This window comes from Felis catus, chromosome D1, assembly GCF_018350175.1.
Source record: "Felis catus isolate Fca126 chromosome D1, F.catus_Fca126_mat1.0, whole genome shotgun sequence".
Taxonomy (NCBI): domain Eukaryota; kingdom Metazoa; phylum Chordata; class Mammalia; order Carnivora; family Felidae; genus Felis; species Felis catus.
This window is the reverse complement of record NC_058377.1, coordinates 104,230,046-104,365,026: the sequence shown is the minus strand read 5'-3', so window position 1 is coordinate 104,365,026 and position 134,981 is coordinate 104,230,046. Positions and strand designations below refer to the sequence as shown.

The 134,981-nt window shown below is 40.6% G+C and overlaps 6 protein-coding genes and 1 non-coding gene across 12 annotated transcripts; 4 read left to right on the top strand and 3 right to left on the bottom strand.

Moving 5' to 3' along the window:
- The first annotated feature begins 20,722 nt into the window (after positions 1–20,722).
- Positions 20,723–38,586, top strand: LOC102902189 (membrane-spanning 4-domains subfamily A member 3-like). The gene is made up of 6 exons (XM_045039356.1): positions 20,723–20,894; positions 30,066–30,197; positions 30,976–31,032; positions 31,645–31,788; positions 35,356–35,457; positions 38,383–38,586. The coding sequence occupies exons 1-6, from the start codon at positions 20,805–20,807 to the stop codon at positions 38,500–38,502; spliced, it is 645 nt and encodes a 214-aa protein (XP_044895291.1). The 5' UTR covers positions 20,723–20,804; the 3' UTR covers positions 38,503–38,586.
- An 8,562-nt stretch (positions 38,587–47,148) lies between these two features.
- Positions 47,149–47,256, top strand: LOC111556807. Its single transcript, XR_002736530.1, has one exon. It is a non-coding gene; the product is annotated as a U6 spliceosomal RNA (small nuclear RNA).
- A 460-nt stretch (positions 47,257–47,716) lies between these two features.
- Positions 47,717–56,488, top strand: LOC102902084 (membrane-spanning 4-domains subfamily A member 4D-like). 3 transcript variants are annotated; one of them, XM_045039355.1, is made up of 7 exons: positions 47,717–48,340; positions 51,027–51,196; positions 51,537–51,635; positions 51,852–51,908; positions 52,497–52,628; positions 53,918–54,019; positions 54,482–56,488. In XM_045039355.1, exons 2-7 carry the CDS (start codon positions 51,077–51,079, stop codon positions 54,569–54,571), a joined length of 600 nt encoding a protein of 199 aa, XP_044895290.1. In that variant the 5' UTR covers positions 47,717–48,340; positions 51,027–51,076; the 3' UTR covers positions 54,572–56,488. The 3 variants fall into 3 exon arrangements, with proteins under 3 accessions (XP_044895290.1, XP_044895289.1, XP_044895288.1); XM_045039354.1 differs by having other exon boundaries at positions 47,718–48,340; positions 51,030–51,196; positions 51,537–51,671; XM_045039353.1 differs by having other exon boundaries at positions 47,720–48,340; positions 51,537–51,671.
- A 1,045-nt stretch (positions 56,489–57,533) lies between these two features.
- Positions 57,534–71,213, top strand: LOC102902042 (membrane-spanning 4-domains subfamily A member 3-like). The gene is made up of 7 exons (XM_019812458.2): positions 57,534–57,581; positions 60,251–60,407; positions 60,909–61,040; positions 62,046–62,102; positions 62,734–62,877; positions 64,488–64,589; positions 68,920–71,213. Exons 2-7 carry the CDS (start codon positions 60,252–60,254, stop codon positions 69,058–69,060), a joined length of 732 nt encoding a protein of 243 aa, XP_019668017.1. The 5' UTR covers positions 57,534–57,581; position 60,251; the 3' UTR covers positions 69,061–71,213.
- A 2,272-nt stretch (positions 71,214–73,485) lies between these two features.
- Positions 73,486–79,772, bottom strand: LOC102901994 (membrane-spanning 4-domains subfamily A member 4A-like). The gene is made up of 7 exons (XM_006937350.4): positions 79,565–79,772; positions 76,463–76,601; positions 75,727–75,861; positions 75,461–75,517; positions 74,959–75,075; positions 74,079–74,180; positions 73,486–73,693 (listed from the first exon to the last, which is right to left on the bottom strand). Exons 1-7 carry the CDS (start codon positions 79,633–79,635, stop codon positions 73,607–73,609), a joined length of 708 nt encoding a protein of 235 aa, XP_006937412.2. The 5' UTR covers positions 79,636–79,772; the 3' UTR covers positions 73,486–73,606.
- A 10,503-nt stretch (positions 79,773–90,275) lies between these two features.
- On the bottom strand, positions 90,276–99,742 carry MS4A2 (membrane spanning 4-domains A2). Of its 2 annotated transcripts, XM_023239872.2 has the most exons (7): positions 99,409–99,730; positions 98,232–98,355; positions 97,565–97,699; positions 95,464–95,520; positions 94,543–94,698; positions 94,099–94,197; positions 90,276–93,236 (listed from the first exon to the last, which is right to left on the bottom strand). In XM_023239872.2, exons 1-7 carry the CDS (start codon positions 99,468–99,470, stop codon positions 93,138–93,140), a joined length of 732 nt encoding a protein of 243 aa, XP_023095640.2. In that variant the 5' UTR covers positions 99,471–99,730; the 3' UTR covers positions 90,276–93,137. The 2 variants fall into 2 exon arrangements, with proteins under 2 accessions (XP_023095640.2, XP_044895287.1); XM_045039352.1 differs by lacking the exon at positions 95,464–95,520 and having other exon boundaries at positions 99,409–99,742.
- A 9,600-nt stretch (positions 99,743–109,342) lies between these two features.
- Positions 109,343–124,160, bottom strand: MS4A3 (membrane spanning 4-domains A3). 3 transcript variants are annotated; one of them, XM_011286920.4, is made up of 7 exons: positions 123,364–124,137; positions 118,132–118,303; positions 117,349–117,483; positions 114,835–114,891; positions 112,761–112,919; positions 110,411–110,512; positions 109,343–109,791 (listed from the first exon to the last, which is right to left on the bottom strand). In XM_011286920.4, the coding sequence occupies exons 2-7, from the start codon at positions 118,285–118,287 to the stop codon at positions 109,762–109,764; spliced, it is 639 nt and encodes a 212-aa protein (XP_011285222.1). In that variant the 5' UTR covers positions 118,288–118,303; positions 123,364–124,137; the 3' UTR covers positions 109,343–109,761. The 3 variants fall into 3 exon arrangements, with proteins under 3 accessions (XP_011285222.1, XP_019668014.1, XP_019668015.1); XM_019812455.3 differs by having other exon boundaries at positions 123,397–124,136; XM_019812456.3 differs by lacking the exon at positions 117,349–117,483 and having other exon boundaries at positions 123,364–124,160.
- Positions 124,161–134,981: the final 10,821 nt, after the last annotated feature.

Sequence of the window (134,981 nt, the reverse complement as noted above, 5' to 3'; positions counted from 1 at the left end):
CTGAGGTGTCTCATGACTGAGATTTTATTAAACAGCGATAAGTGGTGTTTTCTTAGCAACAGCTAACCCCTCAGTGTCCTGGAAGCCTCACTTCCAAAATTCTTTGGAGACTTACTCTATCCCTGAGCCCCTCCCTGAGGATATATAATGAGTTACCCATCAGGACCCCAGTGCAGCTCTTCCTGCCCATGGGTCCTGTCCCTTTGCTTTAACAAAATCACCTTGTGGCACCAAAGACTTCTTCAAGAATTCTTTCTTGGCCGTTGGCTCCAGACCACTCACCATCACCCCAAAGCTTCATCTGCCTCTGTTTTAATTAATTCTATTTTATGTTATTTTATATGAGCAATGAAGTTGATTTTATTACATAACATTTTCAACTCCACAAGACACTTTCCATATTAAACTTTGGGTTGCATGGGAAATTTTTATCACAAGTTGATTTTTTCTGGACTTGTAGTCCATGGTAACCTCTTGTAACCCACTTCACAAAATGAAAGCGGTGTTGTTCTTCTGCCCGATTCTAGCCGGATGCACCACGAGGAAGAAGTATCTCCGAGTTATCCGTGACATGTGTGCCTGTGAGAAACAGTGAACATTTATGCAGATGGTATCTGTCTCCCAAATTCCTTCTTTCTCCTGTTAGCCTGTCCTCCTACAGGCTGACACACTGATTCTCGAAGGCATCACCTTCCATAACCAATATCCAACAGTATTTCCTGAATAATAGCAAAAGCCCCGTGATGGTGATGCTTATGTATTAGAATAACTCTCGAATTCCCCTACAGCTCTGAGGTCCTTGTAGGGGGACTTCCAGCCATAACCACTCCCCTGAGAAAGTGCTCCCTCTACTGTCCGTATTTAGGCTAGCAGGTCCTTTTCAACATGATAAGGTGCCTTTAGGCCACAGTTTTGGTTTTAGGCTATAACCTACGCAGCAGTCCCACAAGAATCCTACTCTCTTGGAAAAGGTATTTTGTTCTGGGCCTCATACTGACAAATCCCTCCTACATGGTGTGAATCTTGCTATCGCCACGAAGTTCCAGGGGTTTGTATGGTCTCAGCCCATCTAGTAGTATTGCAATTGGCTAGAAATGTCTGGAGACACTCAGCTGGGCCCCTGTGAGCTTCCCACAGATGTCTCCCCTTTCCAAACCAATGTTAGGGATGGACCAACTTTTGTGGTTATTATGATTGCAAGACACCCTTCGGAAGCCATCATCAGGAAACTCTGAAAAAATAAAGATTTGTTACAAGACCAGGAAATTACACAGCACACCGTGGTCACATTGTGAAGTCAAGGGTGGGGGGAAAAGAGAGAGCAGGGGCCTGGGGTTCTGCTTTTATTGGGGACAGGGTGGGGGCCTAGGGTCTGGGGGACTCACTCTTTGCCGGTGAATTTAAAACACAAGAGTAGGAATTTCAAGCATGGGAAGAGAAAAAACAAGCGGCCCAAGGTATCAGTTAGGGAAATCGCCAAAGATCTCTAAAATAAAGGGGTCAGTGCCAGAGGTGTTATGACTCTTCACCAGATGGCTGGCAGTGTGTTTATTCTAGATGGTTGTCTGGGAAGTGGATCCCTGTTTGAAAGAACGCCTCTCTCCAAATCAAAGCTTAAGTTGGCAGGAGCATGCATTACCAAAAACAAAAACAAAAACGTCAGGGCTTACACTATACCTGATAAGGTTTTTGGGTGATGAGGGGTTCATGGGGTTTGGAGCTGAAAGCCAAGAAAGCACTCTTAAAGACGTCTTTGGTGCAAAAAGGTGATTTTATTAAAGCACAGGGACAGGACCCGTGGGCAGAAAGAGCTGCACTGGGCTTGTGAAGAGTGGCTCATTATATACTCTGGGGCCAGAAGTGGTAAAGTCAAAAGGGAAGTTTCCAAAGAGAGTTTCATATGCTAAAGACTTACTGGAGGCCTATCTATTGTCAAGCTAAGGTTGTTTTTCCCTCTAGCAAAGCATTAACATTAAGATAGCAGGGGGTTCCTGGGCTTTCGGCTATTGATGGGATTGCCTTTTTCTTGTAAACTGTTGGAGACTTTTATCAGTTAACCACTTGTTTTTTTGTCCTTTCCTGTTTTGGGGTAGTCGGGACTGTCCAAGAGATATCACACATATCCCACCTGGGGCGGTGGGGTGCGCTAGCTTGTACTTTGCCCTCTGCCTGCCTTATGCTCCCTCAGCAATACTGATGCATAAGAACTCTCCTCTGAGGGCAACTCTGTTGGATCCTGGCCTTTACCCACTGTGACAGGTTAAGTCACAATATCTGGAGCTCAAAATGTGCTTCCACTTAGGGATCAATCATGCACCCCCAAACGTTCCTTTCTACTCAGTAGTATCTAGAATTAGTAATCTGTCTCCTTATTGTGATGTTAATAATCCGTGTCAATAATGATCTGCCCTTCTGCTGATCTTTCTAGAAAGTGTCCTAATTCTTACACACTATTCTCTGGGGATTTCCTATCCCTTTGGCCCTGGTTTCTGCTATACATACAGTTTTTGAGTGGAAGTGATTTTAACTGAGCAATTTCTGAGTAAATAAAACTCTTCTCAGGAGGTCATGGAGGCAGAAGGCTACAGATAGTAAACCTATCACCTCCTATTCTTTCAGACATCAGGCTTTAAGCAGGGGCACTAACAATAAGCAGGTAATGGGATCTTCAACTCATTTCGTACACCTAGTGCTCCCTATCAATCTGCCTTGGTCTGTTTTTCCCGAATCCCACAAAGATGGGTGGGGAGCTGTCCTGATGAGGAGAACCGAGTCCAGAGAAACGGAGATGAAATGAAATTTCCTTACAACGGGCAACCTACTAATACCTGAGACACGCACAATGTAACATTCCTCAAGGAACTCACAGCTTTCTTAATGTGAATACTTTGCTAGAGACTAAAAGCAACCTTATCTTGACAACAGCCAGAACCCCAGGATCCTGGAAGGCTTCTTTAACATAAGGAAATCCCTTTAGAGACTTCCATCATCTCTACCCACCCCTACTTAAAAATATATCATCAGTCGCACCTCATAATGCATAATGCAGCTCTTTCTGCCCAAGGGTCCTGTCCCAGGGCATACTAAAGCACCTTTTGCACCGGAGACATAGCCAGAGTTCTTTCCTGACCACCGTTCTCAGTGACCTCACATCAATCCCAACAGCCAATCCTTATCCTGTCCATTCACCCCTTCCTCCTTCTTGCCTTTTAATCCTAAAATTGCACCACCTGTTCTGAAAACTGACTAGCGGTTCCCAATAAAGCTGAATGTGTGTGTCCTGAGACAAATGTCTGGATAAAGAGAGCAGGTTTGATAGCGAAAGGAAATTTTATTTTTTTTTTATTTTTTTTTAATTTTTTTTCAACGTTTACTTATTTTTGGGACAGAGAGAGACAGAGCATGAACGGGGGAGGGGCAGAGAGAGAGGGAGACACAGAATCGGAAACAGGCTCCAGGCTCCGAGCCATCAGCCCAGAGGCCGACGCGGGGCTCGAACTCACGGACCGCGAGATCATGACCTGGCTGAAGTCGGACGCTTAACCGACTGTGCCACCCAGGCACCCCAACGAAAGGAAATTTTAAATCCTGCCAACTCAGAATCCTCTCCACAAAATGTGGGAAATGATGTGGTTTGATGTGGGGTGCATGAGGGAACGGTCAAGAAAGAATTCTTAAGATGTTTTTTTGGTGCGAAAAAGGTGGTTTTATTAAAGCACAGCGATAGCTCCCGTGGGCAGAAAGAGCTTCTCTGGGGTTGGGAGGAGTGATTGATTACACACTTTTAATTTGGGAGGAGTAGAGACAAAGGAAGTTTCCAGAAGGATTTTCGTATGTTAAAGAAGACTTCCAGGATTGTTGTCAAGTTAAGGTTGTTTTTGCCTCTAGCAAGGTATTACCATTAAGACAGCAGGGAGTTCCTGGAGGAATGTCAAACTCCCCTGTCTCAAGTATTTGTCAATGAGCTGCAAGTTATAAGGAAATTTAGCTTTATCTATATTTCCTTTTGCCTTTGTTCTCCACAGCAGAAAATACAGGAAACAACTTTACTTTTTTTTAAGTTTATTTATTTATTCTTAGAGAGAGAGAGGAAGAGAGAGCGGGAAAGAGAGAGAATCCCAAGCAGGCTCTGCAGTGTCAGCACAGAGCCCGACGTGGGACTCGAACTCAAGAATCATGAGATCTTGAACTGAACCGAAGCCAAGAGTCAGATGTTTAACTGACTGAGCCACCCAGGCGCCCAAGTTTTACTTTTCTTTTTAATGCCACTGAATTTATTTATAGTTGTATTTCCAAGTCTACAATATACACCTACCATACCTTAGGTGTATAATATACTGATAAGACATGTCTGCACATTGCAGTGGGGGAGAGGAATCTTCCTCTGCCTTTCAAGTTCTTCCAGCTGGGCTAAGAATTCAATTTACATGAGGCAGATTAACAAGAGGGGGGGAAAAAACAGTTTTATTATGTGTGCACAGGGGTCCGATGATGAAATTGAGGCCTGAAGAAATGACCAAGGCAGGCAGTTTTTAGATATTTAAACAAAGGGGCGGTCCATTTGGGAGGAATTTACAGGAGAAGGAAAATAGATACATAGGAGCTTTCATGAGTAAGGAATTCTAAGTGGAATTTGGGCTGAGGTAGAAGGTTAGGAAAAAAAGTAACGTGGTTTATTTCTACACCTTTCTCAATGTGAAAGTCCCTTTCTTGGATGATAGAGTGTCTTTTTTCTTTTCTTTTTTTTCTAACCCTCTTTTACTTTAAAACAATTTTTTTAAGGTATTGTTGAGAGAGGGAGGGTGCAAGTGAGTGAAGGGCAGAGAGAGAGAGACAGAGGGAGACAGAGAGAATCCCACGTACTGTCAGCATAGAGCCTTAAGTGGGGCTCAAGCTCAGAAACCGTGAGATCATGACCTGAGCCGAAGTTGGACACTTAACCAACTGAGCCACCCAGGAGTCCTAGGGTGTCTTTTTTTCTTCTTAGTACGGGAAGGGTACCTTTCCGTACAGGAGATTTGTTTCCTGCTTTCAGAGGGACAGAGGAGGGTCTGAGTGTCCTGGCAGTGACTGTTTCCCAAGTAGCTTTCATTCAATACAATCAATATGCCATTGCGGTACATTTGGGGGTGGTCTGCCCTTGGCCCCTACAATGTTAGGCTGTGCTCACCACAAGCGTAGCTAACTCCTGTCACCACAGGTGATTACGGCACCACGGACTATGTTCTCTGTGCTGGGCCTTTCACTCCCATGACTTATTCAGGCCAGAACTGGAAGCCTGGACCTCCCACCCCCTTCACCATTTTCCAGTTTGACTTTGAACAAGCATATATGCCAGTGTACCTAGTGCATCTGTAAGAGCAAATACAAGTTAGAAATAGAAGGATTCATTTGCCTTGGCGACAATAAGGGAAAAGACTCCCCCCCCCCCCCGCCCCCTTGGGATATTTACCTTAGAAAACTAGTAAGTTCCTCCTCTGTCTTATGGAAATGTATGTACATCTTTTTGAGACAGGAAAACTGAAAGATTCTATAAAAATCTCTTTGATTCTCTTCCTGCTTCTATTCTCGCTAGGACCTGCACCCTTACCTCACTCTACACATGCCTCAGAACGCGAAGAAGTATGTCCTCCTCGAAAGGGACAAGGAGTTAATGATTTCTCTAGAGTAAATTACATCTAAGGAAGGACCAGGTGAGAGAATGACGGGACACAAAGCCATCGTATGTGTATTCCAGACCACTGACGTTAGACATCTCGATGCCAAGGCCCCCTAGCTCCAAGAAATGACACCTGAGCCCTCGTCTGTGTTCTAACAGGTTCCTGGATACCTGAGAGGACACGTACACCAGACCTCCATCCTCCATGAATCCCCCAGACCTTGATCAAAGACGAGGCTCATGCTCCTTCCCTTTGAGTCTCCTGGATGGTCCATCTGTATCTCTTCTGTCTAAATCTTCACTAAACTCTGTCACCTCCTCCTGGCTCACACTTGATTTCCATCCTTCTTGAAGCCAAGAACCCTTTTGGCTGGTCCTGCGGGACCCCCTCTAGGTCTCCAGATCCAGCCTGCCAGCATCGTCTTGAAAAGGCAAATACATCTCTTGACAGTTTTAAGACCCAGGAATGTCTTTCTTAAGCACCTGGGAACCATCTCTTTGAAAAATCGTCATCAAGACAGTGCCCTTCACTCCTGGTTTCTGTGGAGGGTAGGACTCCATCTCCAAGAGGCAGCTCTCACTAGGTTGCAAAGCTGCTTCCCGATAGACTGCACAATGGTCATACGTGGATGTCTTTGTGTCATACATCTGAGAAACATTATTGGGGAAAATGTAAAAATTATTGAAGGGTCTACATTGTCAGGTAAATGTGACGTGACCGATATAATCGACAGGAGCTCAGTAGAACCTTGTTCGTCACATCACATTCTGGCTTGATGTTTATTCACTAATGAAATGGGTTTTTTTCTCTTTCTCCTCTGTGGAAAGATTTTCTGGGTTGGGAGCAGACTTTATTTTTCATCATATTTCCCCAGCAAGTCATAGTTAATCCACCTAAGGGATTTTTATACAGCTAAGCAGATACAATCCTTTAGAGACATGTTCCCAGGAATAAAGACCATTGAACTCCTGGAAGAGGACTTGGTAGCACATACACTCTTTTCTATTTCATACTAAATTTATCTAGCCATCGGAATAGCCATCTGTACTAGCTAACTGTCTTTGTGTGAAGGCATAACAAGAATCCGGTATCTCTATGACAGGCAGATGATTACAGTTTGGAGCAAGACACTAAGCCAAACACTCATAGTGGCAAGGAAATGGTGATACTATCTTTCTTATTGTTTACATTTCAAAGAGATGGCTCTACAGCCCGTAAGAAAAATATTCCTGCATTGTAATTTGGGCAAGAGGTCTATTTAGCCTTTAAAAAAAACATTTACATACATACCAAAGGGACAGAAGAAGGATTCACAAATACTAGGTTTCTCAAAGAAAGGGTTTAAAAAGGAGATGGGAGCGGGGAAGAGAGAGGTCTATTTCCATTTGGCAACAGGGAAAGTTCTAAATGTTTTTATTCACCATTACAGTATTGCTGAAGCCCCAAAGTGGTGACTTAGGAAGGAAAGTCTATTCCTTTAGGCAGAGAGGTAGCATCAGGAGTGGAATCCTAGAGTAAAGGACTGAACACCTCAATTCTGGTCAGGGAATAGTGGAGGCTACTTCAGAGAAGAAATGCGGGACCTAAGGATGACCATATCTTACCACCATCCGAACAATCCCATGTTGTTTCTTGGAAGTTGGTTGAGAAAAAGTAGATGCCCCATTAATGGTCTGTTGATATCTGATTGTCTTAGAGATGCTACACCCAAAATAAGTCTAATATTAGAAAAGTTGTATAGTGGAATCAGGGTAAGATTTTAAGGCAATTTTTTGAGGGCGATAAAGAGAGTCTTTTAGTGACAGTTTTCTAGAGGATAAGCAAAGCACTCTATCATCCATATATTGGGAAAGAGTAGGATTTACTTCAAATGATGGTTCAAGTCTTTTTTTTTTCCCAAGATTGTATTTAAATTCAAGTTAGTTAATATATATAGTGTAGTGCTGGTTTCAAGAGTAGAATTTAGTGATTCATATCTTAAATATGACACCCAGTGCTCATCCCAACAAGTGCCCTCCTTAATGCTCAGCACCCATTTAGCCCATCCCCTCACCCACCTCCCCTCCACCAGCCCTCCGTTTGTTCTATTTAAGAGTCTCTTATGGTTTGCCTCGCTCTCTGTTTTTATCTTATTTTATTTTTCCTTCTCTTCCCCTATGTACATCTATTTTTTTTCTTTTTTTTTAATTTTTTTTAATGTTTATTTATTTTGGACAGAGAGAGAGACAGAGCATGAGCAGGGGAGGGGCAGAGAGAGAGAGAGGGAGACACAGAATCCGAAGCAGTCTCCAGGCTCTGAGCCGTCAGCACAGAGCCTGACGTGGGGCTCAAACTCACAGACCGCGAGATCATGACCTGAGCTGAAGTCGGACGCTCAACCGACTGAGCCACCCAGGCGCCCCCATCTGTTTTGTTTCTTAAGTTCCAAGTATAAGTGAAATCATGGTATTTGTCTTTCTCTGACTTATTTCACTTAGCATAATCCACTCTAGGTCTACCCACGTTGTTGCAAATGGCAAGATTTCATTCTTTTTGATCGCTGAGTAAGTATATATAAAATAAGTAAGTATATATAAAAATATAGAAGTATATATATAAAAATATAGAAGTATTATATATAAATATTATAAGTATTATATATAAATATTATAAATATATATAAATATTATATATAAATATTATAAGTATAAATATTATAAGTATATTATATAAATATATGTAAACATTATAAGTATAAATAATATATATAAATATTATAATTATTATATATAATATAATAATATTATATACTTTATATTATAATATTATATTGTATATACTATATTATATATAATATTAATATATTATTATATACTTTATATATAATATAATACTTATATAAGTATAATTATATTTATATATTATATATTATATATTATATATTATATATTATATATTATCTCACATCTTCTTTATCCATTCTTCTTGATTTACAACCTGAGAGCCATGTGCGGGTAACACAACCTGAGGTATGGCTGTGTAAGTGGATTGTTGCTTTTCCTAAGTGACAGCAAACTTTCACATCCAGGAATTATGATGGAAGTAGAATGGAGCTCTACTACCATGAAATGAACAGAATCTGAAGTAGTGGAAGAAAAGAACAATTTTCTGATTGGAAATCATTTGTTAAAATGCAAGAGATCATCTTATTCACAGCTCTGAGATCCTGAACAAGCATAGCTTATTCCACAAAGTGTCTTTGCTAGTGGACCCCTGTCCACTATTAAACAGGCTTCTCTAAGATATGTTCAACCTTCTTTGTTTCAGATCCTGCACAATTCATTCTAAACCAGACGTGGCTTCTTGTTTGGGGTTACTGAAGGAATCACATTTTGTGGTTGGTTGGTCGGTTTTTAGGATCCGTGGTAACTTTTAAGGGTTCGATAGTCCGCATCAGTGTTTCTTCTAATTCATAATATAATAAGGACATTTCTAGTAGATCAGACAAAATTGCAATAAGCAATCTAGAATCTAGAGCTGGGAGATCCAATACAGAAATATACCCCTTGTTCTGATACACATCCTGGGATATCTGCAGATAATCCACTTGAGCCATAGAAAATGGTGATAACCCATTTACAAAGAATATCTTGGCCTAATAAGACCTAACAGGGTTAGAGTTATTCAGACTATTCAGGGACTTAAAGGACAGAAGTAGTTTGGAAAGTGGAAAGATCTATAGGTTTTAGAGGATTTAAACAAACAGACTTTGCTAAATTTCTCTCTACCACCCCTCGCTCATCTTACACTGTAGTTATCTATGGTGATAACTCTCTTCCTGGAGAAGGTCCTCTGTCTAAATTCTTTTAGACAGTTAAGGGGAAGATCAAAGTTTCTTCCTGAGTGGTTTGGACCTTGTTTGTTTTCAGCTTGAAATAGTCTGCATGCCAGAGTGGATCTCTTGAGGTGATTAGTTAGTTCTGAACCCTACAGTTCCCATTAATCTGGCTGATAGATAAAGATCGTAAGTTCTTAAGGCTGTCGCTTTCCAGCTAAGGCAAAAACAATTGTTCTACTAATGTCCTTTTTCCTTATCAACATGATAAGCGTCTTTATCTAGTGTGTATCACCTCATCAGTGACTTTATCTACTGTGTACCACCTCATAGCAGATATAGAGGCTAAATAGACTGTCACTTCCACATATCATTTTAATTTTTTTATGTTTTTATTTTATTTTTGAGAGAGACAGACAGAGTGCAAGCAGGGGAGCAGCACAGAGAGAGGGAGACACAGGATCTGAAGCGGGCTCCAGGCTCTGAGCTGTTGGCACAGAGCCTGACACAGGGCTCGAACCCCCGCACTGTGAGATTATGACCTGAGCTGAAGTCGGACGCTTCACCAACTGAGCACCCAGGTACCCGGACATACTATTTTATTTTATTTTATTATTTTATTTTATTTTATTTTATTTTATCATTTTATTTTTTCCAACATACTATTTTAAATAAAAGTTACTTACGAGACAGCCTGCACAAGGACACTCAGCCCCTCCTCTGTCTCCCCTGAAATCAGGAAAGAAATCTCCCGTGTGAAAGATACCCTTTCACAGCAGGAGGAACAGAGATATCCTTTTCACCAGAGATAGAAAATTTAGATCCAAGAAGGCTGTATAAACGACACTTGTTACTTTTTGCTAATTTCCTGCCCCCGCCCAAATTCTGTTTAGAGTTCCTTACTAATTGAAGCTCCCAAAGTTAAGTTGTCTTTGTCCTGTCAATTCCTCACTGATTTATTGTCTGTCTAAAAGTATAAAAATTTCCTGCCTTGATCATTTCTTTAGGTCTCAATTTCATTCTTGGGCCTCCACAGGCATGTAGTAGAACCTTGGAGCTTTTTTTCTCCTACGAATATGTCTCATGTAGATTGCATTCTAAGTCCACTGGAAGAACTTGAAGGGTAGAGAAAGAATTTTTTCCTTTCCTACACTGATAAAACTGCAAGCCTATACATTTGGTTTGAAAGTAATCCTCTTGGTTACCTACGGTTTCCTCCGAACGTTCAGCAGGTTGTAACAGCAGTCAGGAGCAGTTATATACCGATATTCTGTCTTTGCTCCTGTCCTTGCTACTGAGCTGCTACTCATCCAATTGTATACTCAGCTTTTGAGTTCTTGCTTCGTTTTTGTATTCTTGAACAAAACATCTTGAAGACATTGTACTTACCTGTGTTAGATCATCACCATTCTCTCGTGAAACACCCCAATTCACAGCCTTCCAGTTGCCTTGATCGTAGTATTTAGAGCTCCTCACTTACAGTTCAACGATGAGACAACAGACATGATGCCACTGTTCCCTTTTACAGAACCTGACCAGAGATTTCTGCATGTAAAGTGTGTATTCTTTTTGTTCTTTGCACTAATTCCACAATTGCTAAACAATTATTAGGACAATCTTCTTCTATAACAAGAATAGTGAAAATATAGAGAAACTGATTCTTGAACTCAGCCTCCCTCTTAGATGAGATGTCTTAAATCAGTACAAGAATTCTAAACTAATTATCTTTCTACAAATATTGAGGGAGACTGTAAAAGGGAAAATCACACATTAGCTAACCAATGTGAGCACTCCTAGGATTCATGCTTGTCTCAAGATGATTCCCTGGGATGCTTATATTGGTTCCCTAAAGAGCTACGAGGCAAATATCTTGGCCAGTTTTCTATTATATTGATGGATAAGGTCTAATGCTAATTGGAAATAATTAAGTAACTGAGATCTTTTAAAAACATGGTCTAGAAGAATTCTTTGTAGTTTGGAACTTGCAACGTTAAATCTGTGGCAAGGTAATAATATTAGTGTTCTCTCCAAAATGAGAAATGTTTCAGAAAAGGGTTTGGCCTTCTCAGTGAATTACTCTCAGCACAGTAAACTTTCTTTAAAGGAATAATCTGTTCCTAAGATGTATCCCCTATTGGACAAAATTTCAAAACTGAAGTTCAAAAAAGAGAATTTGGATAAGCCCCAGAAATTGGCCTGGGGCCAAACTTATTTTCTATCAAGTGGAGAGGATTTGCCATATGTGTAGTGACTTGGCCCATGAACATCATTCTGTTCCACCAGGGCCATAGGATGATACCTCTGTAAGGCATCGGTGTAGCACAGAGCTTTCCCTAGGAAGCAGTATACTGGGCTCTTTGGGGGGGTACAATGTGGTGAAGTAGCTGGGCATTTCTCTCATTTATGCTAGGTTTTCTCTTCAACAAGACTGAATTCCCCTGTTGTGTAAGAAAATAATTATGTAACACAGGCACCCTCCAGCCTCTACGTCCTCCAGAGAAAGTATTAAGATGGGTTAAGATGTGGAGTCTCCCCGAGATAGCCTTTTAGCTTTTATTTTGAAACATTCAGACCTTCATCACAACCTACAAATGTTGATTCCCAGAGCCTGACACACATTTTCCTCTTCGGTCTACCAGTTGTCCAAGAAGTCAGTAGCGGGTTATGTGAGGGAATTATCAGTATTGGAAAACTTGACATTTTGAGAATCAGAAACCACTTTGTCCACAGAACAATCATGACATGAGAAGAAGATAGGGAATATTCCCTGTGGAAGTTACATTGTCTTAGGAATCCTCTGTTTTTTAGAACTCAATTTTGACCTCATAAATAATGACATAAGGGTGCCTGGGTGGCTCAGTTGGTTAAGGGCCCAACTCTTGATTTTGGCTCAGGTTATGATCTCACATTTCATGGGATCAATCCCTGCCTTTAGCTCTGTGCTGACAGTGCAGAACCTGCTTCGGATTCTCTCTCACCCTCTCTCTCTGCCCCTCCCCCGCTCATGCATGCATGCACGCTCTCTGTCTCAAAATAAAAAAATAAATTAAAAATAACAACAACAACTAGGGGCGCCTGGGTGACTCAGTCAGCTAAGCAACCGACTTCAGCTCAGGTTATGATCTCATGGTTCATGGGTTCAAGCCTCACATCGGGCTCTGTGTTGACAACCCAGAGCCTAGAACCTGCTTCAGATTCTGTGTGTCTCTCTCTGTCCCTCCCCCACTCACACTCTCTCCTTCAAAAATAAATGAATTAACATTAAAAAATATATTTAAAAAAAAACAAAAACATACTTCCTTGCAATCTTCTCAAAACCCCCAATTATTCTTCTGGAGAAGAATCTACAGATAAGGAACACCAATGCACCTGAGAGAGAAAACATGGCTGGCAATGACCTGTCATTTGTCTCTGTCTCTGTTCTTATCTTTCCTGCTGTTACCAGGAGGGCATGATATCAGGAGGGTTACTCCTGTTGGGGAAATATAATTGAAAACAAGATCTTCTCCCAACCATGAAAACCTGTCCACAAAAGTAGAAGAGAAAGAAAACATTTTGCATAACAGATGTTTCAACTGTTCATTCAAATTTCACAAGACAACACTGCTCTGAGGATAATGAGCACAGTTGGTCAGCGTAACATTGAACCATGTTGCCAATCATTTTTCGTAGGTAGCATTAAAATATGTACCTGGCCAGCATCAGTATACCCACAGGATCCAAAGTGACCAAGAATTCGTTGTTCCCACTCATGGTTCTACTTTTTCAGGTTGTTTCTTTTACAAGACAGGGAAGTCAAGAATAGAATAAGTGTCAGTCCTAGTTAATACCCATTCTTCGCTCTCAGAGACTACTAGGAGGGGTCTTCTAACTCCGTGCACTTGCCTTTCCATGACACTAAAGGGAATGTATTACCTCTCTGGCTGTTGGCCCATGGCTGAGCACCCATATGCCTTTTCATTTCCTGAATCGAAGCATCAGCTAAGGCGTCAACCCCCATATTCTCATCTCCTGAGCCCGCAGGTGCTTTTATTGTTGTTCTGTTCTCTTTTCTTTGGGAGACACCAAGAGGAGCCAAATTAATTCTTCCTCTAAATTTCTATGTAGATTTCGATAACAGAGTACGTCACATGGTGATGACCCTTCTTGTTTGGTTATCTAGGGCCAATACTCCTGATCATCTAGAAAGCCTGTTGCCTAACATCACCTCCACAACACGCATGTATGTGTTAATCTTACCCTCCTGTGAGTCAGACTCTTCTTCCACACTAAATAAATTGCTATCAACTCTGAGTTACTCTGTCTCACTCCATCTAGATTTTTATTGCCTTCCAGATAGCAATGTAGTCATTAACCCAGGAATTCCCATCAGTAAACTCTGGGACCTTTTTCACCTTCAGCAGGAGAGAATATTAGGATTCAGATCCCAGCAGTGGGACTAGGAGGTTCTCAGAGGGCTCCTCCCTTCCCTATTTTATGAAGCAACCAGATCGCACTGTGCCCTTGAAGATACCATCACACACGATGAATGAGTCTTTCTGTGCCGCTTCCTCCCGGAAGGTCTGTCCGAAATCACCAAATATTTCTCCCCTTTCCTTGCAGAAGCAGCTGTAGTCAACTCAGTGACAAACCAGCTGTCTCTCAAATGGATTCCAAAAAGAAATTGCCTCGGGCAGATTTTTTAATTTAAAAAAAAATTTACTGTTTATTTCTTTTTGAGAGAGAAGGAGAGAGTGCATGAGTACGGTAGGGGCAGAGAGAGAGGGGAGAGAGAATCCCAAGCAGACTCTGCACTGTCAGCACAAAGCCCGATGTGGGGCTTGAACCCATGAACTGTGAGATCATGACCCGAGCCAAAACCAAGAGTCAGACCCTTCATTGACTAAGTCACCCAGGTGACCCTGCCTCAGGCAGTTTTTGAGACCCAAACTCAGAACGCCTTCTCTGGGTAGACCTGTTTGATTTTTTCTCAAGGTCCCACTCCGTGTTCGGGTTGCAGATATATCTCCAGTATTATCCCAGCAGTTGGATCATAAGGACAGGGGAGGAATGTCTACACGATTGCTCTCTATAAATATTTTAATGGCTCTTCTGATCAAGAAGCCACTCAAATTCAGATTTCTTGCCGGTGACTATGTGCATAGAGCCCCAAAAGATTTTTAGATGTGGGAAATTGCTATTGCTCCAGAAGGTATATTCAATTTGGCATGAACATTTGCTGTTTTTAGGTAGGCCTGCCAAACCGACCTGTTTTCCCCATCTGAATCTCTGCAGAAGATTAGCTGTCATAACATTTGAAATTACCCACTTGTAAAAGGTTGCATACTACCTTTTGAAGTAGGGGCGCCTAGGTGGCTCAGTTGGTTAAGTGTCCAACTCTTCATCTTGACTCAGGTCATGATCTCACAGTTGTGGGATCGAGTCCTATGTAGGGCACTGTGCTTGGGGTAGAGTTTGCTTGAGATTCTTTCTCCCTCTACCCCATTCCCCCGCTCACATGTTCTAAATAAATAAATACATAAGTAAGTAAAATTTACTGTCCCATGGTAATATCATCAAGGTATGTATTGAAGTAATCATTAAGGGAAATATCAGAGCATCATCAGTAAAGTGACGAATCAAAATCACGCACCACCCAAAAGATGGAATAGGAAAACCCCACCACCCTTCTGTAATATCCCCGCCCCAAATGCATACACTCATTCTATCATGGTGAAGCACCGGACAAGTCCACACTAAGAAACATTCTATAAAACAGCTAGCTTGGAATCTCCAAAACCATTCAAAATCATAGCAAAGAAAATACAAAACTCTTCTAGACTAAGGGGACCAAAGAGATAGGGAACTAAATGGGTATATGATTCCTTACCAGTTCATTTCGCTATAAAGGAAAGTATTTTTAGAGTAGTTCTGGGAATTAGATGGTACCACAGTATCATTGTGAATTGCCTGGATTAGATACAAAGTTCTTCATCAAAGATATCATGAAGTTATGTAAAAAGCTATCTACTGTATGACAGAAGGTATCTGCCACAAGTATAATCAATAAAAGGCTTATTTCCACATGCATCAGCACCTCCTACAAATCAGTAAGCCAAGGAGACAAAACAATGGGAAAAACAGATGACACTTCAATAGACACTACCGAAAGTTTAAGTGTCCAATAAACACATGAAAAATAGATACTCTACCTCACTGGAAAATAAGAAGTAAAACCAACATGCAACCAGCCCTGGTAAAGACCTGAACTGCTCTCCTCATAGAAAAAAATAGAAAAATGGGTGAATCTATGAAAGGATTTCTATGAAATCTATGAAAGATTTCCAGAAACTGTAACGGAGGGAGCACAGGGATTTCATTTCTGAGGGGATGAAAACAAACCCGATGAGCCCTACATTCAGGATCTCTGCCCGGAGGAATAGTCCAACTCCCAGAGAAGAAAGCAAGATCAAATGAGGGCATAGTTGTTTTATTGATTTGAAAAGACAGAGACCTTAGTTCAGGGAGGCTTGTGTGATTTAGAAATTGCAGAGGGAGTTCGGAACAGGAGGCTGGGTGGAAAACGCACCCTGCAAATCTGCTTAGGAGTCCCTGAGTCTGCTTTACAGTAAATCACGAGGTACAGGGCAAAACTCCACACACCTGGACAAAGGAGAAGTTGAGCCCAGTAAGCCCAGTGATTCCCAGAGTTTGCCTAATGGGGAAGGATGCTCGGGCTGGCGTGGAGAGTCCTTGGTAATTACTCAGCACATTCAGCAGAGACCACAAAAAGATCATGTGAGTAAAAGGGATAAAGTTTGCCAGGATAAGGCTACTTAGGACCCGTACTAACAAAGTATAAACACAAACTGTGAAAACATCAAACTGATCTGTACATAAGAGAAGTGCCCAAGGCAATGAAGACCAGCATTACATAAAAGAAGAAACAAAATACAGTCACTCCAAGTAGCATGCACAATATGCACTATCCACACAAAAATTCAAATTTTCCAGACCTAACACTAAGATGGAAATTGTGACCTACAGCCAGGAAAACAATGAACTGGAATAGACCCATAAATGAAAGAGTTAATGCAATTACGTGACAAAGTCTTCAAATAGCTATTATAAATAGTATAAATATCCTCAAAGATTAACATAAGCATGACTATAAGGTATATTGAAATGAAATATATATTTTTTAAGAAATGAAACCTTGAGAGATAAAGCATACACTCTCTGAAATGCGAATTTCCCTGGATGGGGTTAAGAGCAGATTACATATAGCAGAGGAAAAGGTCAGTGAACGTGATGGCATAAAAACAGACAATATACAAACTGAAGCATAAAGAGACAATGCCTTAAAATAATCAGCACTACAGTAATTTGTAGGAGAACACCAAGAAATTTAACACATGTGTAAACGGAGTCACGTAAGAAGAAGAATGAGGCCTGTTGGCTATCTGGATGTCTTCTTTAGAGAAGTGTCTATTCATGTTTTCTGCCCATTTCTTCACTGGATTGTTTCTCAGGTGTGGAGTTTGGTGAGCCCTTTATAGATTTTGGATACTAGCCCTTTGTCCGATATGTCATTTGCAAATATCTTTTCCCATTCCATCGGTTTTAGTTTTGTTGATTGTTTCCTTTGCAGTGCAGAAGCTTTTTATCTTCATGAGGTCCCAATAGTTCATTTTTGCTTTTAATTCCCTTGCCTTTGGAGATGTGTCAAGTAAGAAATTGCTGTGGCTGAGTCAGAGAGGTTTTTTCCTGCTTTCTCCTCTAAGGTTTTGATGGTTTCCTGTCTCACATTCAGGTCCTTTATCCATTTTGAGTTTATTTTTGTGAATGGTGTAAGAAAGTGGTCTAGTTTCATCCTTCTGCATGTTGCTGTCCAGTTCTCCCAGCACCATTTGTTAAAGAGACTGTCTTTTTTCCATTGGATATTCTTTCCTGCTTTGTCAAAGATAGGTTGGCCATACTTTTGTGGATCTAATTCTGGAGTCTCTATTCTATTCCACTGGTCTATGTGTCTGTCCTCATCAGGGAAATACAAATCAAAACCACACTGAGATATCACCTCATGCCAGTCAGAGTGGCTAAAATGAACAAATCAGGAGACTATAGATGCTGGTGAGGATGTGGAGAAACGGGAACCCCCGTGCACTGTTGGTGGGAATGCAAACTGGTGCAGCCACTCTGGAAAACAGTGTGGAGTTTCCTCAAAAAATTAAAAATAGATCTACCCTATTACCCAGAAATAGCACTGCTAGGAATTTTCCCAAGGGATACAGGAGTGCTGATGCATAGGGGCACTTGTACCCCAATGTTTATAGCAGCACTTTCAACAATAGCCAAATTACGGAAAGAGCCTAAATGTCCATCAACTGATGAATGGATAAAGAAATTGTGGTTTATATGCACAATGAAATACTACATGGCAATGAGAAAGAATGAAATATGGCCTTTTGTAGCAATGTGGATGGAACTGGAGGGTATTATGCTAAGTGAAATAAGTCATACAGAGAAAGACAGATACCATATGTTTTCACTCTGTGGATCCTGAGAAACTTAACAGAAGACCAAGGGGGAGGGGAAGGAAAAAAAAAAAAAAGGTTAGAGAGGGAGGGAGCCAAACCATAAGAGACTCTTAAAAACTGAGAACAAACTGAGGGTTGATGGGGGGTGGGAGGGAGGGGAGGGTGGGTGATGGGCATTGAAGAGGGCACCTGTTGGGATGAGCACTGGGTGTTGTATGGAAACCAATCTGACAATAAATTTCATATTAAATAAATAAACAAATAAACATTAAAAATATTTTTTAAAAAAGAAGAAGACAGAATGAGGGCAAAGAACAGAAAAACACTGAAAAAACTATGGCAGAAAACTTTGTAAATTTGGTGGAAATCAGGGGCCCAATGACTCAATGCAAGATATCCTAAGGAAGATAAATGAAAAGATGACCCTTTTAAGGCATATGCTAATTAATTTTTTGAAAACCAAAAATCAGAATATCTCTAGAGTTGCCAGAGGGGGGGGGGATGTGTACAAACAAACAAAGAGATGGATGGTAACAAATTTCACGTTAGAAAATACACACTAGGCAAGGAAAAAAAAAATGGGAATTTATGAAGTGCTGAGGGGACTATACCTAATGAGTATTCCTTCAAAAATAAACATGTTATCAGAAGATCTAAGGCAATATTGAAAGGGTGCCTATCATTGAAAGGCAGAACTGCTTCTGGTAAGGATTGTTATATTGAGGATTCTTCTGTTGGGTGAATTTTTCAAGCTTCATGCAGCTTTAGCTGAATTTATACTCCCTTTCCAAGTGGTTGGTTGACCACTGGAGTATGGAGAAAAGACCCTTACGGTAGCCAGGGGGAAATGGAGAGAATAAATATAAGCTTCTGCATATTACAGAAAAGACGGTGTCCAACCTTTCAATCCTTATCATTGTGTTGTTACCTACCCCCAGAAGCCAGCAGTCTTGAGAACAGCACAGAATACAGAATACAGAAAACTATGATGTCCAGTTCTAAACTAAAAATTCCTATGCATGCAAAAAATGAGAGGGGGTGGAGAAAAGAAGGAGGAGGAGAGAATGATGGGTGGAAGGAAGGAGAGAAAGAAGGAAGGAAGGAGAGAAGGAAGGAAGGAAGGAAGGAAGGAAGGAAGGAAGAGAAGATGTAACTCATGGTTAGTTTTAAAAAATAAAAAAAGATCATAGAAACTGATTGAGTTGAGCCCAAAGACCAATCATTAGTAACTCTGTGCTCTGAAAAGGGAAACCACTTTTCTCTTGCCAGCATTCTCAAGAATAAGGAAAATAATATAGTTGACCCTTGGACCACACAGAAGTTAGGGGCATCTAGCCCCCACACAGTAAAAAATCCAAGTATAACTTTTGATTCCCCCCAAATTTAACTACTAATAGCCTACAGTTGACCAGAAGCCCTACTGATAACATAAACAGTTACCACATATTTTGTATCTTATTTGTATTATATCTGATATTCTTACAGTAAAGTCAGCTCAAGAGAAGAAAATGTTCAGAAAGTCATAAAGAACAGAAAATGAATTTTTAGTACTGTACTGTATTTGTAAAAAAACAAATCTGTGTGCTGGCGAGGATGTGGAGAAACGGGAACCCCCGTGCACTCTTGGTGGGAATGCAAACTGGTGCAGCTGCTCTGGAAAACAGTGTGGAGGTTCCTCAAAAAATTAAAAATAGACCTACCCTATGACCCAGCAATAGCACTACTAGGAATTTATCCAAGGGATACAGGAAGGCTGATGCATAGGGCCACATGTACCCCAATGTTTATAGGAGCACTTTCAACAATAGCCAAATTGTGGAAAGAACCTAAATGTCCATCAACTGACAAATGGATAAAGAAGATGTGGTTTATATATACGATGGAATACTACTTGGCAATGACAAAGAATGAAATCATGCCATTTGCAACAACGTGGATGGAACTGGAAGGTATTATGCCAAGTGAAATAAGTCAGTCAGAGAAGGACAGATATCATATGTTTTCGCTCATATGTGGATCTTGAGAAACTTAACGGAAGACTGTGGGGGAAGAGAAGGAGAAAAAAATAGTTACAAACAGAGAGGGAGAGAGGCAAACCATCAGAGACTCTTAAATACAGACACCAAACTGAGGGTTGATGGTGGGAGGCGGGGTGGAGGAGAGAGGAAAATAGGTGATGGGCATTGAGGAGGGCACTTGTTGGGATGAGCACTGGGTGTTGTACGCAAGCCAATTTGACAATAAATTATATTTTTAAAAATAATTAAAAAAATAAAAATAAAATCTGTGTACAACTGGACCCCCACAGTTCAAACCTGTTGAAGAGTCAACTGCCCTTCAGTGTCTTCCTGGAGGGATTTGAGGAGATGATGTTCCTAAAGTTCTCAGCACAAAACCTGTTTCACCAAGTCTCTAAAATCCCATCTGCCCACATTTATTTCTGTCAGTTCCTTCTGAACAAGAGAAAGGAGACGTGGTACCAGCCTGACAACTACTGGCAATGCTCCTTCAAAGGTGTGTCTGAGGAGATGCTCCAGATGAGGCATGGACTTGAGGCTGAGGTTGCCGATGAAGGACTCATTTTAACTTATTGATGATGGGGCAATGAATAGAGTTTTTAGTCAGCAGACTGGAAGAACGTGGAATCTGAGGGGTGGCAAGTAAAGGAACAGGCTAGAATGCTCCTAATTCTGAGCAGTGAACTTTGAGAAGTATCAGCACATCACAGCCACTTATCTGGAGAGTACTGGATGTGGGAACACAGCCAACGAGGAGCCTCACAGAGATCAGAGGGGAGATCTGAGCCCCCACGTGATGACTCACTCAGTCTGTGCCAGACACGGAAGAGAAGCCAACACCTCAGGAGACGCCAGGCCCCCACCTCTGTGTTCTGGAACACACCAGGTATGCACCGCTCTTCACTCTTCTTCACGATTCTGAAGGGCACCTGAGGGGCTTCTTGGGTAAATTCTGGGATGTGGAGACAGGACCCTGACTCTGGAGACAAACAGAGCCCGGGCAGGGGTGGGGCTCTGGTGCAAGGCGTCTGCTTCCCTGGGAAAATGGCAGCTCTGAGAGGGGCTACGTGGTGTTTTGTCTCCCTACTGTCCTGCCTCCCTTCCCTGTATCCTCACTTACGCTTTCCTGAGGGAACTGCCTTTATGGTTAATAAGCTTTCCTCTGGTTGTGTTTCCCAGGCGACCCATGCAGGAGTGTTGTTTGTAATAAAGGTGGTTAGGGGAAAGTGTTTCTTTCATCGAGTAGGAACTAGGCTTTGCATAATTGTGTACAGAAGACGGTGGGATACCTCCAGTAACATATTTTTGGACCTCAAATCGAGGAGAATTCGTGTTTGGATCATGTGAGCATCCTTTCCCACGCAGGGGGAAAGAGGGGGCAAAACTAGCCTCTGAACCCTTTAATATTAGTTTAATTACTGTGGGGTACAGAATGGACAAGATAGGGACGCTGGGTGGCGCGTTGGTAGTGTTTCACAAACATTGCCACGGTAGAAACACAAGACCAATAAAACACAAAAACGAGGTAAAATCGTACTTAAAAAGTGGTTTAGGGGTTCTCCTTCCAGCAGGAAGTGTGAGGAGGTTTACAGAGCTCTCCTCAGGCAAACTGGTAAAAATTCTTAAGAAGCATTTAATGTGTCTACACATGGTCAGAGAGCAAGTGAATACTATTTACTGAAGACAAATCAACGAAAACACAGGGACAGAAAGCAAGAATCTGTGGTAGTTGAATCTAGACTCGCTCCCTCTGTGACCCCTCCCAGCTCCCACTCAGACGGCCATCTTCCTGACCGGGGGCAGGACCTCGACATTTGGCAGCCTGCCCCCCACTACCTGTTGCCAGGCTAAGCTCCAGGTGAGTGTGCCTGAGACGTGAGGCTCCTTCTTTTCTTCTCGACCCCCTGCTTGAGGATGAAGGCTCTTCCTTGGGCACAGCATGGCTGAGAATACTGGGTCCTGACTGCCCCACTCCAACGCATGAGTTGGGTTCCATACTGTGAGAGGCAAGCTGAGGGGACCTGGGTCTGTTACCCTACCCCACTGAGCACGTGGCTCCTAAAGTAGTGGTGTCATTCATAGAGAAGTATGTCATTATTCCTATACCCCAGCACTAGAGCTATGATTTACTTTTGTTTGTTTTTGCCTGGGGGTAGGGAGTAGTAGACCATGGAACAGAGGTCTCCAAATCACTCCCCAAAGGAAGCAAATTCGTTTTTTTTTCTATTTTCATTTTTCTTTTTTTAATTAATTTATTGTTTAACTTACATCCAACTTAGCATGTGGTACAACGATGATTTCAGAAGTAGATTCCTTAGTACCCCTGACCCATTTAGCCCCTCCCCCTCCCACCACCCCTCCAGTAATCCTCTCTTTGTTCTGTATATTTAAGAGTCTCTTGTGTCTTGTCCCCCTCCCTGTTTTCATATCCTTTTTGCTTCCCTTCCCTCATGTTCATGTTTTGTCTCTTAAATTCCTCATATGAGTGAAGTCAGATGATCTTTGTCTTTCTCTGACTAATTTCGGTCAGCATCATACCCTCTAGTTCCATCCGCGTAGTTGCAAACGGCAAGATTTCATTCTTTTTGATTGCCGAGTAATACTCCATTGTATAGCTATCCCACATCTTTATCCATTCATCCGTCGATGGGCATTTGGGCTCTTTCCATACTTTGGCTATTGTTGATAGTGCTGCTATAAACATGGGGGTGCATGTGCCCCTTCGAAACAGCACCCCTGTATCCCTTGGATAAATACCTAGTAGAGGAAGCAACTTTATTTGAAATAGAGTGTGAAGGTGAAGCCTAAATGTTCTCTCAAAAACAGTGTAGATGGTAATGAAAGGCAATTGAAAACACATCAGTAGATTAACTGGAGATATATGCTAAATCATACACTGGCAAGCTTCACCGGGGAAAATGGAATAAGGCCTGCCTGGGGCCAGAACAAGTTTCAATTACTGACTTGGAACTCTTTTCTTTCGTATTTTTAAATTTAGTTAACCTGTAGTGTAATAATGGTTTCAGGAGTAGAATTTAGTGACTCATCACTTACCTATAACACCCAATGTCCATCCCGACAAGTGCCTTCCTTAATGCCCATCACCCATTTAGCCCATCCCCTCACCCACCTCCCCTCCAGCAACCCTCAGTTTGTTCTCTGTCTTTAAGAGCCTCTTAAGGTTTGCCTCCCTCTCTGTTTTTGTTTTGCCTTCCCTTTTCCTATGTTCATCTGTTTCATTTCTTAAATTCCACGTGTAAGTGAAATCATATGGTATTAATCTCTATCTGACTGATTTGGCTTAGCATAATACACTCTAGTTCCATCCATGTTGTTGCAAATGGCAAGATTTCATTGTCTTTGATCAACGAGTAATATTCCCATATATATATATATATATATATATATATATATATACCACATCTTCTTTACCCATTTGTCAGTCAATAGACATTTGGGTTCTTTCCATGACATAACACTTCCATAATATTGTTGATAGTGCTGCTTATAAACATTGGGGTGCATATGCCCCCTCAAATCAGCATTTTTGTATCCTTTGGGTCATAGGGTAGTTCTATTTTCATTTTTCTGAGAAACCTCCATACTGTTCTCCAGAGTGGCTGCACCAGTTTGCATTCCCACCAACAGTGCGAAAACGTTTCCCTCTCTCCGCACCCTGGCCAATACCTGTAGTTTCCTGAGCTGTTAATTTAGGCATTCTGACAGGTGTGAGGTGGTATCTCATTGTGGTTTTGATTTGTATTTCCCTGATGATGAGTGATGTAGAGCATCTAGAACTACCTCTTTAAAGAGCTTGATGTGTGTGTGTGGTGGGGGGGGGGGGTGGTCACCTGGGTGGCTCAGTCAGTTAAGCATCCAACTGTGACTCAGGTCATGATCTCACAGTTTGTGAGTTCGAGTCCTGCATCGGGCTCTGTGCTGACAGCTCGGAGCCTGGAGCCTGCTTTGGATTCTGTGTCTGCCTCTCTCTCTCTGCCTCTCCCCCACTCATGCTCTCTCTCTCTCTCTCTCTCTCTCTGTCAAAAATAAATAAACATTAAAAAGATTTTAAGGGAGCTTGATTTTGATTGCATACCTTTGTGGAGTCATTCAAAATGCCCTGAAAGGGCACTGTTGAAAAGAGTAGAGCAGTCAGCCTACAATTAGTGGAGATTAATCACTGCTTGAGGGCAGGGAAAGAAACAGTCAAAGCAAGCTCTGAGAAAACCAAGGTCATCCCAGGGTGACTGCGGGCACACCCACGGCTCTGTTCCCTGGAAAGAAACATCAGAGGCTTCATACTGCGTGGGGAGAAATAAGCTTACTAAAATAGTCCTGCCAGGGAATATAAATGTAAACAAAGAAATAAAAATAGCAAGCCATGGGGTGCCTGGGTGGCGCAGTCGGTTAAGCGTCCGACTTCAGCCAGGTCACGATCTCGCTGTCCGTGAGTTCGAGCCCCGCGTCAGGCTCTGGGCTGATGGCTCAGAGCCTGGAGCTTGTTTCCGATTCTGTGTCTCCCTCTCTCTCTGCCCCTTCCCCGTTCGTGCTCTGTCTCTCTCTGTCCCAAAAATAAATAAACGTTGAAAAAAAAAAATAGCAAGCCAAGGAGGGGTACAATTCCCAGAAATGCTACAGTATATTACCTAAAATGTCCATTCTCTAGCCAAAAATTACAAGACATGCAAAGAAGCAGAAACACATTAGCATAAAGAGAGGCTTTTTATAACGCTAAAGGGGTCAGTTTCACCAGGAAGACACAATTACAAACACGTATGCAGCTAACAACGGAACACCAAGTTATGGTGTTATCGGTAGCAAAACCAGACGTTGAGGGAGAAATAGATAACTCAACAATCACTGTTAGACACTCAATGCCTCAATCCAATAATGGATCAAACAGTTAGGCAAAAGGTCAACACTGATATAGGAGGCTTGAACAAGCTATACACCAACCAGACCTGATAGACTTATGGAGAACATTCCATCCAACAACAGAAAGGCTTTCTTCTCTAGTGAACATAGATTAGTCTCCATAATAGACTATCAACTAGGCCATAGAGCAAACCTCAATATATTTACAAGCATAGAAATAATACAGAGTATGTTTTCTGACCATACAGGAATGAAGTTAATGGTTAGTAATAGAAAGGAATTCGAGAAACTCACACACACACACACACACACACACACACACACACTAAGTAACACACTCCTAAAAAGCAGGGGGTGAGGGAGAAAGCAAAACAGAGATTAGGAAATGCATTCATGATAAATGACATATACTTATGAAATGCAGCTAAAGCAGTGTTCAGAGGGAAATTGGTACCTGAAAATACCTATTTAAAAAAGAGGAACAATCTTGGGGCTCCTGGGTGGCTCCGTGGGTTAAGCGTGTGACTTGGGCTCAGGTCGTGATCTCGGGGTTTGTGAGTTCAAGCCTCACATCGGGCTCTGTGCTGACAGCTCAGAGCCTGGAGCCTGCTTTGGATTCTGTGTCTCTCTCTCTCTCTCTCTCTCTGCCCCTCCCCTGCTCATGCTCTCTCTCTCTCTCTCTCTCTCTCTCGAGTACATAAACATTAAAAAAAAAAATTAAAAAAAAAAGAGGAACTATCTCAAAATCAATAACCTAATACTTCACCTTAAGACACTGGAGATTAAAAAATAATAATAATATTACACTTAAAGCAAGCAGGGGACACCCAGGTGGCTCAGTCAGTTAAGTGTCTGACTTCAGCTCAGGTCATCATCTCATGGTTTGTGGGTTCAAGCCCCATGTCAGGCTCTGTGCTGACAGCTCAGAGCCTGGAGCCTGCTTTGGATTCTGTGTGTCCCTCTCTCTCTGCCCCTCCCCTGCTCATGCTCTTTCTCTCAAAAATAAAATAAACATTAAAAAAATTTTTTTTGAAGCAAGCAGAAATATCAGAGCAGAAATTAATGAAATACAGAACAAAAATAAATACAAAAAAAGCAATGAAACTAAAAGCTGGCTCTTTGAAAAGACCAGCAAAATTGACATATCTTTAGCCACATTGAACGAGAAAAACAGATAGAAGTCTTAAAAATTAGAAAGGACAGAGGGAACATTGCTACTGATCCTACAGAAATAAGGATTATAACTGTATACTATAAGCAATTATATGTAAATGAATTAGATTTCTTAGCTTAAATGGATGAATTTCTAAAAGACACAAACTACTGAAAAGACTCAAGAAAAAGCAATCTGAGTACCCCTAAAGAGTAAAGACACTGATTGGCTTCTTAATAAAAGTAATTGCCCACAGAGAAAAATCCCAGGCCCAGATGGCCTCATGGGTGAATTCTACCAAGCATTTAAAGAAGAGTTACTACCGAATTTTCATAAACTCTTCCAAAAAAGTAGAAGAGGAGGGAACACCTACAAATTCATTCTATATGCCCCGTCTTCCCCTGATAGCCAGACAAGAAACTATATTACCATAAAGGAAAGCTACAGACTAATATCTCTTAGGTATCTAGATGCAAAAATCCTCAACAAATCACTAGCAAACTGAATCCTGAAATATATAAAAGAATGATAAGGTCGCCTGGGTGGTTCAGTCGGTTGAGCATCTGACTTTGGCTCAGGTCACGATTTCATGACTTTAGCCCCATGTTGGGGGCTCTGTGCTGACGGCTCAGAGCCTGGAGCCTGCTTCAGATTCTGTGTCTCCCTCTCTCTCTGCCCCCTTCCCTGCTTGCACTCTCTCTGTCTCTCAGAAATAAATAAACGTTAAAAAAAATTTTTTTGTAAAAGAATGATATACCATGACTACATGGGATGTATCCCAGGAATGTGAGGTAGATTTAAAGTCTGAAAATCAATTAATGTACTGCACCGTCACCTAGAAAAGTGCGCCATCAAAAAGAAAAACTTCACATGATTATCTCAACAGATGCAGAAAAAGCATTTGACAAGATCTCATACCCTTTCGTTATAAAAACACTCAACAACTAGGAATAAAAGGGAGCTTTCTTAACCCTTTACTGGGTTAAGAATCCCGCAGCCAACACAATACTTAACAGCGAAAGATTGGAAGCTTTCTTGCCAAGAGTAGGGATAAGACGAGGTTGCCTGTTGCCACCACTCCTGTTGTCAACATTATGCTGGAAGTTCTAGCTAAGCAATTAGAAAATGAAATAAAATAAGAAGCAAATGAGCTGGAGAAGGGAAAGGAATGAATGAGAAAGGAAGAAGCAAAACTGTCTGTATTGGCACATAACATCGTTGTGTAGGTAGGAAATCCAAAGAACTCCACTCAAAATCCATTAGAACTAATAAACTAGTTCAGGAAGGTACAGAATACAAAATCAATATACAAAAATCCCTGTGATTCTATACACTTGCGATGAACAAGCTGAAAATGAAATTAGTAAGACAACACTATTTACAAACATCCAAAAGAATAAAATACTTAGGAATGCGTTTCGTACAAGAAGCATAAAATTCAACGCTACAGAAACATTATTCAAATAAATAACGTGTAGCTAAACGAAAAGAAATCCAGTGTTCATGGATTAGAATATTTAATGCTCTTACAAAGGCAATAGGCACCAAGTGACCTATAGAGATTCAGTATTCTCTCTCTTACAATCCTAGCCGGCTACTTTTTACAAACTTGATACACTGATTCTAAAATTCATATGGAATGGCAAGGGACCCAGAATAGCAAGATGTTTTTGTAAAAGAACAAAGTGGATGACTCACACGTTCAGTTTCAGAGCAACAATACAAAGCAATAATAATCAGGACAGGGTGGTACCAGCATAAGGATAGATATACAGATCAATAGAATAAAATTGAGAGTCAGGAAACAAGTTCATCTGTCTGTTTATACTCAACTGATCTGTGACAAGAGTTCCCAAATCATTCAGTATGGGAAGAAGGTCTTTCCAACAAATAACGTTGTTGGATATCCATGTACGAAATGATGATGTCGGACCCTTAGCTTATACCATAAACACAAATTAACCCAAAATGGATTAAAATCTAAATTTACAAACTAAAATTACAAGACTCTTAGAGAAAATCTTAGAGAAAATCTCTTAGATTTTTTTCTCTAGAAGGTCTCGATCTTCATGACCTTGGATTTAACAATGGATTCTTAGAGATGAGACTGAAAATGTGAGACACAGAAGAGAAATAGATCAAGTGGACTTCATCACAAGTAATGCTGGTCTTCAGAGGAGACCATCAAGAGAGTGAAAAGTCACCCACAGAATGAGAAAAAAAGTATTTGCAAATCATATGTGAGATAAGGGACTTGTATGTAAAAAAAAATAAGGAACTTTTAATTTTATTTTATTTAAAAAAAATTTTTTAATGCTTATTTTTGAGAGAGAAAGAGAGTACAAGCAGGGGAGGAGCAGAGAGAGAGGGAGACAGAATTCGAAGCAGGCTCCAGGCTCTGAGCTGTCAGCACAGAGCCCAATGTGGGGCTCGAATTCACAAACTGTGAGATCATCATGACCTGAGCTGAAGTTAGCCACTTAACCGACTGAGCCACCCAGGTGCCCCAATAAGGAACTTTTTAAACTCAATACTAAGAAGAAAAATGACACAATTTTTAAATATACAAAGGATTGGAATAGACATTTCTCCAAAGAAGATATGCAAATGCCATTAACACAGGAAAATATGCTCAAAATCATTAGTCATAGGGAAATGCAAATCAAAGCCACAATGTGGTCCCAGTTCATATTCACTAGAATGGTTATAACCAAAAGGTCAGTCAATAACCAGTGTCGGCAAGGATGTGGAGAAACTGGGACTGTCACACACTACTGGTAGGAATGGAAAATGGTGGATCCACCCCGGAAAACAGTTTGACAGTTCCTCAAATGGTGAAACACAGAATTATCCGATGACACAGCCGTTCTACGCCACGTCTACACCCGAGAGAATTAAAAACATAAGTACACACAAAACTTTCACATCGTTGTTTACAGCAGGATTTTTCATAATAGCCCAAAAGTGGAAGCAACCAAAATGCCCATCAACTGATGGACAGATAGACAAAATGTAATATATTCTTACAATGGGATTCTCCATGGTCATAAAAAAAAAAAAAAAAAAAAAGAAGGAAGCAATGCCCATGCTACAACATGGAGCAGTTCTTCCTGGGCCATCTTGCCACCTAATCCACATAGAACTCGTGTTGAAACCCAGGCACAGAGTGACATATTTCTATAACCTAGAAAATTTCCCAGACACCTGTTAAGTGACTTTTGTAAGCCTCCATCATTTTCTTTTTCCTTTCTTTTTCCTACTGTTGCTACGAAGGGCCTGCTGTGGGCACGGTATTGGGATCTACAATCGTAGACAAACATGACTTGGCCTAAGAGTCCTTTAAGAGCTGTAAAGTCTACAGAAACAGAAACACGAGTGTCTACTTCCCTACTAATACTTCTCACAGAAGAGCACAGAGTACTGTGCCTAGTGAGCAGTGAATAGTGAATCTGATGCTGTTAACGGCTGGTTTCTTCACAGAATGAGAGAAATTGTGGCTTCCAGTGGGATAGCTGTGTATGTTTCCTCAAATCAAAACCACGGTGTCCGGTTAGCGAAGGCTGTAACACCTGACCCCTCAGGACACACACCAAACAAGCTGCAGAGATTCCTGAAGGAACATCTCAAACTCCTGGGGGTAGGTGAGCCTCAGCCAGGTGGAAGTTTTAGTGAAGAGAAACTAGAAGGTTTTTGTTTAATCTTGGGTGGGGGTGGGGGGTGGGAGGGGTTGGGTAGCTTGGGAGATAGTAGAGTGCTGGGAATCCCATGGAGGAGGCCTTGAAGGACACCAGGGTGTATGCCTGTAGGGGTGACTCCAGGCAAGAGACAGGCAAGCTGTCACAGTGATGTGATTTTAGCTGTTGCCAGTACAGGGAGCAGATACCACGGTACCCAGCTCTACTTAGGAGCTCTTCTTAGTGACGTCTGACGGTCCAATCCACGAGTGGCCTCTGTGTTTGAACAGAGAAATCTTCTCTCTTGGAATGTTCGCCGACGTCTGTATTTTATTCTATTCTGTCTTTTATCCAGGTGGCTCAGATTATGATTAGTGTGAAATTCATCGTCTATGGGATAATTGGAATTTCAGTTCTCCATTACGCAACACCCAACACCGGTTTCTTCTCATTTCAGATAGGCTTCCCGATATGGGCAGCTTTACCTGTGAGTACATCTGACTTATACCTAAAATAACTGATAGCCAATTAACTCTTCATTCAGTCATCCATCAAATTGCGCACTGGCCGCCTGCAAAGGTTGCAGAGTTTTCAAACTTGCCGATCTAAGGTTCAATATTTAATCTCAGCCATTGTAGACTTTCTATTGTCATAGGAGCCTTAAGGTCTATGGGTTGGTGATTATTCATTAAATTCTAGGTAGCATACAGCCATACAGTAAAATCCTACTCGTTTCCTTTAGGAGACTGTATTGGGTTGGGTTATTAGATAATTCCTGGTTCACCCACAGAGTTCTCTTCAAATATGCATAGAATATTGAAGTGTTGAAGATGATGGTCATGTAGTGAACAACTATTCCTTTGAACTTGTCTTTTTTCCTGGCCAAAGCTACTGAGATGAGAATCATGGGATATGAGTGCACTTAGTCCCTTCTCTGAAACTCAAGATAAATTTAGCTCTCTTTTTAAATTTTTCTCTACCTTCCATGGAAACATTCACTGGATTCCTTTGATTTCATCCCCTTTGCTTTAGACAAGGATTTTCACCTTTAGATAAGGATTGTCAATTATTTTCATAAGGAGGCGAAGGCAGCCATGAAAATTTAGTCACGCACTGTATGCAGTTCAATAATCTGCCCTACTCAAAGTTGTGAAGGGATTTTCATGGGAAAAGAAAATACACACTAAGGGTAATTGACCCTTTAGACATGGCCAGTTAATGTGCAGGAAGAAGTGCTAATAAGCTCGTTTCTCTCTCATGAGCAGTTTATCGTTTCTGGATCTATGACAGTTCTGTCTGCAAAGAAGCAAACCAAAGCTCTGGTAATGTATCCGTTAATTCATATTTCATTTATAGATAGTGTGTGGCCTTTGCAACACTCTGCTATCCTATAGAAGGCCCAATAAGCCAGAAGTTCCTTGTTTTCCAGTACATTTGAGGACAAGTACAAATGTCTTTTCTTTCCACGAATTCATCTGATCACTCTGGGTCTGGATACAATCAGAAGCCTCCTCAGGTTTAGATAAGATCTATTCCCTTGGGTTTTCAGAACACAAATCTCCATGAGTAAAATTTGACATAGACTTTATGGCCATGAGTAATGTGGATATAGAGAAATGAATCCCTTTAGGCTTGAACAGGGTAGGCATTTATTTGGGCTCATCCATATCAGGGAAGGGAAAGAATAAAAGCTCACAACTGATGCTTTTTCCTGTGGCATATTTTATTCCGCTGTCAGCTGCCTTGCCAGCTTTCCTTTGCTCAATTGTGGGTTTCCATTTAATTTAACTGCGACACAGTTAATTAGTACCCCGAAGAGGTATTAAGAATTATTTGTGAATATCTCTCCTGGGAAAGGTCTATGGAGGCCTGTAAGAAATCAGAAGTTAAGGGTCCTGAATATTTTCGGTGAATGAACTTTTTCTGTATTGCAGCTGAGAGGAAATCTGAGAGCTAACACTCTCAGCACAGTTGTTTCGAGTATCGGAATTCTCATTCTTTCACACAACTTAGTAAAAACCACCTTCATGGACTGTGACGTGGAAGATTTATGTCTTGGTGTCACATCAGTTGTAACTGTAAGTATTTTTCTTCTGAATGCTGAAAAGCCTGCCTACGTATGAGGCCCAGGATCAGGAGATAAGAGATTATAGGCACCAGGCTAAAAAAGGTTCCTTCATTTGAATGGATCCATAATTTCTAGGTAAGTCCGATGTCGTTTTAACAAGAGACAAAATATTTGCATTCAATACGAACAAGGGCAGGGAACCCAAAATTCCTTTATGCCAATTTGATACCTTCACGAAAAATTGCAAACAAACGTACCAACGTTATTTACTTCTTGGTCCGTGATTGGGGTGATTTCTATTGTCTGCTTTATATTTTAATGTTCCTACAAATTTTCTACAGTAAATATGCATTCTGTATACAATTAGGATCCAGGTAAAACCAGGAAAACTCTCTGATTTGAGGAGAGCAGGGAGCTGAGAGTCAGGAGAAACCAAGGCATCTCGAGTTTGTGGGAGAGCACACTTGAGAAGAGAGATCTGCAAACAGATAATTCCAGATCTATACCTAGGTCCCTTTAAATATTAATTACAGTACTTATCAGTGCATGTGCATGAAAAAATACCTGAGGGCAGAGGAAGGATCACCCCAAATGATTAGAGGGAACAGTACCCAACATTCACCTAAGGCCAGGTATAGAGTCTGTTTCCATCTGCCAGCCTGTAAAAATATCTTGTAACTGACAAGATAACATTACAATGTCTCACACATAATAAAAAATGACCAGACATACAAAGAAGCAAAATAATATGTTCCATAACAAGGTGAATCAATTGAAACAGTCTCAGAAAAGACACAGATGTTAGAAGTAGTAGACAATGACCTTAAGAGTTACTTTATTCTGCGCTCCATCCTTTCAAGTTACTTGCAGACATGGAAGATATATGTTTTAAAGTCCCACATCAAACTTCTAGAGAAGAAAACTACCATGTTTGAGAAGAAAAACTGGCCGATAGGATTAATGACAGAATTAAACATTCAGGAAAATAAAATACTAACGAACTTGAGGAAATAATACTAAAAACCATCCAAAGTAAAAAACAGAGGCACAAAGTACACGTGAAAATATTAAAAGAGCATCAGTGACCAACAAAATAACTTCAAGTTATTGAAGAGACATGTAACTGGAGTCCCCACAGAAAGCAAATGTAGGACAGAAAAAAAATATTTGAATCAATTGGGTGAATCTTTCCCAAAATTTGGTAATACTTGTATACTCACAGAATCTAAGAAGATGAATAAAGCATAAGAAAACAAAAAACAGGGGCGCCTGGGTGGTGCAGTCAGTTAAGCGTCCGACTTCAGCCAGGTCACGATCTCGCGGTCCGTGAGTTCGAGCCCCGCGTCAGGCTCTGGGCTGATGGCTCGGAGCCCGGAGCCTGTTTCCGATTCTGTGTCTCCCTGTCTCTCTGACCCTCCCCCATTCATGCTCTGTCTCTCTCTGTCCCAAAAATAAATAAAAAACGTTGAAAAAAATTAAAAAAAAAAGAAAACAAAAAACAACTGTATCAGGGCACATCATAGTGAAATTTCTCAAAACCAATGATTGAAAGAAAGTCTTTTTCTTTTTAGTTTTTTAATGCTCATTTCTTTTTGAGAGAGAGAGAGAGACAGAGTGCAAGTCGGGTTTGGGGTGGGGGAGGTGGCAGAGAGAGAGGGAGACACAAGATCGAAGCAGGCTCCAGGCTCTGAGCTGTCAGCACAGAGCCCGATGTGGGGCTCAAACTCACGAACTGTGAGATCACTACCCGAGCCGAAGTCGGACACTTAACCGACTGAGCCACCCAGGCCCCCCTTTAGGTAAATATAAATTAAGAGCATTACAAGGTATGACGACCTACCTAACACAATATGCATAATTTAAAAAATAGTGGCAATACAGAATGCTGTCAAGGATGCAGAAAAACGGGATGGTTCTGCATTGCTGGTGAGAATGTAAAATGGTACTCTGGAAAATATCCCTCAGGAAAGTAGTTTGTCAATTTCCTAAAACACTAAAGATACACTTAACATGCAACCCAGCAATCTCACTCCTGGGCATTAGTCTCAGAGAAATAAAAACTGAATTCCACACAAAACCTGTGCTTGGTTGTTCACAGAAGCTTTTTATGTCACACACAAAAACTGGTAACAACCAAGGGTCCTACCGCAGATAAATGATGACTCAGCTATGATACATACACACAACAGAATACTACTCAGCAAATAGAAGGAGTGAATGATTGATTCACAAAACAGCTTCTCTGGATCTAAAGAGCATCATGCTGAGTGAAAAACCGAATCTCAAAATATCACCAATTGTATGATTCCACTTACACAGTATTCTCAGAATGACGATATTACAGAGACAGAGAACAGATCAGTGGTTAACAGGGGTTAGCGATGGTGGAAGGAAAGGAAGTATGTGTGGCTATGGGAGAGCAGCATGAGGGATATCTCTGTGGAGATGGAATAATACTGTCTTAACTGTGGTGGTGGTTACACAAACCTACGCACGTCATGAAATCTCACGGAATCACACACACATTATTCCGACGTTAATGTCCTGGTTCAATATTGCACCATAGACACATATGATATAACCATAGGGAGACAGTGGATAAGGGTAAATGGGACCACCTTGTGCTCTCTTAGCAACTGCCTGTAACTTCCCATCATTATTTCCATATAAAAGTTGAAAAAAAATGGGAAAAAGGTAGAGTAGGCACTTCAAAAAAAGATACACAGACGGCAAATAAGCACCTGGAAAGATGCCACTAGTCATTAAGAAAACACAGGTTAAGATCACAATTACTGGGCACCTGGGTGGCTCAGTTGGTTAAGTGTCCAACTTCAGCCCAGGTCATGATCTCATAGTTTGTGGGTTCAAGCCCCGCATCGGGCCGTGTGCTGACAGCTCAGAGCCTGGAGCCTGCTTCGGATTCTGTGTCTCCCTCTGTCTGCCCCTCCCCTGCTTGCTCTCTGTCTCTCTCTCTTTCTGAAATAAATAAACATTAAAAAAAGTTTTTTTTAACATCACAATTACCTATTACCACACATCTGCTAAAAGGGACTGACATCATTTATGAGAACCAGTACCAACTTGGCCCTGTAGACAATTTCAACCATCTTTCAGATGAATTACTATAAAAGAAACTTTAACCTCTAGGAGACTTCTGGTTTTGGTTAGGAGACCAGGTTCAGGAGGGGGATTGGATCCGTTTCTCCTTGAATCCCCAAATCCATTGAAAAGAGTTGCTCCTATAGACACTGCATCTTTTCTGCTAGCTGAGAATGAACAATATTATAATATTAACGACGTAAAGTGATCACTGTGGAAAGGAAAGTAACCAAGGCTATTTTTTTAATGCAGTCACTGTTGTGTTAAAATTCATAGGAACAGTGACTTTTTTCTTCTGAAATCCAGTTTGTCAAAAGCACCACATATATTTTTAAATTCTGATTCAACCTGGTATCACCATTTTATATAATGCTAAGGTGCTCCCCACAATGCGCCTGAGGTGAAGCTCCAGGGTATGGGTTTTCATAGGGCCATGGGAGGAAAATCCAATGCAACGGAATTTTATTCTCTTTAACAGGGTCTTGTGGTTATACTGATGATCCTGAACTGTCTGCAATTTTTAATTACACTTGCTCTGTCCATGCTCACCTACAATGTGGATGGCAAGAGAATTGACTGGGTAAGTAGCAGTTCTTGAGAGAACGAGGGTGCAACTGATTGTTTTATTTAGTGATGTGGGCTATGATTATTTGCATAATTTTTTAGAGAAACAAAGACAAAATGGGTGGTGTAGAATTTCTGAGAACATTCGTTTCTTTTTTTCATTGTTTTAATGTTTAATTATCTTTGAGAAAGAGAGAAAGACAGATTGTGAGCAGTCGGGGGTGGGGGGCAGAGAGAGGCAGAGGCTGAGAATCGGAAGTAGACCTTCAAGCTCTGAGCTGTCAGCACAGAGCCCGACATGGGGCTCAAACTCACCAGCCATGAGATCATGACCTGAGCCAAAGTCGGTCGCTCAACCAACTGAGCCACTGAGGTACCCCTTTTAATTTTTTAAAAGAGTTTACTTATTTATTTCGAGAGAGAGAGAGCAGGGTAGGGAGAGAGAGAATCCCAAGCAGGCTCCACACTGTCAGTGCAGAGCTCAACTTGGGGCTCGGAACCCATGAACCGTGAGAACCCATGAACCCATGAACCTAAGCCACGATCAAAAGTTGGACACTTAACCGACTGAGACACCCAGGAGCCCCATGAGAACCACTCTTTATATGCTAACTTTCCAGCACACTGATTAATGCCTAGGACAATCAGAAACTTTCAACCATGTTGACACTGAGTAATTCCATTTTTTTGTTAGCTTATTGGTTCATTGATTCATGTATGTATCATACACAGAACATCTACTGGTGGGCTGCACCATGTGGCATGGAAAAGATACAAAAATAAGTCCTCCGCTTGAATAATTCGAAGCATAATTAGGAACATCACCCCACGAAGGGGTAACGTATACTGTCGTGGTATTGTGCTGTAGAAACTCAGACTACCTCCAAAGTACCTGAAAGTTGTAATTTTATTCTCCTTTCCTGTAACAGCTCAGAAGTCAGCGGACCACATCTGGAGGTATAGCTTTAGCTTCTTCGTTGTGTGGCTTTTCTTTCCCTGTAGAAGTTGCTGCTCTGATGCCTTCCTTCATCAGCCGGATCTTTGCCATATGGCCACACCGAATTGCAAAAGCTGTTGCATAATTTAGCCACAAGCTGGGCAGTTGTTTGTGTAGTTTAAACCTCCGAGTTGTGCTATTTGAGGATGCAGATAATACTGAAAACTGGTAGACAAACAATTTCTTATCACGCTCTGTTCGCTGACCACCCGAACGCCCTATTCAGCTTCCCTCCCCCAAAGTGAATGCACCACCCATTCACTTTGGAAAATCATCAAGGTGGAAAATCCAAAGTCTCATGCATTTGTTATAATTGGGTCAAAGTACAGGATTTCTGAGTGATTTGCCATTTTCCCCTATAATTCTGGAACTGCTTACTTGTTACTTAAGAAGCTACTGAGTAGAAGTCTTGTTATCTGCCCTCGCTTCCACTCAGAGCCAAAAATAATAGCTGATTAGGAGGATTAAAAATCACACAAATCCCCACTTTGAAAAACAAGTCATTGATAACCTTAATGTTACCCATCTATAAGAATTATGATTCGCTTAGGCAGGAGTTGAGAAGCCCAAACAAGGATATGGCTTTCTCCTCTTCTCTTTATTAAATAGCCCTTTATTATTATTAGTTTGCCCTCTTTGGGGGTTGCTTGATTTTTGCACCCCATGTTCTGATGGTGCAGGGGATCTGGGGATTGTTTCAGATGCCAAATAGTTCCAAGTTTTTGCAAGGTAGGCCTTTGAGCTTGTGAAAAGAAAATATCTTTAAACCATCAGGAATGGTAGAACAGCCTTGTTCTCTTTTTTTTTTTTTAATTTTTTTTTAATGTTTACTTATTTTTGAGAGAAAGACAGAGTGTGAGTGGGGAGGGGCAGAGAGAGAGGGAGACACAGAATCCGAAGCAGGCTCCAGGCTCTGAGCTGTCAACACAGAGCCGGACGTGGGGCTGGAACGCTCGGACGGTGAGATCATGACCTGAGCTGTAGTCGGACGCCCAACCGACTGAGCCACCCAGGCGCCCCCAGCCTTGTTCTCTTTAGTGGTGAATTTCAGGTCTGTGTCCATGAGCGCTCTCTCAGTTCCATCCCTTGTATGTGTATTCTAGCCAGCAGGAAAAGAAAAGAAGTACACACACATGTATTTTAAGTGTGCCAGTCAAGAGCGGTTCACAGTAATTTTTCTTACATCCACTTGGCCAGGTCTTAGAATCTGGCCATACTGAGATGAAAACAGCCTTAAAATTAAAGTCACAAATCAGTGGCCGTTTGCTCAGATAAATGCAAATGATTTTTTTAAGGAAATAAGAGAAAATGTAGCTTTAACCCCATACAAGTGTCTTTAAAAAAGTACCAAATACATTTTTGGAAAACACAATGATCATCCCTCATACATATAGAAAATCTTATATATATTCTCTCATGAAATCTTTACACATGTATATATAGACAGACATAAAAATCACACACACACACACACACACACACATATATATATATATATATATATATATATATATATAAAACAGGCGCAGATTAATTTTCTGGGCCTTCGTAAATATTTAGGGTTCCCAGAAATATCCAGGCTGCTTTTTCCACATTAGAGACAGAAAAGGAAGGCAAGGATCTCCTATCTCTCCCTAGTTTGTGTCATCCCCGGATATCGGTCGATTTTCTTTTTCCGTCATCTCCTACAAATCTTACGGATGTAGGGAAATAAGCTGAAAAGCGTTCGCACACATCCTGACGCTGGGTAACTCGGCAGTGTCGGTGGTGACTGACCTTGACCTCTACTGTGCCCTCCCTGGGGAATATGTATTAAATCACGGCAGCTCAGAGTAACATGGGGTAGCCTTTGGAGTCCAGGGTATACCTTAAGGAAGAGGACTGGAATAAAACTCGGAGGATTTAGGTGAAACTATTCTGAATGATGTTTTGGCTTATTCACAGGTTTCTGCATTATCTTTCCTGAAATCGGCTTCCGAAAGTCCTTATCAAGGCTTGGTGCATCAGCCTTCCTTCTACCAAAACCTTGAGAGGAAGGACACATTGTTATACTATAACACCTGAGACAAGTACGATATGAGAGTATGCTTCTGCTACCTGCAGTCATGGAGATGGAAACTGGAAGAATAAAACGAGATAAGGCCAAAACCTTCTTTGGATCCTCCTTTGTTGACTACTATTGTATTAGTCAGCATAGACCATGATGCTGTAATAAGATTTCATCCCTGAAACACCTGTGCTTATCATAACTTAACCGTATTAGCTGCATGTTCCATGTGACCTATTAGGTCACAGCCACCCCTGCCAATTACAGTCATATTAAACCAACACAGACTGAAGGGTTTAGCTACAATTCAGTAGAGGCTTGAGTACAGGTGAGAGACAGGTTTACATCACGGGCCATCGTTGGTATCATCTCTAACCAATCGAGCTTCTAATCAATAAAGGATTTCTCTTTCTCTTTTCATGGAGATAAGTCTGGCTAAACATTACAGCCATGACCAATATCATAGGCAGCTTCTCAAATGTAAAAGACTAGTAACGTATTGTTTTGATCAAACATTTATGGTAATTATTTTTCTTGGGATAAAGAGGCCAGAACACAAGCCTCTCTTACAAAAGCCTCCTCAATATAATTTTTAAAATTCCTTTTTCTCTTTTTAAAATTTTTTTAATGTTTATTTAGTTTTGAAGGAGAGAGAGAGACAAAGTGTGAGTGGGGGAAAGGCAGAGAGAGAGGGAGACACAGAATTCAAATCAGGATCCAGGCTCTGAGTTGTCAGCACAGAGCCCGAAGTGGGGCTCGAACTCATAAACCATGAGATCATGACCTGAGCTGAAGTTGGACACTTAACCCACTGAGCCACCCAGGCACCCCAAAGTTCCTTTTCTTCTCAGTCTTCCCCCCCAACCTGGCTTTGTTGAGGTATAATTGACAAAATTGTAGTATTTTTAAAGTGTACATATGATGATTTGATATACGTATATATGGTGAAATGATTTTCACAATCAAGTCAACTATACATCTATCACTCCACATAGTTGCTGTGTGTGTGTGTGTGTGTGTGTGTGTGTGTGTGTGAATGCTTAAGATCTACTCTGTTACCAAATTTCAAGTATATAATTCACTATTATTAATTATAGTCGCCATGGTTTATATCAGACCCTCAGAACCTTCTCATCTTTTCACTCTTTCTTTTTAAGATTTTATTTAAATTCCAGTTAGTTAACACACAGTGTAATGTTAGTTTCAGGTGTAGAATTTAGTGACTCAATGCTTCCATACGACACATCCTACAACTCTTTTTTTGCAATAGTCTTCACTGAACTCTCAGCACTACAGTGAGGGTTCGATTCCCTATGGCACACTTCAAGGGAAGGACAATATATGTATCTGCCCAATTATATATCTAAATTGGAGGGAAAATCTAGCATTTTCCTTTTTGAAGTCATACACTTTTTACCTTTATAGAAATCGAAAACAAGAGCTCAGATGCTTACCACCACTCTACTAATATGTAATTGACCTATAAAAAAACTGTATGTTTAAACTACAGATCTGGGGCACCTGGGTGGCTCAGTCTGTTAACAGTCCAACTTCAGCTCAGGTCATGATCTCACAGCTTGTGAGTTTGAGCCCCACATCAGGCTCTGTGCTGACAGCTCAGAGCCTAGAACCTGCTTCAGATTGTGTCTCTCTCTCTCTCTGCCCCTCCCCTGCTCACATTCTGTCTCTCTCTCTCTCTCTCTCTCTCTCAAATAAACATTAAAAATTAAAAAATAAATAAATAAATAAACTACAAATCAATTATGTGGAGTGCCTGGGTGGATCAGTTGGTTAAGTATCCAACTCTTGGTTTCGGCTCAGGTCGTGATCCCAGGGTCGTGGGTTCAAGCCCCAAGTCGAGCTCCATGCCTGCTTGGAAGTCTCTCTCCTTCTCTTTCTACCCCTCCCCCTTCAAAATAAATAAATACACATCAAAAAAAATAAAGTACCTGGGAGGGATCAGCTCATACATTCGCTTGCTGTGTTCAGGGAACCTCCTGGGAAAGGTTTAGAAATAGATTCTCATAAAATGATGTTCCTTAGTCTTGCACTAACATCTAGTTAAGGTTGAATGATGTTTGGGGACAGAGGTATGTGTTTCTCCTATTTTCTTACATATGGTGGCTTTTCTCTTAGATTCTTAGATGGCTTGCTCAGGCTGTGCTGGTGCCTAAGGCTCATGTAAGTTTTCCTTGAGTTGTCCCATGCAAGGAAAATGTAGGCGAATATTAATCTTATAAAAGCTATTTGTAAGGTAATGGCACTAATTATTGGAGAAGGTTATCATTGTCTAAGGGCATTTCTTTTTCCATAAAAAAAATTACCCAACTCTCTGGCTGCAAATTTAATGTTGCAATTTCATAAGCCCTTAGAGCACTTCCAAGCTGTGCTGTGAAATGATCTCAATAGTGGGGATCATTTGCGAAGGTCAGGAAATAATTCTCCTAAAACCCATATTCTGTCCAGAATGTGCAACACGGAGTATTTTGGTCCCCAAGACTGGCTAGCTAGTTTCCTTGGTGCTGTTTTATCCAATTTTACATAACAAATAATAAGGATTTTTTTTTTTATCAGGGTAAGTACTGTGATCCATGAAGAAGGTGTACTTGGTATGGAATTATATTCTCTAGGTGTTCATTATTCTTTTTTTTTTTTAATGTTTATTTTTGAGAGAGAGAGAGAGAGAGACAGAGAGACAGAGAATGCATGGGGGAGGGGCAGAGAGAGGGAGACACAATCTGAAGCAGGCTCCAGACTCTGAGCTGTCAGCACAGAGCCTGAGGTGGGGCTTGAGCCCACGAGCAGTGAGATCATGACCTGAGCCAAAGTCAGATGCTCAACTGACTGAACCATCCAGGTGCCCCATAAGTGTTCCTTATTCTTGTTGAGAAGTAGGATATTGCGCAAAAAGGCTCTCGCTTCCAAAGGGTGTGTTTTGTCAATCAGGAGTCAACAAAAGAAAAATGGTAAAATACCATTTTGTCATCGTGAAGAATGAGTCACAATTTGTCCAGAGAGACATGAGGGAGGAGTGACAAAACTTTTGAGCTAATTATAGTATTATGAAGATATAAGAAAAATACACTTTTTCCTAACAACACACAGAATAAACACAAATGCATTTTTTGTCTTTTTTTCACTTTTTAAAAAATTTTAGCGAGAGATGGTGGGAAAAGGGCAGAGAGAGAGAGAGAGAGAGAAAATCCCAAGCAGGCTCCACAGTCAATGCAGAGCCCCACGAGTGGCTCAGTCTCACGGATCATGACCTGAGCTGAAATCAAGAGTTGGACGCTCAACTGACACCCAGGTGCCCCACAAAATACATTTTGAGTATGGGAAGACAGAGTGCAGGAACTGTCATTGCTAAGAATTGGAATAAAGCCAGAAAATCATGGGATAATTCTTATCAGATTATTAGCCTGCATTAAACACAATGCCACCTGGGTCCTTTTACAAATTCAGTATCTAGGGACACCTGGGTGGCTCAGTTGGTTAAGCAGCTGACTTCAGCTCAGGTCATGGTCTCCCAGTCCGTGGGTTCAAGCCCTGCATCAGGCTCCGTGCTGACAGCTCAGAGCCTGGAGCCTGCTTCGAATTCTGTGTCTCCCTGTCTCTCAGCACCTCGTTTGCTCACGCTCTGTCTCTCCCTCTCAAAAATTAATAAACATAAAAAAGTAAAAAAAAAAACACAACAAATTCAGCATCTAAATACTAACTTCTGTGTGTTTATGCCTTGTCTTTCCTACTTATTCTTCTCATTGAAAATAATAACAGTGATTTTTTTTCCCCTTGGTTATTCTCCTGGGGAAAAAAAAGGCATTAAATTTCTATAAAAGGATGAATAGGTTTTACAGTACGTAATTGAGTCAGAAAAAATATTTGTTTTCCTTTATTGTTTCTAGGTATTTTCTTCATATAGCATGCTTCACAAAATTTTTATAGTGCACTCTAGAACTGGAGTTGGAGCTCCAGTAAAAACATCTTTGTGGGGCAGGAACACCAAAACTAATGGTTAACGTTTCATTTCAGCCTCATTGATGGGGTTCAACATATTTTAAGACAAAGTATCCAAATGGAGCAAGCTTGCAGGCTAGGACATTCTGTTTCCTCTCAGAGTGATTTGACGTTACTTATTACGTTACTTACTAGGCTTTCTAACTCTCCTTAATAAGACAGAGGTCACAACATTCTTCAGTAGCCAAGACACAATGTTAAACGCGTACTAATATCATGTCTTTCCTGCTCAAGATTTAAAACAGTTCCATTGTCTAATGTCTTTCATTTGGCATAGCGCCCATGTTTTACTTTGAAGCTTTATGGGTGGGAATTGCGTATGGAATCATAAAGATTCGTCCTTCTATCTGATCTTCCTGGCCAACACACCCTCTGTCAGCAAGGGAAGTGCCAGGTTGTAAAGAACAATAGTATCAGGGGACACAACTATGGATGTTCAAGGAGGAAATCCAGACACCTACCAGGGCCAGTCGGGGCCAATGCCTTTCCCTCAGGAGGCACAGACCAATCTGCAGAATTTCCTACGGGGGAGCCAGTCATTCTGGGGTGGTTCATGTTCCCCTAAATTAGCTGTAGGTCAAAGTTACAGGAAGACCTAAGACAAGAGTGTGGAGTGATCACAGTCATTCCCGTATCCAGAGGACAATGGGGGCGTCATCAATAAGAGACTGCATCTACCATTTAGTCCAGTCTCCAAAATGTCCTGGATTTGAGAGCTCTGAATTTAAAATTTAGACGCTTACACAAAAATTTCTCCAAATTATAGGAGCTCCTTCAAACAGGAGGCAATTAATTTGCAAAGAGTAAAGTTTATTTCTCCTAACTCAGAGGCACTTTCTCATTTGCTGGTTGAGCCAAATCATGATTGGCTTGATGATCATTTGCCTGTGCATTATGGCCAACGCCTCCTTTTCTGTGTTCTGCCTCTATGCCTGCAATTGAAAATTCCTCCATTTTCCTTGGGGAACCAATCTTTGTAATCACTTCGATTTTTCTAGCAGTTAGACTATGTACATGTTCTTAATATCTGTTTCATGTGTTGTTGTTTTTGAGCACAGCATTTGGGGAAGCCTATTGAGAATTAAGAACCACTCAATGCTAGGAGAGAACACTACAGATGATAGATTCATAGATTGACTCGCTTCACTCTGTTCTTATATGAAGTTAATTATATCTAGAACTCTGTCTTTTATGTCAGGAAAGAAAATTACAAAAAAAAAAAAAAAGAAAAAAAAGATGACTAGTTCCTCTATGGTTTTGGAAAATTAAGAGTCACAGAATAGGTCGATCTATGTTTCCAAAAAGACCAAGCTGTCTCAACTTCTCAGGTGTCTCTTTGCACTGAGTTGAGGTTCCGGAATGATTCTTTCCCCCCAAACTCCCTAGAATTCTTTTCTGCCTTATACAGGAAAAATTCCATAGTGGAGGATAGCAAATTCTTCCATAACTTTTCAGAATTTCAACTCACGGTGCTTAGTTCTATTTTAAATGTAGGGCACACATGTGTAATCATTTGTCAGTTTAAAGAATGTGAAATAAGAACGTGCTTTCGGAATCTCTTTCAGATATATGTCAGCCTAGGATGAACACTGCGAATGCCATATTAACAGGAGTATGGCTCATAGTCTTTGCTTCCAGTTTGGGCAGATTCATGTATGACATGCAAAACATATTAGATGATTTGCTCATTGTTATAAGGATTTCCTGGTCCAGTGAAATAATTTCCTGGTATTTTTCCACATACACAAAATGACTTCCAGAATGTATTCTCAATGCAGGGGGCAGAAATGCACAGATTATCACTGAAAGGCCACTTGAAGTAAGAAGATCAGGGCCTTGACCCTGAATGAATAAATTTCTCTGTGCTCTAAGTTATTGGTCATGCAAAGGCACGCACACCAGGTAAAGCTAACTAAAACCTTTTTTTAGGCGAGAGCAGAATGAATGTCAATGAATTCATTCAGTGAATTTGATGCCTGTCCCTGGAAGGTAAACAATGAAAAGTCTAGATGTTTTGTTCCTTTCAGAACGATGATGGACAAAGCCCACGATTCTCTCTACAGACATCACATGGAGCCTATGCTGCCCTGATACACTGAGGACATAGTCAAGATTACTATGAAGTTCAAAAGGGTTGTTAAGATACTCCAAATTACATAAGCTTCAATAAAGCAATCTTTGTAAGTCAACAGGCTTTTTTTCATGTTAGTGATGTCAGGAAAAACACAGATAACAGGAGCTCGTGTCACTGTGTGAGTGTAACTACAAATTTGAGTGTCTGTATGATATAGTGGTTAATTATGCTCCATAGTCACTTAAGTTTGCTCTGTAGAGGAAGTCAGGGTGGGACATTTTATCACTGATGAGAGTAGGTCAATCATTTATGAATGAGAGCAAGCACGGTCAATGGCAAAACTCATTTTGCTCAACCCTGTAAACTTTTTCTTCTTTTTAATGTTTTTTTTTTAATTTATTTATTTTGAAAGACAGAGCACGAGCAGGGGAGGGGTGGGGAGAGAGGGAGAGAGAGAGAATCCCAAGCAGGCTCCACGCCGTCAGCACAGAGCCCAATGCGGGGCTCACACTCGTGAACCGTGAGATCATGACCTGAGCCGAAATCAAGAGTTGAACACTCAGCCGACTGAGCGACCCAGGTGCCCCCCGTAACCTTTTTCCATGCAGGATTTTAATTGGCAGGGGATTATTATTCTAAGGCTCATCCCCTTTGTGCTTGAACTTGCCATCTGGGGGCCTCTGCATCTAGTTACCAGGGCTGTCGCTATGATGTGGTCTTAGTGAAGGTCTGTGGTCCAGAGACTTGGAATGTTTTCTGGGACATTCTCTGCCATTTTTATATTTACCTCCTTATTGTTGTTAGCCATATAAAGCATATTAAAGTCCTGAGCCCCTGTGTCGTGTTACACATCTGTGTGAGAAGCCCCTCGTGTTCAGTTTTGCCCCTAGGAGCCACGTGCATAAGATTAGACTGGGTACACATTGAGGAGGTGTCTAGGTAGGTGTGGGTGTTTGTATCAGAACAAGACAAAAGTAACCCGAAGAAGGATCCACAGGACATTGGGAGATCTAAGGCCACGGGCAAAAGACATACCATATGCTCCTCTGTTGTGTGTCTTGATTTCTCCACAGATGGCAGTTGACTTGTCCTCCAGTGAGCATGGACCCTCTATAACATCTCCATATCATGATTATGATGATGTGGCTTCCCAACCCACTGAAGTTGTTTCATTTATCTCTTCAATGAACAAGTCTTGGATTTGTTCTAGTTTGTGTTCTTGAAAATATATCCACGTCTCCATAGCAAAGAGGGCCTAAAGTGTCCTCAGAAATATGGGGGTCACAGGTTTGTTAAAGCTGACTTTGTTACAGTCGCTACTCTTTCCATCAGTGGATGACCATTGAACATAAAAAATTAAGTATACAATGCTTATGCCATCAGGAATGTCATCATGTCAGAGCCTTCTTAACAAGAAGAAAGAGACTGTTGGAAGTCTGTTGGAGATTTAAGACACTGGTCTGCTCCTGCAGAGCATGTCTCAGGACCACTGATCCGTACAATTTCTGGAAAGTCATTCACTTCAGACCACACTGTGAATGCTATTTGGAATTATGCAATATAGGCCATCTGTGCCAGAGTGTGATTTTTCTGATGCTTTCTCCACAGAATATAAATAGCAATGAACTATAAATAATTAAAAATAAACCCTGTCCTTAACATCTTACCTTGTAGTAGGCTCCCCAGTTTCCTGGGTCTTTGGACTCGGACCCAAATTATACATTGGCTCTCTGGGCTCCCATTGGCCGATTGTGGAACTTGGAACTTCTCAGCTTCCATAATCACCCATGCCAAGTCTTTATAATAAATGTCATTGCCATATGAGTGCATCCTATTGGTTCTGCTTCTCTAGAGAACCCCGATTAATACAAATAGATCTGTATCATGAAAAGAAACTGAATTTGTAATTGAAAGCCTTGTCACACAGAGAAGACTGGGGGGGATGGCTTTGCTCCTGAATTCTATCAAACGTTCAATGAAGAAATAATACCAATATTACACAAATCCTTTCTGAAAATAGAAGAGGAAGGAAACCTATAGAGCTTTTTAAAAAATGTTTATTTTTCAGAGGGAGAGAGAGCACACAAGTGGGGGAGTGGCAGAGAGGGGTGGGGGGACAGAGTATCTGAAACAGATTCTGTGCTGACAGCCCGATGTAGGGCTTGAACCCACAGACCATGAGATCGTGACCTTAGCCGAAGGCAGGCATTTTAGAGGTTATTTTTGAGGCAAGCAGTAACCAGCTCTCCCATCCCCCCCCAAAAGGATTTAAAATATCATAGGAAAATAAAATATGGATATATTTACATGAGCTTAGACCCATATATCCTTACCAATATTAATAAATTAAACCCAGAAATATGTATAAAAAAAGATACTTCATAACCAAACTGGTTTATGCCAGGTGCATAAGATAGTTTTACACCTTTGAATACAGCATAAAGGAGAGAAACCGTATGGTCATTACAATAGGTGGAAAAAAAGCTGTTGAAAGAGGTGAACTCCTTTCATAATAGAGCTTTTCAGGAAATTAAGAATATATTGAAAAATCTTCAGCTTAAGAAAAGGCAGAGCAGGGCTCACTTCAGCAGCACAGGTACTAAAATTGAAACCATTTACAGAAGATTAGCATGACCACTGCACAAGAATGACGTGCAAATTCACAAAGAAAAGGCAGAGCATTCCTTTTGATGGATTTAAAACAAAAGCTAACAAGAACAGTGACACTTAACTCTTTTATACAGCTGTTGCCAGACCCAAGGATAGGAAAAAAGCATCTTTTCTTCCCCTTAGAAGCTTTACCTCAAATGCTTATGCCTTGCAGGAAGCAGGGTGGTGGTGAGGAACAGTGAGATTCTCCATCATTCATGATGGGAACCCATGGGCAAGTCCCATGCAAGAACCCAGAGAAACCATAGAGTCGAAAGGATGCCATATTTCTTCTTTCTTTCTAAGTTAAAGGATAATTTAGCCAAGGCTATAGAATATGCAAAGTCTCCCTTATATTTTTGGATAATATAATTCCAGAGATATGGGCAAATAGCACATTACTCCCATCTCTGGGTTTCCTGGCTTAGGCGCTATAAATATTGAGTGCTATTTTCCTATAATGATTTGTCAGGCAGTAGAAATGGGAGTAAGAAAGCTAAAGTCACTATAGAAGAACTATCATTGTTAACCAAACATACAAAGTATAATCTGGAAGCAAAGAGGGTAAAAATCCCATATTTATGGAAAAATCTCATATTTTTTATCCAAGGTGAGGACTTCTATGGACAAATTAAGATTTAATTGTAAATCAAAATATCGCCCCAAACAGAGAGCACATGCTTCTTTCGAAAGGTCTTTGGGAGGGGGTGGGTAAATACGGATTGAGATTTGCCCTCACAATGAGAAAAGAGTGTGCAAAGCTTTGGCACTCAAAACTGTGGCTATCTGAACAGCAGAGATAAAGGATTATCTCTGTCAACATGATGCAATTTACCCCATCAGAGAAACCCATCTGCAAGAAATACAGCACAGAAAGACGCCTTTTAGGGTGAGGCTTCATTATCTCTTCATACAACGGGGAGTTATGTCTTGTTGAGGAAAACCTATGTATACCAAATTCCCACAGCCTATAGTGCCTGATAGGAACACAGATCATATATACTGCTTGATGCTCTGGGGAACTTCCTTGGAAAGACTCTGAGACTGACTCTTTGGACTGATGTTTCCAGGTCTTGTACGGATATCTAGTTAAGACGCAATGCAGTTTGGGGACAGAGGTATGTATTTTTCTTTTATTCTTATTTTAGTGGCTATTCCATCGGCCTGTAAGGGGGCACTAGTTATCTGAGAAGGACATAAATGTCTAAGGGGATTTTTTTCCCATAAAAAAAAAAAAATGCTTGACTTTCTAGTAGCAAACTTAATGGCACAATTTTATTTTTAATTTTTTTAATGTTTATTTTTGAGAGAGAGAGCACAAGGGCATGTGAGGGGGAGGGGCAGAGAGAGAGGGGACAGAGGATCCAAAGCAGGTTCTGTGCTGAGAGCACAGAGCCTGATGTGGGAATCGAACTCACAAACCATGAGATCGTGACCTTGAGCTGAAGTCAGACACTTAACCGACTGAGCCACCCGGGGGTTCCTGAATGTTATAATTTTAAAGACCCATAGAACCTTTTCAGATTGTGCTTTGAAATTATCTCAGCCTGTAATCATTTTCAAAAGAGAGAAAACAAGTGGTCTAAAAATCGTATTCTATCTAGAATTTGCAACACAGAGTACTTTTCCAGTGTTCCCCAAGTCTAGCTAGCTAGTTCTTTTCATGCCGCATTATCCAATTTTTTGTTACAAATGATTACTTTTGATATTTTTTGTGAATAAAAGAACTTTGATCCAAAAAGGAGATATTCTTGATCTGGAATGATCTTATAATCTTTACTCTTGCTGAGAAGAAGTATATGGCATTGAGTGGGCAATCAGTTCTAAAGACTGCTTTGTAAATCAGGAATCATTGAAAAAATATTTTTAAAAATGTTGACTTCACCATCAGGAACAGTGAGTCACAGTCTGTTCAGAGAAACATGATATTTTTGCTTCAGATACGATTAATAATAAGGAACAGGATTAAAGCTTTTGTAAAAAGCAAATTAGTGAAGACAGTATCATACTATTTATAATGTTACAAGATGTAAGAAAAAATACACATTTATTTCCATACCTAACATAGATACTCTGTTGGTAATAACAACAGAGATGTTCAGTGTGAGAAGACAGTGTTCAGTAACTATCATTGAAACAAGGGTAGGAATAAAGTCAGAATATCATGGAACAATTCTATATAAAAGATTATTGGTCTGCATTAAACACAAATACTTCTATTTCCACTTGGATCCTTAGGCAAATCTAGTGTCTAAATACTAGTCTTCTTTGTGCGTGGCTTTTCCCCATCCATTTTCCATTTGAAAGTAATTATTCAGGATGCCCCCCCAATAGTAGAAAATCTCCCCAAACTCAACTGTTTATAGCCTAGTGTTGAATGGAAGCCTTACCAATAACATAAACAGTCGATTAACAAATATATTTTATGTTACATGTACTACGTACTACATTCTTACAGTAAAGTAAACTAAGGGAAATGTTACTAAGAAAATCATAAGGAATAGAAAATACAGTACTGTACTGTAAAAATCCACATTTAAATGGACTTGTGTGGCTCAAAACTGTACCCTTCAAGAGTCAACTTTATAGTGTTTTTTTTTTTTTTCTTGGCCAATCTCCTAAGAATAAAAGGCATTAATTTCTGTAAAAGAACCATCAGATTTTATAGAACTTAATAAAGATAGGTAGAAGAAATATCGCTTTTATCACTACTGTTTTAATATATTTTCCTGATAAGTTTGAACATACCTGTACACCATGCAGCTAAAACTTTTTATAGTGAATTCTAGAGGTGACGTGAAATTGAGGCTGCATGGACCATATACCAAGATTCCCATGATCTCACTTCAAAAAGAACTGTACACAAGACAGAGTATTCATTGCCATCATGATGAGGATAGCAAAGATGATACTATTTTTTGTTTATACTCAGGATGGTCCCTGTGTTCAAATAAAGAAAGATTTCTTGGTGTCAGAGAAGGAAAGCCTTCCGAACGTGAGCATTTTTGCTTAACATTTCTGTAAGCAGATCACGAGTAGAAAAGCGAGAATTTGGGCTTAGGCAGACACGGTTCCAAGCCACCTAGCTGGCTATGCCAGTGCGGAGCCATATGGTCCCTTCTGGACTTTCTGTGAGTTGTGCCTAGTTTGTATGGTGACTTAGAGGTAGGAAGAGGAAGCAAACTCGGAGTCTAAGAACACGCATGCTGCATTGTGGCTTCTTGAGTCAAATGCCGTTTGTTCTCAAACTTCAGAAAGAACTTCCTGAACCCAGAGACCAAGCAATAATAGCTCTGTCAGATACTACCTAGGAACAGAGGTGTAAATAAAAGAATTCTGCACAGCAAACTAAGGGATCAAAGTAACAAATATTGTCTCTCCATGGGGTGGGAATACCAGGACTAGTGGGCGATATGTATTTTCAGCTTCAGGGCTGAGATGGCCAACATTGTTTCAAGACAGAGGACCTATAAGACACATGCACCCAAGCTAAGATTCTCAGCTTCCTATAATGTAAGCGTACATTACTTACACAGCCTTCCTGAAACTCAATATAATAGAGAGTATGTCAATCTCAACCGCCTGAGGTACATCGTTAAATACTTAATAAGTGTCAGATTTCCCACCCTTGAGAACTGAAAAAATTACAAGTGTCCTAATTTCTTACATTTAGCACCGGACCTGTCTTTTACTTTAAAATATTTATGTGCGTTAACTATCGAATGGAATCAAAGAGACTAATCCTTTTACCTGATCTTTCTGGCCAACACATGCTTCACTTGCATTGTGACTCAACACCCCCAGCAGGGTGAGCAACAGGGTTGTGAAGAACAACGGTACCAAGGGACACAACTATGGATCTTCAACGAAGAGATCCAGCCATCTACCTGGGCCAGTCGGGGCCAATGCCTCTCCCTCAGGAGGCACAGAGCAATCTGCAGAATTTCCTAAAGGGGGAGCCAGTTATTCTTGGGGTAAGTACAATGAAGGTCATCTAAGGATTCTGAGGTGGCTCACATTCTCCTAAATTCACTCTGGGCCAAAGCCACATGATTACCTAAGAGTGTGGAGTGGTCACAGTGATTCCTATATCGAGAGGACTATGGGACTTTTAAATAAGGGACCGCATATACCATTTAGCCAAATCACCAAAGTGTTTTATATTTGGGAACACTGAATGTAAATTTAGGTACTGATCATGGAATCCCCAAATGAAAGTAGTCCTGAGTCATTTACAACCTCCAAATGCCGGGCAAGTAATTCAAAGAGTAAAGCAAATTCCTCCTAACTCGAAGGTACTTTCTCACTTTCTAGGTGAGCCAGATCATGATTGGCCTAATGAATATTTGCCTGTGGATCATGGTAAAGGTCTTTCTTTCATTCCACAAACTACATCTATTCCTAGAGAACACGGTATATACCTTCATTTTCCTTTTGGGACCAATCTTTGTAAGTAAATTGGAATCACTTTGATTTCTGTATTACTTAGAACTTACGTAAAATCCTTAATAGTTATCTATCAGCACAAAATTTAGGGGAAAGTATTGAGAAATATTTGGTGTTAGGAAAAAATACTATAGAATGAGAATACATTCGCAGACTAACTCATTGAACTTTATCTTTGTACAGTTAATTTTATCTGGAACTATGTCTATTGCGTCTGGAAAGAAAACAACAAAAAAAATGGTGCGTTTATCTACAATTTCAGAAAATTAAAAGAGGCATAGCATAAATCAGCCTTCATTTCCTGGGGTACCTAGGTAGGTCAGTTGGTTAAGCATCCAACTTCAGCTCAGGTCATGATCTCAGGTTTGTGATTTTGAGCCCTGCATTGATTGGGCTCTGTGCTGACAGCTCAGAAGGAGCCTGGAGCCTGCTGCAGGGAGATTCTGTGTCTCCCTCTCTCTCTGCTCCTCCCACTCTCTCTGCCCCTCCCCTTCTCTGCTTATGCTCTCTTTCTCTCATTAATAAATAAACATTAAAAAAATGTTAGGTCAACCTTTGTTTCCAGAATGATCAAGCTGTCTCAGATTCCCAGGTTTTTCTTTGCCTTGAGTTAAGATTCCAGAATGATTCCTTCCCTGTTCCCCCATAGGTCATGCTATCTCTGTCTGGCTCAGATGAGAAATTATCCAATAGTGGGTAACAACCCTGGGCATAATTTTGATGCATTCCAATTTTACTTACATTTTAAATATAATGCATACATATGTACAGTCATTTGCCAGAGTCAAGAGGGTAAGAACAGGGACTCCATTTCTGATTCTCTTTCAGATCTGTAGCAGCCTTGGAACGAACACGCTGGCTGCCATATTGGCTGGAGTGTCGCTAATAATCCTTGCAATCAGAACGGAAGTCTCCAGTCACTTCTTATCAGAAACAGTTTTAGCTCGTTATTTCTTAATTGTAAGTATTGAAAGACCTAGTGGAAAAAATATCTCCTGATATCTATCCACATATATAAAATTCCTTGCAGATGTCATTTTCATCCCAAGGGAGCAAGGGGGGGAAGGGCGTGTGGCGCCTGGATGGCTCAGTCAGTGAAGTGTCTGACTTTGGCTCAGGTCATGATCCTATGGGTCGTGGGTTCCAGTCCCACGTTGGGCTCCTCACTGACAGTGTGTAGCCTGCTTGGAATTCTCTCTCTCTCTCTCTCTCTCTCTCCCTCTCTCTCTCTCTGGCCCTCCCCAACTCATGCTCTTTCTCTCAAAATAAATAATAAAATAAGCTTAACAAAATTTTGAAAACAAAAACAAAAAACACAAGTGGGTAATAGGGCATAGATGAAAACTGACAAATCACCTGAAGAAAGACGGTCAGGGCCTTGACCCTGAGTGAATAAATATCACTGTACTACACATTATTGGTGATGTTAGGATCTAAGTACATCAGGTGAAGCTAAGTAAAACCCTTACTTTAGATAAAACCAGAATGGGTGCCAATGAATTCAGTCAATGATTGTGATTGCTGTCTTCATCACTGTAAAGAGGAGTCTAGTTGTAGAGTCCATTCAGCACAATGACAGACAAAGTCCAGGATCCTTTCAAGAAAGTACGTTCATTGGGGCGCCTGGGTGGCGCAGTTGGTTAAGCATCCGACTTCAGCCAGGTCACGATCTCGCGGTCCGGGAGTTCGAGCCCCGCATCGGGCTCTGGGCTGATGGCTCAGAGCATGGAGCCTGTTTCCGATTCTGTGTCTCCCTCTCTCTCTGCCCCTCCCCCGTTCATGCTCTGTCTCTCTCTGTTCCAAAAATAAATAAAAAACGTTGAAAAAAAATTTAATAAAAAAAAAAAAAAGAAAGTACGTTCAACAAAACCGACACTGACCTGCTGATCATATGATGAAAATCACTATGAGCTACAAAGGGATCTTAAAACATTCCAATTTGTAGACACCTCAAGAAAGCATGGTTTGCAAATGAGCAGGCTTTTTATCAGTGGGTTATGTCGAGGAAGAAAGTGGATAATGGGATCTCACTTCATCTGTGTGAAAATTATAAAAGAATGAAATTGCAAATTTGGGAGTCTGTAAATTAGAGTCATTACGGGTATCTCTGCCCAGATTTTATCTGAAGGTGGGGCCAGACTGGGATATTTTCCTACTCTGGGTTATGAAGGAGAGTGTGCAGGGTCCACGGCAGGCCCTCTCTTTCTCAGGCCTTTAATCTTGTCTCTCCGCATGATTTTAATTTGCAGGGGATTATGATTATGAAACTGATCCTCATAATCCTGGGACTCATCGTCTCGGTGTTGCTGTCTGCATTTGGATGCAGTGCTGTCTGCTGTGATGTGACCTCAGTGAGTTTCTGTTATCCCAAGGACTCAGAATGTGTTTTAGGGTATTCTCCGCCATTTGTACATTTACCTCTTTAAGTTTTACTGAACCGTTCAAACCGTAAAAAACTCTTAAGCCCCTCTTTCATGTTCGGAGCCCCTCACACTCTGTTTTGCCACTAAGAGCCACCAGCGTTAAGATTGACCCGACACCGATACTGACAGGGCAGAGCTTGCCTGGGTTTTTCATTCTCTCTCTCTCTCTCTCTCAAGATAAATGAATAAACTTAAAAAAAAAAAAAAAAGAAGAAGAAGATTGGACAGGGCATTAGTGGAAGGTTGCTTGGCTGGACGTAGACGTTCATGTCAGAAAGAGTGGCCCCAAAGAAGGTCTGCACGTTAGGAGAACTAGGACCAGGGGCAAGTGAAATGTCATATCATATCATGAAATGCCATCTACTGTGTTGTTTTTTTTTTCCTCCACAGGTGGTTGTCGACTTATCCTCCAATGACTGTGGAGTTGCCGTAGCCTCTCTTTATCATTATTATGATGATGTGGCTTTCCAACATGCTTAGTTGTTGGAGATACCAACTTTTGACCCATTCCTGGACTTCCTCTAATCGTATCATTAAAAGTAAATCAGTAATCAGGTAGTAAATAGAGTCTTAAGTGTCTGGGGGGCGGGGATCCAAGGTCATAGATTTGCTGATGTTGACTCTGCTGGGGCGCCCTACTCTATCCTCAATTATGATTCCATTTGGGCATGATCAATGAAGTATGTGATCCCTCCGCATCGGCACTGGCATCGTCTCATACCGTTGGCGGTAGGAAGAAAAGGAACACACCAGAAAGGTTGTAGGTATTTGGGGATTCTGGTCTGGCCTTGGAGGATGTGTGCCAGAACAGCTGATCCCCACAATTTCTGAGAAGCCCTTCACTTTGGACTATAATGCTAATGCTATACTGGGAGCTGTGCAATAGGCCAGCTAGGTAGATCGTGTGCTTCCTGACACTTTCCCTAAAATGTACAATTTTCTATGACATAAATGAATTAAAATAAACCCTGCTTTTATCCTTTAACCTTGAAGTAGCCATAATTTTCCTTTATTTTCCATTTTGGTGTTCTCTGTCCCATTCCGATTATACATCATGAAGTCAGTGATGGCCTTTTCAACTCAGGGTCCTGTAAAAGCAACCCAATGAGTAAAGTGTGACTGATGTTTGAAAATAGGGAAATACACACACTTTCTGCACACAGGTTCTGCTTTTTCAGTGATTGAGCCCCTGCAGGTCCTTATTCTCCTTTGCGTCGTGGATCCTGACTCAGCCTGAAGTAACCCACCCACTGTGTGGCAAGGGAATAGTGATCATCACATTTCGACTTTTTGGAAAGGCCTGGAACACTATCAGTTTGTAATCTATAGTCAAAAGACACATGTGGCCTCTCTTAATATATGGCTAATCACAATTTAAGGAAGTGCTGGCAGATGGCTTAATGCAATTCTGCCTGTACCGCCTATAATGAGATTAGAAACCGGCAACTCACTGTGTGATTCTGGCTTAGCTGTTGCCACAGTCTGATAGCATTTCGTCAACTACAATATATTACTGGCACTTAACACTGTCTTAAACACTAGACTAAGTCTATGGAAACAAACAAAAAAATGTAGAAAAAACATCCAAAGCAAACTTTATCTCTTCTTTTAATGTTTTTTCACAGAAAGGAAAGTCTGCTGTACTCATTTACTAGTTCTAGATTTTTTAAAAGATTCTGTAGGATTTTCTACATAAACAACGATACCTTCAATAGGGACATTTATATTTCTTACTTTCCAAACTTTAGGTCCTTCTTTTCTTGCCATATGACCCTGGCTATGACTTCCAGTAGATGTTGAACAGGAGTGGTGAGCACATATACGCTAGTATTGGGGAATAAGTAGTCAGTATCTCACTGCTGGGTATGTTGTAACTGTAGGTTTTTGTATATGACTTTTTCCAGATAATGGGAATCCACATCTTTTCCTAGTTTTTTGAGAGGTTTTTCTTTATCATGAATAAATAAATTTCGTCAGACACGTTTCCTGTATATTGAGAAGATCATGTGGGTTTTTGTATTTATTCTGTCAATATGATGAGTTGTACGCATTGATTTTTTTGTTAAACCACTGTTGCCTTCCTGAAATAAACTCTGTTGGCTGTGGTGTGGTATCTCTTGATATACTTTTGGATTTGATGTGATAACATTTTGCTGTGGATTTCTGGACCTATGTTGAGAGTTATTGCCACATAGTTCTTATATCTTTGTCTTGTTATGGTATTGGAGCAATGTTGACCTCGTAACATAGAAGGGATTACGTCCAACTTTTTTTCCCTTAAATATTTGGTAGAATTAGCGATATATGATGGAGTTGGTTTTGTTATTGTTGTTGTTGCAATGGTTTTTGTCTATACACTCAATTGTTTAATAGATATTAAACTAAGGAAATCATCTATTACTGAGTCAATGTTCATAATTTGTGTCTTTCAAGTAATTGTTCCATTTCCTTCAAGATGTCAAATTTACTTCCTAAATTTATTCACAGTATTTCTTTATTATCCTTTGAATATCTCTGGATTCTGCAGTGATGTCCCTTCTTTTATTCCTTACATTGATAATTTTTGTCTTCTCTCTTTTTCCCTTGGTCAAGCTGAAGAAAGTTTAATAATTTTTATTGATTTTTACTGTAATGTTACTGTAATACAGTTATATATTAAAACTTTGCTTGGTATACTTGAGCCTGGCCATTGAAATAGATGACAGATAGGTAGATAGATAGATAGATAGATAGATATAGCTAGCTAGATATAAATTTAAGTGTCATTGGAAATATAATTATTTTTTGTTTTTGCTCATGTTTGTTTATTTTATTTTAGTGAAGTTAGAGTTAATAAGGTGCTAACACAAAGACCAAGAAAAGTTTGTTGAAAATATGAATTTCCTAGAAATTGCTCCAAAGGAAAGAATTTTATTTAGTAAGTTAAAAGAACAAATATAGTCTTTGTCAGATTAATGGAAAGAAATGCGAAGAAAGTGAGCGCAAAAAAAAAAAAACAAAAAAAACAAAAAAAACTATAAATTGGTATTGAGGATTACGGTGCTAATGCTTGTAAAAAATTTTATTTATTTTTGAGAGAGAGACAGAACACGAGTAGGGGAGGGAAAGAGAGCGAGGGAGACACAAAATCTGAAGCAGGCTCCAGGCTCTGAGTTGTCAGCACAGAGCCCGACAGGGGGCTCAAACCCATGAACTGACCAGATCATGACCAGAGCCAAAGTCAGACGCTTCATTGACTGGGCCACCAGGCACCCCACGGTGATAATGCTTCTAATTTTGAGCAACAAAACATGATTTATATCGATTTTATTGTACATCAAAACTGCTTATCTAGAGTTCTAGGTGTGGAAATATAGCAAATGAGGAAACACAGAGATCCGAGCATAGATTTCTCTCCCCTACATGTTGGCACAGTCTTTGATAGACATACCAGACACATAAGCTTAAGAAGACGACAGGCTCCCACATTTGTGTGGTGGAACAACACTAGGTAGGTAGAACTTTTTTTCCCCCCATTATCCAGAGCACCAGAAAGTACTTTTGTCTATGTTCTGAGAGGGAAAGCCGTGGAACCTGACAGAGACTGAACAGAATGTGGGCTCAAGGCAGAGACAGTTTTTCCTTTCTTTCCACTGGTAGATATTCAACGTCATATATTTTAGGAAATTTTTAAAGATAATGCAGAAAGTTTCAGTGACGTAGACACATCTGATCTTGTCTACATTCCTGCTTTCTGACTTTCTGATTATGCAAACAACTTTACCCATCAGCGGGTAGATAGTAAGGCTTAGCTTACCAAGGAAGTTTGTCTCCAGCCCTATTTTCTAGAAGACCCAATCTAAGATACAGGGGAATAATTTGGTTAGAATTGTGACGCAAAAACTCTTCTGTCTACTATCTGCAAATGAAATTCAGATCATCAAGAATGGACATGGGTGAGTCAGCTAAGTTCATAATAATATTCTTAGAATCGTGAGAGTTTTATAACTAATCTGGTAGAGACACGACGAGGAGGATTAGGTAGGTCTGAAGCTATATTAACTCATAAAGGGTCATTGGGCTTTGAAGTTAATACTTAAGGTGAGGACATCGTGGTAAACAAGGCTAATTTTTGTATTGTTGAGTAACCAAGAAATACTGCAACGTCATTCTCTAAGTAGGCAACAGAGGTGGAGAGCAGCATTCGTTAGAAAGAGGACGGCTGTAAATGTGAAAGTCCTACTCAAAATACTGACCGTTTGGATGGTAGCTTCAAGGAGCACTAACAAGTTCAACTACAGGCTTACAATTTGATATAATATTACAGATGATAATCACATAGCTGCAATAAAATATCATTAAAGGCATTAGTGAATAAAAATGTGCCCAGTATTATGGTCAGCATTTTTAATCTAAAAAATACATACTTGTTGAGTGAATGGATGAATACATAGTGACATTTGCAGTGAGGAGTGATAGGGGATACTTTGGGGGGTCAATAGTGTGTTTCCCCCCCAAAAAAAGTTACGTTGGGAGCAATGGCTCCCTCAAACACTCAAACCTGTTACGTGTGGGCTTCGGGAGGCTAAAAAAAGGATGTGTTAGTTTGAGGCAGGCTTCGCCTAAAGAGCAGATTTTTACTTATCAGACCCATAGCTCTTTGGTCCCACATCTATAAATATGTCTGTGAATTTGGGCAAGTTATTCACCATCTTTAGGTATAAGGGTCACATTTTAAAAACATAGAATAACTGATTGATGAGATCCTCTCTATTTATGAAATATTAATGAACGAGATTCATCCACCAAAGAAATAGAAAAAAAAATCTCTCTTGTTTGCACTTCCAGTGTGATCATACAAAATAAATTCCCTGTTTCAGTTCTTTAATGAAAAGCAACTACTGGGAATAGAAACATTGAATACTTATGATTAATCTTAAGTCTCCCATAGGAGTTCCATGTCATGATATCTTAATCTTTTCATGGAGACTGCAAAGAAATTTACACACTCAAAGAGTGTTGGAACTGATATACAATAACTCTTTTTTTTTTTAAAGACATTGAACATGGATCTCAAGAGCCAGAAACTATGTTTCCACTTTGATTCAGGAAATCTAAACATAAATAGCTATATAAAGGGTCTAATTCCATATCATTAGCATAATAGGAGGAGAAAACATGAGAAGGAATTGTACAAATTGCAAGCAAAGCTAAACTGAAACCTAATAGGAAGAGTGATAGCATCACAAATACCAACGTAATAAGGAACAAAGTCTGCCCCTATTTCTCCAACTTAATTTAATGGTACAAAATAGTCCTAAAATTGATAGAGTAAATGATGATATAGAAATAAAAAGCGAATATTTGGTAAAAAAAAAAAGGTTCAAAATGAGTTAGTTTATGAGGGAAACCCCTCTTGGGTTTGCTCTACAGTGGAAATCCATCATTGTTTTTGACGAGTACCAAAGCACACCCTAACTTCTTGAGAAGATAATACTAGAATTTATGCAATGTTACATCTCTGATGATACTAAGAAAATTGGATACATCATTTCCAGTATCACACCTATGAAGCATAAGCATGATTATATTTTATGTTGACAAACCTAGGGTTTCAACTAAATACACCTCTCATTGCCACACAGTGATCAAAGTTAAGGTGGCTTTTACATAGTGTATCCCCAGGTCTCTCCTATAATTATGGATACCACTCCTATTCTCTTTCATTCCTAAGATTATCTTGGATTGGATGATAAGTTACATGATATATGTAATTCAATTAAAGGGAAATGTCTTTCATTCAAAACTCTTTGCGTTTAAATCTCAGGTGATTTTTACTCCACCAGGGATGAGGCTAAATAGATATATCACCATTCCCATTGGGGGTTCTTTTATACAAGTCTGTGGCCACATGCAATGTTAAAAAGAAAAAAAAAGTCTTGGAGGCTATCTTACAGTTACATAGGATTTGGTATTTCTCAACCTCTGTCATGTCTCTCCATGCTGACCACATCAGTGATATCAGAGTCAGCAGCCTGGACACATAAGCATCACTTGGCCAATGCCTTCCCTTCATACGATAAAGACTTCAGATAAAAGAAGCCCAGTATCTACTTCCATTATAATAACATTAACAGTACGGGGCATATGACGGTGCATATCTGATGCCATCTGTTACAGAATGAGCAAAACTCCGGATTCTGATGGGAAGACTGTGGACATTCCTCCAAACCCAAACCAAAGTACCTCATTAGGAAAGACTGAAAAGCCTGGTACCCTGAAACATTTACTCGACAAGCTGCAGAAATTCCTGAAGGGGAATCTAAAAGCTCTGGGGGTAAGTAAACACTATAAAGAATTTTGAACCAGAAGCTGGGGCATATCCTGAGGGTAGAGGGTTATTCTGGCTAATTATCCTGACATAGAGGCATCAGGTTATTATCCCTGTCAACCATTCTGTGGTGTAGAAGAAAGACACTTCAATTAAAAGCAAAGGACCACATTTGTAGCAGGATGGGAGGGATGCATTAAGAGGAGACCGTAGAAGTCCTAATCTCTTAGATGAGCCTAATAGTGACTATGTCTTATTGGAGCAAGGTTGACCCCCATGGGCAGACCTCTGGGAAAAAAGGAAGAGCAGACTCTCCAGGAACTGACTCTTCTTAGTAGATCTTTTCATAATATTCAAGAGATTCAAACCTTGAAAATGGGTGACCATGATGTTTGGACCGAGTGCTTCTCTCTCTCCTGAGAAATGCTCACCATTGTCTTTAAGACATTGTTTTTGTTTTGTTAATTTGAATGGTTGGTAATTTGGTTTGTTTTGTCTCTTACCCAGGTGGCTCAGATTATGATTGGTGTGAAATGCATCTTTTATGGGATAATTGGATTTTTTGCTTTTGATTCTGAAATGTACCCAACTGTTTTCTTCTCAATTTACACAGGCTTCCCTTTATGGGGGGCATTGTCTGTGAGTATCTCACTTATATCTCAAATTATTATTATTTAATCTGTTATTCATTCATTCATCAACTCAACACACAATTTTTGTGACATCTTGCCAATTCTAGAGTACTTGCAATGACACTTAGTTAAGATTTAACTTTCAACCTGAACTTTATTTTACATTTTTTTATTTTTGAGAGAGAGAGAGAGAGAGAGAAACAAAGTGTGTGAGCAGGGGAGGGGCAGAGAGAGAAGGAGACACAGAATCTGAAGCAGGCTCCAGGCTCTGAGCTGTCAGCACAGAGCCTGATGGGGGGGGGGGGGGGCTCCAACTTGAAGACCTGACTGTGAGATCATGACCAGAGCTGAAGCCCGATGCTTAACTGACTGAGCCACCCAGGCGCCCCTCCCAACCTGAACTTTAATATATATTCTAATATAATAATACCCTTAAGTTCTATTCATTGCTGTATAGCCTGAAGCTATTCAGTAACGATCTTGCCATTTGGCTGAGAAGAAAATCCTGGGTTTGACACATGGGAGAAGCATCTCTGAAATGTAATAATATTTGGATTAGAGAATTTGCTGGGTGGGAAGGGTAAGGAGGTGTTACTCTTCTTAAGTCATCACCCTTCTTGGCCAAATACATTGAGAAAAGTGCCATGTAATTTGAGTTCACATGTTCCCTTTTCTGCACCCCAAAGTGTGTCTTTGAGTTATATTTATTTATTTTGTCCTCTCTACATTGAATAAGTCATTTCACCCTGTGGTTTTTATGTCCACTTCTCTGATTTAGCTAAAGGAATTTTACTGGTCAGAAGAATAAATTATAACTATGGTACTTTAATTGTGTGGTGCACACACTTTAATCATCTGCTTTCCTCTGAGTTCTGAAGGGATGGCCCTGGCAGGTGGGGGGTAGAGGGGGGATGTACTAGATATGAAGAAAGATATGCATCTGGCAACAGGGTGGAAAGGTGACTTGGAAGAAGCCACTGCTCTGTAGATACCTTTCTTATCTTCTAAACAGTTTATCGTGTCTGGATCTCTGACTGTTGTGTCTGCCAAGAAGCAAACAAAATCACTGGTAAGCTAACAACCTTCCCCTTCGTCATTCAGGGAGAAAATGAGCACTTATAACACTCTGAGTTTCCCACGTGAAGCCCAGTCACCCCGGGGATTCATTATTTTGTAGTACGTTTCATCGTGTAACTGTCCCTTTGGCCCAATGAATCACGTGACCATCCTATGTCTAGACACAGACAGGCTGGATCTCCCTGGATTTTAGAATTCTGATCCCCATATCTCGTCACCATAAGAAGAGTGAGTAAAGATTTATGTAGCTATTCAAGCCTCGTTATGGTAACGGGGTGGGGTGACGTTAAATAAAGAGAAAAACATGGCTTAGGCTTGAGCATAAGCCTAAGGAGGAGGGAAGAGCTAATAGGAGGAGAAAACAAGAGACGCTGACAAAAATGTACATAATATTTTTATCCTATCCATGGTATGTGTTCATGAAAGATCAATCTTCTCTAACTCTTCTTCTTGCAATTGTGATTTATCATTGAACCAAATTGGCACTATAAGGATGATGAATGCCTGTAGATCTCATGGATAAGTCAATGAAATCAGAATTCTCTCCCCAGCATGTAGGGTCTAGAAACCCCTGGTCCTTAACTTATAAGCTAGTTACGTCTTTTTGTTTTTTTTTTTTCCAGCTGAGGAAGAATATAGGTGCTAACACTCTTAGCACATTGGTCTCGATTGTTGGGATCTGTATTCTGTCATATAATTTAACAAAAAATTTCCGCTATGATTGCAAGAAGGAAACTCTCTGCTTGGGCATCAAATCAATTGCAATTGTAAGTATTATCCCCCTGAATTCGGAGAAGACTGAATGCTTATCTGAGCATGATGAAGATGAGACCTGATCATTGGTATATTTCAAGAACATGACAAAAATTCTTGCTTCCAGAGTCCTTCCAAATGCCTCTCTACAGGTGCAACAATTAGAAAGAGAAAAGAACTATTTCTTTTCAATGGCAGAGAGCCCCAATTCTGTGGTCTAAATTTTATTTTTTTCTGGAAAAACTAGAATGATATTAAAATCTGAGTCAAAGATTGGGGAAATTTTTACTTTATCCTTTATTATTTTTTTTTTTAATTTTTTTTTCTTTTTTTTTCAATGTTTATTTATTTTTGGGACAGAGAGAGACAGAGCATGAACGGGGGAGGGGCAGAGAGAGAGGGACACACAGAATTGGAAACAGGCTCCAGGCTCTGAGCCATCAGCCCAGAGCCCGACGCGGGGCTCGAACCCACGGACCGTGAGATCGTGACCTGGCTGAAGTCGGACGCTTAACGGACTGCGCCACCCAGGCGCCCCTATCCTTTATTTTTTAAAATTATTTCCTATTATAATATTCATCACTGCTAGGATTGTAAAAATAAGTTATTACCCAAAGCTGCCTGGAGAATGAATGTTTATTCTGACTTGCCACTATTTGAGCGTAATCCTTTTTTTTTTTTTTTTTTTTTTGCAATAAAGCCGTGTGAAAGAAATGCAGACAAATGGTCTGAAATAGAGGAGAGAAAGAAAGGAAGAAACCAGTAAAAGAAACCAGGAACATTGGAGTGTGGAAAGACACATTTTACTTATGAGGACAATGACAAAAATTTTCACAACTGTTATTTAATTTTTACCCTAAAGCATGTTCCAAATTTAGGAGACATTCTGGGTTTTTTTTAAAAAAATTTTTTAATGTTTATTTCTTATTGAGAGACAGAGAGACACAAAGCATGAGCAGGGGAGGGGTAGAGAGAGGGGGAGACACAGAATCCGAAGTAGGCTCCAGGCTCTGAGCTGTCAGCACGGAGCCCAACGCAGGGCTCAAACTCACAAACTGTGAGATCATGACCTGAGCCAAAGTCAGTCACCTAACCAACTGAGCCACCCAGACACCCCGGAGACATTCTGGTTTTAATTAGAATTGAGTCCAGTGGAAAACTGGGAAATTTTAGTATTTCACTGGGGAGATCTGAACCCTTACCATTTCTGCCCTGTTTATGGAGAAAAGTCAGCTTTGCAAGCGTTGGCAACATTTCTGATCTCCATGACTGAGTAACAATAACTTCAATAGTAGTATTACTAATAACCCACCCTACCACCAATAATAATAATAATAATTTTAATAAAAATCAAAAGTGGAGTAGTTATTGTGAATTCTGCAATGTCATCAAGTTTTACTTCCCATCTTGTATTAGTATGTTCAAGAATGTTTAATATCATCTCTAATTCTTGCTTTTCTGTAACAGCACATAGATTTCTGGGTTCAGACCCAACTTCATTGCACCATTTTGTATAATGTGATGTGTCCCCTTTTGACGGCCTGATGTGGGGCTCTGACATAAAACTTTCTAAACTATCATCGAAGTGGAAGATAATGCATGACATTTTATTTTCTTTTAACAGGGACTTGTGATTGTCCTGATGATCCTAACTTGTCTGCAAATTTTAATTTCACTCCCTCTCTCCATGCTCGTCTATAATGTGGATGACAGGAATATTCACTGGGTATGTACAATTCTTAGAAGAAAGAGGATGATTTCAACTATTTCGTTAAACAATGTGGTCGATGACTCTTTTCACCGTTAGTAAAATGAACAAAAGCATAAACTAGAAGTGATTCTGTGGACAACCTGGAAGCTACTAGCTGTGTGTTGAGCACACTTGGAATACACAGTGTGCAATTCTCTATACCATACGGAAACTCTCACCCATGGGTATCTATCCATGACTTCAAACATCTGTCCATCCATCCATCCATCCATCTATTAATTTACTATATGAAGTACACTTTTTAGTGTGATGAATGTGCAATGTATATATCATCCAAAAATAATAAAATCAAGGTATAACTAATTTAAAAGCCTGAAAGAGATGAAATATATTATTGCAGATATATAAAGTTGACAATACAGCTGACTGGAAACACAGATATAGTTAGAATTTTATGTTTTATTATTACAGGTAACAGACGTAGGTAACAGAGCTAGTAGCATACTTTTCTCAACCTCATTACCTGGTTCTTTTTTGTGTGTTGAAATTATTGCCACAACTGTGTGTCAATTAGGGTTAATTCAGACAGAAAATGGAAAGGTTTCTGGTATTGAAATCCCCCTCATTTCAAGTGTATAACATTATCACAAGCAATTGGATTACATGAGTCTAAGGGCTGGTAAGCAAGTCTGAATTCCTCAGGGCAGGCAGTCAGGAAAGGAAGGCCATAGATGGGATGGACCCACGGGCACGGCAAAGGTAGATCAGAAGTCCCAGTGGACCTGAGTGGATTCTTTACTCAGAAGCCAGTCATCTCATAAGGCTGAAGTCCATGTACTGGATGCCTGGAGTCCTGGAAAGTCTGGGGATGGTCTGATAGTTCTCTGCTGTTGTTGGCAGAAGCCAGTGGCCTGTGTTATGGAACTGGGATTGTTGGCCAGGAGTCATTCATGCTCAGCTCCTAGAAGCTGCTCTTGGATCTGTTCAAGAGGTTCCCTCCATTTCAGTAACAGAGAGCTTCCTCTTTGTCAAACAGTTCTAATGCTTTGAATCACTCTGACTTCCTTTTCTACCATCCAGAGAACACTCTGCCTTGAAAAGACTCCTATACTTAGATTAGGCTCATCTGGATAACGTTCTGTTTTGTTTTGTTTTTCTGCCATATGATATAACACAATCACGGAAATGACACCATAATATTCTGCCCACCACAGAATACTTGTGCAGCACCCAATGAGAAAAGACACAGAGAAGGGGAAGACATATTTTTTCTTGTAAGGCCATGGATCTGAAGGAAAATGCGGATCTTCTCTCACATTACACTGGACAACATGTGTTGCATGACCACACTGAGCTGTAATAGAGGCCACAGAGTTCCATTAGGCTCAAATCTAGCTCAAATATACAGAATTTCTATTCTTAAAGGGAGATGAGGAACATTTTCAATCACATTCTTCTCTATAGGCACCAAATAGACACATCTACCTTCTTCCCCACACCTAAAATACAACTCACCAGCTCACAAAGGACAATAATCCAAACCATTTGTTGCTCTGGAGTTACTGTATCTTTGTAGTTCTCTACAACAAAAACAGAAGTAGTTCATTGCAGTGAGGGCTGAAAGACAGATTATTTGCCCTATTTCTACTTACATTATATAAATGTGGACTTGGCCAAAGATAATGATAAAATTTCAACCTGGAGATAAAAAGAGAAATGTGAAATCACTGATCTATGGCAATTACAGTATGTTCTAAGGCAGGAATTATGGAGATGCTCTGCCCCCCAAAAGCCATAAAATACTTAAGTTATGTCATAGTTCCCTTCTCGGGGAGGTATTAACTTATCCATTTTCCTCTCTGGCTCTTTGTATGCTAATTTTCATGGCCCTCGCTAGAGTAGACATTGGAGAGTATGCTCTTTTTAGGTATTCTTAGATATTTCTCAGTATTTGCATCTACTCTCTACTAGTATACATGGCTTTTATATGTCAAATATTCTCTGGCTACTGTAAGTCAGGCTTTTGCCTTCTATGACAATATAGTTGCACCAAAAACAGGGATGGAAAGGTAGATTCTTTATTGTCAAAATGTGGCTTTCACCTCTGCATCCACGAAGGACCTCCTGCTATGACATCCACATCCCAATCAGCAGAAAGGAAAAGGGAAATGAGAATACATACCCTTCTTCTTAAGTGTGTAACTCCAAAGTGAGATTTACTACTTATTCTCACATTTTGTCGGCTAGTACGTAAATATTTTCCCATACTTAGCCACAAGAGAGCCTAGGAAATATAGTCCCAATTTTATCTCCATTTTCCAGTTTAGAAACAGGTTATATTGTTAAGAAGGGAAATGTCAGCAACAGCTCTATGGGTTAAGCATTATTTAAAAATTGTGAAAACACAATAACCATCCTTTATTTATAAAACCTTGTATTATTTTCTCTCATCAAATAATCATTCATTATAAGAGACAGACATCAAATCACAAATACAAAATACAAAAATACTTAAAATTTTCTATGCGTAATCACACAAAACATGTTCAGACACTCAAAAACTTATGTTCTATTAGCAACTCATTATTTTCCAGCCCATCAGCAATGCATCACATGTAATGTCCCAATATTAGCTGGGTTGGCATTCTTCATACCAAAATGATTAAAGAAGGCCCTACTATCTCTCCCTATTTCTGTTGTTCAAGAATGATTTTAATGGATATGTTTATAGTTTCCTTTATCTTCCTCAAAACTAAATACTAGTAACCCAAGTAGATTGATACTCACCTGGCTTAATATCTGGAAAAAATTAACCATTGGGTAGGTTTTTTTTCAAGTTGCATTTAAATTATAGTTCATTAACATACAGTGTAATATCAGCTTCAGGTTAAAATATACAGTGATTCATTGCTAACATACAACCCTTAGTGATCATCATGACAAGTACATTCCTTAATCCCCATCAACTATTCCACCCATCTTCCTTCGACCTTCCCTCTAGTAAACCTCAGTTTGTTCTCTATAGTTAAGAGTCTGTTCCTTGGTTTGCCTCTCTCTCTTTTTCCCTTGCTCATTTGTTTTGTTTCTTAAATTCCACATGTGAGTGAAATCATATGGTATTTGTCTTTCTCAGACTAACTGATTTCACTTAGCAAAATACTCTCCAGCTCCACCCACGTCTTTACAAATGGCAAGATTCCATTCTTTTTTATGGCTGAGTAATATTCCATTGTGTATATATACCATACCTCCTTTATCCATTCATCAGTGGGTGGACACTTGAGAGCTGTTTCCACAATTTAGCTATTGCAGATAGTGCTGTTATAAACATTGGAATGCATGTGTCCCTTTGAATTCATATTTTTGTATCCTGTGAGTAAATACCTACCAGTGCAACTGCTGGATTGTAGGGTAGTTCTATTTTTAACTTTTTGAGGAAACTCCATACTGTTTTGCAGAGTTACTGCACCAGTTTGCATTTCCACCAACAGTGCAGGAGGGTTCCTCTTTCTCCCCATCCTCATCAACACCTGTTGTTTCTTGTGTTGTTGATTTTAGTCATTCTGACTGGGGTAAGGTGATATCTCATTGTAGTTTTGATTTGCATTTCCCTGATGATCAGTGATGTTGAGCATCTTTTCATGTGTCTGTTGGCCCATCTGGATACCTTCTTTGGAAAAATGCCTGTTCAAGACTTCTTCCCATTTTTTAATTAGATTATTTATTTTTCGAGTGTTGAGTTTGATAAATTCCTTATAGATTTTGGATACTAACCCTTTATCAGATATGTCGTTTGCAAATATCTTCTCCCATTCCATAGATTGCTTTTTAGTTTTGTTGATTGTTTCCTTCACTCAGAAGCTTTTTATTTTAGTAAAGTCCCAATAGTTTATTTTTGCTTTTGTTTCTCTCGCCTCAGGAGAAATATTTAGAAACAAATTGCTACAGACGATGTCAAAGAGGTTACTGCCTGTGTTCTCCTCCAGGATTTTTATGGTTTCATGCCTCATATTTAGGTCTTTTATCCATTTTGAATTTATTTTTGTGTGTGGTGTAAGAAAGTGGTCCAGGTTCATTCTTCTGCATGTTGATGTCCAGTGTTCCCAACACCATTTGTTGAAGCATTGGGTAGTTTTAGTCATGATTGAAACTGAACTCACCCTCTACCTTTTTTGGAGAGCAGCCATTAAGTTCCTCTGGCCCCAAATCCACACAATTAATCTTTAGAGTAAGAGAGCATATATTTGGAGACAAATCATTGAGGACTTAGATTATATTATTCTTTATGGCTTATTTTACAGACTTTACAGATTATTTTATGGATTATTCTTTGACTTCTTTACAGATTTCTGTATCTTTTTGCTGGAAATCACCTTCTGAAAGTCCTTATCAAGACTTGTTGCCTCAAACTTCAATCTATCAAGAGCTTGAATGTAAAGAAGAAACACCTTCATGTTATCCCACAGATACTAGTAAACAAATATGAAGCTATACTTCTGTATTTTGGATCCACAGTGATAGCAAGATCATACTGTGACCACTGAGGCATAAATATACACGTGTGAGAATACAACTGTGTGGTTCAAAGTCATAAAGACAGCAACTAGCATCTATAGCATCAAGAATTTGGTTGTCACTATTCTTTTGGTTGGATGTTATCACAGGCTAGGTGTATGCTCTGTAACAACACTTAACTTTGAAATATTGGTGGCTTAACACATCAGAAGTTCATTTACTGCATACTTTACATGTTCATTGTTAGTTGGCTGTTTAGACCCACACTGATATGGGTTCTACAAAATAGAATAATATTTCAAAAAGTTTTTTTTATTTTGCCGAGGTAGGGAAAAAAAAGTTAGAAGTTGGACCTCTGGCAATGAGATACTTTGGTCGAGAAGCATGTGTCATTCTGGCCACAGCTCATTAAATGGTGACCTTCCCAGTGCTGTGTGGGAGACAGGAAATGTAGAGGGACAGAAAATATCAGTGAATAATATTATCTCCATCCCAGTGTTCTTCATCAGCCAGGATCTATTTTCTGAGATCACAATTCATTTTCCTTATTCATTCATTACTACATGTTAGAAAAAAATCTCAATTCCTCCAGCTCTCAAATGTATGAACATAAAGCTCCATTCCTTTCTTAAAGCTCTGAAGTTTAACCTCTCTTTGATGAAGCACAGTGGAGTCAATGGAGACTTTTCTGGACCAGTCGTGAACACTTTGCATGAAGTCTTTGGTCCATTTTTACACTCTGTGACTTTGGATGTGTTTCTTTCCTGACTAAACATCAGTTTCCTTATCTTTCAAATGGCCTCACTTGTGCTTACTCAGTTCCGATTGGGATATACATCAAGGAAAAGAGTAAATATATGCAAAAAATACTTTTAATCATACAAAATACTATAGATTATAGTATTTCATTGGTCTAGTGTTAGGTTAATTAATTATATTGCATCATTCAGAGTACATTAGGCTTTTGTGATGATATTTTACATATGTAAGCTTATATGTAAAAGCTTGTGTTGCTTCGTTGGCTCACTGACAATCAAAGTGTTACCCATTCCCCTAGAATATACAACCAGAATGTTTCAAAGTCTAGTAAAATTAATAGTGTGTCCATGAGATCCAACAATTCCATTCCCGTTCTATACAGTATCATAGCTACTACACACATATGGCAATTAAAATTTAAGTTCTTTAAAATGAAAAAAAGATTCAAAGCCCATTTTCTTAGTGTCAATATCCATGTTACAAGCGTTCAATGGCCACTTGTAGCTAGTCCAAAATATATGAAGGAAAGAGCTGATAAAACTAAAAGGAGAAATCGACAAATATCCTGTTATATTTGGAGACCTCAACCCCTCTTTGACAGCTGATATATCACCCAGGTAAAGAAGCAGAAAGGATATAGATGACCTGAATAGCAGTATCAATCAAGTTGACCTAATTGACATTTATAGACCTCTCCATCCAACAACAACAGAACATACATTGTTCTCCAATGTGCGTGGAATATTTGCCAATATTGGTAGCTTCACATGTTAGGCAACACAGCTCAACAAATTTAAAATCATAGAAGTCACACAGTTGTCAGACAATAGCAGAATTGTTGTAGGTGGAAAATTCAAAATTTTTGGAAATCAAACAACATATTTCAAAACAGCCCGTGAGCCACAGGAAAGTTTTTAAAACGGGTAGAAATATGGGCAATTCTTTTGCTTTTGGGGGGCACTTCTTGTGATTTTTTTTTCAAAGCCAGATGTGAAACATCATATAATAGATGGCTAAAGATAGAAATATTTACAGATACGTGTATAAACATGGTGCAGTGGACTGTCTGTGTCTCCCCTTCCCAAATTCCTATGTTGAAACTCTATCCCTCAATATGATGGTATTTGGAGATGGGGCCTTTGGGAGGGAATGAGGTAGCGAGGGTGGATCTGTCGTGATGGAATTAGTACCTTATAAGAAACGACATGAGGGAACTTACTTCCTCTCTTTGCTCTCTACTATGTGAGGATACAATGAGAAAATGGCTATCTGGAAGCCAGGGGGGAAAACCGAGCATGCTCGCATCTGGATCTCAGATGTCCAGCCTCCAGAATTGTGAGAAATAAATATTTTCTGTTTAAGTTACCCACTATATAGTGTCTTGTTAGAATAGCTCAACTAAGACACATGAATTAGTAGACAGATGTATGTTTTCCTCTGTTAGCTAAGAGAACCTAAAAGAAATGACATCCCAATAGTAACAAGCACGCCTAGAGCTCAGATCTTTATTTCTAGTATGGTTCTCCAATAAGAAGAAATGGGCTGCGTGATGAAATGGCTGATTCTAAGACGTGGGCAAGAAGTATGTAAGATGAGGGGCGCCTGGGTGGCTCAGTCGGTTGAGCATCTGACTTCGGCTCAGGTCATGGTCTCACAGTTCGTGAGTTCGAGCCCCGCGTTGGGCTCTGTGCTGACAGCTCAGAGCCTGGAGCCTGCTTCAGATTCTGTGTCTCCCTCTCTCTGCCCCTTTCCTGCTCATGCTCTGTCTCTCTCTCTCTGTCTCTCAAAAATGAATAAATGTTAAAAAAAATTTAAAAAAAAGATGTAAGATGAACCTGAGAACATGGTCATGACATAAAAAGAAGCAAGTGCCCCAAATGAGACACAATGATAGGGTCCATCAGAGGGACACAGGAGCCACTGAACGATCTCCCAATGATCAAAACAGAAACAATTTGAGCAATAAGATAAATTGGTATTAGATTAAAACCCCAAGAATGTATAAATATTCATAAATTCATACAAATACTTGAATGCATAAATAAGAGAGAGAAAATTGACAAAACCCCAGGGCAGAATATCAAATAACTTATGAGGTTACTCTACCCTCAAAGCAGTAGATCTTAACTCCCTGACTCCTTGAGTCCAGGCTGCACACGGTGGCTGGATAGTGACATCCTTCTGAAGAGTACAGTATAAGAAGTCAGGGAAAAGCTAACTTTAGTGTGGAAAAAAACTGAAAAACTGTACTCAGTGAGGTGATTAAAGCCAACGTCAACAGCGTAAGTCATGTTGATAATATGTACCCTTGATTGGATGTGATAAGGATCATATTGTACTCCTGACGTCTTCCTCCCCAAACCTCAAAACACTAGTCTGATCATGAGAAAAATATCAGATAAGCTCCAGGTGAGGGACATTCTGCAAAATACTTGATCAGTATTCCACAAAACTGATGATCAAGTTTTGATGATCAAGGTCATCAAAAACAAAGGAAGTCTCAGAAATAGTCACAGCCAACAGGAGGCTAAGAAAACATGGAAGCTAAGTCTAATGTCGTGTCTTGGGTGGGGATCTTGAAAGAGGAAAAGGGCACTAACTAAAAACTAAAGACATCTGAATAATAATAATGCTGTAACGATAACGTATCAATATTGGTTCATTCTATACTAAGGTAAGATGCCAACTCATTTGGGGTATATGGGAACTCTTTTAATATTTTCTCAATTTTTTAAAATAAATCTAAAGCTGTCGTAAAAAGAAATCGTATTCAAATTATTGCAATGTGATACAAAGACATCAAAATGGTTAGAATGAAAATCACATGATATCAGGGTACAGATGTACAATACCTGGAATTCAGGCACTGCTAGAAGGCAGGTGCATATGCCATATGCACTTTGGACATGGCCTAGCAGTTCCACTGCTATACGTAGACCCGATGGAATTTTACACACGCACGTACCAAAATATACGGATACATTTTGCACGCACGGCATGATTCGTCCCAAATCGAAGCATCCCAAATATTCATCAATATTTACATTTATAATAGATTGTCCTGCAAGTCTTACTATAGAATATCTTGCAGCGCTATGAACAAAGTATTACCACTGGCAATGGCGGGAATGAAGTTCACAAACATGCTAGAAGAAAGGAGCCATAGCCAGTGCATATATTTCGCAAGACTCCATTTTATGAAATTCAAAGATGCAACTCATATTGGTGGTAAAAGTCAAGACAGCAGTTAAGCTGGGGATCTTAGTGAGTGAAAAGGGGAATTCACCATTGTCTGAAACTGGTAGTGTTTACTCATGGATTCGGATGCTGCTTACACGAGGATGTCCACCTTCTGTATAACTAAAAATTGGGGGCTCCCGGCTGGCTCAGTCAGTAGAACATGTGACTCTTGATTCCTGGGTTGTAAATGTGAGCCCCATGTTGGGGGTAGAGATTACTCAAAAATTAATATCTTAAAAAATGTTAGGCAGCTGTTACAACCATGGTCTATTCAGTTTTCTGTATGTGTGGTATAGGGCCTTTACAAGTTATGAGAAATGACACTGTGCATCCGAGTCATTTGAGTGGCAATAGGACGAAGTGGGAGATTGGGACTCAAAACCACAATCAGCAGCAATAGAGGAGAAAATGCACTTTATTTGGTTGTGTAATAACTATGCTCCTGTGCACAGATGAGAACACTTCCTGGCAGGCAAAGAGATACACAATGAATAATATTTTCAAAAGCAGGAATTATTCTATTCAAACTCCAGCTCCTCATAAATATGTTCAGGGGGGGCTATTGCTGAAGACACCTTGTCATTGGTTGACTGGATAATCACCACCTGTGGATATTGAGAATAATATATACCATTACTCACATCGTCTTTCAGCTAGAGGGATTCGCATTTATCCTGGTGATGCCTACCTTTTTTGTGTATTCTAGGACCTGAAAATTAAATGTCCCTTCCTTCAGGGCCTTACATCCCTCACTCGATAAAAATTGATATCCCGCAAGACCTATGAGGTTCCTGGAAACATACACCATAGCTCTCTCCGTGTATTCCTCTGTCTCCTTCAGTTTCAAGAATGACTCATGTACATAACTATCCTTCCATCACTCTGCTTCCTTATCCTTCTCATTGGTCCAGAGAGGAGGAGAGAGAAGAGACAGTGAGAGAAACAAAAACGTGACAAATTTGAACCCTCCATCAGGTCCTCCACACTCACCTGAGTGACAAAGCAGGTCACCTTGCACCCAAATACAGAGAGAGAGATAGCGATGCTGACTTCCAGCAGGGAGAGGACTAATATCACAATCTCAAACATCCTCTAGAAAGGAGGAGCAGATTCCATGAGGAGAGAGAAGAGGAAAAGGAAAGGAATATTAATAACAGATGGATACTTCCCCTGGCCCTGGATCCTCTGATTCCAATCTGACTCCTTCTCCCCTACGGAAACAGGTAAATTCCCTCTCATAACAAACCAAAAAAGAAAAATTGAAAAGCAAATCCTAAAATAGCAGAGGGGAGTTCTATTCTGGAACTTCATTAAGTGCAAGGAAATTCAGATGAAATCACATGTGTCTGCATAGTTTTCTGGGCTTAGAGATTCTCTGTGTTGTCCACTTCAGGTTATTTTCATCCCTGTATGAATTTATACCTTTTTCTCATCTAAAGAGCAGAGAACCTCCGGGTCTGTGAAAGCGATATCATTGCCCTTTCCTTGTACATACACATACCCCCAGAGGCTCTGAGCATCTTGGCCTGGTGTCCTGACTCTCCTCAACCCACCCACAAATGACACAAAGCCTGCTGAGCCAGCCCAGCGGTCCACCCCCATCGTAACTTGACCCTGGAGACTAAAGAAAGAGCCTAATGATCAATTCTCTAACATAACTGCATTCAGAGAAGAATGAGAGAAGAAAAGGTAACTGTCCTGGTAGGTCCTAGCAGCAAGGGGCTGAAAATTCTCCCCGTGAGCTCAAAGTCCCAGATCTTACTTATGGTGATAAGCCAGGATTAACTGGGAGACAGTCATCTCACACTAGTATGCATTTAGATAATATAAATATAATTGCAGAAAATAAAAGCAGCTCAGAAACACTTACAAGAATAAGACACTTTTTCTCCGGTGCAAATAGAACAGTCAGTTCTATTATTAACACGATTATCCCTATCACTCCTGCAACAGCACTGAGCAAGTTCACTCCCAGGCTGCCTTTGATCTGGAAGAGAATGATCAGTGTCCCCTACAACCCTCTGTTTCTTCTCCTTCCTCCCTTCGGAGAACACAAAAACATTCATTCATTTGGAAGGGGTTGAAGACACATTCTCAAATAATTTTCCTAAGTCTGAGAAAGAAAAGAGAATACTGCTGAAGCATTGGATTCTATATTCACAGATCAATCCCAAGGATGGAGTTTCAGACAATAGGGGCAAAAAACAAAAACAAAAACACAAGGTAAGTCAAACCTCAGTTTCCTTATGGAAGAATTTGCCATGACCCCCATAGAGCCCAGATGATTCAGAGAATCAGAGATCATTTCTTTTGCCTTGAGATACAGCACTTCTGATTTTACTTGTTGCTTCTGGGCCCAGGGACATACTTACCAGGTTCAATGTCATTTTTCTTCCAGCTGCAATAGACACAGCTCCAGATAAGAAGAACTGAAAATGGAAGAAACCACTCAGCCTGGCGAGCCTACACCTGTCCTTCCACGTACCCTAGAGGTCATCAGAACCCCAGTCTTTAGGCCACATACTTTGCTCTAAGAAGTAAAATCCCAGGTCACATCATTGGTTTGTAAGAGGGAAGGCTGGAAGGAATGTTTGTGAATTCTACCGCTGAGGAACTTGAGATATTCCAACATACTCACAAATAAGGATCCCCATACAGGATATCCTGAGACCATGGTAAGAGGATAACACCAGTAGGGAAAGTCAGAAGAATAAAAACACAGACCTATAACAAACAGGCACACTTTCATCAGACCAATCAGGATCTGAGTCACCTGGGGAGTGAAAAAGAAGATACGCTCAGAGTATGAAGCATGCAGGCTTCTAGGAAGATGATTTTGTGGTCTCTACACAGAACTCCCATCCCCTGGTTTTGAAAGGGTTCCCAGAATGAAATCCTTAGGAATCCATGGCGTTTTCTCAAGTTCAAGACTGTTTAGAAAGGTTTTATGGTGCGGTGCCTGGGTGGCTCAGTCAGTTAAGCATACAACTTCAGCTCAGGTCATGATCTCACTGTGAGTGAGTTCTGACAGCTCAGAGCCTGGAGCCTGCTTCGGGTTCTGTGTTTCCCTCTCTCTCTGCCACTCACAGTCTGTCTGTCTGTCTGTCTCTCTCTCAAAAATAAATAAACATAATAATAATTAAAAAAAAACTAAAGGTCTTATGGTAACCTTCTTCCCCACCCCCCTCACTAGGGAAACACATTTTCCTTTCAGATTCCGGATCTCTGGTTTTGAAAAAATCTATTTCCTGCCACTAGGAAGGTCAGTTTATGACACAGCTAATCACACCTCAGGAGCCACAAGGGACAACAGTTCTCCTCTCTGGAAATGGCTATTTCCCCAAATACTACGCTTGGAGGTCAAGCTCACTCACCCCCAGTATTTGGGGCTCCCCCTTCAAGAAGTTCTTCAGGTTGTCTGTCTGGTCTACTTGGATGATGTTGTCTTTCTGGAGAGGATTTGGGCCAAACCATCCAGTTGCTCCTTTGGGTGTATCAACATAGTCTTTAGTGCTGTAAAATGTAAATATTTTACAGAGAACAGATCCACTCTCCAACCCCTTTATTCTAGATATGAAGAACAGCCTTTGGAAAAATGGTATCATAAGGCAAGTTTGGTGTGACGGTAAGTTAAATTAAGTTATAATTTCACTCGCACACTGTGTAAACTTGGGCAAGTCTTTTTTTACCATCTCCGTGCCCTAGGCTTTGAAACTATAAAAACGGTGTGCTTGGGGTACCCACCTCCTGTTGCTTGCCATACATCCATATGATTTCAAAAGATTTGTACATATAAAATTAGAATTGGTATATTCTAATATTTATTTATTTTTGAGAGACAGAGAGAGACAGAGTGCGAGCAGGGGAGGGGCACAGAGAGGGAGACACAGAATCCAAAGCAGGCTCCAGGCCCTGAGCTGTCAGCACAGAGCCCGTTGCAAGACTTGAACTCATGAACCTCGAGATCATGACATGAGCTGAAGTCGACGCTTAACCAGCTGAGCCACCCAGGTGCCCCAGAACTGGTATATTCTAAATAATTAGCAGCGTCATTATTTTTCATGTATTATTATTAAATTTTAATGTAAACATTAATGCAGGATGCTTAAATTTATATCTTCGAGAAAAAAAAAATGACTGATGGAAAGTGAATCAATTGTTATAGAGAGTGCTGAAAGGGATATGTGTTATGCTCTTCGTTCACAAGCATACTATCCATTCATTCAGTCAGCAAATTTTGACGAAATGTCTATCAATGAAATGTGCCAGACCCTGTTACAGGTTTTGTTGCTTAGGACTATAGTGACGAATAAAACACACACAATTCCTGTCCGTTGGAAGCCTACGATACAGTAAAAGAAAATAAGTGTTTAATTTATATCATGAATTTATAAGTGCGTGTGAATAAAAACTACGTAAAATGAGAACCTTCACTTTCCATGTAAGAAAACTTAGTTTTAAAGGGATTATATCACTTCTTCAATGTCAGTCAGCATTTCTGTGTTTGAAGCAAATGAGAATTACATTTCCCTAGCACACTGGCTTTTGCTAATGTTCCCCTATACCACAAGCATAGTGCTGATCAACAAAAAGCTCTGATGAGCCAGAGCTGAGTCAACATGCTTTTCGGAGGTCCTTTTTTTTTTTTTTTTTTTTTTGTAATGTTTTTGTAATGTTTTTATTGATTTTTGAGACAGACAGAGACAGAACATGAGCAGGGGAGGGGCAGAGAGAGAGGGAGACACAGAATCCGAAGCAGGCTCCAGGCTCTGAGCTGTCAGCACAGAGCCCGACACGGGGCTCAAACTCACAGACTGTGAGATCATGACCTGAGCAGAAGTCGGACGCCCAACCGACTGAGCCACCCAGGCGCCCCTCAGAGGTCCTTTTAATTGTCTTATACTCCCCTTGCAAATAGATTTGTTGCAGCGATAGCCCTTATTCTTTACCCTTCTCTGCATTCCTACAAGTGCCACATGACTTTACTGTCATATAAATAGAGCTACTATCAAATAAATGTATTTCCTTCTCCCCTTAATTCTGATTTCAGCCATGTGACTCACTTTGGCCAGTGAGATATCAGCAAATGTTTTAAAAGCACAGGCTCTTGAACTCATGCCATGGCTAAGAAAACATAGCTGAGTCACCTTACTTGAGGATACAAGACACTGAAAATGCGAGATGTCATAACATTCATGTTGGCTGAAGTCATCCTCAATCAGATGGCAATTATGGACCTTCATTCTTATGAGTGATCCCAGGGGATTTCAGAAGAACCATGCACACCCATGTGCAGACTTTTCAGCAATATACATGTTTATTGCTTTAAGCCATTAAGTTTCAGGGGGGTGTTTGTTATGCACCATTACTGTGGCAATAAATCACTGATGCACCCTTGTTTGTGCTGTCTGATATGCTCTGCCCTAGTTCTAATGTGACCTATAATTAGTATGGTTTCTTTATATTTCCCAGTTTCTTTCTCATTCTTTAGCCTTAAAGAAAAAAAGATTGGTCATTCCTGAATAGTCTCCCACAGGAACAGAGATAATTATAAATAGACTTGAGCAGTAACTTCACTACCTCTGTTGAGAAAAAAGATCATTGACAGAGCTTTGACAGCTCTCTGTTCAGGGATCAGGATCCAGGTCTAAGCAAAACATCCTGAATACAAAACTTAAACTTGTGACCTTAGATGACATCAGCTCCCAGATCGTTTTTGTGTGTGTTTAAGGCTCATAAATATGGGGCAATGTCACAACATGCTAGTATATGATCTTATGTGTCTCAAAAAAGAATAATAGCTTTTTAATTTTTTTAAGTTATTTATTTATTTTGAGAGAGAGGGAGAGCACAAGCGGAGGAGGGACAGAGAGAAAGAGAGACAGAATCCCAAGCAGGCTAAGCACCATCAATGCAGAGCCCAATGTGGGGCTTGAACTCACGAACTGTGAGATCATGACCTCAGAAAGAGTAATCTTTCTATCACAAGACAGAGAATAAAGAATGGGCCACAAAAGTTTCCTTAGATGATCGACTTTCATAGTTTCCCTCTCAAATCAGGTCGGGGAGAAGCCAGGGTGTGTTGAACTACCTTCTGCACATGAATATACACAACAGAGCCATTTACTAGGAAAGGAGGGCTCTGTCTGATACCTTCAGTCAGCCACTTCTTCGCTTTCCCTTCCTTCAATTTCTCTGGCTTCCATTTATTCCATTTATTCTGGAAGTTAGTTGATGTTTTCCCTTTGAAGAAGATGTCGAAGGAGGCAAAATTCTGCAGCCTGAACATTCACTCCCACATAGATGAGAGCCTAGCCTTCTAAAGCCAGGTCAAGAGCAGGCTAACTTGTCCCAAAGTTCATTCACACCTCAGCCTGTACTAGACACTTTTGACCCACATTCCTACATATCACCTGCCAACAGCTCAACACAGAACTCTTCCTAGAAGCTGAGAACAGAAGATGGGCTCTTCCTACCTTTGCATCCCTCTAGAACTGCACGAAGTGGGAGGTGCGAGCTCCTCCGGGCCATCATTCCATAACACCATTTCCACTGAGGAGTCTGATCTGATCTGAAGAGTAATTGGGCAATCATCTTCGACTCTGTGTAGTCACCATTATTTCCTGTGGGTCATCCTACCCAGCCCACCACAGTGAATAAACTGTGCTTGCATGAGATAGTGAAGCCACGGACAAACTAACAGAACTTGCTTTTAGATCTTGATGGCACTCCCAGGCTGTTTTCTTAAGTACCGTATTTAAGGCTTTTCATAGCAAAACCTCAGTCACAGGAGAACACGTGATTCTGACTTTTATCCAAGGGCCAAATAGCAGCTAAGAATAAACTTGAATTTGTGCAAATTAACATTTTGCTAACAAACATCAGGATGAAAATCACTAACCACTACAATTGAGTATACTAATCATAGGTACCAACCAACCCTTTTGATAGCCCCTTTCTCTTGGCTGCACTGGAAAACTCTTCCCCCTCTACCTTTATTGATTATGATTATGGTTATGATTATGATTATGATTTTGCTTGAGATATAACACATGATGTTCTACCCCGGTCTTCCAAGATGGGTTTTCAAAAATTTACCCACAGCCCCTAGGTCCCATCAGTTGGTCTACAAAATCAGGAAAGATATTCCTTTATTTTATGGCTTGCTAATTACTTGATTTTTTTTAAAATCAGAGAACCAATTGCTGCAGAAGATCAAGAGGTAGAAATCAGACCCCCAAAATTTGGTTTTTTACTGGTACTATTTTTTCTACAATATATAACATAAATAAAAGTTATATTCTTCCCACATTGATTTTCCATGCTCTGCTCTTTGCATGTTTCACTGGATCTGAAAGTCTGCGAAAGGGAGAGCATTCTGTTAGGATATGGGCAGACAAAAGTAGAGTTGTGCTGACAGTTCAGAACCTGGAGCCTGGTTCGAATTCTATATCGCCCTCTCTCTCTACCCCTCTTCTGCTTGTGCTCTGTCTCTCAAAAATAAAAGGGGGAAAAAAAAAAGAGGTTAGAGTGGAAGAGAACCAAAGCATAAGAGATTCTTAAAAATTGAGAACAAACTGAGGGTTGATGAGGGGTGGGAGGGAGGGGAAGGTGGGTGATGGGTGTTGAGGAGGGCACCTTTTGGGATGAGCACTGGGTGTTGTATGGAAACCAATTTGACAATGAACTTCATATATTGAAAAAAAATAAAAGAAATAATAATTTAAATAAATAAATAAATAAATACATGTAAAAAAATTAAAAACCAAACAAGAAACATAGTGATAGATTCTCTCTCTGCCTCTCTCCCTCTGCATCTCCCCCATGCATGTGCACATGTTCTCTCTCTCTCTCTCTCTCTCTCTCAAAATAAATAAATAAAAATTTAAAAAAAATTTAAACCAGTATTCAGTACCTAGAAAAGAATCATGCAGATGAAAAATAAAAGCCACCTACTTGGAGGTAATATTTGCAAGATATATAAATTGCACAAGATTAACACACACTAAAGGCTAAATGTTTGTGTACCCTCCCAAAAAGATGGCTAAACGTTTCAGCCTCCTGTGCTTTCAGCTGATGGTTCTGGGAGGTGTTTTACACACTTTTTCAAAGGTATTTGGGTAATCGAATCCCACTTGTGCAAAATGGTGGACCTAACCATCGTGTTTTGGCTTTCCTTCTCCCTTCCTGTCTACTCTCCCCACCCCTTCTCACAACTTTCTGAGCTGACCATCCAATAAACCCTCTGCACTCAAATCCTTGCTGCTTTTAGGGGAAGTGAGTAGAATAGAACCGGAAGTGGCTCTAGGAAGAAAATCTATTAGATTTTGGAAGTAAGTGTCTACACAATCAGATAATCATAAAGATTCCATATTAGGGGGAATTATAACGATGATCTCTAGCATGCTGTAACATCACTACTGAGACTCCAGACTGCAGTAGGTAGGAGTGAGGTCAGTGTAGAAGAGAAAGCTTTGAGTTAAGCAGTTTTAGTGCTTTGAACAATATGGGATAAGGATTGTGGCCGTGGCTGGTGATATTAACTGCATTAGAAATCTAGAGGAAAAGGAATAAAATTCTTAGGTCAGTTAAATATCAATGCAATACACACTATGGAAGTCATGAGGCTTCCCTTAAAACACTTATAAACATATGTATTCTGCAGCCATAGAGCAGACTGTGTAAAAAGCCAAGCACAAATTTAAAATTTTAAACATAATACAACTGCAAAGGGCACCAGATACCTGTCTTTAATAAGTCTTTTATTGTATTGTCAGGGACCTCAGTTTTAGGGGAGCTGTGTGGTCACTGGTGGGGTTTTCTGCGACTTCCTACCATGGACAGCAGCAACCACATCTTAGTTTACTGGAAACAGCTGTTATTTTCCAACTACGTCCCTTTCGTGCCCTTTGATACTCTTATCTGTCTCTTTTCTGATCTCCTCCATACCCCCACTCATGAAGCCTCAAAATTCAGGGTGCTACAGGAGAGAAGCAGTATCTTCCAAAATGATTGAATCGTTTTATGTTCCAGTTTCCCCACAATGATGCCAGCACTTGGTATGGCCAGTCTTTTTCATTCTACCATGCTAATAGATGTGAAGTAATCTCATTGTGATTTTAACTTGTGTTTTGAGCTCTTTTCATATCATCCTTTGTTTATTTGGTCAAGTGTCTATTCAAATCTTTTGCCTCCTTTTAAACTGAATTGCTTTTTTTCTGGTTATTGAGTGAAATCTTTGTATATTCTGCATGCAAGACCTTTATCTGAAATATGATTTAAAACTCTTTACTCCCCGCCTTTTCTCATCTTTTCAGTCTACATCAACATCTTTCAAAGAACAGATGTTTTTAATTTGAATTCCAATTTGCATTTTTTGAAAGTGGATCATGCTTGCACTTCTCCAAGTTCATCAGCAAGAGCAAGAGAGATTTTTCTCTCTAGCAAGAAAGCCTCTGCCAGTTTACAGGGTAAAGGAAAACCTGGAAATTCAAATTTTTGAGTTTTCATGACCGTATCCCCATTCCAAAATCTCATCACCCCATTGTTTTTCACTGGGGTCCCTGACAATACAACTTGGCAGTTTCTTAAATGTAAAACATCTTTCGTAGGACTGAGCCTTTCCACTTCTAGGTGTTCACCTAAGGGAAATTAAAGCTTGCGTCCATATAAAGTCTTGAACATGAATGTTCACAGTAGCTTAATTTGTCATAGACCAACCTGGACACAGCCCAAATGCTCATCGATAGGCAAATTGATAAACAAACTGTGGTAAATCCATACGATGGAATGCTACTGTGTACACGCAAAAGCATGGATGACCACCAGTAGAAGGTTGCTGAGTAAAAGAAGCCCAACATAAAAGAGCACATGGTTGTCAAAAGAGATTACATATCTTATCTCGTTATGACTGGGAAAGGAAGAGAGGCAAGAAAGATAACGTTGTTTTTCAAAGAGGTTCCTCTTTCTGGAATAATCTACAAGGTCACCTTTTCCCACACAGGAAATGGAATTATCTTCAACACCATCACTGGGCACATTCATGTCACAATAACCACAAGGAAAGATTTTATATTTAGCGAGTGAATCTACCCTCCAAGATGCAAAGGTTGGGCCACACATTATGCACCGCAATACAGACCCATAACCATGGTTGAACATTTTCACAGAGACATGGGAGAAAGACTATCTTGAACCTATAGCTTACAGTCCTCACTTCCACACATACCAAAAACCCTCAGAGTTGATAATGGTGAGTCATCTCTGGCAACAGACACCTGTGTCCATCCTGGCATCCCGTTCCATCCTAAATTTCTCTCTTCCTGGTAGAAAATATAAATTAACCCATACAGGAAAGGGAATATGCAAATAGGTCAACATCCAGCATTTGGTAAGATTATCTTGAATATGTATGTTGGATTTTTATAATGGAAACCGGTGGCGGCGGTGGGGGGCGCTTTTCATCCCATATCCTACTTTGTGTAAAAGGGGCTGGAAGACTGGGGTCAATACTTCCCAGATACCTTAGCTAGTGTTCTGGAGGCAATTTATACTCTGCCCATGATACATGCTAGAAGAAGATCTGGTAGGAGAAAGAGAGAAGTTACGTACTTTTTTCTAAAATGGCAGGAAAAGGGGTGGATGCATGTTTCAGCAAGCACGAGGTTTACCAGCAACATTGGTTTTCCTATCGGTCACTTGCCTCAGTGTTTTAGGGTAGCTGTCTGGCCACTGGTGGGGCTTTCTGCAACTTCCTTCCTATCATGGAACTTCCTATCATCCTATCATCTTAATATACTGGAAACAGCTGTAATTTTTTAAAAGGATAGGCAATGGCAGTGTCTTCCTGAATCTGGCTCCCCAATCATTTCCAACGTTTTTTAAAATTTTTAATTATGGTAAAAAAAATACAACCAAAAATTTGCTATTTTAACCCTTTTTAAGTACAGTTTCAGCACTGTTAAATATATTCAGATACATGTGCAACAGCACTTAGAAATATCTCTTGTTGGGGTGCCTGGGTGGCTCAGTCAGTTGAGCATCTGACTTCGGCTCAAGTCATGATCTCACAGTTCGTGGGTTCGAGCCCCGCATTGGGCTCTGTGCTGACAGCTCGGAGCCTGGAGTCTGCTTTGGATTCTGCATCTCCCTCTCCCTCTGTTCCTCCTCTGCTCTCACTCTGTCTCTCTCTCTCCAAAATAAATAAAGATAAAAAAAAAAATTAAAGAACTATGTCTTGTTGCAAAACTGAAACTATACCCACTGAACAACTCATATCCTACCCCAATCCTTGGCAGCCACAACTCTACTTTCTGTGTCTAAGAATCTGACTTCCTTAGATCCTCATAACAGCGGAATCAGAATCATACACCATTTGTTTTTTGTGATTGGCTTACATTACTTAGCATAATGTCCTCAAGGCTCAGCCATGGTGTACATTTGACAGGATTTCCTTCTCTTTTGAGGCTTAAAAACATTCCATTGTGTGTGTAGACCACGTTTTCTTTATTCATTGGTCTGTTGATGGACGTGTGGGTTGTTTCCACCTCTTCTGTTACTGTGAGTAATGCTGCAGTGGGTGTGGGTGTGCAAATATTTCTTCCAGGTCCTGCTCTCCATGTATCCCCCGAAGTGGAATTCCCAGATCAAATGGTAGTTCTATTTTTTCACTTTTTGACGAACCCCGTACTGGTTTCCGTAATGGCCGTACCCATTTCCATTCCCCCCAACAGAGTGAAGGGGGGCTCTTTTCCTCACATCGTTCCCAATCCTTATTATTTATTGTTTTTGTTTGTTTCGAAAATGGCCATCCTAATCTACTACAGGTTTTTTGCTCTTTGGTTACGATGAGGCTTAGATGAAACATAGACAAAACAGGTCATTTTAAGCTGATGGCAACTTAACTTTAATGGCATACCAAAGCTCCCCCCATTAACTGCCTTTACACTTTTGATGTCACAATTTACCTTCTTGACATGCTGTATTCATTAATAAGTTATTGTGGCTACTGTGATTTTTAACACTATTTTTCTTAACATTTATACTATAGTTATTAGGTGGCTAACATGCCAACCCGTTACAGAATCGGTTTTCTAACCCCAAAGGCACATTGACCTTTACCAGTGTGTTGTGTACTTCCATGTCCTTAACTAACATCTTTTTATTCCAGCCCGAAGGTCTGCTTTCAGAGATTCTTGCCGGGCAGGTCTAATGGTGATCAACTCCTTCAGCTTTTGTTTGTCTGGAAAGATCTATATTTCAGCTTCATGTCTGAAATAACTTTGCTGTATACAGTGTTCTTGGTGGGCATTTTTTTTCTTTCAGCACTTTTTATATGTCATTCCACTATCTGTTGGACTGTAGGGTTCTGCGGAGAAATCTATTAGCCTGATGGTTGTGTAGGGTTTCTTTGTAGGGTGGGCTTCCTGCTGGGGTCCTAAAAGCAGTCAGCAGGAACTACATCCCTTTCATGTTCTCTGGTACTCTTATCTGGCTCTTTCTGGATCTCCTCCATACTCCCAGTCATGGAGCCACAAAACTCAGGGTGCTACCAGAGAGAGCCAGGTTTCTCCAGCAGTGAGCCGCACAGCTGTGGCAGCTGGGAATTCACGCGTTGCTCTCACTTGTCCCTGAGAGAGGTCACCGCCAACCACTTCAGCCCCATGCTGTGGCTCCTCAAGGAAAGGGCACTACCGGAAGTTCCTCTAGCACTCTCCAATGTGTCCAAACTTGGCATTTGTTTTGGTTTCACTTTGTTCAGAGTGCTAGAGTCTTTCCTTGGCAAGATTGGACTTCTACAAAGTCTCTCTTGCTTATGAGTGTCTGCCCAGGTGAGCCCTCTCCTGGTTTTCCCCTACTGGAGGCCAAGGGGTCTGGGACCAGGTAGCAAGCTCCCATGGGTTCTGCAGCCCCTCCTGATATCTGTCTGCCTGACTCCAGATGCACAAGTCAGCAAAACTCTTCCTAGGTCCCTTGGTGTTTGGTGCTGAACCCCACAGCTCTTGTAGAGGTGCTTTTGTTCACAGATGGAAGAGTCGATGTTTAGTAAGGGGAACAAAGAAGAGAGATATCTTATGCTTCGTGATGTTGGTGTCATTTCAATGCTCCAAGTTTTCCACATCAGGAACAAATGAACAATCACTTAGAAGATGGCAGAACTCATCTATTCTACACATCTCATTACCAAGAGAGGTGGCAGAACCAAGTGGAAACAACATGGCTATTAAATCAAGCTGGCTTGGGTTTAAATCCCAACTGTGGAAATCTATTGGCTAAATGGCCTTTGGTGAATTATTTTTATACTTGTTGTGTAAAGAACCTTACAGATTTTAAAGAGAGATATTGTTTACCTCTCAGTGTGCTTTAGGGATTAAAGTGAACTAAAACAAGGCTTCCAGCAGAAGGCTAGAGACCTAGTGGAAATTCAATTAACTTTCGCTTTATTCTCGTGGGAGTTAGAATTCCAGTTCAGCTTTTTGAAATTTAGTTGATTTCCTATGGTAACTTCCCTGCTAAGGATATTGTTCCTCTTTGTTCTAATAGTGTCTCTATTCACCCAAATGAATCTTTCTTTTTCTCTGTTCCTATTTGAATATAAACTTCTGAAGGACAGGATTTGTAGCATATTTCTTACTTTCTGTGACAGAGTAAAGTATCTGGAATTCAACATGAGATCAGCCATCATTCTGTTCTACTGTCATATCCATAGAATCCCATTAGATAAAACATCTATGTTATTTACGAGTGGCAAAAATGTGGCCAGAGGCTGGAAGTGATAGTTGTCTATCCTACGACACTTGTTTCTTGAAACAAAAAAATATTGAAAACTACTACAACATGTAAAAGATGTTCCTAACTTTCTTACATAGACTGCCAACACTCCTTCTGACTGGCCTGAATCTATCCTTGTGACCAAGTCCTTACAGAAGCATGGGCCAGAATCCAACCCAAAATGTTATCTGAGGCCACCAAAGAACAAGAACAGGAAATGAGCTGTTCTATCCGGGCACCTTTTTGCCACAGCTGAATGTTAGAGCCCAGAATCTCCCTTGATTACCCATCCCTCTCTTCCCTGTGTTTGTTTCAGATTGAGGCTTTTGCACTGTTTTCCTAGGAGTTCGTTCCTAGTAGGTTAATAGTATGTGTTAAGATATTTCTCATCACCCAAGAGAAATGTTTTTATAAGTTGCCCTCCCAAGGCTCATCTGAAAGCAGTTTTTTCTCTATAGCATCTCCCCACCTACTTCTCTGATGGTTTAGGGCTAAGACAATATCATCCTCTAATGTACATTTCATGCATTTCAATTTAGTTAGAAATATTCTATGTGAAGGCTGCTAATAATTACCTTCCCTGGTCCCTTCCAGGATCCCATACCCACTTTCTCCCACTAGAAATGACAAGGTACAGGTGAATTTTGTGAAGGGCTTCTGAGAAGTTGGGATGGTGTGTCTCTTTTCGGGTTCAAGATTAGGCATCAATCCTTATGAATGCAGTATATCCTATTCACCATCCCAGGCACTTGGCTACATGATCTTTGGGCATGTATAATGAATTTGAAATAGTTATATTTCATATACCCATTTAAGAAATAAGAAAAATAAACTAAGATAAAATTGCCCAAGGTCAGAGAGTTGGTATCTAATGCAGCTACTGCAATTTGCTTCTGATTGTATTTATTATATTCCCAAGTTCACATTCTAAACAATTCCTGTTCCTTGATATCATTCACCAAAACCCTAGGCAGGGCATCCCAGAGAGAAGCTGTTTGAGAGACATAAATTGAGCCCACTTGACCGTTTGTGGAGTGAGTAGAGGTCTTCTGGGGGGGGGGGGGGGGAATACTCACGAAACATAGCAACTATCAATGGACTTTCACACTCTTGCATATATAAATTCACCTCAACACTCTACATAAATCTGAAATTATGGATACAGTAACTTATTTTATCAGTATTTTTTGTAGGTAAACCCAACCCTCATAGAATTGAATAATTTGGGAAATTTTATTTCTAAGACAATTTTCAGAAAGAAACCTTAGGTGAGCTTTTTGTCAGAAGAGTTGAGAACAAATATTGTTGCAGACACGTTGCTAGGACACACGTTAAATAGCATCAGCTAGCACTGATTGCTTCTGCCATCCCAACTACAAACTTAATAATTGTGATTTACCAAAAGCACAGAAATATCAGTTAGAAATCTTTTGTCACCTTTTCAACAATTTTCCATTCATTTTAGATGGAGAGCCCGAAGTCCACAAAGGGAAAAGACTGTTCCCAGTTCACATTGCATAGCAAATAAATAACAGTCAGGACCAACTTGTAACATGAGATTCATTTTTTTTTTTTTAATGCTTATCTTTCAGAGAGAGAGAGACAGAGTGTGAGCGGGGCAGGGGCAGAGAGAGAAGGAGACACAGAATTTGAAGCAGGCTCCAAGCTCTGAGCTGTCAGCACAGAGCCCGATGCGGGGATCGATCTCATGAACTGCCAGATCATGACCTGAACCAAAGTTGGATGCCTAACCGACTGAGCCACCGAGGCGCCCCAAAATGAGGTTCATGATAACAATTTCTTTAGCCCTTTATCCCACCATTTATTGACAAGACATGGCTGACAATTGTTCTTACAACTGTTTTCTGTCCATAGGGTTATTTATAGATTGTTCCATTTGATAAAACATTGATTAAAAAAAGAGGACTCCACACCCTGTTCTTGGTCCCAGGCAATTGAATTGGTGCTTTGATTCTCTGTCATCCTTGGTCAGACCCTCACCCTCAAACACAAACACAAACACAGATAAGAAATCAACTGAAATTATTTCTATTTATTGCACAAATACTAGTAATTGAGGATACATCAGGAAGATCAGAAGTACACTAACAATTATTGATCACATACCACATCACAGGGTGAAGTGGTTATGAAGCAAAAAATGAAGGCTGGATGAACAGGTGTGCATTAGGCAGTCTTCATGGAGTAGATGACCTTCAAGTTGAAATTCTTAGAAAGATAATTTGAAGCAATGAATGTGTGAAGAAGGCCAGTTGTGTGCTCAGGGTATGCCTGAAGTGGGCATATGATAAAAGGCAGGCAGGGGGCAGGACAACTATCAGAATGGTCTTGAGACAAAAATTGTGTCATATACACAGGAAAGATACAGTCAATAACATGGTTAAAATATGAATTGAGTTAGAGAAAGAATGATAATGTACAATTGTAAAGGATCCATTTCTCTTTTTTTGCATTTTTTTTTGCATTTTTTAAGTTTATTTTCATTTATTTTGAGAAGGAGAGAGCAAACAGGGGCAGGGCAGAGAGAAAGAGAGAGAGAGAGAGAGAGAGAGAGAGAGAGAGAAGAGAATCACAAGCAGGCTCCACACTGTCAGCACAGAGCCTGACACAGAGCTTGAACTCATAAACCATGAGATCATGACCTGAGTCAAAATCAAGAGTCAGATGCTTAACTGAGTGAGCCACTCAGGCGCCCCAGACTGAATCCATTTCTAGGGGTCCTGGTAGACCAGGCTTTGGAGTTTGGATGGGAATATATATGCCATGGAAGTGATGTGATCAAGAATAGTAATACACTGTAACAAGCAACACAGTGAAAGGGTATATTTTCATGTTGCTATCAAATTTTGAGAAACACAATTTTATTTCAGAAAAATGAAAGTAGAAAACCTGAGGTCCTAAGGCTAGATGAAGCATACCAAGTGTGTGGTTATGTGATCACTTTTATGGCCTGGGGAAATTAATCTCTCCCTGTCACTTTTTAATTTTGGCAAAGTATATAAAACATAATTATTTTATGAATGACTTGTGAATAATGCCCCAAGATGACTCTTCTGACCCTCCACAGGACTCATCTGCTTAGGCTAAAGATGTGAATTATTTTTTCCCCCTCTTACTAACAAAAACATCCACAGCAATGTAATCATTTTGCTTATTTTTCTTTGTGATTTTTTTTTTAATTTTTTTTTTTCAACGTTTTTTATTTATTTTTGGGACAGAGAGAGACATAGCATGAACGGGGTAGGGGCAGAGAGAGAGGGAGACACAGAATCGGAAACAGGCTCCAGGCTCTGAGCCATCAGCCCAGAGCCTGATGCGGGGCTCGAACTCACGGACCGTGAGATCGTGACCTGGCTGAAGTCGGACGCTTAACCGACTGCGCCACCCAGGCGCCCCTCTTTGTGATTTTTGATTCGCAATCTATTCTCTTACTTCTCCTATCACATACACCTGCATTGTCTCTTTCTAAATGCTTCTGCAGATGTTCTATTCACTTACCACCAGCCCCTGGTTCAAACTTCTCTGCACCTCTGGCGTTCATTCGCCATTGCTACTTGCTCTCCCCATCTCTGTGCCTCACCTGGAGGCAGACTTCTCTCTTGTCTACCACACCCAGGACAAGACATCTCTTGTAGACTTCTCTCACCCTGCCAGCAGATGCTGTCGGAGCTGGTGAGTTATTCTCTCTTTATCTGACCTCTCTCTACTTTGAACTACCTGCTGTCTACTGTTCCACAATGCACTTTTCTGACTAATTCCTGTATCTTCTACCCTAAAATTTTGTCCTTCCCATCACCCCTGTGATTATAGGCATGTGAAAGTTAACTTGGCTTCCCTTTTATCTCAAAATAATTCCCCCAGAGTATTAATCTGCTTCATTAATGATCTCTCCAATAATGACACCAAATTTCATTTTGACCAAAACTCTGTATTAGATGCCATCAGGCTCTCTCTACTGCATTTCTTTTTTGTCTCCTAAAAATAAAAGCCTAAGGCTGAGCCTAATTTAGGTCTATAGGTGCTCCTCCCTCATCAATGCATACTTTTTTTGTGTGAGAGGGAGAGAGAGAGAGAAAGCATAAGTGGGGGAGGGACAGAGGGCAAGGGAGAGAGAACTCTAAGCAGGCTCCACCAGTGAGGAGCCCAACTCGTGGCTCAATCTCAGAACCATGAGATCATGACTTGAGCCAAAATCAAAAGTCAAACACTTAACTGACTAAGCCACCCAGGCACCCCTCATCAATTCATATTTCTGACTTCCTACATCAGATTCATCAATTCATATTTCTGACAATCCATGTTTCACACACACTTACCAGGTCAATCACTTATCAAATCTTATCTTTTAATTCAACTTGTTAACAACGTCTACCAATTTCTCTTTCACTCCATGTTTTAAGTATGACCATTTCTCTCCATCCCCACTGACTCCATTTAATCTCAAGTCCTCATTCATTTATTCTTCTTTCATTTCAAATTCCTCATTAAATGATCTTTCCATTTATGGTTTTCCTGTTTTTTTACCCATCCATATCACCAGATACTGAGTAACCTAGTAAAACTCCCCACTGCTCGCTCATCATTCTGCAAACATTATTGAACAAAATTGTGTCAGTGAATGTGAAATATGAATGATTCAGAAAATATACAGATGTTTGTGAGACTTTGTGTCTTTGAAAAAAATGTATGATCATTAAGGGGATGTAAAGTATTTGCATATGGAGGGGCACCTGGTTGGTGGCTCAGTCGGTTAAGCATCTGCCTCTTGATTTCTGCTCAGGTTCATGAGTTTGAGCCCCATGTTGGGCTGTGTGCTGACAATGCAGAGCCTGCCTGGGATTCTCTCTCTCCCTCTCTCTATACTCCTTCCACTCTCTCTCTCTCTCACTCCCTCTCTCCCCAAAATAAATAACCATTAAAAATATTTGCATGTGGAAGTTATATATAGTGTAAGGTGTATGTGTGTGAGAGTATTTGGTTTGAAAAAAAATTATCATTTAGAGAAAAGAACAATTTTGACTGGAAAACCTTAAAGAATGAGGAGGGACTTAAAGTAGGGATTGAAGAAAGAAGAAATTCAAGCAAGCACAGAAGAGATGACAGAACATTTCAAGTTGGGGTGCTGATGCGAGATGGTCAAACACAGTGTATTTAAGAGAGAAAATTGAAGTGGAATTAGAGAGTGGGCCATTTGAGTTAGTTTTAAGTGTGTGTGTGTGTGTGTGTGTGTGTGTGTGTGTGTTCCCACAATAGACCTTTAATCCAGGCAGGTAAATTATTCCTAATGTCTTAATTTTACATATGAGAAAAACCAGATTAAGTAAAAAAAAAAAAATTAAATAACTTCCCACAACCCACTCAACTAATAAGCAATAGGCCTGGGATTCCAATGCGCTTTCTAAGATCTGTGATCCTTCTAACATTCCATGTTGGACTCTCCGCATAAGATCAAACATAAGCAGGAAGCATCCATTGCTAAGCTGATGTGATAAACATCCACCAAAATGATTAATAGAATAGAATTCTTTTCAAATTTCCATCTGACTATACTCCTATTGCTAATTATCTGCCAATTGGCCTCCTTCTCACCTCCAAATTCACCTTAAAGTAATTTCTTTCTTCTTCGCAACTCAACCTGGCACCTGACCCAGTGGTATATCTTAGAATGTTCCCCCATCCACTCCATAAATACACTTTGAGCTCCCATGATATAGGAAACTTGGAAACATGAAGTGAAAGAGACAAGTGTGGAAAACTTAGAACACTTATTTGGTCCTCAGTATACATTTGCTGAATGGGCTTTGTCCTTTAGGTGCTTACAGTCCAGTAGGGGGACATATATCATGCACATCTGTAGCCCTTATGAACTCTGAAAAGGGCTAAGAACCAAAAATGACTGAACTGTCAAAGTTTAACTCATCTCTCAACCAGACTTCCTCTTTTTTCCTCTATTTGCACCATTATAGGCACAGAGTAAATGCTAACTGATTATTTGTTGACTTCCCACAACAGTAGGTACGAGACAGCAATAGAAAACAAGAAAAACAGGAGTCAATCATATCTAAAAATGGGTGAGGCAGGGGGAGTCTAGGTGAGCAGAAACAACAGATAGAGTATTACCATCTGGAGAATAAATCTTAATGTAAAACTGGCAGACCATAGAGAGAATTGAAATTTTGTCGGTAGCCCCTTAAACAAAGATCTTGGTTTTTTTCTAGACCTTTTGCTGTGAGTCAGAATGTTCTGAACACATAATTCTCATGAATCAGCAGGAGAAGATGTCTCCCCTTTGTCTTCCAACTCACTGTAAATTGGCGAATATACGTTTAATTCTTCATAAAGACGATCTTCTGGAATCTGATGAGGGAAAAATGATTTAATATTAATCACCAGGAATTTTCCACCACTAGATGACTTGTTCGAGAGATCTATCTCATCTCTTTTGACTTTCTGAGTGTCACTCTCTTTCTCATTGCACTGTAATTATTACTTCCATCTCCAATAAACCAAGCCAGACTGGCTGGCCAAGTGGGCCCAGGGGAAATTACATCAGTCAATAACAAGCTGGTGAGACTACTGTGTCTGAACTTTGGTATATCTGCTGTCTTATTTACCTTTGGAGGCAAGTGATCAAAACAAAAAAAGGCCACCAGACTTGAATGCTTTGGCAAATGGACAGATGAAGGGAGTGTGTATCATCTGGAAGATTTGAGTCAGTGCTTGTGCAAGTATTGGTGAGTCCTTTTCATACATCAAAGGTATAATGGATGGGTAAGGCAAGCAGAAATGTAGTTGGTAATCATGAATTAGGAAGGAAAGAAAATTGAGCCTTCAGAGCAAGTAAGAAGGTGAAAGCCAAGAAAAAAGAGAGAGTAGGAACACATATGAGGGACCTATTCTGGAAGAGAAAATAAGCCCAGATACCTGGGAGGTTCCATCACATGCTACTTTCACATTTGTCTCTCATGCTCAACCCACAGCCTTTTCTAGAATTATGAAAACTCTACTTTCCTCATGCTCAGTCATGAGGATATACCCAGAGATTGGGGATTTTACAAGTGGAAAAATGTGATTAAAAATACGAGATTTGGGAACCAAAATACTGAAACATGAAGAAATAATTTTCTAGAAGAAATGTTCCCAGAGATCCAGGCCGTACTTTTAAGATGAAGCTCAAATTCTTCAGTTTGTCATTCAGGATTATCAGGCCTCTACCTACCTTCTTTTCCTGGAATACTTCTCCAAGGCCATAGATCATGAGTGACACAGCACTACAAAACCCCAGGACGGTGAGAAACAGGATCATTGCCACGATCTCCTGTTGAACAATAACCAACAAGACAAGTGGAGTCACAAGGTAGGTGCCCTGAAAATGTGCTCCATTATAGCAGCCCCTGATTTCATCACCCCCTCGACGTGATCAGTCCCAATGAAGTGACATACGCATGGGGACACCACACGATGGTCGTCCAGGCAGGTGACTCCAACCTCACAGAATTCAGCTGGGAAGGGGTCGGCAGCCAGCATCTCCATACATGCACCCCCAGAACACTACGTTATGTGATAGAGGTTACAGCAGAGGATGGGGTTCACGGAAAAGGGAAAGAGAGCTCTTACTTGGATTGGGAGTCAGAATCTTAGCACTTCCACAAGAAATACATACGGTGGAAAACCAAGCCACAAAGCAGAAGTCATTTTCATGAGCTTCCGGGCAGTTGGAGATATGAGGCCAGCAAGTCTTCAAGTTGACGGTCAGGATGAAGATTCCTATTCCTGCAACAATGCTGCTGACGGTGTTTGCTCCCAGGCTTCCCCACACCTGATGGTGAAGGACAACACTCAGACCTGGGCCTCCATCTGCCAGCGCATTCAGTAGACCTCCCTGCATTCTTACGGCTGGTTGCATCCAGTAAATTCTGCCTTGGTTCCAAATGTAAATTGAAAAAGGAAATCTTGGCAGTGTACTCATTGTTTACTAAGCATCTATAACCTTCTTGCTAGGACTGTAGTCAGGAAGGCCCTTGTGGACATACATCATCTCTCCTCAAGCAGTCTCCTTAATCAGAAACAAATCAGGGGCGCCTGGGTGGCTCAGTCAGTTAAGCCCCCGACTTTGGCTCAGGTCACGATCTTGCAGTTCCTGAGTTCGAGCCCCGCATCGGGCTCTGTGCTGACGGCTCAGAGTCAGGAGCCTGCTTCTGATTCTGTGTCTCCCTCCCTCTCGGCCCCTCCCCTGTTCACTCTCTGTCTCTTAATAATAAATAAACGTTAAAAAAAAAAAAAGAAACAAATCATCCATTTGATCATATGACTGTACTCACAAGGACAAGGCCCAGTGTGGGATATTTCTTAAAACAAGTGTCAAGGTACTGATGCTTTACTTTCTTTTTAAGAAGACGATTGATATTGTAATGGTTATATTTTTAATGATTATATCCAACACAAAGTAGATTGGATAAAAAAAAAAAAACCACATCCACATTCACTCATTATAGGGGAGATGATGGCACATCTCTCTCAAGACTCCTAAAAGTCCATTTTTCTTATTTTCTCACAGATGGATAAAGACAGAATTGCAACTCACCAGATATATGGCATATTTCTTTTCAGACAGAATTGGAAAGAATCCGGAAATAGCAAACTGTTCAAAAGGAAGGAAGGGAGAAATAAAGTGAGTCTCTGTCTGTCTTTAGTTCCCCTTTCTCCCCTATCCTCCAAATGCAAGGTTAAGTTGTGGGCACTCTATAAAGCTATGTATTAATATTTCCCATAAGCTCATCATTTTTGTCCTATAGGGTGCTTCTCAAAATTAAGTGTGCATATGAATCATGTGACAGTCTTGTTAAAATACAGATTATTATTTTTTAATGTTTATTTATTTCTGAGAGAGAGAAAGAGCAGGGAAGGGGCAAAGAGAGGGGGACAGAGGATCTGAAGTGGGTTCTGTGCTAACAGTGGGACTCTAACCCATGGACCACGAGATTATGACCTGAGGCGAAGTTGGACACTTAACTGACTGAGCCACCCAGGCATTCCCAGATTACTTTTTTTTAATTGAAGTATATGTGACACACACACAATGATACATTAGTTTCAGGCATACAACATAGTGATTCGACAAGTCAATCCATTACGCTCTGGTCACCACAGGGATAGCTACCATCTGTCCCCGTACAACGCTATTACAATACCACTGACTATACTCCCTGTGCTGTGCCTTTTATTCCACGACTGATTCCTTCCATAACTGGAAGTCTCTATTGCCCACTCCCTTTCACTCATTTTGACCATCCTCCAACACCCTTCCCCTCTGGCAACCTCCAGTTTGTTGTCCGTATTTATGGGTCTGTTGCAAAATGCAGACTTTTATCCAGTAGGTCCTGGAGGGGGCGTGAGATTCTTCATTTCTACCAGGCTCCCGAGTGATGCTGATCCTGACAATCCATGAGTTACTGTTGGAGTAGCAAGGTCCAGCAGACCTGGTACATGACTGTTGTAAAATGGCTCTCATTTTGTTGTAATTATTTTTTGTATGAGCATCTTGGGTGTTAGAGTGTCAGCCCCTTTGGGCAAGAAGCGTGTGTTTGTGGCACGCATATCTTGGGTCTCACATAGGTCATGTAGACATAAAGTAATTATGAAGATGTACATGGGTAAAGATTGCTTGAAAATATAAGTCAATAGCACAAATTCAAAACAATTTCAAAGGTTCAGAGTGTATGATGGGTAGAGAGACACCTAATAAGCGAAGTGTATGGAATGAAGGACAGTAGAGAGACGTGTCAAATAAAATATGGCAAAGGTTCAAAAAGAGTCATGAACGGGTGCCTGGGTGGCTCAGTCGGTTGAGCATCTGACTCTTGATGTTGGCTCAGGTCATGCATGATCCCAGGGTCATGAGCATGGAGCCTGCTTCAGATTCTCTCTCTTACTCTCTCTGTCCCTCTCCCCCACTTGTGCTCTCTATCTCTAAATAAATAAATAAAGAAATAAATAAATATTTTTTTAAAAGGAGACACAATGAGAAAGCACCTAAAAGAGTTTCCAGGACATAGTATGAGTTTATCAGATGCCCTTGGCCTTGTTTGACCTTGTCCTCCTCACCTCCTCAGTCTCTTCCTCCTGCCGTCACGAAGATAACTTGACTGACAAATAGTGTGAGGGATATTTTTCTGGAATTGGATTCTGAACGTTTATTTATTTATTTATTTATTTATTTTGATATTGATCTCTATTTTTGAGAGAGAGAGGAGACAAGAGGGAAAGGTGCAGAAAGAGATTGGGAGACACAATCTGAATCAGGCTCCAGGCTCAGAGGTGTCTACGCAGAGCCCGATGCGGGGCTCAAACCCAGGAACCATGAGATCACAGCTGAGCTGAAATCGTACGCTTAACCAACTGAGCCACCCAGGCGCCCCTGGATTCTGAAAGTTTCGATTCATTTTTTATTAGCTAAATGTCCCTTGGGCAATTCATTTCACTTTTATTAATCTCAGGTTTCTCATCTGATAAAAGAGTACTAATGTGCTTACCCCAAGTGCTTTGTAAACTGCAATACATATATATATATATATATATATATATATACTCTAAATACTAGAATAAATAGTTGGTTAGATCTGATGTGGGCAAGAGAAAAGCTACATGCAGTGTTATCTCAGAGGCAATTGTAGATGTTTACTCACAAACATTGCTCCCCAGAATGGGTAGCCTGCTTTAAATGATGAAAAAAAATCTTCCTTAAATTCGGAAGCATTGATCGCAGAGCAGACGATTATTCCAAAACAAAGACATATCAAACCAATCAGAATTTGTGTTACCTGTAGAAAAAGATGCATATGTTTTGTAAAATCAGAAGGTATTTTTTCAAGACTGCATCAAAGTCCTTATGATGAAGGCCAAACATGAGAAATTGCTTGGGTGTCTTAAGCCATCCTGAGACAGAATTCAAATGCAATATTTTCTAGAGTCATCAGGCCCCTCTAAGAATGGATACAGGCATGACCTGATGCAGGGATGGCCAATGCATTTCTCATGTGCCTTTATTTACATAGTCATGGTAGACATCAATAATTGTTCTTTCCATCGAGGTGCAGACAATTATTAATTTGAAATTCGTGATATTAACCCACCAGCAACTGACCAGTGTTGGCAGATCCTCTTTGCCATTCTTCTCCTAGTCTTCATGAGGAAATGCTTCTCTCTGCTCAACCGGGCCCCATGTTGCCTCCTCATCTACCAGATTTTTCATGCCTCATGAATCCAAGTGGGGAAACTGTTCATACACCCAAATACTCTGGCTCAGAGTAGAGCCAGTTCTACTCTGGTTGATGTGGGAAGATGCTCACTCACCCCCAGGAATTCCAGCTCCCTCCTCAAAAACCTCAGCCAGGTACGGCTTGGTGGGGCTGAGGCAGCCTCCTCCCGTAAGGCGTTATCATGGAGAGATACTTCCGAAAGTTCGATCTGGGGCACGCTGTATAGTTTAAGCAGAAATTCAGCCGTGAGAAAATTCTCTCTCTGTGAAGTTCTCAACTGACAGGAATGGGGGGGGGCGGGGATTGACTATTTTTTCAAAAGCAATCTTTCAGTGAAAGTCTTTATTATAATGTATAAGAAACTGAGTCAAAGTTAGTGGCCAAGATCACTGTCTGGCTAGTGATTAGATGAACAAAATGGAAAAAATGAGCCAAGTCTTCTTATTCTTGGTGTGGGGTCACTACCAAGTTCTTTCTCAGTGATCTACGCTGATAAATAAACATAAAAGCAAACAGACGCGTTTACCTATGTGTCTCTCAGTCTTTTTAACCCAGAAATGGACCTGAATATATTTTGCCAACGACACACTCACCTTCATGTGCGCAAAGGAATGGCTTTTAAGGGTTGGTTAAATCTCTATTCTTGTTTTCAGCCTCAGAGGAGGCTAACCAGAGCTACTGTCCTTTCTAAAACTTTGGAATATGCTTAACATTTTGCAATAATATTCAGTCCAATAATGATTCCCAAAGCTCTGTCATCAGCCTCTCCTAAAATCTTTAAAAGGAAAGTCTTAATAACATGCCCATCTTCAGTATTCAAAGGAAAACTGAATTATGCACCTTCCCCGCCACCCCCTGTTTTCTCTCTAAACAGTGGGACAGGATTCCGTGGAAGGAGATTCACAAAGATTAAACCAGGGATGAGCCCAGGGTTGTTTTGAAAACTTTCTCTCCCTGAACACACCTCAGATGCAGAGGCAAGAAATCTCAATCTTCGTTAGTACGAAACTCCCCTACCTCAACCCCACAATATAAGGTCCTTCTGTGAGGAAGTTCACGTTATTTCCAGTTCCCAAGCTGAGCGAAAACCTTCCTCCCCATCACCCAGAGAGAACGAACTACTGGCAAAGTATAGCAGATAGCTTCTTTATACTCGATGTATTCATTAAACCAGATGGGTCTGTGCCCAAATCCATGAATTGGCGTCTCCCCGGCACTGTCACTATCACTGGCCCACTGGGAACACAAAGAAAACAGTAGCCTGTACCTACCTGGAGGGGCTTTGTGACATTGGGAAAGCAAGATCTGCCCTGCTACTACTTTCTGTGTCCATTTTTTCACGAGCTGAGCGAGCGACCCGTGAAGAATGCTGTTACGATGAGCCTTGGTGGGCTTCCTCTCGCCGTGTGCTCCAGATGGTCAGTGAGGATGGGTTGTCTCATGACCTTGATGACTATCTTCATACTCAAGGCATGTGTCCCACAGATAAGCTTCCCAGCTGATAAAGAGCAGTAGGTTTGTTTGTGGTTTTGTTATATCGAAGAACAAAACTGAGGGACTGAACAGGGACAAGTATGGAATGAGGAAATTTGAGACTCCTGGAGAATAGACCCGCCTGCGACCCGGACCATTTACAGAACCAGAAAGAACAAAAGACAAAAACAGTTGAGTGGAGACTGAGGAGGTGAGAGAGAACCGCAGGACAGAAAGAGATGTTCTTCTCTTCTGGAGCTTTCTCTACTTGGCCGTTTCTGTGCCAGAAGTTTTCCAAAGGTACCCTTGAGAAGCCTGTGTTCCCTGTTTATTTTTTTAATTTTTTAAATGTTTATTTTTGAAAGAGAGAGAGACAGACAGAGAGGGGAGGGGCAGAGAGAGGAGACACAGAATCCGAAGCAGGCCCCAGGCTCTGAGCTGTCAGCACAGAGCCCGATGCGGGGCTTGAACCCACAAGCTGTGAGATCACGACCTGAGCCAAAGTCAGGCGCTTAACCCACTGAGCCACCCAGGCACCCCGTCTTCCCTGTTTAAAGTACTTGCCTTCACGCACAATCAAAGGCTGAAACACTGTCTGCAAGTGTGTCTTAGCCTCTGGATCTCTGAATTGGTCTCTGACTTCAATATTTATTGTCTTTCTCTCTCTTCCTGACTTTTGGACACTATACGTATGAGTCTGCAGCAGACAGGCTCCAAGACTGGACAGGAAGAATGCCGTGGGCCATTCCTGATAGAGTGTGGCAGCTAAGTGTTCACACGAAAGACTCCATGAGCTGCTAAATGTTACACTGACTCTGCTGCTTTGATTTCTGTGATGGTGAGGATGCAGCCATGGAGAAATGAGGGGCGTGAACTTGGTAATAAATCTTATAGGCTGATCGGAGCAGCATCGGACCGAGCAAGGTATCTAAATTAGGGTCCCAGCTTAATGAAGGTGCTCATTTTAATAGCATAACTAGCTAGAAAAATGAATGCACAGGTTAAGATTCACAGATCTGGGATTGTTTTATTTGAGTTTAACTACAGACATAACCCAGAGTGGCTCTTCCTTAAACTATGAGATACTACAAATTGCACCTCTAGACAGTCACCTGCAATGTGTCTCTGAGATGTGATAAAATTCCCCCTCATTCTCCAGGAAACTGAGATATGTGTGTGAACAGAGGACATTACATGATATATAAGCATACCTTTCATGACAGAAATTTACTAACCCATGTGCCATCTTCCCACTGTGCCTCTGGGAACTTGTGGACCTAACCAATGTCTTATTGGAATTAAGAAATAACACACCTTACATGTACCCCAATGTTTATAGCAGCACTCTCAACAATACCCAAATTATGGAAAGAGCCTAAATGTCCATCAACTGAAAAATGGATAAAGAAGATGTGGTTTATATATACAATGGAATACTACTTGGCAATGAGAAAGAATGAAATCCTGCCATTTGCAGCAACATGGATGGAACTGGAAGGTATTATGCTGAGTGAAATAAGTCAATCGGAGAAGGACAGATATCATGTTTTCACTCATATGTGGATCTTGAGAAACTCCACAGAAGACCATGGGGGAAGGGAAGGGGAAAAAAATAGTTACAATCAGAAAGGGAGGGAGGCAAACCACAAGAGACTCTTAAATACAGAGAACAAACTGAGGGGGGATGGGGGAGGGGAAGGGAAAGTGGGTGATGGGCATTGAGAAAGGCACCTGTTGGAATGAGCACTGGGTGTTGTATGTAAGCCAATTTGACAATAAATTATATTCATAATAAAATAAAATAAAATAAAATTAATTAAATTAAATTAAAATAATAAATGTTTTGCAAATGGAAAGAAAGAGAAAGAAGAAAGAAAGAAAGAAAGAAAGAAAGAAAGAAAAGAAAGAACACTCGTTTACTTACATATTTATCCAAAAAGGACATCACGGGGCGCCTGGGTGGCACAGTCGGTTGAGCGTCCGACTTCAGCCAGGTCACGATCTCGCGGTCGGTGAGTTCGAGCCCCGCATCGGGTTCTGGGCTGATGGCTCGGAGCCTGGAGCCTGTTTCCGATTCTGTGTCTCCCTCTCTCTTTGCTCCTCCCCCGTTCATGCTCTGTCTCTCTCTGTCCCAAAAATAAATAAAAAACGTTGAAAAAAAATTAAAAAAAAAAAAAAAAAAGGACATCAGGCTCTGGGTCAGGCACTGCTCTGTCACCGAGCATGCAGGGGTGGATACCATGGTCCCGGCACTGGCCCCACTCACCCTCACAAGCTAGCAGAGTAGGACGTAGATAAATGAGATCAGGTCTCCAATATGTCAGATGCCGCTGGAAACACAGGAGATTGTAACAACTCTACCTGATAAGGGCTACGCAGCGTTCAAGGAAGAGATTCCCTGAGCCAAGTATCATTTGAGCCAGGATTTAAAATTGCTTGCCTCTCCCTCAGTGAAATGAGACCACATCTGCTGGCAAATTGCCTGAAGAAATGCCTGTTGATGGTGTTTCCTGGGAACCCGGAATAGTGCATGATGCATGCAGCAAAAAATTAGAGACTAGGCTTGAGATTTAGACGGGAAATAAATGGAGGATGGTCTTTGGTGTTCGGACAGGATACTCGTTTGCAAGAATTTTCAATAGCAAAGTGCAGATCAGAAACGGAAGACATATCTTCGGGCTTCCAGACTGTTTCACATGTGGGTTTCACCAGCCCCCTCTTCCCACCGCTCTTGAGAGGCCTACCCTCTCCTGGACCCACATGTGGGTCCTTTCAGCACGCACTGTTGTCTTTCACAATCGTGAACACTGAAACCGAGGCCAACATGGCTTTCCTGTTTTGGTGGAGGCAAAATCGTCCAGATGAGTTTTAATCATGCCTCTGACTGAAAGGAAGAGATAATAGTTAAAGGTTTCCCGCAGGCCGTGCATTTCCTCCTCCGGGCAGTGTATTTGCAGGCACTTTCCATCCATGCGACATCTTTTCCACGAGCGAAGCTTCTTCTCCAGGTACCCACTACACACTGGATTTGTCTTTCCAAACTCAGAAGAAATTTGCTTTCAGATCCCATCTGAACAACTGTTTTCTCAAACTGAATGCTCAGTTTCCTTGAGATAAGTAGGCACCAGTTTGCATGTTACAAATGGAAAGTTGCTATCTCTTAGCGGGTATTTTCTGATACTCCCAAAGGAATTATTACAGCCTTATTCTCTCTGTCTCCCCCTACCCACCCTCTGGTTTCTACAACCCAGAGTATGGGTTCAATAAATACAACAGAGGGATGCCTGGGTGGCTCAGTCGGTTAAGCGTCCAGCTTTGGGTCAGGTCATGATCTCGTGGTTCATGGGTTCGAGCCCCGCGTCGGACTCTGTGCTGCTGGCTCAGAGCCTGGAGCCTGCTTCGGATTCTGTGTCTCCCTCTCTCTCTCCCCCTCCCCCACTCACGCTTGGTCTCTCTCTCTCTCTCTCTCTCAAAAATAAACATTAAAAAAAATTTTTTTTAAATAAATAAATAAATAAATAAATAAGGGTGAGAGGCCCAGAGAGGCCACAACTGACACCAAACTCCAGGATTCCCTGGGAAACTGGGAAGGAAAGGAAGGAAGGAAATAAGAAAATATTGTTCTTTTTAAATAAGAAAAACAGGCCAGGTGGCTCTAAAAAAAAAAAAAGAAAACCTTTGTCTCTTCATTTACATGACTCCAGAAATGGGAAGAGAAAGACTGACACAGACTGCCTCAGGTGCTTAAAATCTCCTTGAACCCTTCTTTGAAATTGGAGCTTATCTGCCAGTCTGGGCCACTGAACTGCCAAGGTCCCGCACATGTTCATTCTTTATCTGCTCACACTCCTTCCAGCTCCCCAAATGGCACTTTCACAGGGAAAATCATACGCATGTAATATATTTGTTCTCTTGTGACCAAAAACATCTGCTTAGTGGGGAGAATACGAGACACCTAGAAACATGGGCAAGGGGCAGACATCAACTCGTGTTCCTCGTATGGATGATGAGCTTGTGAGATTTCCTGAATCCTCTGCCCTTCCCGCTGCCCTCCTAAAATAACTATATTGGGATATTTGCTCAAATTCATTTTTTACTGTTTTCAGTATTATTCCAAACTTTCCACAATTTCCTATTCTTTATCGGCTTATTGGTGAAAATGTAATTTTTTTAATGTTTGTTTATTTTGAGGACAGGAGGGGCAGAGAGAGAGGGAGAGAGAGAGAATCCCAAAGCAGTTTCCGCGCTGTCAGTGCAGAGCCCCACCTGGGGTTCAAGCTCATGAACCGGGAGATCACGACCTGAGCCAAAATCAAGAGTCGGATGCTTACCTGATGGAGCCTCCCAGGTGCCCAGCAAACGTAATTTTATCTCCCAGTACCTTCCAAGTGTGGTATAAATTGCCTGTCGATCCTCTTTTTCCCATTGCTAACCCTGGAGAATAAGGTAGCACAGATTATTTCCTGGATCACCTGTCTACCCTTGTTCCAGTCTGGACTGGTTGCCTCTAAGCATGTCACACCGCGGTCATCGTAGTACTTTCCATTGCCCTGTCTGACACTGGGTTCCCTATTTCCTTGATCCCGTGTGTTTCTCTTGCTTAGTGTACCGTTGCGGGTTGGTAGTGTTAACCTTAAAGAACAAAAACACCGAAAACAAAGACAAAACAACAGCCAGTTGTTTTAACAGCAAAATGAGTTTGCTCGGGAATAGCAAAGGAATTTGCAATTTGAGACAAAGTATGGCAACCTGCAGGCGAGTCCAAAAAGACAAGGGAAGCTCAGCTTTTATTAGATTTCAGAAGGAAAATAAGGAGGATTACTCTGTACAAGAGTTCATTGGTGAAAAACAAGGATTTGAGGTTGTGGTGGCTTTTCACTGGCTGCAGGTGGAGGTGAGTGCGTCGTTGCACGAACAAGGAGAAATCTTTCTTCTTTTTCTTAAAAGCAGAAAATAATTTTTTTTATGTTTATTTTTGAGAGGGGGGGGGAGGGGCAGAGAGAGAGGGAGACACAGAATCCGAAGCAGGCTCCAGGCTCTGAGCTGTCAGCACAGAGCCTGACACGGGGCTCAAACCCACGAACTGTGAGATCGTGACCTGAGCCGAAGTAGGACACTTGACCGACTGAGCCATCCAGGCGCCCCAGAAGATAAAATTCTATGTGAAAATATCCTCTCTTGCTGAAATAATTCTTATCTTCCTTCCTCCTGCTGGTAAGGCAGGCTGGGGTGGGGGGGTGGGGGGAGTGGTATGTGTGCGAGAGCGCCCCCTGCAGGGCTCCCTAGCTCCGTTTTCAATTTACTCATGGTCAGGGTAGAACACACTCTCCAGTTACAAGCTGGGAAAGGGTACCTGGGAGATAGGGTTTTTGGGATTTTGCTAGCCTGAACATTTCCCGTTTCACACCCTTGTACTTGATTGAATTCTAAAGAGGCATAGAGTTTGAACGGGAAAATATTCTTTTGCTCAGAATCATTCACTCTATTTTCTTCATCTATAGTTCATTTTAGCAATTCCAGTGTAACTTTTAATTACAAGTATTTGTATGTGCCATGTATTTTCTCTCTAGAGATTTGTATAATATCTCTTCACCCATAGAGGTGAAAATACATGATGTTTGGATTTAATGGAAATCTTACACATTAATTTTACTGGATAGTCAGGGGCCATTTTTGAACTGGAGACCCACCCGTGTACTTTGTTATAAAAAAAAAAAATTATCCATGTATTCTTTTTTGATAACTTCCTCATTTAAACAGTCTGTTTCTTTCATCTTTGTGGGCCGCTTATTAGGGAGATGGCAGCCATCCAGAATTTGTCTCTATTTTCATGTCCTTCTCACATGTAGAATACACTCATTCCAGCCCAATGGCTTAACTCATTCCAGCATCAACTCAAAAATCTTAATGATGTGGAAAACCAAGGCAGAAGGAAAAAATTAATTTTCCTCACAACTTACAGCCATTGACAAGTCCTTAAGAGAGGCAGAGTGACCTTTGTCTGCGAGCTCAGCTGTCTTAATGATGACACTTTGCTAAGGGCAAAAGGGAATCTCAGCTTAACATTATCCTGACCCCCCAGGATCCCAAGTCTACTTTAACATATAAAAATGCCTTTGAAAACTTCTTTATCTCTACCCCCTCCCAAGACATATTTTGGCAATCATACTCCAAGCTTATGGTCCCCTGATAAACATCTGAAGTGTCTCATGACTGAGTTTTTACTAAACAGTAATAAATTATCTTTTCCTAACAATAGCTAGCCCCCCTCAAGGTCCTGGAAACCTTGTTTCCAAAATTCCTTAGAGACTTAGGCTGTCCCTAACCCCTTCCCAACCTGAATGTATATAATCAGTCACCCGTCACAAACCCAGTACAGCTCTTCCTGCCCAAGGTCTTGTCCCCATGCTTTAATACAAACACCTTTTTGCACCAAAGACGTCTCAAGAATTCTTTCTTGGCCATCGATGTCGAATCCCAACACTTCAAACCACATCATTAAGTCCCGAGTCTCAGCTAAGCAACATCTACATCAGATATGGTGAGACAATTCATCTAGAGGCAAACACTTTTATGGACTACTCCGGTTCATTTTTAATCAGCATCAAATTGTGAAAATTTATCTAACCCTTTCTTGGGTTGTGGCTTTATTTTAAATGTTTGACTTCATGAATTATTGTTCAATGGAAATAGGGACAAAATGACCCTACAACTTATAATTTTATCTCTTAAGGTTTTTAAAAATTTATTTATTTACTTTGAGAGTGAGCAAGTCAGGGAGGGGCAGAGAGAGAGGGAGAGAGAGGGAGAGACTAAGGATCTATACTGATCTTTAAAAAGGAAAGAAAATTTCCCCCACTTGTAGATGCACATATAGTGAAAAATGAGCAAGATCTTGAAAGGAAAAATCATACAATTAAGGAGAATAACTGAAAACTATAAGACATTAATGAAAGAAATTGAAGAAGACAAAATTAATAGAAATATATTCCATGCTCATGGACTTAAAGAATTATACCATCAAATGTCTGTACTACCCCCAAATAATTATACCGTGCAGCTAAAACAATGTGGTATTTTCACAACAACAACAAAGTTCCTCAAAGAGGAAGTTCTGGATAGATGCTTGAATGTTTGTGTGCTACAATATAGTACATAAATTTCTAGAATTATTAGCTTTCTAAAAAGATGATGATGATGATGATGTCATTCTCTATAAAGTAAATTACAGATGTATTAAATAATCATGTCTCCATGGACTTGAGGTAAGGAAGGGTGTCTTGCACAAAACACGAAAGGCATAAATCATGATGAAACGTTGAGTAAATACAACTACAACAAAAACGTGGGGTGGAAACGTAACAAGAGCTAACAAAAACATCAAAATAAAACAAAACAAAATCAGAATGGGAGAAGATATTTGCAACAAATGCTGTTGAACAATACAAACAATGTATGTGTTCCTGAGACTTTCAGTTCCAGAAATAGGCTAAATTTCAGAGGTGGTTAGGTGAGAGTTCGATTTCTATTTTCTGAAATTCTCTTACATCGCCTTCAGTTTAATACTGAGGTTAGTTTTTGCCACCACCACTAGTAGCTACTAGTTCCAGCTGCATCTTAATTCACAAATACATTGCTCATATTTTACATTTGTCAACAAAGACTCCAACTTAATGATGATGGTTCCACAACTGAATCAAGCCTTGGTCCAGGAACATTTTATGGGCTGATAGAGTCACAAATGGAAGTGTTCTGATGGCTCTGGATCTATCATGGTGGAGCCCAGGGTGAGGTCAACTCCCCCAAAATCTCAAGGTTGCCATCAATCTGGGGATAGCTAGAATGAATGCTGGCTAGTCAATCACAATATCCACTACAGGATGTCAAAATCCTGTAGCGATCCTGTTTTGATCAAAATTTGTTAGCCGTTATCTTTGGCAAAATGCAAAGAAATTATTTATTTATAACATATTAGAGGAGAAAAATAGAATTAAATAATGAAAATGTTGATACAAATGTTACTACAAATACCTTTCCTTCAACTGAAGTTTTTTGCCTTGTGTACTGTATCAGATTCCTAACCAACCTTTCCTCCACTAACTCCTTCCAAAGGAGATCTCTAAATTTCAAGTAAGTGCATGGCTTGTCCATATTTATCCAGTGGTGTGCTGGTGGATATTCAACAACTGGCTTTCCAAAGCTAGAGGGTGGGGTGGGAATGTGACTTGTGGCTTCTACCAATCTCTGAGGTGTAAATACTACCACCATAGCCAATTGTCAGCTACCAAAAATATGTTAACTTGCGGTCCCTGCAAATTTAAAATCAGCTCTCACAAGTCGATATAAGCCAGCTCAACACCACTGAAGAAATTTTCAACTGCTTCTGAAGACTCCTAGAGTTGCTCTGTCTTGTGGTCTCCTGTGAAGCGTGTGCTTTTTCTCTGTCCAAAGTTTTACCTTGCCATCTTTCCCACACACATCAAAGTTAGATACACTAAACTCTCCTGTTAGTTCCCTGGATATCCCCAATTCTCTTCAGCTGAAAGACTTTTGCAAATTCATCGTGCAAATTCTAGTAATCGTTAAGACCTCATTTTAGAAGAAAAGTCTTCTAAAAAAATGATATCCCCTCTAACCCAGGTTAGAAATTCTCCCTATGTCTTCCCAAGATTCCTATATTTTTCCTACCACAGCCCTTATTACTGCATGTTGTAATTACACATTTCCATTGGGTCTAAATCCCCCACTATGAGCAACCTGAGAGCAGAGACTATATATCATTCTCTAATGCACATCAAACTTTTCACACAGCGCATGCACATAGTAGACATTCCCTAAATATTGCTGAATGGATTAAAAAAACATAAAAATATATAATATATATATATTATATATATAATATTGGTCCAGGGACCAATATTATATATACAATGAGTGTGTGTGTGTGTGTGTGTGTGTGTATGTGTGTTCTGAAGAAGAGAGGCAACAATTAGTAGAGAAGAGTATGAAAGAATTTTTGCCCATGTGGTAAACATGATGCTAAGAAGAGCCTATGGGTATGAACTTACGGACATTATGAATGACTCAGCTCAGTATCAAGAGAGGGGAATTAACTTCTAAATCTGAAACATAAGCCCTTCAGCAGAAGATAAATCGGGAACCAGTATATCAGGAGGAGACTTAACATCAAACTGCCACCTTAAAAAGACAGCCATTGATGTCACCAGGGGGATGGGAGGAGCCACATGGAAGTGAGGGTTTCTGCCATCCTCCCTGCACATCTGACCACCGTCCCACCCCAGCCTTAACAGCAGTGGCGGCACCAACAACGGCCACTTAGTCCTTGCGGTTCTACGTACCACTTACAAGGGCTGAAGCCTTATAACAACCGATGAGGTAGTCCATTGATATTACACCCATTTTATGGATGAGGAAAAACAGGTCAGGGAGCTTAAGTAACTTGCTCAACTTCACACAGGTAACAAGTGACGGTATCACAATTTAAACCCAGATCTGTAAGGATCTAAAGCCCTTATTCCTTACTTCTCCGTTTTACAGTTTCTCGCCATCCTTTAAAGAACAAATGTTGATTGATATTGCTCTCAAAGTCCCCGATCGACACCATCGTTTACGTATCAGGGCTTGTGGGAATCTCAGAAGCTGACCGAAATAAAACCTCTGAGACATGACCCTACCCCCCTCAAATGTGAGAAAAAATGATCTTAACGATGATAATGATGATTTTTTATTTGAGGTTTTACAATGCTGACGTCAGCTAAAGTCAAGAACCATTTTTCTGCAATGCAAAAAACATCTGACTCGTTTTCCTTCTCAATGGGTGGTTGGGAGTTGGATTTAGAGAGAATTCATAAAACGGGAATTATTCTGCCTGCTTCCTTTAAACCTTGTAAGGCAATGGAGTAGGTGGGTAAGAAGAAAGAGCACCGATTATGGGAACAACTTTGGAGTGGTGAGCACAGAATTTACAAAAACAAAAAAGTTGAGTCAGATATTCAAGTTTCTCATGATTCATGCCGTAAAGAGAGGAGGCTCCTGTCTTCCTGAGGTCTTTGATGAAGCGCTGACTCATTGGAGAGTTGAGGTTGAACTTCCTTGCTCTCAGATTTAGTTTCCTCAGGAGGCATTTCTGCTTACACAGAATTACCAGGTGAGGAAATTGCCTGGAAAACAAAACATCAGTTTCCAAGAAAAGGATCACATCTCCCTCTCCTTCCATCCCTTCCTTAATCATCATGATTATCGTCAATAATATGTGTTCACTGATTACTACTATGCTAAAGTTTTATATACATAGTCCTCACCACAAATGTCAGAAGACAATGAAAATGTTTTCATCTTATAGGTGAGTTACCTAAAATCTAGAAAGAATTCATGGTTTTTCCTGGGTATACAGTTAGAAACTGACAGGTTACATGGAAATTATTGAACTTAATTATATCTGTATAAAAATATGTTAAATATTATTATTATATTATTATATGGTAGTAACTGTATTATTGATATTGTCATTTATTATCACACTAATTATATTACTATAAGATCATACTGTGATGTTATAAATGTATTGAATATTATTTTAAATATATTGGTCCCGGTTAGATTTTCACATCAGAATCCTTTTCCAACCTTCATTCCATCCCTCACTTTCATACAAGCTCTAACTCCAGGGACCCCACAAATCCTTACCACATAAAAGTATATCTTTTCAACTCTGGAAGTCGGAGAGAACCTTAAACCTTAGCAGACCATGTGAATTATTAGTCATGGAAACAAACTCACCTCTCTGGAATTACATACGTTTTCTGCACACCACATGGCTGACACAGAGATGCTGATGCATAATTCCAGCAAGGTAAGGATGAGCATTAGAGACATGATGCCCTAGGAGATATGATGCCTCATATGACACATAGTAGAAACATTCAGAGGGAAAACATGTTATCAAGAAACCAAATATAACATCTCCCTCCTTTAAAACAGAACAAAGTGAACCATAGATTAGGTTTAAGACACAGGCACACACCAACATTCTTTAAGAGACACCTCATCAACCTAAAAACATAGAAACTGGGGCCTGGGGGGCTCAGTTGGTTAAGTGTCTGACTCTTGATTTTGGCTCAGGTCATGATCTCATGGTTCGTGGGATCAAGCCCCATGTTGGACTCTCTGCTGACAGCATTGCCCTGGTTGGGATTCTCTCTCTCCCTCCCTCTCTCTCTGCCTCTCCCCTGCGTACCCTCTCTCTCTCTCTCAAAATAAATAAATAAACTTTAAAAATAAGTAAATAGTGGGGCACCTGGGTGGCTCAGTCGGTTGAGCGTCTGACTTCGGCCCAGGTCATGATCTCGCAGTCTGTGGGTTCGAGCCCCACATTGGGCTCTGTGCCGACAGCTCGGAGCCCGGAGCCTATTTCAGATTCTGTGTCTCCCTCTCTCTCTGTTCATGCTTCCTGTTCATGCTCTGTCTCTCTCTGTCTCAAAAATAAATAAACGTTAAAAAAATTTTTTTAAATAAGTAAATAATAAATAGATAAATGGAAAAAAATTACCTGGGGAGAGAGATACATTGCATTTTTTATCAACCACGTGAAGTGGTCACAGCTGAAGAGCCTGTAAAGGCAAAATTCTGATATTCTTGCTAACGTCTAGGAATCTGAGTCATAGCCAGCTAAAGAAATGAGTAGGTAGTTCAGAACAATGGACAAAAATGACCCCCCACCATTTCATTAATGGGATTTTATTTGAAGGTTTATGTGTCTACGCCATCCCTAGAAACTAAACACTAAACTGAAATATTAAACACAAAATTACTAGACTAGCGATCCTGCTATTATCACTGAGGCACCTCGGAGGAGAAGCAAACACAAGATTGCTCCAGAAGGAAAATACTACAAAACCCACCTGAAAACAACAACAACAACAACAACAACAACAACAAACCCAGACCCATAGAAATATAAACTTAGATAATTAACAATACATTTCAGAAAGAAAAAAAATGAGGCACAAACTTCTTTGCCAGCAAACAGGAGGACTGGGAGTCAGGCAGTAAAAATAGGTCATCAAATAGGTCATCACAGAGAAAAAAGGCAAATGTAAAGGAAAACCTTAATTCTAAATTGACCTCAGAAGAGGGAGAATATCTAACGCAAACAACAACATCCTTTGAAAAGTTTCTTAGGGAGCTTCCCTTTAAAAATAATATACCCCCAAAATTCCAAAGTGAAGTACCACATTCCAAACTTCGGTGACTCATGATTCAAAAATCCCAGGTCACAGAGAACACTGTAAATCTCCCAAGTCAGTTTTATTAAGTAAGATATGAAATTTAAACAATTTCATTTAATCTCTCTGGGGAGTGTAATAGTAGCAGCAGCAATAAATACTAATATTGTAACACAATGTGCACTGGGTTTTTTTTTTTATTTTTTTTTTAATGTTTACTTATTTTTGAGAGAGAGAGACAGAGCGTGAGCAGGGGAAGGGCAGAGAGAGAAGGAGACACAGAATCCGAAGCAGGCTCCAGGCTCCGAGGTGTCAGCACAGAGCCCGATGTGGGGCTCGAACTCACGGACCGCGAGATCATGACCTGAGCCGAAGTCGGACGCTCAACCAACTGAGCCACCCAGGCGCCCCAATGTGCACTGTTTTAATTGCTCATCAAATATGAACTTGTTTAACCCTTACATCAACCCTGTGAGATTGATACTATTACCATCCTCATATCAAAGATGAGCAAATTGGGGCGCCTGGGTGGCTCGGTCTGTTAGGCATCCGACTTCAGCTCGGGTCACGATCTCACAGTTTGTGGGTTCAAGCTCCGCATCCGGCTCTGTGCTGACAGCTCAGAGCCTGGACCCTGCTTCAGATTCTGTGTCTCCCTCTCTCTCTGCTCCTCCCCTACTCATACTCTGTCTCTCTCTCTCTCTCTCTCTCAAAAACTAATAATAAAAAAAAAAAAAAAAGATGAGCACATTGAAACACTATCTAATTTGCCCTTCATTGTAGAGCTAATAAGTGGCAAAGCCCGGATTCAAATCAAGGTAGCATGATACCCGATATGATATTCTTCTGTACATTTGAGATCATTTGGAATATTTTATAATTAAACATAATTTTTGAAAACATACGTTTGATAAGACGCCCATGCAAATGCATAAGTCCAGTGACTGTGAAGACGGACATTCCTTGAGAGAATACTTATTAACTGCTAAATTGATCGAGACCAAAACAAACCCAACTAGAGCAGTGGTAGAGCTGGCAATATTCATTCCAAAATTGTGTTCCACCTAAAAAAGAACAGGAATTTTCAATTAATATAGGAAGCACATGCTTCCTTCCTTTGGTAGCAATTCATTTAAACCCCCATCTAAGACCTGCGGGTCTTAAGAAGAATTTTGGTTCTTACTCTGAGGAAAATATAGAGTCCCTGGAGGATTTTGAGCAAAGGGGCAATGCAGTTAGATTAATGGGAGCACTGAGGTCTCAAGCAAGACTAGTGTAGACAGGGCCAGCGGTAGAAGCAAGGAACCCGGTTAAGAAAGATGGTGTCTGACTGGATGAGAAACAGTCAAAGTCAGATTTAGCTTGAACATAGGGCCAACAGGATGTGTGAATCAATTGGATTCAAGATTGTCAAAGAAAGAGAAGTCAGGGATAATCCTCAGGGTTTGGGCCTGGGAATCTGGAAGGAGGGAGTGCCCATCAGCTGATATGGGGAGGAAATGGAGGGAGAAGGTTGGAGGAGGAAGATTAGGATAGAGTTTGGGAGATTTTAGAACTCTTAAGTGGAAGCAATGAGATCCACCGGCATGTTGCCCAGAGGGAGATCTAGGCTGGAAGTGTTTATTTCAGGGTTGTGGGCATGCAATGTCACTTGAAGCCAGGAGCATGGATGAGGTCACCAAAGGAGTGAGTAGGGCAGGTAACAAGGAATTGAGTTCTGTGGCACCCCAACTTTTGAAGGTCAGAGAGAAGCAAAGGAAAGGAGATTGAGAAGGGGACACTGAAAAGACAAGAGGAAACCAGCTAATGCAAGTGATCTAGAAGCTAAATGAAGAAATTATTGGAAGGAGGAATGAGTGATCCACTGCGTACTAAATGCTGCCCATGAATCAAGTTAGATGAGAACCGGGAATTGATCTCTGCGTTGCCAACAGAGAAATCAGTAGTGATCTTAAGGAGAGTGTTTACAAAGATGTAACAGGGAAGAAAATAAAGCCTTATTATAAAACAATGCCCTTCCTGGGTAGATTGGAAGTTCTTACTCGATAGGTAGGGAAGAAAATAAAGCTTTATTGGAAAATAAAGCCCTTACTGGGTAGATTGGAACTGGAGACAGAGTGTAGATAATTCCTTTGAGGAGTTTAACTACAGAAGGAAAAGCAAATTGCGCCCGTAGCTATCAGGAGAAAATAAGGTCAAGGTATTTTTTTTCTGCTTAGATTAGTAACTGGATGCTGATAGGCTGATTGAAAAAATCTAGCAGAAAGACATTTGGAGTGATGCACTCAGGTGGGAAAAAAAGGAACAGAATCTAGTATTCAAATAGGGATGACAGCTTTGAAGAAAATCAGAGTCACCTACGGTAAGAAGTTAGAATAAAAAACGAATCGGTTCAGACCTGTTCTGTGAAGTGGATGTTAGAGAGGGCATCTGAATGTTCTTTTCCAAGGGCTTGGGTTTCTCAGAATAGGGAGCAAGGTCATCAACAGAGAATAAAGGTAAAAGAAAAGGGATTGGTGTTCAAGGTGGCCATCCATGGAGAAGGCAGAGTGAATGAGCTAGGAAAGGCGTGTAGCTGGCAAAGAGATGATTTAGTGAGAACACATAACAGGGACTTATGAAGTGTATAAGGAATCACTAAAGGAATAGAACTTTTGGCTCTTGGGTGTGGACTTAGTGGTGGGAAAGGGTACACTCAAAGTAGTTAGAATTAGTCAAGTTTCACAACACACAAAAATCAAGAAGCCTTTTTCTGAGCTTCAGATTCATCAAATATTCAAAGTAACCATCCCAGGAATCATTCACAGTCTCCATGATTTTCTGATAATTTACCATCTGAATGCCTTAAGAGAATTTTCTTGTGCATTACACAAGACTCGGTGTCTCAGTTGAATTCACCAACCTCTACTCTCTTGTTATTAATGGGTAACTTATTTCTAGTTCCACAATCATAGGAATACAGGAAGAACTGCCACTTACCAACTTTTTTGTGGGCTTTCTCCCAGCTGCAACAGACAAGGATCCTGAAACAATAAACTGTTTAAACACAGGAAATGAAACAGATAAGAGAACATTAAGTCTCAACCATTTTCATTTGGTCCTCCGTCAATTAGTAGGTATCTAGCAATGGTTGCATAAGATTTCTTTCTAAAATTCACACTCTATCACAGAGAATTATACTCGATGTTGCTCATCATTTCGTATGAATAAAATTTTTAATTAGTTAAAATTTTGAGCAAACATGTGATATTTTATTACATCTGTTTTTATACATTATATGAGCGTGCATACTTTAAAAACATAAGATAAAGACATATATGTAATGTGATATAATTATCTTTATGCTTATACTTATATTAAATGTAAATAATATTTATTTACATACACATGCATATATAACGTCATTCTCATATTCTGACTCAAGCTTCAGATGAGGGTTTGATTTATTGGATTAGATGTTCTGAAAGAACTTCAGCAAGTCTGTCTACATTGCTATACCCACTCATTTTAAATGATTATTTTGATAAGCTATTATTTTCATGACTCTAATTTCATAAAGTGAATTCTCTACAAGTTGATGGCTTTCTCAAAATTTCATGCTGTTTTATACCCCACAAATTCTTACAACAATTTGCCGAGCCACGCCTATGGTTTGAAGGCAAAGTTGCCAAAATCATGGAGAGCAAGAGCTGGCTCCATAGATTCAATTCTCGAATATTCTGCCTGAACACGAAGGAACAGGCTTCCGATTCCACGCCAAATAACAAGATGGTTATCACGAGAAAGTTCAGGGTCACTAGAGCTTTATGGTCGAGAGCAGATGCACCCTGACCCTATCTTCAGCTTGTATTCATTCAGTCACCTAGGCTCAGTTTTTGCCTACTTTTTTTATCTGTAAAATAGAGATGTGCATACCCCCATGTTAATATTACTGACCTTATAGCTATATGGGGATGGAATGAAATGATACATGATGAGGTCTTGGAAATTGGCCCGGCACACCTAAAGCACTTGTATTATTAACAATAGCTAAGGTTTTTATGTATTTTTTCCCCATTTAAAAATGGCCCAAAAAGAGGGCCCCCATGTTATTTCTACTATCTTACTGAAGAAACTAAAGGGTAAGAACTTAGATATTTTTCTCAAAGGTCAATAAGGATGGGTAAGAGGAAGATTGGTTCATAGAAGGAATCACACGGTCAATAAACAGCAGGGCCCGTATACAGAGGGAAGGGGAGGGAGACAGGGGTGTAGTTGCAGGTAAGGCCAGATAATGTCGTGGATCTTAGACTTTACTCCATCAGCGATAGACAGAGCCGGGGCAAAGCTTCCAGCGATGGGAATCCAATGGTCAGATTTGAACCTTCATGCTGAGGATGCTTTCAAAGAATGAGCTCTGGCTTCCTGACCACATTTTCCCAACATACTGACCCCAGCTTTCTGAGAAAAGAAAACTCTTTCCTGATGGAATAACTGAAACACTTCACCATCCTCTGTTCCACAATATGGAAGTTTTCCATTTAGATAGTCAGGATTCATTATGCAGAGAAAATGTGTACTTCAGGTTTTCTAGAAAAATTCAGACTCCAAGTATTTCATCAAAATGACAGTAGGAACTATCTAAAAATTTCAGAAATGTTAAATCCAAATTACGTGTTTTATACTGCATCCAGAAACTGAATGTCATCTTTTGTCAGCATATGAGATTGTTGACAAATTGTGAGCAATTTTGTTTTAAAGAAGATCTGAAGGTCGATGATTCTGAAGAACTAAACTCATGAATAAATTAGAGCCCCAGATTTGCTATAAATTTAAATCTTCTTCATTTGCCAATTACATGTTCCATTTACTATTTTCAACTAAACTTGCCCATCTTCTTGGATTTCATGGTAGTCTGAGACCAAACACTTATAAATTCTCAAAGGTCTAACACCAGAATAGACAAGAAAAAAAAAAAAATTAGTGTCTGATTAGCAAATAGTTCCAACTAATTATCTTTTTAAAAAGAAAACATCAGGTAGTTGATAATCAAATAACAAATTTATTTATTCAAATAAATTTTAAAACCACCTAGAACCAAAGCCTATTTTATTGATTCTGTTTTGACTCAAATAGGGGAAATCAGTCTTCTGATTTCCAGACTGTAATCAGCAGGCAAATCTCTTATCTCCCAAACCAGGACTCTCTTGACTGCACGAGACAATTCACCAATACTCATTTTTCATTTGATTTTCTTAGCATCCATAAATGTAATAGCTGGATTTAATGCATGAATACATCAAGTTAATGTTTGAGACTTAATCTGTACTCAGCAAATGTGATTTCTCTTACTCAAGAAGGCACTTTGTTTTTAAAAGTTGTGTAAGGAATTACAAATCAAACCCACAGCATGCAATCTCCAAATAACCTAAAAACAACACTTTAATAATCTAACACATTTCTAGCAGTGGTAGCTAAGAAATGATCCATGGTCAGGGGAACATGAATACGCACAAAAACAGCACCCCATAGTGGGTAGCCTGTGTAGAAGACCAAGAAAAACGGGCGGAAGTCACGAAATATGCTTTGTAAGGAACCTAGAAAAACACCCAGAGCCAGAATTGTTGCTCCATTCAGGATCTGGACGGCCTATAAGAAGGAAAAAAGAAAAAAAAAAGCATAATGGTCATGTACTAGTGTCCATGGAGAAGAGACCATTTGAATTTTCTTCAGAAAGGAGATATCATTGCTGGAAATGATGACAATGTCAAGCTTAACTGGGAAAGGCCTTATTCTGGGAGGTTTTTGTTCTATGCCATTCCCACCGATCCCAATGGCAGCCCTTCATCACCACGTCTCTCCCTCCTCCTGTCCATTCTCACAAACTCCTTCCAGACAGTGGTAGAAAAGTAGAGGCAATATGGCTGGCAACACGGACGGGGTCAAATATCTTCCTAGCACACCTTGGGGCCATAGTATGATGAAGGCACTCAGACATCAAACAGCAGTTCATCCAAGCTTTCGTCAATCCAATTTTTAGATCTAAAATACGGAAGGCATTCATAAGAACTCAGCCTCCCGAGGTGGTGGTCAGACTGGAGTCCATTCTCCAATGCTGACAGGACAGTTCCTACTCCCCAGGTCTAAAATGGGTCCCAGTCTTTTCTTAAAGAAGCAACATTATTGACTTAGTGATGAATAATTCAGAAATCTCTCCTGATGAGGATAGACAAGGTTTTCCACATGCTATTTATTTTCTTCTGTCTTAAATCAATTTGTAAACTAAAGATGACCTACCCCAAGGGCCTGTAACTTCTCCTTCTGGTGATTTTGTGATCCATTAATGGGCTGATAGACAGAGTTATTCACCACCTCTGGTTCCACCTGGCTCGCTGGGGTACCACCTGCTGAGGCTGCCTCCAGTTCTGCATTCTCATCTCCTCGGGAGGCCATCTGGGGTTATTGATAGCTATCACAGAAAAGAAATCCAAAGGTTTGATGTTTTCCCTTTCCCCACCAGCTACAATTTTTTGAGTGCAACAGAAGGGTTCATTTCCGTCCATACATCAAAATGACTCTCCACAAATGGAGCATCAATTTACATTGTTGAATTTCATTTTGTCTTGGAGTAGTAGACACCATCAAACTACTGTAGTAAGTCTAAGTGCCTCACATAACTTTGAAACAGTGAAGTGTGATTCCTTTCTCATTTTTATATGTATGTATACATTACATAGCCCCTCTTTCTTCAAATCAATCCTGGACAACCAGACAGATGGTTTCACTGAAAGTTGATCTCTTGGTTGAGGAAAATGACTTTGGTCACCTCCCTGTAATAACAAGAAGTATAATTTATTGAGTTGCTACTACATGCCAGGTACTGTCTGGTTGCTGTGACCGTGTTAACATATTTAATCCTCCCAACAATCTATGTTGCGATATTATTATTCCGATTTTAAAGATGAAAAAATTGAAGCATAGAGAGGTCAGATAACTTACCCACACTTAACACAGCTCATAACTGAGTTCAGCTCTATTAGGGACATTCTACTTTAAGGTCGAACATTTTTTAATCGTTATGCTATATAGTACTATATGGAAGATACCGTTCTGGGTCACCGTTCGGTACAGCGGAAAGAGTTTAAGCACCGTGGAAGAGATGAATCTAAATCCAAATTTGGCCACTTATTAGTTGTGTGATCTAGTAATGGGAGCCTCAGTGTTCACATATGTAAAATGAAAATAATTTTAATTTCATATTAACATGGCAAGAGGCAACTTTGATAAGGTCTGAAGTCCCTAACCTAATAGACAGTTGGTAAATGTTAACTTTAACTCATACTCTGCCTTGTGGCAAAAAAAAAAAAAAAAAAAAGACTCAAAGTATTGTATATAAGGTTCACCAAACAACCACCTCAATCATTACACCTAAAAAAGATGTGTCGCTAAAATATACACTGGGGGTGCCTGAGTGGCTCAGTTGGTTAAATGTCTGACTCGGTTTCAGCTCAGATCACCATCTCATGGTTCATGAGTTCAAGCCCCACATCAAGCTCTGCACTTTCAGTGACTTGGGATTCTCTCTCTCTCTCTCTCTCTCTCTCTCTCTCAGAATAAATAAATAAACTAAACTAAATTAAAAAATATATATATATATATATATATACACACACAGTATGTTCAATCTTGAGCAATATAACTTCCTAGTGGGAAAACTGATAAAGGGAAACTTGTTTCAGATGGAGTCAGGACGTCACAACAGGGGCTTCTCGTGCCCTGTCCCTCCTCCTCAGTTGTAGACCCAACAGGAAGAGAAGCACTTGGCATCTTCCAAGTCAATACCACTTTACTATCCCAGAGAAGAGCAGCCCAGCCAACAAGAGGCTGTCACAACTAAAAGCTACTCTATTTCCAAGTCCCAGTCTGCTGCAAGGGACTTTTTGTGTATAACAGTAACTCCTAATTCCCCTCTTTCCCTCTATAAAAGAGCAGTTCCTTCTCTTTGTTGTCTGGACTCACATACGATTTTGTGTTAGCTTGCTTGTCCCAAATTGCAATTCTCTACTCTTCCTGAATAAACCCATTTTTGCTAGTAAAATAACTGATAACAGGCTTCTCCAACACAAAGTGATTGCAAAATGCTTCTCTGCTTTTACAACTGATGAGGTGGACAGTAGGAGATTAACCACAGGGGCACCTGGGTGGCTCAGTCGGTTAAGCGTCTCTTGATTTTGGCTCAGGTCACAATCTCACAGTTTATGAGTTCAAGCCCCACATCGGGCTCTGTGCTGACAGTGCAGAGCCTGCTTGGGATTCTCTCTACCCCTACTCCACTTGCTCTCTGTCTCTCTCAAAATAAATAAATAAGCTTAAAAAAGCTTTTTTTTTTTTTAAAGAAAAAAGATTAACTACAAACCCATTATATACTGCTGAATTCTGCCAAAACTATTGACTTTGAGTTTAGAATGGTTTCTTAATTTCTACTTTTTGTTGCAAATTGTACGGCAGATCTAGTTTTCTAATAATTTCACTCACTTTTATCAGATTAGATCCATGCTGCTTCCTTTCAGGATAAGGTTTACCTTTCCAGTTCTCTATCATAAAGGGTATGTGTCCTGCTTATTTATTCACAAAGGCACTAAGAAGGTGAAAGTCAGAACACATTCTATCTTTAACTTTATCACATTGAAAATTGCTATTTTACCTCTCATCAAAATGTCCTGCCAATACTGATTTCCATGCTAGCATTTAGGTACACGCTCTGTTTAAACACTGATAAATACAGAATGACAAGGAACCCTTACCTTCCATGTTCAATACTATGCACGGAATCCAAGAAGGAGGAAATATCAAAAAGTTGACAGCAAAGTCTATTTTAATAAATACCTAATGTAATCCTGGTCAGGATGTATAATAATAAGAATGGCCAAACAGGGCCACCTGGGTGGCTCAGTCGGTTAAGCGTCTGACTTCAGCTCAGGTCATGATCTCGAGATCCATGAGTTCGAGCCCCACATCAGGCTCTTGCTGACAACTCAGAACCTGGAGCCTGCTTTGGATTCTGTGTCTTCCCCTCCCTCCGCCCCTCCCCTGCTCGTGCTCTGTCTCTCTCACTCTCAAAAATAAACAAACGTAAAACAAAATTTTTTTAATTCCCTCAAATCCCTCTCTCATCTATGTTGAACATCACCTTGCAAAGCTCAGGCTTAACATTTATCCATTGGGAAATATGTATATATATACATTTTTTTAAAGATTTTATTCTTTTTTAAGTGATCTCCACACCCAACATGGGGCCCAGATTCACAACCTCAAGATCAAGAGCTGCATGCTTCACTGACAGCCAACCACATGCCCTGGGAAATACAACTATATTTTACGTAAGATATCTACCTCGCTAAAATGTATTAATGTGGAGAGCGGTGCTCCTTCATGATCAGATACCTGCTTGCCTGTTAGTCTAGCTTCACGCCTCCCCCTCCCTATCTCACAGCTCTGTCCAGCCATGTTTTATTTCTTTTAATGCCCCCCAAGCATCAAGTTCTCAAAAGTCTTCAACTCTCCTTCTCAGTATTATTCCTCTCTTCCTGAAACACGTTTTCCCTCAAGCTCCACCTAGAAAATTTCTGCTCTTCTTCCAGACTGACTCTCAGTCCACATGCCACACTTTCCTGAGGGAAGCCATCTTGAGTCCTGGCCGGGTCTGGAGGAAGCCTCCCCTTTATTACCTCAGAACGCCCTGCCCTCTGCTTCCCTTTTCCGGCTACTTACGTGTCTGAACCTCAACTGACTGGATGTTCACCTGTATCTGATGTCTTCTCATCCTGGTAACCCCAGGGCCTAGATCTGTGTCTGTCACATGCTGCGTACTCAGCAAATACATGCTTAATAAATAAATGAGCTTTTGGTCCCGTTTGATGTAGCCATGCCTTATGAATGATAATGTGAAATATGTTTGTGAGGATTGGAGCCTCTCATACAGAGAAACTCCCGAGTAGTTCTGGAAGGAGGAAATCTATCATTTATTTTTTAAGTTTATTTATTTATTTTTCTTGAGAGAGAGAGAAAGCTGGAGTGGGGGAGAATCAGAGAGAGAGAGAGAGGAGAGAGTAAGAATCCCACACAGGCTCCACACCAAGAGCACAGAGCCCAATGCAGGGCTCAAACCCACAAACCACAGGGTCATGACCTGAGCCAAATTCAAGAGTCAGATGCTTAATTGACTGAGCCACCCAGGCACCCCTCTAGCCACATCATTTAATTTGACTTTTTTATTTTGTTATTTTGTTTATTTATTTATTTTGAGAGAGAGAGCACAAACAGAGGAGGGGCAGAGATGGGAGGGGTGGGGGGAGAGAATCCCAAGCAGGCTCGTGCTGTTTGCGCTAAGCCCAATGTGGGGCTTGAACTCACGAGCCATGAAATCATGACCTAGGCTGAAACCAAGAGTCAGATGCTGAACCAACTCAGCCACCCAGGTACCTCTTGATTTTTTAAAATAACTATAAATGGGGCGCCTGTGTGGCTCAGTCGGTTAAGCCTCTGACTTCAGCTCAGGTCATGTTCTCATCGTTCATGGGTTCAAGCCCCATGTTGTGCTCTGGGCTGACAGCCCAGAGCCTGGAGCCTGCCTCAGATCCTGTGTCTCAGTCTCTCACTGCCCCTCCCCTGCTCACACTCTGTCTCTCTGTCTCTCTGTCTCTCTCTCTCTCTCTCTCTCTCTCAAAGGTAAATAAACATTAAAGAATAAATAAATAAAAATAAAATAACTATACATATCAAAGAGAATTTTCAGGCTTCAGGCAAAATAAACTATGTTCAATAATGTGGTCAATTGAGCTTGTTTTTTTAATGGGAGAAGTGTAGATTTCCTGAGAACCCATTAAGTTCACCTATCTGGCTTTTAGTGTGTGTCAGGCATTGCACTAAATGCTTTACCCATTTAACCACCATATGTCTCACACATCCATATAAATAGGTACTGCTGCTATGATCCTTTCCATTCTGCAGGTGAGAAAGTGGAACACCAGGAGACTTAAGTAATTTGCCAAAACCCACAAGGCCAGCAATTTCAGGAGCTGGAGACCCGAACCTGGCAATCTGGCTTTCAGAGTATCGTTACCGTCCCTCTGAGCTCATGCAGAAACTCACTTACTAAATCCTTACTTCAGATGTGTCCAGACCATCCCTCATTCCCACAGCCGGCAGCCGAATTTGGAGGCAGCCACTTGGATTATATACATCTAAGAGGTGTGTGTGTGTGTGTGTGTGTGTGTGTGTGTAGGTGGTGTCCGCGCCCGTGTCTTTCCAAAGAAATAACTAGACAATTACGTCTAACATTTTGAACACCAGAGGAACAATCAGACTCTAAGGGGAAGCCATGCTCGCAGCTGAAAGATCCAAATCTCTACGTGACAACCAACCAGGACACTCTGCAGACATCCTCACGGCCCACTGACTCTCCTGGGTGGCACCCAGGAGACAAGAAAAAGGGGGGCTTTCTCTGAAGAGCGAATCCGTAGGGTTTACCTTGGAGGCTTCAAGCGTGGGAAGACGTCTTGCCTCTGAAGCCGAGTAGGAGACGCTCAGTAATGACAGCCACGGTGTCCTTTCTGGAAAACTGCAGCCTCTTCGGACTCAGGCTTAAGGTACCTTTGCCTGAGGCAACACTCTAGAGGAGTCGGTGACAATGTGGTGCTGGCTGACTGAAGAGTGTGCCGACCACACGGGCACCTGGGACCTGCGTGTCCCCAAGGCTTGCCGTTGATTAGGAAACTGGCAGCAGGAGTAACTGTCTGCTGGCCCTGTGACATTGCTTAACATATGGTTGGACCAAGAAATGCAAGCAGGAAGTACAGGGAGATGGGTGGGAAAGCGTTGTGGGATGGGGGGTGTTGAACAGTCACTTGCCCAGTAAGAAAAGAACGAAGTCAGATAGTAAGAGCAGCGTCTGGAGGAGGGAGGGTGGTCACACACATCCTTACGTTCAATTCTCACAGGCTTAGACAGGCTGGTTCGTCTGCCAACGTCAAAGATACAAAAATTAGGCAAATTGTAGTTTAAAGGCATTGAATGATTGCTGCGTACCAGTCGTCGCTCTAAATGCCCTGCGCGCATTAACTCACTTCAGCCTCACGACGACTCCAGGCCGAGGTACAACGGGTAACCCAATCTCACAGAAGACAAAACTATGGCATAGAAACGTTAACCAGCTTTCCTAACCGGATCCAGTGCCCGGCCAAGCTGTGTGCAGACCTCAAGCTCTGGGTAGGGTGAGGTCAGGGTCATGCCTGCTACTCCCAGTGTGATTTGTAAATAATGATGCCTCCTGGGGTGCCTGGGTGGCTCAGTCGGATAAGCATCTGAGGTCAGCTCAGGTCATGATCTCATGGTTTGTGCGTTTGAGCCTCACGTCCGGCTTTGTGCTGACAATGCTGAGCCTGCTTGGGATTCTTTCTCTCTCTCTCTCTCCCTTTCTCTCTCTGCCCCTCCCTCGCTCTCTCTCTCTCTCTTAAAATAAATAAAGTTGAAAATAAATAAAGAGGGGCACCTGGGTGGCTCTGTCAGTTAAGTGTCTGACTTCAGCTCGGGTCATGATCTTGAGGTTTGTGAGTTCGAGCCCCTCGTCGGGCTCCGTGCTGACAGCTAGGGGCCTGGAGCCAGCTTTGGATTGTGTCTCCCTCTCCCTTTCCCTCTCCCCCTCCCCCGCTCATTCACTGTCTCTGTCTCTCAAAAATAAATATACATTTCCTTGGGGCGCCTGGGTGGCGCAGTCGGTTAAGCGTCCGACTTCAGCCAGGTCACGATCTCGCGGTCCGGGAGTTCGAGCCCCACGTCAGGCCCTGGGCTGATGGCTCAGAGCCTGGAGCCTGTTTCCGATTCTGTGTCTCCCTCTCTCTCTGCTCCTCCCCCGTTCATGCTCTGTCTCTCTCTGTCCCAAAAATAAATAAACGTTGAAAAAAAAATTAAAAAAATATATATATACATTTCCTTAAATTTAATAAACAAATTAATTAATTAATAAAGCGTCTCCTCACTTTCAAAAGTACCCCAGCTCAGAAGATACATTATTGGGAAAATGAATAAAGAGAAACCTCGTTTGTGAAAATGGTGTTGGGAAGCCAAAAGCAGGCAGCTCTCATGCCCTACTGCTTCCCCGGAATGGCAGAGCCCACAGGAAGAGACCTCCCTTCTCAAGCCTTACTATTTTGCCTTCTTTAATACCCAGCAGAAGGAAGAAAGGTGTTTCTCACCTCACCACCTTCTCCTGGCAACAGCCCAGCCAATGAGAGACAGTCACACTCAGCCAACAAGGAGCCCCTACACTTAGAATTCCCTTTTTCCCCCAATGGACTTTTTGTTTCTAACAGCCCTCCCCAGCTCCACCCCTTTCTCGATAAAAGAGTGGTCCTCCCCTTCCTTTTGAGGATTTTCCTATGGTTTGCTGTAGCTTGCTTTTGTCACGTTGCAATTCCCTACTATTCCTGCACCAACCCATTTTTGCTGGTGAAATGACTGGCAGTTTTATTTTTAGGCTTAACATTCCACAATCATCCTAAATAAATAAAGTGCCCTTAAATAGATGATGGGAAGATCAGAGCCAAGAGGCAGTAGGGCAATAAATCACATGTGGAGATTCAAAATGCAATCTTTAGGAAGGTCACAGGACAGAGCCTGGAGGGGGCAGCCCATGACTGGGTGAGGTCCTCATTCTAGAAACTGGAGCAGAAGGGGAAACTTGGTCACGAAAAGAGAAAAAGAGGCCGGGTACCATGACCGAAGGAGCGCTCTGGGAGGGGACATGGTGAACTTGGACTCTGAATATGAAGTGAGTGGAGGCCTGGCAGCCAGAGAAATGTAATCGTGTGCAGGAGCTCTGCGACCAGGGCTGGTACCCGAGCCTGGAGTAGAGACTCTGGAGCTTTGGATGACAGAGAAACTCTAAACATAAGGAAATAGCTAACAGGATGGCAGCAAAAGGTATGTTCCTCATGTTTCACTTTAGCCAGAGCCATTGCAAATGGAATACTGATGAAACAGCAGGAAGAGAAGGCGGGGGGGGGGGGGGGGGGGGGGGGGGGGGGGACAGGGGATGTAGGGAGGGGGAGGAAGTGAGGGAGGAAGAAAAGGAGAAGGAGGAGGGAGAGGAGGAGGAGAAGGAAGAGGAAGAATAAGAAGGGAAAAGACAAGAAAGTGCTCTCAGGGAAGGAGAGGAAGAAACATGAGTAAGTGAGGAAAGGAGTAGTTCCTTTTAACATACTCGTTTTAAATTAAGAACTGTAGAAAAAAAAAAGAGCTCTGAAAGGAAGTTAATTAAAGTCTAAGACTTCAGTTGTCTCGTTTGTAAATATAAGACCATAGTACCCACCTTAGAGAACAGCACGTATAAAGATTAAATGACAGAATGCATGCAGAGGTCTTAGCAACTAAGATCTTTACATGCATTGGAAATAAATGAATAAAAATGGGAAGGCTCTTCAGTTCCTTAGAGAGAGAGAGAGAGATTATGAGAAACTGCTTTCACAATTTGCACAGATGACTTCTGCTGGTGTGCAATAGTCCCTAATTTCAAGAGAAAATGTTTTCAAGGATGCTGACTAGCTTTTGGTGCTGCAATAACATAATGAATAATCAAGCTCAAAATTCAAGTTAATTTCCAAAAGGAAAAAAAAAATGAATCTTGATTTGAATGAAGTCAGTATTCCAGCTGTTCATCCACATGGGACCCATTAAGACCTTGAAAAGTGACACATTTCTCAAGCCTTGTTTGTCTTAATCCAGTTACTAAGTACTGTTTGCATCCTTGCTTTTATCCCTATACCCAAGTGCACGCTAATGTGTGCACATACCTACTAAAATCATGCTCTTCTTGGGGCAGTACCTTTATATATCTTAGTAAGCATATGTATTCTTGTTAAGAAAAAAAATTAGTTAACCATCTAAAATCTCTGACTTTGAAATATGTTCAATGTGTCTGGCTCATTGCTTACTAGTTTATAGCTTTGCAAGTTTCTAAGTCCCTGCTTGGAAACCATGCCCTGCCAGGTGTGACGTTACTCAGTATAATCATAAGACAATAAAAGGTTGTGGTAGACAAAGATTGCTGTTACTAGGGTCTGGAAATAGTGAGCCATCAAATAAAATGAAACCAATGATCAGAAACAAGCCTTATTCTTTCCTGTTTTAGCCTCATGCTATTTTTTTAGACAAGGCGGGGAAATACACTTGTGCAGATCTAGTCTTAGACTTTGGAGGAAGGCATTGCATTTTTAGAGTTGCTCAGGAAACCAGGAAGAGTTATCATGATATTTGTTGGCAAAAAGAGAAATAGCCTACATAGAAAACATTAGTAAAGTGTTCCTCCTCAACTTCCAACTACCTCGTGGAATCATTTGGGTGAGCCTCGCTCACCAAAGAAGGACTGTCTCTATTCTCAGTTGTTCTCACTGTAGTAAAAGAGCATTGGAGATGGGTTTAAGAACTTGTTCAAGGGCCAAAGGGTTTAGGAGATACTCAAAGCTGAGCAATCCTCAGATCCTAAGCCACAACTGGGGAATATCCTCAGAGTCAATGAGTGGGGTGATTCCCAAAAGGTAGCTAGGGGTCTGACTTGTCTAGGGGGTCTGGTGACTGAGGAATGGCCCCCTCACCACCAAGAATGATGTTTGATCAACTCAACACCCCTAAGACAAATAATACAGTGAAGAAATGGGCAGAAGAGACAAATAGACACCTTTCTAAAGAAGATATCCAGATGACTAACAGACACATGAAAAGATGCTCATCTTCAGGGAAATACAACTCAAAACCACAATGAAATACCACCTCACACCTGTCAGAATGGCTAAAATGAACATATCAGGAAACAACAGATGTTGGTGAGGAAGTGGAGAAAGGGGAACCCTTTTGCACTGTTGGTGGGAATGCAAACTGGTGCAGCCACTCTGGAAAACAGTATGGAGGTTCCTCAAAAAAGTTAAAAATAGAACTACCCTATGACCCAGCAATTACATTACTAGGTATTTGTCCAAAGGATACAAAAATGCTGATTTGAAGGGGCACACGCTCCCCAATGTTTATAGCAGTGCTATCAACAATAGCCAAATTATGGGAAGAACCCAGATGTCCATCAACTAATGAATGGATAAAGAAAATGTGATATATATATATACATATATATGTATACATATATATATACATATATATGTATACATATATATGTATATATATATCATATATATATCATATATATATCATATATATGTATACATATATATATCACACATATATATATACATATACATATACATATATGTATATACAGAGAACAAACTGAGGGTTGCTGAAAGTTAGGTGGGTAGAGGGATGGGCTAGATGGGTGATGGACATTAAGGAGGGCACCTGTGATGAGCACTGGGTGTTATGTGTAAGTGACGAATCACCAGGTTCTACTCCTGAAACCAACACTACACTGTATATTAAGTAACTTGAACTTAAATAAACACATTTTTTAAAAAGTTTCCAAATTAAGAAAAAAAAAAGAATTTTGTGTAATCAATGTCCAGGACAGTCTTAAAGATCCGCATGCTGCTGGCTGAAGGATCAAAGTGGTCTCACTGAATTAGCACTGGCAGGTGCCTGGTGGGAGCATAGCTGCTTCTCAAGTGTCAGATGCCCATGTGGAAGCTGGAGGGAGCAGCCTAGTCAGAAGGAGCCCAGATCTCTATCTTTCAGGCCCCAAGGAAGAGTAAAGGTCTAATTTCCATGCCAGTTGATGAGAGAGGGGACCCTAGGAGACACCAGTGAGGGGGGCATTGAGGAGAAGATCCAGGTTTAGGAGCCTCATATAAGCCACAGTGAATCCCTGCCCAGACCAGGGGCTTTGCATAAAACCTTGTGAGCAAGAACCCCTAGTCCTGCAACAGAAGGGATAGTCTTGTCTGAAGAATGCTATGGGTGGAAGATGAAGCACTTTATGTGGGGACTTTATCCCAGGAACAAGAGAAAGGGCAGGAAGGTCTACTGCACAAAGCCAAGTCCATAGCAGTCTCTGCATAGAAACCACGCCCATTGGAAACCAGCCCTGTCTTCATGGGCAGTGGGGACACTGAGATGCAGGAAGGCATACCAGCTGCTGGCCTTGTCTGGAACAAGATCCTGGGTCTTAGACATGAACCTCTAATGAGGGAAAAAAGTAGCAGAAGAAGGAGCTTCTGGCCTGGGTAGGGCCCATAAGTGAGTGACTACAGGCCTTTGGTCCAGCCTATTACATCAGCAGACACATGTTCAATCAATATTCAGGACTAATTGGAAGATGCATAGGCACCCACTTCTATTTCTAATCAGGATATGAATTTGGCAAGATGTAGTGCTAGCAAAGGGGTCACATGAAAACACAATCATTTTGATTATAGAGCCTGTATTTCTTCTACTCTTCCAACGTAGTAGCCCCAAATCAAAAGATCACATTGAATGAAATAGAATGAAAAATAGTGATATTTTAAAAGGTCTCCCCATAAATAAAGAGTGATCCTGAACTATGAAAAATATTGATATTCAAAAGGTCTCCCCATAAATAAAGAGTGATCCTGAACTATGAAAAGTATTGATATTTAAAAGTCCTCCCCATAAATAAAGAGTGATCCTGCACTCTCTACAAGTCGGAGGGTTCTGTGTTGTGTATAAACATTAGAATTCCTTAGTGTCTACTGCTTTTCTTCTTTGGAGAAGACTAAAAAGGTATTTTAGGGTCAAAAGCTGTTTCTGAAGGAAATAGATCCTATGCTGTTCTAGTCAGATTATTCTGTTGACAACTCATAGGAAATAAAGTCCAAAGCTAATAGAGAAATAAGAACCAACAGAGTAGTGATCATTCACTCACACTGCTAGAACACTGCTTTGCTCTGGCTGGATTCCTTGGGACCAGAGTTTCCAGATAAAATTCAAAAGTCCCAGTTAAATTTTAATTTCAGGAAAACAACAATTTAAAAATATATATAACTATGTTCCTTATGATATTTGATTATTTAAATAAAGTCTCAAGTATTGCATGGAATATAATTATAACAATAATAATGTTACCAGAAATCCAAGTTTAACTAGGCATCCTGTATTCTGATCTGCTAAATATCCTACACCTTGCTTAGGGCACAGATTCCACTCGATTCTCTTGGGTTATTCCTATTGCCAGACATGTTGTAGGCTCTATGCTACCACTCTGCCTCTCAGCCCACCATGGTATTAGACTTCTGGTTTGTAAGTGGCTATGGGGCTCCTCAGGAAAGAGCAAAAGAGTTGGCAGCAAGCCCCAAGTGAAGCATATCTACAGGGATCCCACCCTGATGGATCTGCCCCAACTTATTGGCCAAGTAGACCTTCTGAGCATCTTCCAGTGGCTTCTTGGTAAGTCATTCTCTGAGTAAGCCATCAAGTTACTCTTGCCTCCTCAGAGTCAGCCTGCAGATTTTTACTGGGTAGTTTGGGGGCCTTTTAATGGGCTATTTGGGGAACTCCCTGCAAGCTGTGATCAAGAGCTTACCTGGGTCCATCCCTAGATGGGCTGTGATTGAACTACTCAAGTGTAAGATGTTGGGTGCCTCAGTCCAAATGTCTTTAGATCTGTACTGCTCTCCCCCCACTTCGTGTTTCCATCTCCTTTCCATCTTTCCACTAAAATCCCTATTGGCCTTCTCAATACTTTTTCTTTCAAGAGTGTGTATTTCATAGAACAATTTTAATTCTTTTTTTTTTAGTTTATTTGTTTATTTTGAGAGAGAGAGAGAGAGAGAGAGAGAGAGAGAGAGAGAGAGAAAGAGAGAAGGGGAGGGTCAGAGAGAGAGAAAGAGAGAGAGAGAGAGAGAGAGAGAGAGAGAGAGAGAGAGAAAATCCCAAGCAGGCTCCACAGTGTCAGCACAGAGTCCGAGGTGGGGCTTGAACTCACTAGCTGTGAGATCATGACCAGAGCCAAAACCAAGAGTCAGACACTTAACCGACTCAGCCACCCAGCCACCCTGAACAATTTTCATTTTCTAATAAAACAATAAATTCCAGTCAAAAAGTCTAATTGATATACATTAAATGTATCTCCATGCAGTTGGGTTCATATGGGATGGAGGTATTGTGCCTTGTAGTCAGGCTAGCATATTTTCTATGTCAGGTTCATTGAACTGTAATTTATATACAGTAAATTTCCTCCTTTTTCAGGTGTATAGTCTTCTACATTTAGCTAACGTTCATAGAAGCGTAAACACTACTGTAATCAAGCTAAAACAGCTACACATCTACTAATTCTTGGCATGTTGAACTTTTTTCTTTTTATCTACAATTGATCTGGAACTCAATCATGTCACTAAAACCTACTTCTTAAGAAAAAGAAGCCTTACTCTCACCTGTCCCTTGGCACTTCCCAAGGAAAGCAGGAATACATTTGCAAAAGGGAAATCGGCAGTTTTTAAGCATATGAGCTAATCAATACTAACTCTTTGATAAGTTGTAATTATGCTAAGTCCAGCTTTGCCTGGGGCCGAACTGAAAAACAAAGTACCTATTATTATATTGGCTTTGTAAATGTTCTGAAGCAGAGAATGAACATATACACAAAACCTTACATTGCTATGGAGACTCAGGGCAGGCTACCTGCTACAAATTTACAAGAGGAACATTTAACAACAGAGACATTCTTGTGATTTTATTTCCATTTTTTGATTTCCAAAAAGGACTGGCAATTATTTAAGGGACACCTTAACCAAAAGAATTATTTTGAGACTGTGCAATCTTTGCATGTTTGACTTTTCAACCCACCAGCTCTTGTGATATATTGCCCAACTTGAGAAACCCACAGTAGATTTTATACACATTCGCCTGCCTGAATGATGGTGAAAGCATCGGTACATAGGGTGAGGTCATAAAATAGATACAGACTGAAATGTTGGGCTCCTGATGCCTGGGTGGGGGAGGGTCTTAAGACTCACAGTGGAGTTCACCTGAGTGAGAAATAAACTTTTGCTCATTTCAGCCAGTGACATTTGAGGTCAGATTCTGGTAGCAGAACCTAATCAATACTATCTGGTGCAGCGGAGAAACAAGCTTATACTGTTTTGTACAACTGGCAGTGTAAGACCTTAAATCTGAGCTCATTGACTCCTAGATTCGAACTGTTCAACAACAGTCAAGTTGCTCTCAACTATTATTCAAGAATAGTCTGGGGTTGATGATTTTCCTTAAATAACTTTAAAAAAAAAGAAGCACACAAGATTACATAAGCAAACAACAACAACAACAAAAATCCATAAGGCAGTGGCGGGGGCAGGGTGGAACAAAGGACTTGTTCATATATTTTTAAATTAATTCTAGAAATATAGACTTGATTTAATAAGCTCTTATATATCTTGCACACAATGAAAGAAGAAAATTAAATGGAATTTAATGGAAGTTGGTTAAGAAAAGATACCACAATCATATTCTACCCGTTGCTTTATTTTCTCAAATGGCATTCAAGGTGGTCTTCAACTAATCCAGTTAACGGTTACCTTGACATCTCAGCAAATGGGAAAAATGTCCTTCCGATCTTCAGTCTCCCCGCTATTAGTATATATTATTACTATCTGTACAATTGCCTGAGCAAGACATCTAGTTGTCATGCTTCATTATGATTTATTTCCAAACCTACTTTAAATCCATTTGGAAATTCTTTTTTCTATTTCCAAAACACATAGAAAATTAGTCCATATATTTTCCATTTCTACTGCCACAAAGGCATGATAACATCATCACTTGCCTTAATTATTTATAAAATTCTTACAATGCCTCTAAGCTACTGCTCTTATCCATTGTTCATAGGGTAATAAGATTGATTTTTAATAATTTGTTTTGAGAGAGGGCAAGTGGGGGAGGGGCAGAAAGAGAGGGACCAAGGATCTGAAGCGAGCTTTGTACTGACGGCAGAGAGCCCAATGTGGGGCTCGAGCTCATGAACCATGAAATCATGACCCGAAACAAGTCGGTTGCTCAACCAACTCAGCCACTGAGGTACCCCTCATTTTCAAATATAAATCAGATTACATCACTTCCCTGCTTACAATGCCTGCAGTGACTTATCACTTTACTAAGATAAACACAAAACAAAACAAACAACAACAACAACAACAACAACAAACAGTACATGTTCCTACTGGTAGCCCAGACAGATTCCCCATGATAATATATTTCTGTGGACATGGGTATCTGTTTCTTATTTTGGTAAATGACTGAATAATAAAATCATTAAAGACAGTGCACAAAGCACAGTATAATTCTCACAATTAATGGATATTTTATTTACTTTTTGTAGAAGTGAAGCTAGGATGTATATAATTAAATGTTAACAAAGCCTTAAGGGTAGTGGATTTATATATGATTTGATTTATATATGATTTGATTTATATCTGACTTATTTTACTCTTAAATATCTAATGTTCCCTGTTTTATTTGGAAGGAAGAGAGAGAATCTGAAATGAGTTCTAATAGAACCACATGAAATGGATGGTTTTATATGTCAAAATTACTTTCAAAAGTTTTTAAATAATACAGATACTACATATAAAATAGAAACAACCAGAGGTACCTGGGTGGCTCAGTAGGTTAAGCATCTGACTTTTGATTTCGGCTTAGGTCATGATCTCATAGTTCGTGAGTTTGAGCCCCACATTGGGCTTTGTACTGACAGCACAGAGCCTGCTTGGGATTCTCTCTCCTCTGTCCTGACCCCACTTGCGCTCTCTCTCTCTCTCTCTCTCTCTCTCTCTCTCTCTCTCTCTCAAACTTAAAAATACAATACAATACAATACAATACAATACAATACAATACAATACAAGCCATTAAATTCATGATCATTAAAGATGATGGGAAAGTTTGTAAAGGGAAGATTGGAACTGAATTTGTTCTGGCCTCATCGTTAAATGTTTGTGTGAATTGAAGAAAGATGCCTTCCCCTTTCTGACACTGCCTGGGGAATCAAGTGGCAGGACTGGAGGCCCTTCTAAAATCCAGCCACATCATCACCTTCATCTTGTAGCACAAAAATACTTTAAAAACTTGTTGCCTCACACCCAATAATTTCTTTTACCCCAAGCAATTATTCATCCTCTATATCCTCCCAAATCTGTTAGTATAAAATATTCTTATTTCCAGATGAGGAAAGGGCCCTCTCTGTTCATAGGTATGAACTCTTTTAGTTTTACTGAGGGCTGTGTAACCACTTTAGTAGTTTTCTAGAGAACTAATGGTCAGCAATTTAAAATGATTTGAGTGGGCATTGAGGCGGGCACTTGTTGGTATGAGCATTGGGTGTTGTATGTAAGCTAATGTGACAATAAATTATATTAAATAAATAATAAAATAAAATAAAACTATTTGAGGCAGCACGGGGTAGTGGCTAATGGCAGAAAGACCAAGATCCAGATCACCTACTTTTTTGTTTTTTTAATTTTTTCTAGTTTTACATTTTATTTTTTCCAGCCTTTTTGAGGTATAATTAGCCAATAAAAAGATGTGTATATTTAAAGTATCCAATGTGATGTTTTGAAATACATATATATTATGAAATAGCTTGACAATCAGGCTAATTTTTATATTAAATCCATCAACACACATAGTTACCTTTTTTTGTGAGGAGAATACTTTTTTAAATGTATTTATTTTGAGAGAGAGAGAGCAAGCAGGGGAGGGGCAGAGAGAGAAAGAGAGGGAGAGAGAGAATCCCAAGCAGGCCCCCCACTGTCAGCACAGAGCCCAACGTGGGGCTCAAACGCACGAACCGTGAGATCATGACCTGGGCCAAAAGCAAGAGTTGAACGCTTAACTGACTAACTCATTCAGGCACCCCTGTGATGAGAATTCTTAATATCTACTCTCTTAGATGATTTCAAGTACACCATACATATTTACTACAGTCACCATGCTGTATATTGTTTCCAGAACTTACTCATCTTACAAGTGAAAATTCATATCCTTTGACCAACATCTTCCCACTTCTTCCCCACTGTTTCTCTGTTTCTATGAGTTACATTATTTTAGATTTCACATGTGAGTGAAATCATGGAATACTTGTCTTTCTTTGTCTGATATTCTCACCATAATGCCCTTCAGGTTCATCCATGTTGTCACAAAT

What these genes read in the sequence shown, in the direction of transcription:
- LOC102902189 (XM_045039356.1), top strand. Translation starts at nt 20,805, where the DNA reads ATGACTCACTCAGTCTGTGCCAGACACGGAAGAGAAGCCAACACCTCA. An exon ending in TGTGTTCTGGAACACACCAG is followed by an intron (nt 20,895 to 30,065) that starts GTATGCACCGCT and finishes TCTTTTATCCAG; the next exon opens with GTGGCTCAGATTATGATTAG. An exon ending in GTGTCACATCAGTTGTAACT is followed by an intron (nt 31,789 to 35,355) that starts GTAAGTATTTTT and finishes TCTCTTTAACAG; the next exon opens with GGTCTTGTGGTTATACTGAT.
- LOC102902042 (XM_019812458.2), top strand. Translation starts at nt 60,252, where the DNA reads ATGAGCAAAACTCCGGATTCTGATGGGAAGACTGTGGACATTCCTCCA. An exon ending in GGAATCTAAAAGCTCTGGGG is followed by an intron (nt 60,408 to 60,908) that starts GTAAGTAAACAC and finishes TCTCTTACCCAG; the next exon opens with GTGGCTCAGATTATGATTGG. An exon ending in ATGACAGGAATATTCACTGG is followed by an intron (nt 64,590 to 68,919) that starts GTATGTACAATT and finishes ACTTCTTTACAG; the next exon opens with ATTTCTGTATCTTTTTGCTG.
- MS4A2 (XM_023239872.2), bottom strand. Translation starts at nt 99,470, where the DNA reads ATGGACACAGAAAGTAGTAGCAGGGCAGATCTTGCTTTCCCAATGTCA. An exon ending in ATGTCACAAAGCCCCTCCAG is followed by an intron (nt 98,356 to 99,408) that starts GTAGGTACAGGC and finishes TAAACTATACAG; the next exon opens with CGTGCCCCAGATCGAACTTT. An exon ending in GGGAGCTGGAATTCCTGGGG is followed by an intron (nt 97,700 to 98,231) that starts GTGAGTGAGCAT and finishes CTTTTTCTACAG; the next exon opens with GTAACACAAATTCTGATTGG.
- LOC102902084 (XM_045039354.1), top strand. Translation starts at nt 51,077, where the DNA reads ATGGATCTTCAACGAAGAGATCCAGCCATCTACCTGGGCCAGTCGGGG. An exon ending in TCCTTTTGGGACCAATCTTT is followed by an intron (nt 51,672 to 51,851) that starts GTAAGTAAATTG and finishes ATCTTTGTACAG; the next exon opens with TTAATTTTATCTGGAACTAT. An exon ending in TAGCTCGTTATTTCTTAATT is followed by an intron (nt 52,629 to 53,917) that starts GTAAGTATTGAA and finishes TTTAATTTGCAG; the next exon opens with GGGATTATGATTATGAAACT.
- MS4A3 (XM_011286920.4), bottom strand. Translation starts at nt 118,287, where the DNA reads ATGGCCTCCCGAGGAGATGAGAATGCAGAACTGGAGGCAGCCTCAGCA. An exon ending in AGAAGTTACAGGCCCTTGGG is followed by an intron (nt 117,484 to 118,131) that starts GTAGGTCATCTT and finishes TCCTTCTTATAG; the next exon opens with GCCGTCCAGATCCTGAATGG. An exon ending in GCATGGGCGTCTTATCAAAC is followed by an intron (nt 110,513 to 112,760) that starts GTATGTTTTCAA and finishes CATATCTCCTAG; the next exon opens with GGCATCATGTCTCTAATGCT.
- LOC102901994 (XM_006937350.4), bottom strand. Translation starts at nt 79,635, where the DNA reads ATGGTGTTATGGAATGATGGCCCGGAGGAGCTCGCACCTCCCACTTCG. An exon ending in GAAAAATGACATTGAACCTG is followed by an intron (nt 75,076 to 75,460) that starts GTAAGTATGTCC and finishes ATTCTCTTCCAG; the next exon opens with ATCAAAGGCAGCCTGGGAGT. An exon ending in TGACCTGCTTTGTCACTCAG is followed by an intron (nt 73,694 to 74,078) that starts GTGAGTGTGGAG and finishes CAATATCCACAG; the next exon opens with GTGGTGATTATCCAGTCAAC.